Raw genomic sequence first — 144179 nt, 5'->3', positions numbered from 1 at the left:
GATATCAGAAGATATAAAGTGAGCGCGCCTTTCCTTTGGCTATAAAGAGGCTATTTAATCGGGCTTATCTGCCGGAAGCATTCATTAGATGATTGCGCCATTACTACGGCCGATGCCACTCCTCCCACTTGTCACAATATTTATTTTCACTACATTTGTGCTCACTTCTTAAGATTGTTTAGACAATTCTTTTAGGCGTCTAAAAACGCAGGATTGTGTGTCGTCGAAAAATTGTTTAGATGGTTTAAAAGATATGTTTCTATCTTTCATCCATACTTTTTTTAAAGAATAAGTAGTTTACAAAGTTATGTTTGTTTTATTATTATAATTTGTTTATATTTATCTATTGAATGAAAAAACAACATTTGTAAGGAAAAATTTATTTACGTTGTAAATTACTATCATAACTAATACATTTTATCATAGTTCCGTAATAATTGTGTGTTACATGTGTGCTCAAACTATCAGAGAGAACTCCTTGTCCTAAAACAACACACGTCGAGCTAATAGTAAAGAGATATAAAAACACGGATTACTTAGTTTCGGTAGCAATTTCATTATTTTTGTGAGAGCTAAAACTATATATACTTGTTTTATGAACCCACAAGGATCAGTGGCAACTCTGCTACATGCATTGATAATATTTTTACCAATATAGACTCCTTAAAGAAAGAAGTCTTAAACATACTAAGCTCTGATCACTGTGGACAACGAGCTATTTTCCCCATGAACAAGAATTTCAAAAAAGTATGTAAAAACAAAAGTACTTGTATTCCAATTAATGATAAACGTATTGAGAAGTTTAGGGGTGAAATTATATCTAAGATTGGAAATTTAGAATATCATAGTAGTCCAGATATGACATTTGGTAATCTTTTCAAATTAATTAAAAACCATTTTGATACTACCTTCACCTCTAAGACAGTTGGAAAAAACAATAAGAGTAAATTTAGTGAATGGGCTACACCAGGTATTATGAAAAGCAGATTAAAACTGTATGACCTTTATAATGAAAGAACTATAAATCAAAGTGAACACTTTATAAACTATGTAAGATTATATTCAAAAATATTTAAACAAGTCTGCAGGGCTGCCAAATCTATTCACATTAGAAATAAAATTAAGAATTCAAAAAATAAAGTAAAGACAACGTGGCAAATAATAGCAAGTGAAACTGGAAGAGTCGCCAGTCACAACTCAGATTTTAAATTAAATATAGATAACAAAAATATAACTTCCGACAATGATGTTGCGACTGCTTTTGAGAAATTTTTCGCTGACATTCCAGTTTCAATTACAAGTAACCTAAAGGACTCTCCTGATGATGCTATATTGTTACTTAAAGAAAATGTAAATGAATGTTATATCGACTTTAGATTTAAAGAAGTAGGTCCTGAAGACATTTTAAAAACTTTCAATTTACTAAATATTAAGAACACTACTGATTTGTGGGGCCTATCAATGAAAGTTATTAAATCTATAATCGATGTTATCGCGCCCTACTTAGCGACTATATTTAATGATTGTATAAAAAGTGGCGTATTTCCTGATCTAATGAAACACAGTAAAGTTTTACCTCTTTTTAAATCTGGTAGTAAGTTGGACCCGTCTAATTTCCGACCTATATCTATTTTACCGACATTGAGTAAAATTTATGAAAAGATAATACTGAATCAATTACTAACGCACTTTAATATAAATAATATTTTACATAATAAACAATTTGGTTTTACAAAGGGACGGTCTACTACAGACGCAGGCGTTGAATTGATCAGTAGTATTTTTAATGCCTGGGAGACGTCGCAGGATGCTCTAGGAGTTTTTTGCGATCTCTCAAAGGCCTTTGATTGCGTGCAACACAAAACATTGGTCAGGAAACTCTGTCACTATGGCATAAAAGGCACAGCACTCGCCCTCCTAAAATCGTACTTGTCAAATAGAACTCAGAGGGTTGAGATAAATGGTAAAAAATCTGCTGGTGCAAAAATTGAAATGGGGGTCCCACAGGGGTCTATATTAGGACCCTTCCTGTTTCTTATTTATATAAATGACCTGCCATTCTTAATTAAAGATAAACATGGGATAGTATTATTTGCTGATGATACATCTCTTACATTCAATGTCAAACGGCTTAATGCGTGTTATGACGAAGTAAATAATGCTCTCTCAAAGATTGTACATTGGTTTAGTGTTAATAATCTTTTACTTAATAGTAAAAAAACAAAATGTATTAAATTCAAATTGCCCAATGTAAGGCAAACGGAAACCAATGTGCTTTTAAATGGTGATGTTATGGAGCTAGTGGATACAGCTGTATTTTTAGGTATTACACTAGACTCCAAGCTTCAGTGGGGCCCTCATATTGCTGGGTTGGCCGACAGACTCAGTTCAGCAGCATATGCAGTAAGTAAGATTAGACAATTTTCAGATGAAACAACAGCACGTCTAGTGTATTTTAGTTACTTTCATAGTATTATGTCCTACGGCATTTTGCTGTGGGGCAATGCTGCAGATATAAATACAATTTTTGTGCTGCAGAAGCGAGCTGTGCGGGCAATCTACAAGTTGGCCCGTAATACTTCACTTAGAGAAAAATTTAAGGAAACTGGAATCTTAACTGTTGCTTCTCAATATGTCCTATCAAATGTATTATATGTTAAAAAGAATATATATCAATTCACGAAAAAATGTGATACCCATGGGAGAAATACTCGTAATAAACATAAGCTTGAAATTCCGGTGACTAGACTTACTAAAGTCAAAAATTCTTTTAAAGGTCAATGTATACGCCTTTATAATAGGATCCCAGAAAGCGTTCAAAATCTCTCAATTAATAGATTTAAAAAAGTTGTTAAAGAACGTTTGTGTACCAAAGCGTACTATAAAGTTACTGATTTCATGAATGATAGTACGCCATGGGAATAAGGTCGCCCCCTGCAGAGCTGTTTCATTATAATATGTATAATAATTGTACATTCGTTGTATTTTATTTAGTCATAATGACACTGTTATTTTATAATATATTTTTTGTAATTTTCCATCTTTTTAGAAAAAGATGGCCCCGTGCGAGTTTCTTACGCCGGTTCTTCTCGCCGGGTTAGTTCCCGAACCGGTGGTAGGCATCTGTGTAGCCCCGACGTTCAGAGAATATTTGAAAAAATTTATTCTGAATAAAAAATTTTGAGTTTGAGTTTTGAGTTTATATTTTTGAATCACTTTGTACTTATAATATAAAATTCTGTCAACGTGTGTGCACAGTATAACTTACAGTACGAATACTAATGTGCTAATGGTTATAGAAAAAAAAATCTAACAAGTAAGGGTCAATTCAGACCGCAACGCGACGCGTAGATATGCATTTCTAAATTTGTATTGAATTGACAGATTCGCAAGACGTCTCATGCAATTGAGATCTGTCAATTCAGTACAAATAAATGCATCTACGCGTCGCGTTGTGGTCTGAATTGTCCCACATTTCAACAACGTCAATTACTTACGCACAAGCGATACACAATTATACACTACTACGTTAAATCGTAATCAATACGTCGAAAATAGTTTGAACAAGGTGTATTCAGAACAGTTGCAGCGGTCCGCGGCAGGTGCCTCAAATTACCGCATTTGTTACACGCTTACACGAAACTGTATCAATATTTCACGTGGATTTACACCAGCTATCGCGTTTGCATTCTGCTGTCCCAAAAATTATATCCCAGCACTTTCCGAGGCGTAATTATTTCAATTTAGATTTGGAATGCGACGATTGTTTCGTTTTGTTTCGCGAAGTTTTCAATCTTATTAGCGGACGGTTACTTGCGTCGATGGACCGATTATGGCAATTGTTGATTTAATTTACCAAAATATATACAGTGTGTAACAAAAATAAGTGATAATACTTTAGGGTGTGTACGTGTTTCTTGTAGAGAGTTCACTGTGAAAGTAGCAGCGCTGAAAGACGATAAAAATTGTTCACTTTTGTATGGGCAAGGACCCGAGCGTCACGAGTTTCCCCATACTAAAGTGAAAAAAAAATTTGGTCTTTATAAATATGTAAATTCAAAATTGTTAATATACAGTGTAGCCTGTTTTAAAATCCCAAAATAACTGTTTTACAAGTAGGTACGGATAATGAAAGATTTTTACAATTAGTGCGTTTTGCCTCCGGCTGTATGCAATAGGATTGGGGGACCCGAGCCCCTTCGATTGTAATCATACCACCCTGTCAGTAATTATTTTGCGAATATTTCATTCTCATTTCTTTTTATGACACAAAACGAACAAAGGGCTTAGGTTACTGAAAAAAGCGCGCTAACCAGATTATAATATCAGAATATGTATATTATGTATGTATAATCTATGTAAAGTATGATTATATTATAATTCCTAACTAGAAGTCCAAAACTTTGTCATATTGTGTTACAACTTTTATCTCAATTCGCCAAGCTGTCTATAAGCTGACATAGTAAAAGTAGCTGCACTAGAAGTGTTTTATAAAATACTGGACCTAGCGCACATAAGGCACTTCTAATTAAAATATTCTGAACCCCTACAGTTATTATTATCTACGAAATTATAAAATCAGTTTATTATGTTTTACGCGATAGCGTGCGGCCTGCAATAAAAAAAATCGGAACCATACTTATATTTGCCGTGACCAGTATTCCATGTTTTTCTTTGTACTCTCAAATTAATAATAAGTCAAGTTTCTTTTAGAGTTCTACCGCAGACTACAACAATACAATCAAATATTTCCTCTACATAAGTGCAGATGATGGAATACTAAATTCATTCCAAAGTCCAAACTTTGCATCAAAACTTAAAAGTGCAATGTAATTGGAATGAGGAGCTGGAAGTCGCATATTTTATTCCCTCTTAATCGCAGTCAATTTAAACGTTCGCTGGAAAGTACTTGTGGTTATTCTCTATTAGTCGGATGCCTAAAGTATTATTTCAGCGAGCGGGGAATCCCCACAATGACAACTCGCTCAGACGTGAACACCAACTATTTCCATAAGAAAGGCATTGCGAAAGTTTTTCAATTTTCAAGTGACGCAGGTATGATGGAACTTTGGCTTCGGACGCACTATTGCCTTTCTGTTTAGTGCCTCTAAATTGTACTTGTATACTAAGCAATAAAAAGATAATGCTATGATAGTTAAGTATAATATTATCTACATTTAGAGAATAATTAATATTAATATTTGGTTATGTATTAATGTTATGGTTTTGGCAATGATATTAAATAAAAAAACTCAATTAATATGTTGAATATCATTGGGTTTTGGTAATTAATAATTGGTTAGTCGTCCTACAAGATCTTGTTCAAGTACAAGTTTCCAATATAAATTCGGGGTTATCAAAATATTTACCTTCTAGATATTCTAAGGCGTTCTGAAATCGATGCAGTCGCAAATCCCGCATATGGCATAAAATATGTGATTGCTGTTTTGTCGTTAGTGTGTTGGCGCGGCCGAGGACTCGGGGACATTGGGGACATTATGCAGCAGCACGCGGGGATCACGGGGATTGTTTCCTAAAACAGGATCGAGTGGCAACAGTGCCTGAATTAAGCGAGAAACACACTCCGCTCGCTGTAATCGGGTATCGTCTCTCCTAACGTTTACGGATTTTATTTAATTTTCCCGCTTAACTGAGTGAAGACCTTATAGTCGCACGTCATCTTTTTATATCGGTGAAGATATATTTTTTATCTAAGTTTTGTGTTGAAGGTTTGTTCATTCTAGTACACTAATTATTATTATTCATTATTTCCTTTGTTCGTTCGAATCTGTCTGAATCTTAAGCAACATTAAATACGAATAAGCTACCATGTTTTATTCAACTGTCTCTGCACTTTTAAGCCACTAAATTAGACGAATTTGGTATGAAGATACTTAAAGCATAATAGATCTCAGAGACTTCATGGTTTTATTGGCCTGCCTTCGCAGTTCGCACACAAAAAAGTGTAGATACTTTGTTTGCCAGGGCACAGTACGGTTTCTGCGCCAAAACAAAGTTTTAATTTCTTCATCCTAGATACTAGTTTCTAGTATTTCGTATTTAATATTTACAGAAAACCAGCAGCTTTAATTTAATGCACGTCATTTATAGAGCAGTCTGGAAGCCTAACTAAAAAGGGACCACGCTACAAAATTAACAGTAAAGTACAGTCAGTAAAAAAAATTATACATAGAGACTCTACGTATTTGAAAATATCGTGTTCATTTATTTTAGTTCCTCTGCATCATTATTATTATTAAATCTTTTTATAGCATTTCATAAAAAGTAGTAGTCAAGGCAAAATTATGTGACAACTTTGAGGTGTTTGTCCTTAAATTAATATATTCTTACAGTTGCAATGCATATACTCAAAATATAAATGAAATTAGTGATATAATAGACTTACTTACAGAGCTTTTAAGCAAGTTCTGCATTTTTCAGTAATATTACGAGAGTAAGGTTTTGTATGTATGTCAATATCACATAGTACACAATATGTAAGCAAAGTCGTCAGTAATATACACATTACACACACATCTCTAAAATCGTAATTTTCAAAAATAAAATAATGAATAAACCATAAATGAAAGAAACAATGAAAGATCTAATGAAAGAGAAAAGGCATTTCCGAAATTACGACTTTTTCTAAAAGAAACAGAAAAACCTACAAATACATCCCTAACACAAAAAAACCGTTGAAACGACATCCTTACTAATAAATCTACTACATATATTTTTTTTGCACTTAATTACAATTATAATATTCAAACTACAGCGTGTCGGAGCCGGAAATAACTTCATTATTCATTCACGAAGAAGAGGCAAGTGCGATACTGGGTCGCGGTGATATTAGCCGGTTTGCACTGTCTATTAGTGAACATTAAAAATGACAACTTCAGCTTGAAAACCACTCACCAAAACTATTTCACTTTTAAATTCGGTTTCATAAAAATATAAAGTAAACTTGGGCTATAAAAAAGCTGGGCTGTGAAATACGAATACTGGCCAAGTGCGAGTAGTATTCATGCAAAAGGGGTGCCGCATATAACGACCAGAAAAAACATTACCTGTATAAGATGTTATTTATTTTATGTTATTAGAATTTAAGAGTTTTTTTAGGGTTCCGTACCCAAAGGGTAAAAACGGGTTACGGAACCCTATTACTAAGACTTCGATGTCTGTCCGTCTGTCGGTCTCCAGACTGTATATTAAGAACCGCTATAGCTAGATTTCTGAAACTTTCACAGATTGTGTATATCTGTTGCCGCTATAACAACAAATATTAAAAACAAAATAAATTAAATATTTAAGGGGGGCTCCCATACAACAAACGTATTTTTTTTGTATTTTTTGCTCGATATCAATAATGGCAATGAGTAAGCACTTGAAAAGTTCATTTTGTGAACATTTCAAGTTGTATCTATACTTTAATTATTAGTAATATTATTTAAATAAAATGAATGCTTAAGGGGGGAAAAAAATTAAAACTGAATTATTGGAATTGTAATAGTCTGTTAAAGTGTCCTTATCGTCAAGCTTTTCTTTCCAGTAAAGTTTTTACAAAAAAAATAGTGATATTATGCTCTTAAATGAACTATTTTCTGAAATTTTGGCCCTTTAATATTGAGAAAATAGTTCGGTAATTACTAAAACTTTCTGCCTGTTAAAAAAAAACTAATTATTGGGTGGCACAGTTGCGTAGAAAAAAGATGGGTGGGATGGGCATCTGCTATACGTATAAATATTCGTCTCTAAACAATAGTGATGCTAAAAATAAACGCAATAACATAAAGCTCATTTCATACCGCGATATAAGTTTAAATACTTACATGCAAAGTTATATTTAAAGTTAAGAGAACGAGCCAGGTCAACAATGACAGTGAAATTCAACGGACAAAATATTTTCAGTCCGCATTATACACGCGCCAACGTCAGCTGTTAATAGGCGTGACATACTACTTAAATCGTATGCATGAGGTTTTAATTTAGTAGATTCCGACAATTTCCCGCGCAGCGATGCGGCCGACGCGGGTTTTATAAGAAATAATCCCACCTCGAATGATAAAAATGCAACAAAGTTTCTTAAATACTTCGTTTACTTGAAAGCGAAGAATAAAACGCATAAGCGGTTAGAATTAGAATAGATAATTTTTATTTATCTCTAGCTAGTATTACATTATTGTTATTCATTTAAAAATGTATCTGAAATTCCCTATATACTTATCGACTAATTCAACCATCAGGCAGATATTAATAAAATTTTATTATAGAGATAATTAGAATGATTAGTCTCGTTGCAGGCTAGCCCTTCAGGCCCGTCCTAGGTCAATGTCGGTCAGCGGAGCGTGACGCGCCCCTATTATTATTTATTAATGGATCACCCAGGTGTCAGCTAACGATAGCGTTAACTGGAATTCATAATACAGGGACACAGCTGTATCTGGAGCACATCCGAGTTATGTCCCGCGCGAGACAGGCGCTTGATTAAAAATGCACCACTCGAAAACGAGGTACGTTTAGACTCTAGCCTGTGGCGCCCGACGCTAGCGCAGCCAGTCGCACTCCTAACCCCGCGAGGGCCGCACCTGAGCCCGCAAGTCGCGCCCGCGTCAAATGTACACATATTTTCATTTAAAAACGCCCGCCAGCTTTTATTTCTATACAAAGTTGAAACGAAGGGGTCGAGAGCACTTCGTTAAAATTATTTTTTTCCTAATTAAACCTCATAATTCGAAGTCTCCTATGTCGGGCCGAGGACCTCGCTTTCGAGCGTCAAAGAGTCGAATCGATGGACTATATATAAAACAGTTCGGAAGATATTCGGGCCGGCGTTTTATTGACGCGAAAAGCGCAGCGATAGCCGTTCCGATTCTATTTTAGCGTTACGCTAGGAAGGCCGGCGGAGGGCAGGAAAGAGTAGCGCGGGAGTGCGCGGCGCGCGGCGCTCGGAGCCGCTGATATTATATTCTGAAGCACGCCCGGCGCCCGCCTTACCTCGCTCCACGTCAGATATTTCAGTGATACTTTAGGCACCTATGAATTTATCTAGTCTCCGTCACGGGGGTCGTCCGGTGCAGCCGCCTGCACGTCGCCGGCCGTGACGCGCCGTCCGAGCCGCGACACACGCCGCTAATTGGGTTAAAAGCTGCCGACGACATTCGATGTTTACACATTTATTTTGTTCTGTTTTTAGATGAAACGGTGAGTATTTTAGTTTTTAACTTTGTAGTCACTGTTATTTGGTTAAGAGTAGTAAGTTACATTACGCTAATATAAACGCACGTTTATATTACAGAACCGATATCTAAATATCTATTAAATATTTCAGGAACGATTTTTGTTACGAAGACAAAGGAATTATTGTTAAAATTTTAAGAAAAACTATGGTTATTCACCTTTAAAGCACGAGCTATTGTATTGGCGTGAAGAGGTTCAGCGACAAAGGGCTGCAACAGTCACGCTGCTATAAAGGTAACTGCTTCATACATTATAAAGTATATGTACAGACTACAGATATTGTATATTGTAAATATTTTCTATCATAATCATCAACAACAATCATAAAAAGACGACATGTTTCACAAAACTGCATTTATCATATGGGAATGTTACATTTTTCGTGACAGACTATCCTTAGCCTTTTCTGGGTATCAAGGTATCTTCAATCTTAAATCTTAATAGATCTCATCAGAATTGCATAACACCTCCGTCGTGGGAATCGCAGACACAATAGATTTTCAATTGTTATGCGGCAGCCAGCTGCCGTTTGGAGAATGATGGGTTAAGTAGTGTAATCATGAAGAGGTAACAATTAGACACACAGTCGTATTTATAATTTATTGATGTGAATATTTTACTTGCACCTTTACTGAGCTTTATAAACTGTCCACGTCATCATCTTAAGTCTTAGTCACTAGTTAACTGTATATATTAACCGACTATTTGCTAATTCACCTTCCCCTTTCCCTTCCTTTAATAGTGGATGGAACCCGTAATTCGTCCGTATTTTGTTGATCGGTATTTTGTAACTAGCCAAACCCAATAACCTGTTGGCTTTTGCCATAAATTCACTAATTTAAAAACTTCACTTACCGGACAGTCCGACAGGACCTTTTTTTGTAAGTAATGAAAACTCATATCATTTAATAAGATGACCAAAAAGTAGAAACAATCCGAAAATAAAATAGAAATTAGGTCATAGTATATACGAGTATATTATTATCTTTCAATCACCTTTATGGGAGATTTATATCAAAACGAATCTGAAGTTTACTGCGTTTCAAATAAATATTGATTAAATTGTTAAGCTTTAGTATACTTATTACACATTCGTTTAAAAAAGTTAGTTTCTTGTTACCATTAGAAAAAAAATAACGTAGAGTCTACCACGACGACGTACACCATCCTAATATCTACTTCTTAAATTTAAATGTATTATTTACGTTTTTATATAAAAAAACGGACATTTTAAATAACTAAATATAATTTAACAATCGAGATTACTTTATTGTTGTAGTTGATGTGTTCAAGAGGCTCAGTTTTGTAGCTAGTTTAAGACAGCTTGTCTCTACCACATCTAGTGGAATTTCTTTAATTTCACCACAAAATCTGATTTAGGTTTATCAATATTACAACTACGCATAAAATATGGGCATCCGCCGTCCATATATCTTAACATCTATGATATTTTATAATATTAAATAAAACCTAAGCATATAAAAATGAAAGTTAAAATATAATGCATCTCAATAAAGCACAAAGCATTCATCACTGTTCCACAGAAAGATCTAAAATAAAAAATGAATTGACATTGCGTAGTATAAAAAATATTGCTGGATATATGAAATTCATATTTTGTAGTACATTTTACTCGCGTCATGACAGTTGTCACGGTGCTCTAATTCCAAGCGAAGGTCAGGGTTGTTTTGCTGACTTCTATTTAATTCAATTTACACTGTAGGATATAATTACGCGTATTCCAATTAAAAAATAATTGAGGCTTTGATTAGAACTAGAAATCTCGGAGACCCACGGGTTAGTTTGGCGTGGTAGAGACGTCGGCACTTACTTTACCATGTTCCTTTTTTTAATAAATATTTTGCACTAGATGACGCCCGCAACTCCGTTGCGCCAAAATTCGCTTAACGCGCCGGAACCGTGCATTTTTCCGGGATATAAAGTATCCTATGTCCTTTCCATTCAAAGTATGTCCATGCGAAATTTAAGCAAAATCGGTTTAGCGGTTTGGGCGTGAAGAGGTAACAGACAGACAGACAGACAGACAGACTTTTGCATTTATAATATTACTAGCTGTCCCGGCAAACGTTGTTTTGCCATATAATTTTTTTTTTTGTATGAAAAATAGATGTTGGCCGATTCTCAGACCTACTCAACATGCTCACAAAATTTCATGAGAATCGGTCAAGCCGTTTCGGAGAAGTATGGCAACGAAAACTGTGACACGAGAATTTTATTTATAACTAGCTGTCCCGGCAAACGTTGTTTTGCCATATATATTTTTTTTGGTATGAAAAATAGATGTTGGCCGATTCTCAGACCTACTAAATATGCTCACAAAATTTCATGAGAATCGGTCAAGCCGTTTCGGAGGAGTATGGCAACGAAAACTGTGACACGAGAATTTCATATTTTAGATATTAAGTAAGTATGGATATTTAATGTTTATTTCATAACCGGAAAATCAAAACCTCAATTTAATTTAATGAAAAATGAAATTAAAAAATCGTTGACCTGCATTGTATTGTCCTAATTTCTACTTTAATTAAAAGCAAAGAACAAATACGATTATTATCGTCTAGTTAGCAGCAAGTGAACTACGAAACTTCAAGTTTTCAAATGGTACAGGTAAAGAGTTCTCCGACTGCTACGGCATTATTAACGGCTCTCGGACTATTTAAGGGGCGTTTTTCGAAAACTCCGTGTTACTCATTAGTCGGGGTTCGCCTCTGTTCATTAGTGCTTCATCCGATTGTTGATTCTTTGTTTTTGTGTGACAAGATTTGAGGTTGTATTCGAGTTTGTTCTTGCACTTTTCCGCTTCTGTTAAATAGAATCTCATTAAAGTCACCGCCTAAAGGCTCCGCTGAAACGACTCTCTCGTGTGTTATGCATACCAAAGTAAGTGCTGAGATTTCTTTTTCATTTGAAAAAGAACTGAGTAAAGTTTTTGTGTTCATTAACACGAAAAGTTAAGGTTGGGCTCTGCAACATTTGCAGCTATTTACAAGAATTTATTCAAGATCCCTTGATTGTTAATGAGTAAAAAGGAAAACTCAGGTCTCCTACACATCATATGCAAAAAGTCACCCCTGCGGCGGATCTGGCGACGGTCTTATTAGTCATTTATCCTCCGCTTTGAGGAGCGAAGGAAAAGGAGAGTACAGCTCTTGAGACAAGTCACAAGACGTACGAACGTGAACTGGCTCGTCGTTCTTAAACGCTTTGACGCCATAAAGAGCACCCAATCTTTTAAGTTTGAAGCCTTAAATGACACGTAAGGCATACATACTGCATGTGAGAAATAGAAAAGTCTACATTGCTTACAATATGCCAAAATAATCCACCAAAGATTTCACCGGCATATTTCCCAATACCATTTTAAATCAAGTGGTACTTAGCATTTGTCAGCTGCATACAAAATGTAGATATTTCAGCAAATACGTTCTGTTTATGCCGGCGCGGCCGAGTCTCCAGACACTACAGGTTCACGGCTTCAGCGCTCCGGCTATCGATTTTGCATAAGTTACTATTTGTGGTCTAGTCAGCCTTAAACAAGCTGCACAATTTTTGCTGGACTTAAATTAACATGAACACAGGAAAATAAAAACTTTTGTACGCTTTGCGTTTTCGCCAGGCGCCAAATAATGCGATCATTATTTATGAGAATGGTTTTGTTTTGTTTAAAGCTTCATTATAAAACGGATTCACTATATTTTTAAAGCTCAAACTCTGGTTAAAACTTTTTCGGTATGAATATCTAGATATTTTAAATTCATTTTATTACTGTATTATTCAAAATGATATTACAAAAAGACTAACGTATCACTTACTTTCTAAAAGCAACATTTGTTTCAGGGTATTTTTGTAGGCGCGAAAATATTAGGCACTGCAATGAAAGTGGAGGACACGGCCATAGACAAAGTGCACGGATGGGGTTGCACCCCCACAGAGGAGACCCCTGCTGCACCCCCCTCTACAGCAAACACCTGCCTTCCGCCGTGGGTCACCAGGGGTTGGAGGAGAAATACCCTCTTCTGTATACTGGTGTTTCTGATGATCTTAGTATTCTTAAATATAGCGTTAACACTTTGGATAATAAGTACATTACGACTTACAAGAGTAAGTATTTTTTTAGATTATAAGCTAAAATGTTATTATTTTACAGTGTTGATGTAGCTTATTAATAAAATAAACACTAGTCAAAAACGTTGCATTTTCACACAAAAACTTACAAAATTATTACAATGATACTATTTCTTGTTTTAAGAAATTAACGTAAAGCTTTATTTTTACTGACGCACACACAAATTATTTTTTTTATTATTTACCAAAACAAACTCAATTTTCAAATTATTCAAATTAAACTTGTAAAACACCATTTTCAGGACGGAATAGGGCCCGTGACGATAATAAAACAGGGCATCCGACTGTCGGGGCAGGCGTGGGTGGAGGACGGCCTGGTCGCGTCCGCCATCGCCTCGCCGCCCGCTCTGCCCATCACCATGCACGCGCACCGCAACTTCACCGTGCTCGTGAAGGACCCCGAACACAGCGAACACGCCAAACTCCACATTAGTAAGCTATTGACTGAATTACTCTTTATAACTTTTAATCTAAATTTCTTGACAGAACTTTTAAAAGTACTGTTTGAATGTTTCCTGTACTCATAAAATTATTAAATAAATTACACTATTTCATAAAAAAATAGTTAGTGCAGCATTTGTTATTCAGAGAGTGTCACTAGATTATTTAGTAACAACGTAAAAACGCATATCGCCTAAATAAATGGCAACTTTTTCACCGGTTATTATTCATGACGACAGTCGTACGGCGCTTTTTTGTAGTTATACGATTATTTTTTACATGCAAACTGATCTTGAATTTTTTATGTTCAATTCCAGGGAGGGACGCTATAGAATGCAGCGGACGGACGTTCGAGGTGCGCGACGCGGCGGGCGGGCGCGTGTTCCAAGCGGCCAGCGACGAGGTGCGAGTGTTCGCGGACGCGCTAGCGGTGGATGGAGCGGGCGGCGTCAACGTGCGGAACTCGCTACAAGCGCCGCTCGTACGCGCACCGCCCGGCTCCGATTTGCAGTATGATATCGAGAATTTTAGATATATTTTTGATTTTGCTTAAACTCGTATTATGTTACAATGTACTTTAAGAGAAGTGAAATAGTTTATGAAACACCTACAGAAAACACATTAGATCAATTTAAATCTTTCGGGAATAAAAAAGATTTTTATCAAACTGATTAGCAGACAAAACTTTATCAAAATCACCAGCCGTTTTGAAAGAGTTTGACCACAATCATTTTTACATTAGATTGTCTGACCCAGCAAAATTATTTTAAGTACATTCGGTCTTCATCATCATCAATATCAGCGCAGCCGTTTTTAAGGACTTTAGCAATAAACGCCGCGATAAAAGAATTCATTTCTTGCTGTAATAGAAACTAATAGTCGCTACGTTTATTTCAGATTGGAATCACTAACTCGGATGCTGGATTTGAGAGCACCGCAGTCGATATACTTTGAAAGCAGAGCCGGGAACATCGACATAGCGTCGCATAATAACATCAAGCTGGATTCCGTTGTTGGAGCTGTAAGCATATTGTGTTTGTATTTTGTAACAGCGCTTACATCACCGCCACGCCACGCGCGGAGTGCACAAAGACCGCTCAGTTTACAGTTACACGTTCAATCTAATTGGGGCAAACTTATAAGTGTGTGAAACGGTGCTGTAATATTACGTATTGTTTCTGAAGTATCCAAGATTATACAAGTTTTACTTAAAATATATAATATGAAAAGGTGTTGGTGTCCTTACCAGCACCTCCTACACGCTTTTTTCTTTATAGTCTTCAGTTTAGTTGGCCAAAACTTTTTATGTAGACAATAAAACCAAAGTTTCTGTCGATTGTACTCCAAGTTATATCAAGTTTATATGTATAATTTTTTCAGATCAAAATTGACGCTCCAAACATTATTATAAGCAACCTGAAGGAGGCAACCACAGTAGATAAGCCGCAGAAGAGTATCAGAGGGAAGAAAGTGTACCAGATGTGTGCGTGCGCCTCCGGAAAACTATTCCTGGCCGCGCCCGACGCGCTCTGTGCCATGCAAGACAACGACACTGAGCTCTGTCGATGATAGAACATTCCAGACGTAGGGCACACGCAACTATAAGATTGCTGGGTGAAACTTGGGAAAGCGATTGGCGCATTTGTACAATATCTACCTATAACGTACAATCATAGCTACGAACATGCCTCCCCCCACCCCTTCTGTCTTTGCCACGCGATCGTAAAGGTGTGCGCGAGTTATATAAATATATATGTCGCAGCCAACTGGTTTAAATAGCCGTTCAATCAAACAGCTAGCCCTTTGACTGAACAACGTCATTCAATCACACGTCTAGCTTTTTAATTAAATATTTAAGTCGCTCAAGCGTTCAACAGTACAGCTGATTCAAAAGCCGCCGTTTGAATTAGTTCAGCGCTCACCACCGCGGCGCTAGGTGCGTTTTGTTCACAATATGGCGTGAACTAACCGGTGTTTTGTGGTTGTATTAAGAGATTTTTCGTAAATACATATACGTTACAAGTATTATTAAAGAGACAGAAATTATGGGGGCACATGTGAGTGAATCAAAATTTAAACTAATATTCGAGGAGAAATTACGGGATTATGAAATGCATCACCAAGGTACTTATTGCAATTGTGTTCGAAATGAGTGAGAATACAATAAATAATTAATCTGCTTGTTATCATTACGCTTGTGTAATAACAGCACTAAACTAATGGTCACCTTAGTTAATTTACCTTTTAATCAGTTAGCTAAGCGTCATCTAGCTGTAGTGTTGAACGTTGTAGTCAACAAGTCGGAGAAACGACGTAATAGCCGTGTGATTGAATGGCGTTGTTCAGTCAAAGGGCTAGCTGTTTGATTGAATGGCTTTTTTAACCAGTCGACTGCGACATATATACAGGGCAAACCACACAATCGTTGTCACTCCATCAATTATTATTGGTCTAAATAAGCAAGGTATGCCACCACTAAGATTTTCTGTAATCTTCGATTTTAAAGCGACAACGTTTGGGTGGTTCACCCTAATTAGTACCTATTTAAAAATTAAAATATCTCATTAGTACAACGAAGTTCTACAGCACAATGCACCAAAATATTTTGTGATAGTAGCAGAGTGATTGAATTTTATTATAGCAATATTTATAATAAACTTAATATTATTTTAAATCAATAAAAGAGTTACAACCTATTTACTGTTTTACTGTTCTGCGATGAAATCCGATTTTTAACTGAGCCGTTCCAGCTTTACGGTATGACGACACAAAACATCCTTTTCAGTCGGTCGTACATTTAGTGAAAATATTTTGGAATACCAACAGAGGCCGTGTTGAGCGCTCACACATCGACACTTGTCAGAAAAATATTTTATTGATTCATATAAAAACTATCAAAAAATTGAGTTTGTTGTCACCGCTGTGCTACATTTCATATTATATTAACAAAAAATAATTACAACAACCTAGTAAATGAATGCTCAAAAGTGGGGTGTGGATGGAAAAGTCGAAAGCAGAAATTTTGACTTAGGAACTTTGTTTGGACTAATTTGAAGATAAACATACTGGCTAGTCGGTAATCCGTACGCTTCCGATACAGTGGACGTACTGTAAAATAAATATCCGTTTGATGCGAGACGTCCGTTGCGTACGATACCGACCTGTGGACGCTTACCTTTACACGGTACGTCACAACTGCAAGCGTGATAAACTGTCGACGGCTGCCATAGACTGCCGCCGACACGTGCCGTCGACTGCCGCAGACGCGTGCCGCCGACACGTGCCGTTCGTCTGTAAGCGCTCTATAAATATTATACTCTCAGAATAAACATGTACACCTTAAAATAAGCAAACTATAATATTAGAATGACAGCAACTTTTCGGCTTCTGAAATCAGCTTTTTATTCTTAAGCCCTTAACCACAGAATACCATAACCAATGATGTTTTATAATATAATATCATCGCCCTGAACGCCTCCACAGTTGTATAAAACAGCTGATTTTGCTTAAGAGCACAGCTAGAGATTTTTTTCTACATATTGCATAATTATACGTAATCGTCGCTTAAGTCGCAGGACGTTTTTTATCGGGTAAGTAATTAATCCTGGCGGTTCCCGGGTAACCATCCACCGCAACCGCGCTCGCCGCTCTCATTATTGCCCACTGCCCCCTAATTCCAGCCACGTCCTGCCGGTAAACGCATCTTTTATTGAAACAAGTTTTTTTTTAAATTTAGAAGTAACACAATATAACCTTTGGATGTTAATTTTTTTAATAATAATATGCGTCTGCGGCACGACTCACGACATTGATAAACAAAAAAAAACATAATTTCAGGATCTGCTATACGGTACTTAAAAATTCAAGTTTTTAAGTACCGTAGGTGTGCGGCCGGGTGCGCACTAGCGCGGCCCTGGCCGCTAGTGCGCTATTGGGCTAACAAAACTAAGTAATAATAATTTAGGGCGTGAATGCGTCACTTTTATAGTGACTCTGAAAATAGCAGCGCTGAAAGAGCATTTGTTTTGTGTGATTTGTATGGGCAAACTGTGTCATGAACTAGCGCTGCTACTTTCACAGTGAACTCTGTATAGGACCCATACTCACCTATATTATCACCGGTATTAATTATTATCACTTAGTTTTGAAACATCCTGTATAATATCTATTGCTGTATAGTTACGTTGTAACTTACGAGTTATGTCTCTACCTCTAGTCTCTCTACACATAGAGACAATCAGCTGACAAATATTTGTACACTTTTGATTTCTGTTTGACAAATCCCTTAGCTGTTTCTTGAGGAGTACACCCCCGCTTCACAACAATACTATTTACCGTTTATCCAATGGGTTAGTGTGTACTCGTAGCAAAGAACATGATTCATAAAAATATTAAGTCTATCTAATTGTTCTTTAGAGGAAAGTTCATTTGGTATTAGTATTCTATTTGCAGCAGTATAAAATGCAACTGTTAAATTTTTTCATTAATTTAAAGAAATGATAGAACAAGCACAATAGACAAACAAGCATGTTGTGGCGTGTAGATCGATAATGACAAAATCTCAAATGACTTTTAAATTACTACTTTTCATTTTAGCCACGCTCCAAAATAGCAGCAATTGGGTTTTTGAATTATTTTTTTTTTGTGATAAATGGAAAGATCATATATAAGTTTTATAACAAAACTATTTTTTTTTTTTTGCAATAATTAAAAAGTTATTTCAAAATAAAAATTAAATTTTAAATTCAGTACCGAAGATCCGCCGACAGCTCCCGAATAAACCCGAGCGCGTGTGACGTCACAATGTTAGTTTTTGCTCATTGTTATTGTAGCATACAGAGATATAATAATTAGTACAGTGTTTTGAGTTTTTATCTAGTAAATTCTGTTGGCATTGTTAAATAATCAAAAATGTCAAAACTCAAAAGTTATCGCTCTTGTTTTGTACCATTATGTACAAATACTACAAAAACAACTCCTGAAAAAATGTTTTTAAATGTTCCACAAGACGAAAAACGTCGAAAGAAATGGTTTCAAGCAGTGCACCGAGATTATTCAAAAACAAAATCAATTTTTTTTTGTTGTGAAGATCATTTCGATGTAAGTATTCATAATAATATTACTTAATAATATTATTACATAATATTATAACTTTTCTTAATTTTTCATTGATACTTGATAGTTAGAGTAACTGAGTAAGCTTTACTCCGAACTCGGTGTTCTGGACACACACGTCCTTTTAAAACACAAATACCATTCTTACGATTAAGTTGAACATAACCTATAGCTTTATCACCGTAACTCTCACGTGATGCTCTACAATTAATGAAATAATTATTAATTATATTTAATAGAGAATAAATACTTATTTTCATTTAGAATAGTATTTTTTAACAGACTTACCTTGATGCCTTAGCACCTCGAACTTCAGCAGAATTAAACCGAACGTCATTTTTTAAAAAATTAGTGATCATAAATATATCAACATCAGGAATATTATCCGATTTTGCTTTTATAAATCCTTTATCACACATAGTTAGTCGAAATAAACTTTTCAAATCGTTTTTCACTAATAAATTTGAGATATTTTTATCAAGTCAAAGATAATAGCCATAAACACTGTACTATCATGAAATTGCTTTAACATTATGACGTCACAAGTATGGCGACCAATCATGGCGCGTTTACAGTCACGTGATTTTTATTTGAATTTTATCAATTTTTAATTGTTTATAATTAATTAAAAAAAATTTTTTTTCAAGTTTTTTGCATTAAAAATCAATATAATTAATAATAAAGTTTTAAAATACATAAAAAAAATCAATACTTTTTTTTTTCAAAATCCCAATTCGTTAATGTCGAAGCCCCGAAAAATATTATTACGCTTACCATACACGAGTAGAAATCGCCAATTCTTTTATACCATCTAGTGGAACGCCGTTAGTATAAAACAAAGTCGCTTTTTCTGTCCCTATGTCCTTTGTTCCCTTTAATCTTTAAAACTACGCAACGAAGTACGCAATGGATTTTGATGCAGTTTTCTTTAATAGATAGAGTGATTAAAGAGTAAGGTTTATAAGTAATTAAAGGTTTATAACTCATTTCATAATGGAGAAATACTGTTATTTTTGAGGTTTATCAAAATAATGTACTAAGTATTGTAGGCAATGAATAGGTCTACATTGTCTAAAAACTTCGCGATATTATATATATTCTCTTAAGGATATCCCACACTAACATTTTTTGTCATTTACTTTTTACTACAATTAACGCTAATTTCCGAAGCAATTTTAACAAATACGGCATTAATCCTTATATTCAATTGAATACTTTAAATACATTGATTTAATATAGATGTATTATATGGCCCTTTCCAGCATGTGATTTAAATAAATGAATATTTTTGAAGATATTATAGATTTAAAAATTGCGGGACGTAGCGGGACGGGCGGCGGTACCGGCCAATGCAGAACACGAGTAGTAATGAATATAAATTTAAACTACTGCATCGATTTTAATCATTTTTTTATATATTTATTTAAAGTCGCTTAAAACATCTAAGGTTTCTTCAGTTAGTGACATAGGCTATATTATCATATTTTATACCCGTGCGAAGCCGGGGCGGGTTGCTAGTATAATATAAAAATGCTAGAAAAATTATTGCCCGATTTCAATTTTTTAATTAAGTAAGTATTATTAAAATACCTCTTCTCGAGGTGAAAATTATTTTAACTAATTATTTTAAATTATTATAACTTAAAACAATACATGTTTAAAGCTGTGTTTCATAAATAACTCAAAAACTATGAGTTTTTACGAAAAATGTGTCATTACCAAAATTGAAGCTAATAAAAAAATGCCCTTCTCGACAATTGAAATTTCCGGTATCGAGTCTATCGCGTAGATAAACTGTTATCTGCTTGTTTTGTTACTACCATGTCAAAGGTTGCGGTCAGTTTAAAATTACATTATTGTCAGTTTAAAAACAAAACATAAAATCTTCGATCACTAATATACAAGATACACAGTCCGCGGCAAAAAACGACCTCACTAAAAGAGCACCAAACGCAACATTCTGGTGGACTTTCGATTTAGTAGTGCTCTAACGCTCCGCTGGGAAACATGTCCCAGTGCTCGTTCAACAATTGTAAAAATCATACGTTTAAAATGCAAAAAAAGGATGGAATTTCATGTTTCCGGTAAGTATTATTTTATCCTAATATATTTCATACAATTGTATTATAAATATTGGTATTTCGTTAAGAAAAAAACAAAAAAAGTTTTAAATGTAAGTTGTAAATAAATCAACACGAGGTATAAACCATCTCAATTGCGAATACTCATACTAAAGGTACTTATCGTAGTTTATCATGCCCACTTGAAATGTTCGGGTTATACACTGTATTTCTGTTCCATTTGGTGGAGTCGCTATTAATTATTATTTATTTTATTGAGGAATATATTTTTTTCAGGTTCCCTCGAGATCCAGTTAGATGTGGAGATTGGATATCAGTTATAGCACGGCAAAGATGCGAACAATTTTTCAAGCCGACTTTAGCGGGCGTTGTATGTTCTAAGCATTTATATTCAATGTATACACGTATATTTTAGTTAACTATAAAATTAAACATATTAGAACAACATAATATTACAAGTAAAAATAATTACTCCACACTTTATACATTAAACTTTGGAAAAATTAAAAATGGACTATTAAAATTATTACAATTAACAAAAAATGTTGAACAGTTCGACTCCACTCATACTTCACTTCACCCTGTTCCAGCGGCGATGTGCGGCCGTAAAATTATTGAAGTGCTTTATTGGAATTGTAATAATTTAAACTTTAAGACATATGGATGATGGTTGAATTTAGTTTGAAGCGTGCGTCGTTCGTAAAAAATTATTGCTTTGTAAACACACATTGTACATTGTTTTATAAAAAGATCTTTAATAACTATTATTAAGGTTGATTTTAGATCAATGTATACTTTTTTAAACACTTTTAATCGGCGACAGATTTTCGAGAGGTTTTGTATGGGACTGTGTATCTTGAATATTAGTGATCGAAGCATAAAATGTACATAATATTATGAGGGTTATTTTAATGATGCTTGGTACGTTTTTTTTAATTTTTAATAAATAAAAAAAATTGATAAAGCATTTTCATTTCTTCAATTTCTTCTTTCTATGATATTGGTAAGTGATAACTGATAACGTTATCTCAATGCATCGTCTTTTTTTAGGGTTCCGTAGTCAACAAAAAACCCTTATTGTTTCGGTATGTCCGTCGGTCTGTCTGTCCGTCTATCTGTCCATCTGTCTGTCCGTCTGTCTGTCTGTCCACGGTTTTGCTCAGAGACTATAGGACCTACAAAGCTGTTATTTGGTACGAATGCACATATTAATGATGACGACAAAATGGTACATAAAATCTTAAAAAAATATTTTTTTATGGTACCTTCCCTACACATGAAGCGAGGATGAATTTTTTTCACGTCTACCCCATCGTGTGGGGTGTCGTTGGAAAGGTTTTTAAAAATGTTATGAGTATTCTTTGATCATTTTTCGATTTAGGGATCCGTTTATGAAATATTAAGTTTTAAAGTGGAAAAAATCGTTAGAGTCCAGTGTCCCCCCCTTCCATCAGCTAAACGGTTGCTTCTGGAAATGTGAAAAAATTCACGGGAGTAGGAAATATGCTGAATTTAAAAGGAAACCTATCACGGCTAAGAAGACTTCTTAAGTTATTGAGCAATAGTCGATCAACTAATAAAAATATTATGTTCGTCGAAGTATAAAGGAATGTTTCGTTCAAATTCCTTTGAAAATAGGTAACTGAGATGATGTTGTTAGTAGTGTAAAACACGTTATGTATATTAATTGACCATACAAACATTTTAAAAAAACTAGCGGTACTACGGAACCGTCTATTGCACTTGGCCGGTTTTTCTTTTTACATTTCATACTTTGGGGTTTTTCCAACAAATACTTGTTGTAAAAACCTCAAGGATCTAGATGAATCGTAGTATGATCGTTCATAATTTTGGACTCGGTACCAGATATCTTCAGTTCTCTGACAGAACATTTGAAACTTTTGGAACTGGCACCGACTTCAAACTAATTATGAAGATTGAGTACAGAAATAGTTGAGGTTTAGCCGAATTCGGAAAAAGGCACTATTAGATAGGAAACATTATTTAATACTTTTTAGTTCATAATATTATAAGGATGTCATCATTGTTTTACCTTGGAAGTCGGTTTTAATTTTTTGTTAAAAATAATACATAATTTCATTATTTTTAGTTACCTAGTAAACTATCGCGTATATTCTACGTATCTTATTACAATTTGACTGATGAGATTAAATTAAGAAGTTGAGAGAAAGTGGCCGGAATTAATCTACAGGAGGGATGTGGTTTTTCACCATGATAACGCTAGACCTCACACATCTTTAGCCACTCAGCAAAAATTACGGGAGTTTGGCTGGGAGGTGTTAATGCATCCGCCGTATAGTCCTGACCTTGCACCTTCAGATTTCCACCTGTTTCGGTTGCTGCAGAATTCCTTAGGCAGGATTCCTTAGCCGTCATAGTTTTCCATTTCTTAGGCAGGATTGCAGAATTCCTTAGGTTGACATCACAAGAGAAGTGCCAAAACCACTTGACGCAGTTTTTTCATCACAAGCCCCTAAATTTTTATAGCAATGGGATCATGTCCTTACCAACAAGATGGCATAAAGTTATCGAACAAAATGGCAACTATATACTTTAGTCAATTGCAAATAAACTTTATAAAGAAAACCTTTTGAATTTTTATATAAAATGCGAAGAAATTTTTTCCCCAGCCTAATATTATATGTTTTTACATTTTATTTCTTTCGATGCATTGATATGATTTAATTTTAGTAACATATTATAAAACACTACCCAAATATCTATTAAATATGATTTGAGAGATTGACAAAAAAGAAAAACCGCTGTGGATACGCAAGGATAAAAATATTATACACTTTTGTAGTGGTATAATATTTTTATCCTTATAGAATAAGTAGGTACATCGGACGGAGACTGGAGCTTGTATAACTATACCTCTAATTATTTTTCTCACAGATATTCCTAATACCTATTACGGCTAACATTTAGAAGTAATGCAAACCCCAATTTATAGTTACACCACTACATTTCGTTCGTAATATTTAAATATTACGAACGAAATGTAGTTAAAGTTCGCAATATTGCTCGTATTCGATTATTTCACGCACGGAAACTTTTACGAGCCTCCAGACACACTTTTATTTAAATGCTTATGTTAGTTCCTACGGACGGTAAACTTATTTCGCTTATTGTTTTCTGCCCTTTTCTTAACGAAATGATTTTTGGATTTCGAAATTCGTTCGAAGGGCTTCTGGCGCCCGTGTGCAAAAAAAGGATTTTCGCGCCCCTTTCTAAGGCAATTTTTTTGGGCCCTTAGTTTTGGCGCCCCTTATGATGGCGATTTGGCACCCCTAGAGGATGGCGCCCGTGTGCATTGCACACATTGCACATATGGTAGCGGGGGTCCTGTCGGTAGATACCAGATACGAAGCCGCTCACTTGTGAATAACTTCATTATGCGGATTTCTTTATTTTTTATGATCATTACTCACAAGAATTGTTCAATTTCAAATCAATATTGAGCAAGTTTGTGAAATAATTGAGAAACCGCATTAATCTTCATCAGGGAGTCCCACCTGTGTCGCACCACCTTCACGTCCACGTCAAATAAAACTCCCCTAACTTATTGTGATTTTCACATTTTTAAAACACCGAATTACGAAAGCGAGGGAGCAGCTTCTGTGAAAATTGTTTTTGGTTCTGTAATCTGTCGATAAAGGAAAATACTTCTTTACTCAAACGATATATTTTTCATGAGATCACTAATTACAGCTTTTAAAATCTAAACTCTAAATATTGTGCAACATTATCTATATCTTCTATTATACCAGGGGTTCCCAAACTGTGCGCCGCGGCGCCCTGGTGCGCCGTGGAAAGGCAAGAGGGGCGCCGTGAGTCGTTCCTCCATCATTTTCCAAAACCACAAATATTTATTCTAGATAATAAAAATATAATATTAATTACAATGTAAAGCCGGGAGATGCCGAATCATTAAATATGTTTATATATCTATCTTTCTGTCTTAGCTAGGTAGAGTAGGGCGCCGTAACAAAATATTGTGAAGTGCAACTGCGCCTCAGGCTGGAAAAGTTTGGGAACCCCTGTTCTATACTATATAATATTATAAATCAAAACGCCTCCGTGGTCTAGTGGTATAGAGCGCGGCTCTTGACTCGGAGGTCGTGGGTTCGATTCCCGCGTTGGAAACATGTTATTTCCAAGTTTGGTTAGGACAATGCAGGCTGATCACCTGATTGTCTGACAAGTAAGATGATCCATGCGTCGGATGGGCATGTAAAAAGTCGGTCCTGCGCCTGATCTCTCGCCAGTCGTGTCGGTCTTCCGTCCCACTGGGTTATGAGAGTAAAGGAATAGAAAGTGCTCTTGTGTACTGCGCACACACTTGGGCACTATAAAATTACTCCTGCGTAGCTGGCCTGGTTTCAATGAAACCGGCCACCGTCACCGAAACCGGTGTGGGAGCTATTATTAATATTATAAAGCGGAAGAGTTTGTTTGTTTGAACGCGCTAATCTCAGGAACTACTGGTCCGATTTGAAAAATTCTTTCAGTGTTAGATAGCCGAGAGGTAGGCCTATAGGCTATATTTTATCATGCTAAGACTAATAGGAGCGAAGAAATAGAGGAGGAGTTGATCCAAAATTTTACCAAAAAATACGGTTCCAAATCAGAAAATAACAAAAGATAAGAATAACGTAATTCGCGTGTCATTTTCTGTTCATTCGCGCGGGATCGCCCCCTCATTATAATTAAGCACCAGGTGAGAAAAGGGAAATAAAAATTAAACTTATACTCCAGTGCCATTTGTGTCAAAGGGATGACAAAATACAAATTTTAGGAAGAGATTCATCGCGCTCCAAATAAATCGCATAATACCGAAATAGCATGAAGACTATAACATAAAAACAGCCTTTATTTAACTTCAATTTTACATGAAGGATTCATTTAACAATTTCACAATTATTATTCTATTCTTAATTTTTAAGTAGTAGTCCTAGTAGCTAAATCCTTCTAGCAATTTCTATCACTTTTATCACTTTAATTCTTCAGGAACGCTACAATGTTTAAAGCATTTACTTTTCATTCAGTTGGTCATATTAGTGCCTTTTACCATTATATTCCAAATCTATTAGTCCTATTACCTATAGGTACTATAGGCATTGTTTCCTGACTCTAGGTGTCTAAACACATCATGCCGAAGATACGCGTAAGTAATTCAGTTGCGTAACTTAGTCCGAGTATTCAGTGCCACCGCCGCCGAATTGACGCCGAATCGATGCCGAACTTACGCTCGACCGAAGTTCGGCTGTACGCTATAACGCGGCATGGTGTGTCATCGGTAATTTAAGATACATTTTAGGCGTAATCTTGCTGAACTTCGGCCGCGAATCTTCGGCATGATGTGTTTAGACATTAGCTGCTGAGACAGGGCTCCCGCTACCATATGTGCAATGTGTGCAATGCACACGGACGCCACCCTTTAGGGCCGCCAAAACCAAGCGCCCAAAAAATTTTTTTAAAGAAAAAATAAAGAAAAATTATAAAAAAAAGAGTTGGATACTACAATATTATACTCAACTTTTATTTTTGTTAAACATTTATGTTCCTCTTTCAAAATTGGCCATTTCTGGCCAAAGTGCAGCAGCAGTGTTTTTAGTCTAGCTTCTATAAATTATAATTCACTTCCCGGCCAATGGGCCGGCAATACACAAGTATTGCAGGAATGTTCTATAAAATATTAGCTATTTAAACAAAAATAAAAAATAAATAAGTATATAAAATCAAAATGGTCTTAAATCTATATATATATATATATATATAAAACTCAAAGGTGACTGACGGACATGGTGATCTATCAACGCACAGCCAAAACCACTGGACGGATCGGGCTGAAATTTTGCATGCAGGTAGATGTTATGACCAATGCATCCGCTAAGAAAGGATTTTGATAAATTCCAACCCCAAGGGGTTAAAATAGGGGATGAAAGTTTGTATATAATAATACTTCTTAACGCGAGCGAAGCCGCGGGCTAAAGCTCGTCTTTGATAAAATCAAAAAAAAAATAGGTAGCAATTTTTTCAAAGATTTTTTTTTTGTTTTTAAAAATACAGTTATTAAAATCTAGTGTAGTCGAGAGTCCGACTCGCACTTGGCCGATTTGGACACAGGCGCCACTAGCCCTTACGGGGGCCCTGTGCTGAGAACAGACTGCATCCCACACTATAATCTGGGAGCACGGCAGTGCTCCAGCCAAGCTTTTTAGCAAAGGCACGGCCGTAGCATACTTTTCTCGAAACGGTTCGCGGCTTTTTCACACCCCCTTTATCTTCGATGTTAAGAAAGCTAGGGACTTAGAATTTCGGTGACTAGGAGCAAGTATTAAAACTAGTTTAACCTCCAAATTACATAACATTTCGATAAATAGTTTAATAGTTACGGATGATCAAAGTTACTACATTTTGTCACTCACTGACTGACAGATCATCAAAATTCTAAGGTACTTCTAGCAGACTTAGAACCTTGAAATTTGGCAACAAGGTAGGTCGTTATCCACAATGAAAGGAAAAATTATGAAACTGGCCAAGTGCGAGTCGGACTGGCGTACATAGGGTTTCGTACCGTAAATTTGTATTGGAGCCCCCCTTAAATCACAAGTTTATGTACTTTTTATTACTTATTATTAAAGTTGAAATACAATTAAGTATTTTCTGAAATTTTCGAAAACCTCACTTTTACCATTATGGATATAGAGCAAAAAAGATAAAAAAAACGTGTTTGTTATATGAGACCCCCCATTAATCGTTTATTTTATTTTAGTTGGACTATTAGCTTTGATAGCGACAACAAAAGTACACAATTTGTAAAAAATTAAAATATCTAGCTATTGCGGTTCTCGAGATCTAGCCTTGTGAGTCGTGACACACGGACGGACGACAGACAGACAGCGAAGTCTAGATTCATTAGGAATGGGCTCCCGTTTTCATCCTTTGTGCAAGGAAACCTAAAAACTGAAAAGTATAATATAACTTTATTAAATAAAAGAAAAGATTTTTATGTTTGTGGCTTTGCAAGAACATTAAAAGTGAGTTTCGACTTCATAATAATTATTTTACGTACAAAAGGAAAAATAGTGTTAACAAAGTTAACAATGAAACTATGATAATTAAATTCGATTAAAATATAAATGAAATCAGAACTGCGAATTACGATGTACACTCCATACTCGCTCGATAGATGGTGTAGTACTCCCTTTATATCGCGGTATCGCTTGTTTGCGGAGTATAATTATTATGGTTTAAAAAAATCCGGGATAGGCTTCGATCACTTAGTGATCGAAGGGGATAGGTCGTAATATTCAATAGAAAGTAACATCGGTGCACGAATAACCTCAAAGTTCAAAAGTTGTTGGGCTATCGTCATAGAATTAGTAGTTTGTATAAGTACCTACCTGTTATTATCAATAAATTAATTTTACGACCTAGAATATTATATACCTAGAGATAGAGAATGGGTGCTAAGCTAAATACAGAAAAGTTTAAACGTGACCTGAAAAGAAAAGAAACCTTAAAAAAAGAAATGAAATCCCACCAAAACATTAAATGTAAAAAGGAGCCAAGCAAAATATTGCATAGCCATGCAATATATCTATCGTAAAAAGTTTTTAGATCACATTCAAGCCAAGCCTTCTACTTATTTTGTAATTTAAATCAACATTCAGTGAATTTATCAACAGTTTTCTTTATTTTATAATTATTATAGTGGCTTGGCAATGAGCACTAGAGAAATAATCAGCGACTGATTGGATTTGTTGGGTACCATCGTCCACATGCGTCGTTACATACTAAAAAACACGCCGTTTGTGTAAGTATGAACTAAACCAAATATGAAGTTTTATATTTGTTTTTCTTGTGCTCGTTGCCGAGCCACTATAATAATTATAAAATAAAGAAAACTATTGATAAATTCACTTAATGTTGATTTAAATTACAAAATAAGTTGAAGGCTTGGCTTGAATGTGATCTAAAAACTTTTTACGATAGATATATTGCATGGCTATGCAATATTATGCTTGGCTCCTTTTTACATTTAATGTTTTGGTGGGATATACCCATTACAATAAATAGATTGACTTGAAGATAATCAAATATCTCTTACGGCCGTTCCCAATATTTGATCTATCTCTGGTTTTGCCCTGCTAGAGATAGGAATAGCTCACAATTGACATAAAATATATGTCTCTAATGTCTAATGTGAGCTATTCCTATCTCTAGTAGGGCAAAACCAGAGATAGATCAAATATTGGGAACGGCCGTTAATCAACGTACGTCAGAGATAATTATTATGTTATTTTCTTTTTGACAAAATAACTAATTAAACGATATCTCTATCGGCATTAACCCCACGTTGTGTTATCGAATATTACTATACTTTTCGCTGAATGTAAAAACAATGATAAAGCATGGAGCATTTGGCTTAATAAATTTTATATTACTTAATGTAACACGTGTTTATAATAGAGATATTTGTCACCGTACACTCTAAAACGTTCCCATTTATTATGTGTATATTTTACACGTAATTAGCCTTTAAATTGTGTATCTAATTAATGGGATAAAACACACGTCAGTCGCACCCCGGCGGAGGTAAACCGCGCCGTACCGAATAGTAGAAGCACCCGACGCGCGACGTAGAGTTCTCGTTTAAGAGGAGTCCACACCGTCGTTTTTCTATACAAACGCTGTCCCCTGTTTCCTCCCTGGATAATGCTAGTAGAGTTATAATTTTTTTCCTGAATATTTACGGCCACTAATACAATATCCCTATGTTTTTTTTTCATAATTTTATTATTAAAAACGATAAGAACGTCCAAAAACCCAAAAAAATTGCAAGATTTTCCTCTGTGTTCAAACACCCAGAAAACAAAACTGGCTAAAATATACAAAAAAATAAAACATAGGAACACAGCTCAAGCCTTGCTTTAATTCTTAATGAAAAAAGTACTTAAATCGGTTAAGTTTTGGAGAAGCAATCAGCGGACAACGAATCGAAGATTTTCTGTTCTTTTATTAGAACTTTTGTCGTGTTGTCTCTATCGCGCTCTGCGGTGGGAGACTTGAGATTGGTGAGACAGCAATACATTTTCAAATACCTATTTTCAATTTCTCTCGCCCCTGGTGTATCCTCTTAAGGGGGTGACTAACCCAAAATGTTTGATTTTATAATTCGTTTTTATATTTGAAAATAAGCCCCGAATTGTTCCATTTTCTAAAATTAGATAAGTACTACATTATATTTCCAGGAATTAGATCTGAGCAAAAACACGATATCTTATAATTTTCTCGATAGAAAAAAATCACAAAAATGCATCTAATTTTCACGAATTTTTCATTTATTGCCATAACCGTGCATTGAACTAAGTTAATATTGGGAACGGCCGTTAATCAACGTACGTCAGAGATAATTATTATGTTATTTTCTTTTTGACAAAATAACTAATTAAACGATATCTCTATCGGCATTAACCCCACGTTGTGTTATCGAATATTACTATACTTTTCGCTGAATGTAAAAACAATGATAAAGCATGGAGCATTTGGCTTAATAAATTTTATATTACTTATTGTAACACGTGTTTATAATAGAGATATTTGTCACCGTACACTCTAAAACGTTCCCATTTATTATGTGTATATTTTACACGTAATTAGCCTTTAAATTGTGTATCTAATTAATGGGATAAAACACACGTCAGTCGCACCCCGGCGGAGGTAAACCGCGCCGTACCGAATAGTAGAAGCACCCGACGCGCGACGTAGAGTTCTCGTTTAAGAGGAGTCCACACCGTCGTTTTTCTATACAAACGCTGTCCCCTGTTTCCTCCCTGGATAATGCTAGTAGAGTTATAATTTTTTTCCTGAATATTTACGGCCACTAATACAATATCCCTATGTTTTTTTTTCATAATTTTATTATTAAAAACGATAAGAACGTCCAAAAACCCAAAAAAATTGCAAGATTTTCCTCTGTGTTCAAACACCCAGAAAACAAAACTGGCTAAAATATACAAAAAAATAAAACATAGGAACACAGCTCAAGCCTTGCTTTAATTCTTAATGAAAAAAGTACTTAAATCGGTTAAGTTTTGGAGAAGCAATCAGCGGACAACGAATCGAAGATTTTCTGTTCTTTTATTAGAACTTTTGTCGTGTTGTCTCTATCGCGCTCTGCGGTGGGAGACTTGAGATTGGTGAGACAGCAATACATTTTCAAATACCTATTTTCAATTTCTCTCGCCCCTGGTGTATCCTCTTAAGGGGGTGACTAACCCATATATTTCCAGGAATTAGATCTGAGCAAAAACACGATATCTTATAATTTTCTCGATAGAAAAAAATCACAAAAATGCATCTAATTTTCACGAATTTTTCATTTATTGCCATAACCGTGCATTGAACTAAGTTAATATTTTAACACATTGTATAAGATTATATCATTGAGAAACCGACCTAGCGGATTTTTAAAATGTTGTATCTTCATCGAGTTATTGAGAAAACACTAATTTGACGATGAATCCGCGTCGTCCTTTTTCACCTGGCATATGAAAGACGGGCGTGAGTGTGAAGAGAGAAGGACGATGTCCTTCGGTTATAGAATTATTATACATTAGGAATTAAAATGACTCTCATGAATGCTGAAAATTTTATACATCTTTGCGATTCTCTTCTATATATGCGCATAGGATTTTCGTAATTTTTCGGCAACGGTCGTATTTCCCGATCGTCAAAGACGTCGCTGCAAGCGCTGTTTTAAACTTATCTTTAAGAAAAAACAGCGCTTTGCAGCGACGTAGCGGCGCCTGACGTTGCTTGGACGTTACCATGGTAACGCCGCGCAAAATGCAAGTGCATTGTTTGGGGCTCTTACGTTTCATAAATTCGGGTCTTTTCGTGATTACAACAATTATTGAAGATTTCCATGCGCATGTACTATGTATATTTTAAAAATAAAACAATTCGTGGTTTATCATCTTATATATAAAAATGGATTTTCAAATGTGTTAGTCGCGCTAAAACTCGAAAACGGCTGAACGGATTGGGCTGATTTTAGTCTTAAAATATTCGTAGAAGTCCAGGAAAGGTTTTAAAGTGATACGAAGTTCACCGGGACAGCTAGTCAAGTATAAAAATGAATTATAAAATCGTTACTTTTGCTTCCTACGCCCTCTTAAGTGTTCTCTGACTCTCATTCCTCATTCGTTTCATAATGACGCTCTTATCGACCTAATCCTCAAGTGATATTCATAAATATTTACTACAGTATGATTAATTTCATGATTGTAGATCGATTAATTTAATCCTCAAAATAATATAATATAATCAGGGCGAGTGAAGCCTACCCACTACTAAGCCAACCTAGTACCTATTCCGTAAAGTGTACCACGACCTGAGCACTTTTTTGACTTTACGGAAAAAATATCACTCCTGATATGAATTGATAGTTATTTTTATTTATATGTAGATAATATGTTATTATCAGTCAGTCAAGGTGTGACGACGCGAGCCCTCACAAAGCTCGGCTTTTAGCTAGTATATCAATATTTACTCCGTACGATACGATAGTATCTCAATTTTTTCAAGATATTGCAACACGAGGATTCCGTTGTCGCTGGACCAAAAACATTTCATTTCTATGTACGTACTGAAAATACAACTGCAGATAGCGGCTAGTAAATAAGAAAATTATAAAATAGAAACAGTAAAGATCGTTTGGTTCAGCGAAGTTTTTGTAGACGGTGCGCTCACATAACTGGCACCTGTGCCTCATCTACATAATGCACACTCGGCCGCCGCCGACGTGGCCGGACACTTTCCGAGGTGACGTCCTTAAGGCGGGGATTAATCTCAATCAAAAACGATAACCTTGCACACAACCAAAGACCAAGCGTATAGGCATCGCAATAAGATTCATTTTAGCTTAGCATAAAACTGTAACAACTCGGACGGATCTTCTCTATTTTTGCTGTTTTTTTTAAATATCTTTGGAAATAAATATTAAGAAACATAATTGTTCGGTTAAAGAATTTTTAATATAGATTTACTAACAATTTATTCAAATAAAATGTACAATTATCCTAGTTAATACTTATATTTCGATGAAATAGAGTTTTTTCGGAGGTAAGTTTGTAAATTAATTACAGCCAAAGTATTACGTTTTATTAAAATGTTTATGGTTTAAGGTATTTTAAATATTGTGCTTTATATCTCATATTTTTTAACACTTCGTTATTATATTGGAACTAGGTAAACCGGGAGTCACGGAATAACAAATTGGGGTTTATCCTCGCCTTAAGATATTCTCCCGTCTGCGATATTATATTGCAACGGCTTAGTCGTAAATATTTTACAAATGCCAAATATGAAACAGCTTTTATGTGTCCAGTCTTCATTCTTCTACGGTCTAATGCAGCCTTTCCCAAAGTGAGCGATAACGCCACCTTGTGGACGCTGGAGGTCTGAAGAGGGGCGGTGTAGGACCCAGAAAAAAATGGGTGTGTTGTGCAGATGCTTGGGGGGTGATTTATTTCATCTGGATGCATTTTAAATTTAAACCATAAACATAATTTGTGCGCTAAAACATAATTTGTTCTCAAATTGGGCGCAAAATTTGGTCATTACACCGCAGCTAGACAGAGTAGCTAGACATTAGTCTAGCTACTCAGTATAGCTGCGGTAGATACAGCTCCATAATCACAGATATTTTAAAAGCGTTATAGATGAATATGGTACCTGTAATCGCTACAACAAATAGCCCTGCGGGGTGAGCCAAAATCTTTTCGTTTTTGCTTTGTTATAGAATCGCCGATGAAAGTGTATGGAATTGACATAAGCGTTCGTTAATATGACGTTGACGTTCGATTCGTCTTATGTCAATTCCATACATTTTGATCGGCGATTCTATAACGAAGCGAAAACGAAAAAGTTTCGGCTAAATGGCCTGTTTTAAGATCGCGAGTGATTCTTATAATACAAAGAAGTTTTTTCGAGTCTCCATCTGCGGCTTAAACAATGATTGTTGTAATTTAGTGCGCACTTCCAATAACACGTTACACGGCGACAAGCGCCATCAAAAGCGAACGCAGGCGGCCGTAATGCGAAATGTTTCGCCTGCAACACTCACGTACTATTTACACAGGGGAAATTCAAACGTCGAACTATTTGCGCATTTGCCCCAAAATGGAATTTCTTTGTGATCTTTTGTACAATCTATAAATATTGTATGAACGATGTGATAAAGAAAGTGTTTTCCACATTAAATATTAAATATCCGAACGATCTGCTTTGAGCTCCTTGTAATGAGGTTTCTATGCGCTGTTCTGTTTTATCATCATCAGTAGCTGAACGAAAGAGAGAACTGATTGATATATAAATTTGCCACAAAATAGTTATTCGGTACGACTAGAAATAATAGATAGTAATTTTATGAGCAGCTAGTAAAGGTATTTCTTTAATCTTTCTTAGTTTTTTAAGTGTAATTGGGCAATAAAAAATGCTATTTTTTATTTAGTACAATAAAATATGGTATAGCCTCATGATAATTAATTAAAATACTGCCAAATAATCTTAAAATGCTTACCTACACAAAATAAGGTACGATAATTTTGAGAATACGTGAAGTATAAATTTAAAGTGAAACACGTCACAATAGTGTACAGATGGGGCTCTATTATGTCGGACACTTATTGAAATGTTATGCCTTAATTTTTATTTCGTCCGTACTCGTTCGCGAGCTATTTATGACAGGCCATATCCCACATTAATCCAGCCCGAAGAGCTCTCAGCTTTCTATGAACTGTAAACGCAATTTAAAAACTTTGGTGAAAAACCTTTCACCATAATTTTTAAATGTACGGGTAGGCTTATTACATTAAGTCTAGCTTCAAATATGAAATCTACTAAAACTAATTATTTAGTTCTGAATACTACAGGCAAAGTAGTGTCCAGACTTTAAAATATGTCTCAGTTAAACTATACCTATTATGGCACTGAATTTTTATGACGTCACATAGTAGGATATTTTAATATCAAATAGTACAGATGAAGTATAGAACGTGATCTCATATAAGAATCAGGTTTCCATCGACGCGCGACGTGTTGATTACACCACAATACCAGCAATCACGCCTCCCGCCCGCCCTCGCCGCGCCGGTGCAAAAATACGCGGTACCGAAGAATTGACATATCAAAAAAGAAAAACCGCTGTCAAACAATGCATCGCAAGCAAAGAAAAATCATTATCAATACTGTGGTCTGTAGTAGTTTTAGGTATTTATAAATTTACTTAGGTAATAGGTATTGTATAGAAGTCATAGGCTTCCTCGAGCAAAGAGATGCTAGGCCTAGATTTTCTCCTAAAACTGTCAAGAAGGAGGAAAAACTAAACATCTCTTGACGTTGAGATATTATGGGAAATAATTATGATTATAACCACCATGCAATCCATCCACCAGTAGTATTTATAAATTTATACTGTTTTGATTGATTATGGAAGCAGTATGTATAAATACTGCATGCCTATTATGATAAACTAATCATAGAAGAATACTTTGCTACATATTATAATATACGTAATCGCCTGTCCATCTTTGGTCCATCATGGGCCAGTGTGAAGTGGCTGCAAAACGTTTTCTGCCCAACACGAGTAATTTTATTTAAATAAAAAATTAACATTGCCAGTTGCACTTCTATAATTTTATTAAAGACTAGCGACCCGCCCCGGCTTCGCACGGGTAATAAATATATAGCCTATGTCACTCACTGAAAAAATGATTAAAATCGATTCAGTAGTTTTTAATCTATACTAATATTATAAAGAGGTAAACTTTGTTTGTTTACTCATAGATCTTCTACTACTACTCGACTAAGAGCTGACGACGAAATCAGTCATGTAGCTTCAGCTGTGTTAAAACTCCGTTAGCTACTTCCCTGAACAACCCTTTCTGATAATCTGCGTGCTGGCAGGCCGTGGGCGGTGGGTGTGGGAGTGGTTGGGTGGGGAAAAATGAAAAAAATATGACTGTCTGTCTGACTGTATGACTCCAGGCTGAATCACAAGGACCGTTATAGATAGACTTCTGAAATTTATATCTATAGATAGACTTCTGAAATACGGTACCCTTCGTGCGTGAGCCCGTCTCGCACTTGGCCGGTTATTCTTTATTATCTATGTGAAAAAATTATAAATTAACATGTAGATACCATCGCAAACACTATTAAGTCGCTGAAACTACATTTTTTCCAATTTTTTCCCCACCCCACTACTCCCACATCCACCGCCCACGGCCTGCCAGCACGCAGATTATCAGAAAGGGTTGTTCAGGAAAGTAGCTAACGGAGTTTTAATACAGCTGAACCTACATTTTTTTTCTTTTTTTCCCCACCCCACTACTCCCACACCCACCGCCCACAGCCTGCCAGCACGCAAATTATCAGAAAGGGTTGTTCAGGGAAGTAGCTAACGGAGTTTTAACACAGCTGAAGCTACATCGCTGATTTGGTCGTCAGCTCTCTGTCGATACTACTGATAGATCTACACTACTTACTACTCAATAGTCAATACTCTGAATAGATCTAAACTCCTCTGCCGCGAGCGCACCCCCGACCCCGCCTTGGTAGCAGCGCCCACTTCGAAACGGGCGAAAATCGCAAAATTTTAATTTCGCCATAACTTCTAAACCAAACGTCCAATTTTAATCAATCAAAGACCAAATATTGTCTACATAAACTGTACTTAGAGATGAAATAATTTATTTTGATAAGGATTATTAGCATGAGTAAATTAAATGCGTTTAAATGTAGTCCAAAAAAATCAAGATTTTTAAATAAAAAAATGGTTGTTGTGCCTCACTTGACATAGATAGGTATAGTGTGTCGCGGACATTTTTGTAGATATTTATAAGATCTACATTTATTTAGAACATTGTATGGTTCTATCTTTTATAGTTTAGGCAGCGTACGCAAAATAAGTAAATTTTCTGGTTGTTTCCGAAAAACTGAAATATCTTACGGAACCCTATATTTTCCAAATAAAAAGTAGCCTATGTTACTCGTAAATAATGTAGCTTTCGAATGGTGAAAGAATTTTTAAAATCGGTCCAGTAGTTTTTGAGCCTATTCATTACAATTAAACAAACAAACAAACAAACAAACAAAGTTTACCTCTTTATAATATTAGTATAGACTACTTGAAGGCTTAAATTTTTAACCATTTACATTTCGTGCGGCCTCTCGAAAAATACGTTTAAATCGAACGGTTTATCATATTACGAGTATGTACGTCCGTTATATGAAGTCCGCTGCGAGGATAAAATTTCATTAACGGCACATGTTCAATTATCGAATAGGACAGGTCGGATGGTGCTTACTGATAGCGCTCACTCTATTGATTAATAAATAGACTCTGATAGGCCTGACGCGTCTTGCTCGTGTCAAACGGATATTGCATTATTACTGGCCTCTTGTACATGTGGCCTATAACGTAGGCCTCCGATGACTTTGTAGCTTCTGCACATTTTCAATTATGGAATAAGTTACAATAATGGAATTTACTTGAGCTTCAGAATTACCTGTTAGTTGGAAATACAACACAACAATCAAATTCATTCAATATTTTCAACAGCGAGCCTAATTTTGCGACCTACGACGCGTCCAAGCTTGCTACAACAATAAAATAGTTATGTAGACCGTACCGTAAAGGGAAAAAACTTGTTAAATAGTAAAATAGTATTTCAATTCCAGTTAAAAATTTTAACATGCCTTTCTCAGACCAAATAAAAAAGACTTTTTATGTGCTCTAAGATGCTTTTGATTTTTAACACATCGACTTACTATAATTAATAACGATAATAAATTAGCCAGATCCCGACATTTATGATTAGTATCAACTATAATAAAAAATGCTTTTATATTTCTCAAAGGTACCCAAAATCCGATTATTTTCCTAGTTTCCCTTGTCTTCAAAGTAAACGTATTGAACTGGAATGTTCCACGTCAGAGGTAAAAGCAAGTATTCATGTTTAATTTCGTATAAAGAGGCCTTAAAAAATATCTTCCCTCATCCCTGAACCCGAATTCCTGCGCTGCGTTCGAAGTTCGAACGTATATCAAAAATATATTTTGACTATTTTGATGATATAAAAACTTTCTTAAACATAAAATGTCTGATTATATGTTTATTGTTTACAATCTTTACATTTATCACAGAGATATCAATAAGTATCCATACTACATACTCCCGGAAAAGGACATACTTTTATCATGGAAAAATGTACGGTTCCTTCGCGTTAATAATTTTGACTCAACAGAAAGTTTGTTTTAGTTTTATTTGTATCGTATTTTGAAATAGCCGGACTATAGAATATTATGTGCTATATAGACCTGTTTGACCTGACCTATGGCGTATATATTATGAGAAAGGCCTTATCAGAATGGGGTGGTGGAATCTCTATCGGAGGCTTTAAAATAAGTAACCTGAGATATGCGGATGACACAACTCTCTTTGAGTCAACAGAAGCGGAACTTGCTGAACTCTTTAGAAGAGTGAGACTTCATGAGAGTAGACTAGTTGGACTTACCATCAACCAAAACAAAACCAAGGTAATGCTCATTGACAGAACTGGTCAATACTCTAGAACCGGAGAACTTGCAGGTTTAGGGTTTGTTAATGAGTTCATTTACCTAGGATCATTGCTCTCGAGCCAGGGCGGTAGCGATGGAGAAATCAAAAGAAGGACGCAAATGGCCAAATCAGCTATGAGCCGACTAACACGAAGAAAAGACTCGTCCAAACATTGGTTTTCTCTATATTTCTCTACGCTTCTGAGTCATGGACCATCCGGGCAGAAGACCGCAAAAAGATCGACGCATTTGAAATGTGGTGTTGGAGAAGAATGCTTCGCATACCGTGGACAGCCAAAAGGATTATAAACAAATCTATTCTCGACCAGCTCAGCGTTAAAGTCAGACTATCGACAACATGGTACAGCAGTCAGCAGTGTTGTCATTTTTCTCTATTCCTTCGCTTCTATTAGTTTTAGCGTGATAAAATATAGCCTATAGCCTTCCTCGATAAATGGGCTGTCTACCACTGAAAGAGTTTTTCAAATCGGACCAGTAGTTCCTGAGATTAGCGCGTTCAAATAAGCCCTTTCAAATAATTTCTCCCGTTTTTTCCACGTTATTGCCTATTTCTTCGCTCTTATTAGTTTTAGCATGATTAAATATAACCTATAGCCTTTCTCGATAAATGGACTATCTAGCACTGAAAGAATTTTTCAAATCGGACCAGTAGTTCCTGAGATTAGCGTATTCAAATAAGCCCTTTCAAATATATTTCCTCCCGTTTTTTCCACATTTTCCTCTATTTCTTCGTTCCGTGCGTGATAATATATAGTATATAGCCTTCCTCGATAAATGGACTATCTAACACTGAAATAATTTTTTAAATCGGGTCCGTAGCTCCTGAGATTAGCGCATTCAAACAAACAAACAAACTAACAAACTCTTCCGCTTTATAATATTAACTAGCTGTTGCCCGCGACTTCGTCCGTGTGGACTTTAGTTTATAGTTGTTCCCGTACATCGATTGAATCGTTTACGCGCAAATCAGAAAAGTATATTGTGTGGGAACCGCACATTTTTCCGGGACAAAAAACATTCCTTGTCCCAGATTCAAATTAGTATCTCCAATCTCCATGCCAAATTTGATGTGGGAACCGCACATTTTTCCGGAACAAAAAACATTCCTTGTCCCAGATTCAAATTAGTATCTCCAATCTCCATGCCAAATTTGATCAAAATAGATTAAATAGTTTAGGAGAATCATAAAAGTTTATTGTGCGGAAACCGTATATTTTCCGGGATAAAAAGTATCCCCTGTCCTTTCCCGAGACTGAAAGTATTGCCGTACCAAATTTCATCAAAATAGATAGAATAGTTTAGGCGAGAATCATAAAAGTTTATTGTGCGGGAACCGTACATTGTCCGGGACAAAATTATTAGTTTTCCTTGTCCTTTCCCGAGACTCAAAGTATCTCCATACCAAATTCCATCAAAATAGATTGAATAGTTTACGCGCAAATCATAAAAGTATATTGTGCAGTAAGTAATAACCGTACATTTTCCGGGACAAAATGTATCCTATGTTCTTTTTCGGGACTCAAAGTATCTTTATACCAAATTTCAGCAAAATGGGTCCAACCGTTTACGCGTGATGTCGTGACCACGCGAAATATAAAGTTCTGCGCAGCTTCGCCCGCATAAATTAGATATTAATTCACATTAGTCCACAAAAATAGCCTATGATCATTCTCTACTTCTTATCTGTGAAAAATTACAGAAAAATTGCTCCAGTAGTTCGTGAGATAAGCCCTTTCAAATAATTTCCCCCGTTTTTTTCCTCATTTTCCTCTATTTCTTCGCTCCTATTAGTCTTAGCGTGATAAAATATAGCCTATAGTCTTCCTCGATAAATGGGCTATCTAACGCTGAAAGAATTTTTCAAATCAGACCAATAGTTCCTGAGATTAGCGCGTTTAAATAAGCCCTTTCAAATAATTTCCCCGTTTGTTCCACACTTTTCTCTATTTCTTCGCTTCTATTAGTAAGCGTGATAAAATATAACCTATAGCCTTTCTCGATATGTAGGCTATCTAATACTGAAATATTTTTTCAAATCGGACCAGTAGTTCCTGAGATTAGCGCGTTCAAATAAGCCATTTCAAATAATTTCTCCCGTTTTTTACACACTTTTCTCTATTTCTTCGCTCCTATTAGTCTTAGCGCGATAAAATATAAGCTGTAGCCTTCCTCGATAAATAGGCTATTTAACACTGAAAGAAATTATCAAATCGGAACAGTAGTTCCTGAGATTAGCGCGTTCAAATAAGCCCTTTCAAATAATTTCCCCCCGTTTTTTCCACACTTTCCTCTATTTCTTCGCTCCTATTAGTATTAGCGTGATAAAATATAGCTGATAGCCTTTCTCGATAAATGGGCTATCTAACATTGAAAGAATTTTTCCAATCGGACCAGTAGTTTCTGAGATTAGCGCGTTCAAACAAACAAACAAACAAATAACCAAACAAACTCTTCCCAATTATAATATTAGTATAGATATAGATTAAGTATAGATATAGATGTAGGCTACTTTATATCCCGAAAAAGGGCACATTCCCTACAGAATTTTATTTTGCGCGCTCGAGGTTACGGGCACAGCTTAGCTATGTCTAAAATAAAAGAAGTCGGTTAAAAATAAAAACTAATACGGCGGCGATACATCATACAATGGATGTGAAGAGCTGGCAACCCCTTGCTGTAAGAAAGTCGCCACCGCCTGTGAGGAGAGCGCTCGCACTGGTAACACTGGTCCGAAGATGACATGCCAATTACCAGCCGAATATTCTTAAAAACTTAAATAACATTTTTACCAAATGCGGACGAAACGCAAGATTATAAAGGTAATTTGAAGCTAATACTGAACTCTAAAAATTAAGTTTGATCCTGTGATGTCAATACTTTGAATATACATTTTAATTATACCTTCTTATTTCATTAATAAACAACAACATTAAAAAACCAATAAGCAATTCCACAAAGTACTGTTCAATCCTTCGATCGGGGATTCTTGGAAATGCTATTGTATTCTAAATATATTGTTGTTGTTTACATAAATGCGATAAAGGCTTTCGGCTGAGCGTGTTGGAACAATTAGAGATCATAAAAGAAAAGAAAAATAACAGATATTTTGCATTGTTGAATTACCAAACTTGCTTGGCTACGTCACCGCTTATTAATATGTTCGGGGGTACTAGTGAGGGTAGTAGGGATAGTGGGGATAGTAGTAGTAGCGGGGCTCGATAGGGTATAAAAGGCGGTGTTTTGGCCGGTGGCGGCACTTGACGGACGTTGTTCGTAGAGTCCAAAGAGAATGTAATTGTATACTACGTAACAGTAGAGTCCACATCCTGAGGATGCTCCGGTGTTGGGGCGAAACGCGCGTCGAGGTTTTCAACCTGCATGGTGGTGAGGGGCCTTGCACGGATTTGCGAACATTATATATTGCTTGTGTGGTGGTGGTATTTGCAGGTTCTTGCATGCGAGTGTACGCATAGGCAGTGTGGGAGAGGAGGGAGGTGCTGTACGCATGCCTATGCGTACACTCACTCATTTAGTTGTTGGTTGGTTGAGATTTATTTATAGCGGAATATTGCTAAAAATAATAACAAACTAAATGAGCTATGGATTTCCGCAAAGTAAGGACACCGGTAACCGCGACAACAATATAGAATACTAGAAATTAAGTATTCTATATTGTTGTCGCGGTTACCGGTGTCCTTACGGGGCTTGATGGGTTAACATAATATGTCCCATGAACATAGCCAGGTCATTACTGTAGCTATAATTTTTACGAACTTATAAACGTTTTAATGGAAAATCAGCAAAATTAGACCAATGGGTAGGGCCACAATATTAGATAGTATAACCGTAGTAAGCTCCACAGTGCTTTACCAACCAACTCGTTTTATTTTTGATATGACTTTACTAATAATAATCAAATTTAACTAAATTGGTAGTAGCCAAACGAAAACTTATTTAATTGGACTGGATTTCATGAGAAACTTTTGTGTCACGCACACTGGATTAACTCTTCCAGTCTTTCAGTATGAGATAGCGCCATAGGTCGACTTTTACCGAGCTGGTTATTGGATGAAAACTATTTTATATTGTTTTTAATATGCCAATAAATAAATTGCAAATGGGTCGTCTTCAAAAGAAAGAAACTTTAATTCCATTTAGCACAGTTTTGGCAAAAATCAAATTTCTGTGCAAACAAAATATAGCCCGCACAATTTAGGTATTTATATTCATTCAACGGAAAGCGTGTTTACAGTAAAAAGATATCATTTTAATTGCTGTTCTGGACGTAAACATAAACTTGAACTTATATACATAACTTTTGACTTATATTATCACTTATCATTTGGCTATATTATGTAAACAACTAACAAGTAGATTGAGATATTAGTATGGGACTGAGGGTCAAAGTGGAGTACCTAAGATTCAGAGCTCAATAAAAAGAAATAAAATAAAATAAAAATATATTTCGAGTTCCTTTTTTATTATCTTTTAAGAGTAAATGGCGGGAATGTCGTCTTTGGTCCAGTCGAGTTCTACAGTCTTGCCGGTGCGGGCGCTCTGCTCAGCAGCCGTGGCGATCTTGCTCACGGCCAGGGTTTGCCAGCTGGTGACGTCCATGGGTTCACCATCTAAAAGTGGATAAAAAATCGTAAAATATTATTATAAAACGTCAGTCAAGTAGCATAATAATATGACTTATAATAGTCTAAAAATTTATACGTACACTGAACAACATCCAAGAAATGTTCAAGTTCGTTTTGGTACGCGATCTTGTAGCGCGAGGGGAAGGAGTAGTAAATGGGGTTCAGCTTAATGCCTTCTTGTCCAATGACCGTTTCCGTGGAGTGAGCTGGTCTCTCGTTTTCAACCTTAATCATACCTGTAATACATACATCCAGTTTTAATTCTGTATAAATGTTGTCTAATGCAATGCAGTGATAAAAAATAGCACTAGCTCTTTTTTTATTTATATTGACTGTTGCATTCGGTTACATTATACTTAGTCAATAATATTGTAATTCATCATTTTACTCGTCCGAACCTTTGTTTCCGAAGACTTCGAGTCTTTGGTCGTACCCGTAGGCACTGAATCTGCTGTTGTCTCCGATGGCTACAGCGCCAGACGGGAAGGTCAGGAGGAAGGCAATGGTGTCGAAGTCATCGATGGCCTTGATTTCCGGAATCAAAGCCGAGGCCGTCGCTTGCACGCGGACAGGCAACTCTCCCAAAACCCAGCACGACATATCAAAATCGTGCACCAAGCAGTCATGGAAAACGCCACCTGCAAGTAATAATTCCAAGTTGTTTTTTTTTTTTAAGTAAAAACACAGGAAGTGTATTTTTCAAAGGCTACAAAAGAAAAAAGAGGAAGAGAAGATTACAGACACTAGTGTGGCAGCGGTTCGGAACCATAATAGTCAGGGAGCCCTAGAACATTTTTTTTTTATTACTATCAAGCCAATTTTTTGTGAGTAGCTTCATTTTGATAAGACAAACAACATTAATTTTATCCGCGAAAAATCTTGAAAGTGGTAGCTAACAGAGATAGAAAGGATTTTATACTGAGATTTGATGTTCCTAAAATATGGATTGTTCTATTTGTAGGACAATGTTACTCTTAAATTATACTATTAACCTACCAATATACAAAAAATCTGCTGGTTAGGGTTCCGTTTTAGGTTACTGTATTCAACCAAGTTTTGTTGATTACAGAACCGGCTAAAACGGCTACTCACAAAAAATTAGCTTGATAGTAATCAAAAAAAAATGTTCTAGGGCTCCCTGACTATAACGCAGCTAGAAGAATCTTTTAGCATAAAGAATTACATGTAATTTACACAACAACAAAAAACTACAGCAACATTTTTTATTAACTCAATTACCTGAAGTCTTTAAGTATTCAACAGAAGGCAATGGAGAGTCTCTTGCTGTAACTTTGAGAATTTGGACGTGACCAACGGCTCCCTTCCTGACTTGTTCCTTCAGAGATCTGTATGCCGGATCGAACCTGCGGTTGAAGGCGGCAAACAGGACTCGTCCCTTAGCCTTGGCTGTGTCGTAACACTTTTTCGTATCTTCGATACTTTCAGCGATGGGTTTCTCACAGAAAACATCTTTGTTGTTAGCGATCGCGTTGACGACGATATCGTGGTGTGTGAATGTCGGGGAGCCAACGAACACGGCGTTGACGCTGAAATCAATTTAATTACACTTAATTGTATGGAACAACCCGTTTGTAGTAATGTTGTATCAAAATATCTTATCGATAGAATATAGAGATTCAAAAAAGGCAATGGTAAAAATGAAATGACAAGATCAAAGTCGGTATACTCACGCTTTGTCCTTGAAGACGCGATCGCTCTCCTTAGACGTCAGAAAGGTGACGTCATCGCTGAGGTTCCAGTAGGACTTGAGGTCCGCAAACTTCTCCTTGCGGTCGTCGACGATGTACTTTAGTGTGATGCGAGGGTTGTTGATGATGCTCGCCAAATGGATGGAGCCGGCGCGACCGAGCCCGAACATGGCACCAACGACTGGTGCTTTTTTGGCCCTACCCATTGTGTTTGTGTTGACATTGTTCAGGTACCTAGTAAATATTAGTATTGATAAATATTTGTAAACTAAATGTTGGCCCCGTACGTACAGTGCGCGATAAACGAATTTCTATGGGAACATAGTTATGTTCCCATAGAAAGGAGTATGTTTTTAAATGTATGGAGTCTGGTCCAAATTTCCACCACTAACGAGACCTATATGGTAAAATTGTCTACTAAATACTCAATAATTATAACCAGACCGCAATCAAAAATACCCTGTCAGTGAAAAGTTATGGCTGAATGAAAAGTCATGTTTTTTACCATTATGTATGTCCACAACCAATAACATTTACGTAATGGTCTGCTAAATACGGAACCATCATAACTGGACCGCAACCAAAAAATATATCCTGTAAGTAAAAAGTTATGACGGAATGAAAAAATTTTCTACCATTTTATTCGATAAAATAGTGTTAATTGTGATCCATTGCACTTTTTAACTACTAAATCTATGTTATGTCAAGCCGCTTGGCATTTCTTATTAGGTTTTCACTGAAATAGATGAATACCAATGTCAATATCATAAACGGTGCTTCGTACGAAATTCTCTTGTACTACATAAAAAAAGTTAATTAAATTCTCTACAACTTTGTCCTTTACACTTTGTATCTATCTCTAATTATTGCCTCGCTATGAGCTTCTAAAATTGGCCGAGTGTGTTTTTTAGGGTTTCGTACCCAAAGGGTAAAAACGGGACCTTATACTGAGACTTTAATGTATGTCCGTCTTCCTGATCTTCTGTCTGTCCGTCTATTTGTCCGTCTGTTTGTCCGTCTGTCTGTCCTTCTGTCTGTCCGTCTGTCTGTCTCCGGCTATGGCTCAAGAACGATAATAGCTAGAGAGTTGAAATTTTCAGAGATTATGTATTTCTATTGCCGCTATAACAATAAATACTAAATACAAAAGAAATTTAATATTTTAAGGTGGCTCTCATACAACAAACTTGATTTTTTTTGCAATTTTTGCTCGATATCTATCATGGCATAAGGTAGGCTGAAATCATTACAAAATACTTAGTTATATTTATACTTTAAAAATTAAAAATAAATTTTAAATAAAATAAATAATTAATAATTAATTTTTAAAGAAGGAGGGGCATATCATCCAAACTAATGTAGCACTTTGAGACATACACCAAATGAAAGGTCTTGAAAAGTTGAACATTTTATTGACAACAATTACGTCCGTGACAATAATGACAAAAAATCTCTAAGCCATGGGAGAAAAAAATAAAGGTAAGAAAAAATCACATAAAAACACCCTATATTATTGCATCAATTTATAGTGTTGCTGGTAAGGAATGACTTCTGGAAAGTAATTGTATATGGCAAACTTGAGAAAAGTGTTGTATTTTAGTATATTGTATCCTACGAATAATAAAAACTAAGGAATCGTAACTCCCATACTATTACCGTTTTTAAATTTGGTTCCTTTTGATCTGTCATGTAACGTCAGCCTAGTACCGCTCAAGGTCATCTAAATATTGCAAATGTATTTAAATGTGTACCTAAGGTACACTTTTTTGACAAGTATTGTGGAGCATGTTTTTTGACTGAGTTACTTTTCCTTAGTTTTTATTATTCGTAGATTGTATCATATTTTTAAGAAATGAATGGAAAAACAATAAAACATTAAAAATCTAACCTTTCCTGGATTTAACCGTACATCGTTACCTTGGAGAATTTGTTTATAATAAGCAATACTAGCAAATGGTGCATTAATACAGAGTGTTTTATTTTCCTAAAAAATAAAAATATACCCTTTATTATTGCACCATACGCTAGTTTTGCTAATTAGAAACAATTTCTCCTAAGTGATATTAAACGAAAAAATCAGGCAAAGGTTCGATATTCAACATTTTGTTGTTTTTTGTATGAGAAAAATCAAGTTTGTTGTATGAGAGCCCCCCTACAATATATTTTTTTTTTTTAAGTATGTATTGTTATAGCGGCAAAAGAAATACATAATCTCTGAAAATTTCAACACTCTAGCTATTATCGTTCTTGAGTTACAGCCTCGAGACAGACAGACGGACATACAGAAGGACAGACAGACGGACAGACAGACGGATAAACAGACGGACAGACAGATGGACAGACAGATGGACAGACAGATGGTCAGGAAGACGGACCGACATCAAAGTCTCAGTAATAGGGTCCCGTTTTTACCCTTTGGGTACGAAACCCTAAAAAACGCACTTTTAAAAATCGGCCAATTTTAGAAGCTCATAGCGAGGCAATGATTGGAGATGTGTGGACAAAGTGTAAAGGACGAAGTTGTAGAGAATTTTATTAGCTTTTATTATGTCATAGAAGAGAATTTCGTACGAAGCACCGTTTTTGATGAGTAAGCAAAAAACCAAAAAACGGAACCTTCTTTATCCCCCCCCCCTTCCCCCCCCTCCCTCGGGCTCACCTCGGAGGGGTCAGGACTTTTAGTATGTTTATCTCCTAACTACTCTAAACAAAGTACCAAATTTAAAATTTCTGCTTTCGACTTTTCCAAGCAGACCCCCATTTTGGGCATTCGTTTACTAGGCTATGAAGACAGATTTTTTTGAGTTCCCAGCATTGTTCTCATAGAAAAAGTTGTTCATTTTGACGAGCTCATATTTTGATGGTTTCAAGGATAACGGTGTTTACACAAACACACTGTATTTTTCGAAATTATGATTCTTTCTGGGCTTTTCAACAAATATCTGTTACACTTATTGAGTTAGACACAAAAATATAGTAATTTAAATTCTGAAAAAAATATATGTATTAGTTAAGGATCTGACACAGTGGAATTTATATTCCATTACACAATATCATGAATTCCACTCGATAGAAAAAAATCCCAAACTCACTTCTGCTTTTAACGAAATGTCCATACTGTGTCCAAATTATTTGGAATTTTCAGATAATTTTTGCACTGAATTAAAGACAAAGAATATATCTAGAGCGATTCGTTTTTTTGACTCGATTTAATTGATGTATAAAAAAACGACGATCAAAAAACTATAAAATAGCAGGCGCAAAGTGTGTGACTGAAAGCGTACCAGCCGAACCTGTGTGTGTGTCACTTTTAAATCTTGAAAATCGTCCGTTTCTGGGAATACAGGGCCTTAAATAACTTGCACTACTACAATCACACACTTTATAAAATAATGGCTAAAGGAAATAATTAGTATTGTATTTAATTTTTAAGTAATCATCAAAAACATTTTTGGGACTTGCGACCTTTACTTTCGTGCTATAATGCGGAAACCGTTGTAACGCGATATTGTTCACTATTAGCTGCAGCGCAAAGCACAATGTCCGGGGGCACGATTCTGGAATGTATGAATGGTGTGTAGGCGGGGCTAGCGTGCTTTGATATTTTTGACAGCCCGCTCTTAACTTACCACCGGTTCGGGAACTACCTTGTGAGAAGAACCGGCGTAAGAAAGTCGAAAAAATTTAAATAATTAAAAATTTTAATAATTATGCTACTATGCAGATCACATTTATCATCATCATCGGGAACTACCTGGTGAGAAGAACCGGCGTAAGAAAGTCGAAAAAATTTAAATAAGTAAAAATTTTAATAAGCATGATAATAAAATATTGATTTTATATTTTTTCCTCTTGATTTTTCAATTAGGAAAACTGTTTAGTTGAACTACTCACTCGGTGTGTCGGAAGTCGACTTCGGGATACGTAACCTCCAGCTTGTAAGGGGATGGTCCAGCATACTTCTTGGTCGCCATTGTTTGCTTTTAAACCTGAACACTGAACAGATACATGTAATAATATATTATATTACTAGCATAGTTACTCTTCGGGCAAATGTAATTTCCTGTTTAATTAGACAATTTAATATAAACTTAGTAATATCGTTACCAACAAAAATTTTGCGAATGAAGAAATTGAATTAAAAAAATCGTGTTTGTTTTGGTATTTTTCGCTAATTTAATATTAGAAGATACTTAATACTATTAACGATATTTTTATAGCAATAGCCTACCTTCTAGTTGCAGGGAGACTGGTAAATAAATCTACTCTTCGGCTTTATTTATATATATATCTTCGCGTTATCTCCATTCAGTATACCTACTTATGTAGTTCAAAACATGAATTATAATACAATACATAACCAGATAACGTATCTGTCACAGGTCAGTTGTAAAATAATAATAAGTACGTAATAGTATATTTATTAGTGTAGGGTTCCGTACTCTAGTATACTACTTAACTAAATAATACCTAGAACATAGCCAAATTATTATCTAAAAAGTAATAAATAATTCTTACTCTTTAGTAGTTGGTGCCTCCGAAGTGCCTCTTCCGGAATCTGGGAGCACGGCAGTGCTCCAGCCAAGCTTTTTAGCAAAGGCACGGCCGTAGCATACTTTTCTCGAAGCGGTTCGCGGCTTTTTCACACCCCCTTTATCTTCGATGTTAACAAAGCTAGGGATTTAGAATTTCGGTGACTAGGAGCAAGTATTAAAACTAGCTTAACCTCCAAATTACATAACATTTCGATAAATAGTTTAATAGTTACGGATGATCAAAGTTACTACATTTTATCACTCACTGACTGACAGATCATCAAAATTCTAAGGTACTTCTACAAGACTTAGAACCTTGAAATTTGGCGGTAAACAAGGTAGGTCGTTATCCACAATGAAAGGAAAAATTATGAAACTGGCCAAGTGCGAGTCGGACTGGCGTACATAGGGTTCCGTACCGTAAATTTGTATGGGAGCCCCCCTTAAATCGCAAGTTTATGTACTTTTTATTACTTATTATTAAAGTTGAAATACAATTAAGTATTTTCTGAAATTTTCAAACTTTTTTACCATTATGGATATAGAGCAAAAAAGGGCAAAAAAACGTGTTTGTTGTATTCGATATACATATAGAGACCCCCGATTAATCATTTATTTTATTTTAGTTGGACTATTAGCTTTTATAGCGACAACAAAAGTACATAATTTGTAAAAAATTAAAATATCTAGCTATTGCGGTTCTCGAGATCTAGCCTCGTGACACACGGACGGACGACAGACAGACAGCGAAGTCTAGACTCATTAGGAATAGGCTCCCGATTTCATACTTTGGACAAGAAAACCTAAATACTGAAAAGTATAATAAAACTTTATTAAATAAAAGAAAAGATTTTTATGTTTGTGGCTTTGCAAGAACATTAAAAATGAGTTTCAACTTCATAATCATTATTTTACGTACAAAAGGAAAAATAGTGTTAACAAAGTTAACACTGAAACTATGATAAATAAATTAGATTAAAATATAAATGAAATCAGAACTGCGAATTACGATGTACACTCCATACTCGCTCGATAGATGGTGTAGCACTCCCTTTATATCGCGGTATCGCTTGTTTGCGGAGTATAATTAGTATGGTTTAAAAAAATCCGGGATAGGCTTCGATCACTTAGTGATCGAAGGGGATAGGTCGTAATACTCAATAGAAAGTAACATCGGTGCACGAATAACCTCAAAGTTCAAAAGTTGTTGGGCTATCGTCATGGAATTAGTAGTTTGTATAAGTACCTACCTGTTATTATCAATAAATTAATTTTACGACCTAGAATATTATATACCTAGAGATAGAGAATGGGTGCTAAGCTAAATACAGAAAAGTTTTAACGTGACCTGAAAAGAAAAGAAACCTTAAAAAAAGAAATGAAATCCCACCAAAACATTAAATGTAAAAAGGAGCCAAGCAAAATATTGCATGGCCATGCAATATATCTATCGTAAAAAGTTTTTAGATCACATTCAAGCCAAGCCTTCAACTTATTTTGTAATTTAAATCAACATTCAGTGAATTTATCAACAGTTTTCTTTATTTTATAATTATTATAGTGGCTTGGCAATGAGCACTAGAGAAATAATCAGCGACTGATTGGATTTGTTGGGTACCATCGTCCACATGCGTCTTTAGTTAACGACTCGTTACATACTAAAAAACACGCCGTTTGTGTAAGTATGAACTAAACGAAATATGAAGTTTTATATTTGTTTTTCTTGTGCTCGTTGCCGAGCCACTATAATAATTATAAAATAAAGAAAACTATTGATAAATTCACTTAATGTTGATTTAAATTACAAAATAAGTTGAAGGCTTGGCTTGAATGTGATCTAAAAACTTTTTACGATAGATATATTGCATGGCTATGCAATATTTTGCTTGGCTCCTTTTTACATTTAATGTTTTGGTGGGATATACCCATTACAATAAATAGATTGACATGAAGATAATCAAATATCTCTTACGGCCGTTCCCAATATTTGATCTATCTCTGGTTTTGACTTTTGCCCTGCTAGAGATAGGAATAGCTCACAATTGACATAAAATATATGTCTCTAATGTCTAATGTGAGCTATTCCTATCTCTAGTGGGGCAAAACCAGAGATAGATCAAATATTGGGAACGGCCGTTAATCAACGTACGTCAGAGATAATTATTATGTTATTTTCTTTTTGACAAAATAACTAATTAAACGATATCTCTATCGGCATTAACCCCACGTTATGTTATCGAATATTACTATACTTTTCGCTGAAAACAATGATAAAGCATGGAGCATTTGGCTTAATAAATTTTATATTACTTATTGTAACACGTGTTTATAATAGAGATATTTGTCACCGTACACTCTAAAACGTTCCCATTTATTATGTGTATATTTTACACGTAATTAGCCTTTAAATTGTGTATCTAATTAATGGGATAAAACACACGTCAGTCGCACCCCGGCGGAGGTAAACCGCGCCGTACCGAATAGTAGAAGCACCCGACGCGCGACGTAGAGTTCTCGTTTAAGAGGAGTCCACACCGTCGTTTTTCTATACAAACGCTGTCCCCTGTTTCCTCCCTGGATAATGCTAGTAGAGTTATAATTTTTTTCCTGAATATTTACGGCCACTAATACAATGTCCCTATGTTTTTTTTTCATAATTTTATTATTAAAAAAGATAAGAACGTCCAAAAACCCAAAAAAATTGCAAGATTTTCCTCTGTGTTCAAACACCCAGAAAACAAAACTGGCTAAAATATACAAAAAAATAAAACATAGGAACACAGCTCAAGCCTTGCTTTAATTCTTAATGAAAAAAGTACTTAAATCGGTTAAGTTTTGGAGAAGCAATCAGCGGACAACGAATCGAAGATTTTCTGTTCTTTTATTAGAACTTTTGTCGTGTTGTCTCTATCGCGCTCTGCGGTGGGAGACTTGAGATTGGTGAGACAGCAATACATTTTTAAATACCTATTTTCAATTTCTCTCGCCCCTGGTGTATCCTCTTAAGGGGGCGACTAACCCAAAATGTTTGATTTTATAATTCGTTTTTATATTTGAAAATAAGCCCCGAATTGTTCCATTTTCTAAAATTAGATACTACATTATATTTCCAGAAATTAGATCTGAGCAAAAACACGATATCTTGTAATTTTCTCGATAGAAAAAAATCACAAAAATGCATCTAATTTTCACGAATTTTTCATTTATTGCCATAAGCGTGCATTGAACTAAGTTAATATTTTAACACATTGTATAAGATTATATCATTGAGAAACCGACCTAGCGGATTTTTAAAATGTTGTATCTTCATCGAGTTATTGAGAAAAAACTAATTTGACGATGAATCCGCGTCGTCCTTTTTCACCTGGCATATGAAAGACGGGCGTGAGTGTGAAGAGAGAAGGACGATGTCCTTCGGTTATAGAATTATTATACATTAGGAATTAAAATGACTCTCATGAATGCTGAAAATTTTATACATCTTTGCGATTCTCTTCTATATATGCGCATAGGATTTTCGTAATTTTTCGGCAACGGTCGTATTTCCCGATCGTCAAAGACGTCGCTGCAAGCGCTGTTTTAAACTTAACTTTAAGAAAAACAGCGCTTTGCAGCGACGTAGCGGCGCCTGACGTTGCTTGGACGTTACCATGGTAACGCCGCGCAAAATGCAAGTGCATTGTTTGGGGCTCTTACGTTTCATAAATTCGGGTCTTTTCGTGATTACAACAATTATTGAAGATTTCCATGCGCATGTACATTGTATATTTTAAAAATAAAACAATTCGTGGTTTATCATCTTATATATAAAAATGGATTTTCAAATGTGTTAGTCGCGTTAAAACTCGAAAACGGCTGAACGGATTGGGCTGATTTTAGTCTTAAAATATTTGTAGAAGTCCAGTAAAGGTTTTAAAGTGATACGAAGTTCACCGGGACAGCTAGTCAAGTATAAAAATGAATTATAAAATCGTTACTTTTGCTTCCTACGCCCTCTTAAGTGTTCTCTGACTCTCATTCCTCATTCGTTTCATAATGACGCTCTTATCGACCTAATCCTCAAGTGATATTCATAAATATTTACTATAGTATGATTAATTTCATGATTGTAGATCGATTAATTTAATCCTCAAAACAATATAATATAATCAGGGCGAGTGAAGCCTACCTACTACTAAGCCAACCTAGTACCTATTCCGTAAAGTGTACCACGACCTGAGCACTTTTTTGACTTTACGGAAAAAATATCATGCCTCTTGATAGTTATTTTTATTTATATGTAGATAATATGTTATTATCAGTCAGTCAAGGTGTGACGACGCGAGCCCTCACAAAGCTCGGCTTTTAGCTAGTATATCAATATTTACTCCGTACGATACGATAGTATCTCAATTTTTTTAAGATATTGCAACACGAGGATTCCGTTGTCGCTAGACCAAAAACATTTCATTTCTATGTACGTACTGAAAATACAACTGCAGATAGCGGCTAATAAATAAGAAAATTATAAAATAGAAACAGTAAAGATCGTTTGGTTCAGCGAAGTTTTTCTAGACGGTGCGCTCACATAACTGGCACCTGTGCCTCATCTACATAATGTACACTCGGCCGCCGCCGACGTGGCCGGACACTTTCCGAGGTGACGTCCTTAAGATATTCTCCCGTCTGCGATATTATATTGCAACGGCTTAGTCGTAAATATTTTACAAATGCCAAATATGAAACAGCTTTTATGTGTCCAGTCTTCACTCTTCTACGGTCTAATGCAGTCTTTCCCAAAGTGACCGATAACGCCACCTTGTGGACGCTGGAGGTCTGAAGAGGGGCGGTGTAGGACCCAGAAAAAAATGAGCCAAAATCTTTTCGTTTTTGCTTTGTTATAGAATCGCCGATGAAAGTGTATGGAATTGACATAAGCGTTCGTTAATATGACGTACACGTTCGATTCGTCTGATGTCAATTCCATACATTTTGATCGGCGATTCTATAACGAAGCGAAAACGAAAAAGTTTCGGCTAAATGGCCTGTTTTAAGATCGCGAGTGATTCTTATAATACAAAGAAGTTTTTTCGAGTCTCCATCTGCGGCTTAAACAATGATTGTTGTAATTTAGTGCGCACTTCCAATAACACGTTACACGGCGACAAGCGCCATCAAAAGCGAACGCAGGCGGCCGTAATGCGAAATGTTTCGCCTGCAACACTCACGTACTATTTACACAGGGGAAATTCAAACGTCGAACTATTTGCGCATTTGCCCCAAAATGGAATTTCTTTGTGATCTTTTGTACAATCTATAAATATTGTATGAACGATGTGATAAAGAAAGTGTTTTCCACATTAAATATTAAATATCCGAACGATCTGCTTTGAGCTCCTTGTAATGAGGTTTCTATGCGCTGTTCTGTTTTATCATCATCAGTAGCTGAACGAAAGAGAGAACTGATTGATATATAAATTTGCCACAAAATAGTTATTCGGTACGACTAGAAATAATAGATAGTAATTTTATGAGCAGCTATACGCAGCATATACGTGGGAGAGCCATGCTTCGGCACGAATGGGCTGGCTCGACCGGAGAAATACCACGTTCTCACAGAAAACCGGCGTGAAACAGCGCTTGCGCTGTGTTTCGCCGAGTGAGTGAGTTTACCGGAGGCCCAATCCCCTACCCTATTCCCTTCCCTACCCTCCCCTATTCCCTTCCCTTCCCATCCCTACCCTCCCCTATTACCCTATTCCCTCTTAAAAGGCCGGCAACGCACCTGCAGCTCTTCTGATGCTGCGAGTGTCCATGGGCGACGGAAGTTGCTTTCCACCAGGTGACCCGTTTGCTCGTTTGCCCCCTTCTTTCATAAAAAAAAAAAAAAGAGCTAGTAAAGGTATTTCTTTAATCTTTCTTAGTTTTTTAAGTGTAATTGGGCAATAAAAAATGCTATTTTTTTTTAAGTACAATAAAATATGGTATAGCCTCATGATAATTAATTGAGCCCTACTGCCAAATAATCTTAAAATGCTTACCTACACAAAATAAGGTACGATAATTTTGAGAATACGTGAAGTATAAATTCAAAGTGAAACACGTCACAATAGTGTACAGATGGGGCTCTATTATGTCGGACACTTATTGAAAGTGTTCTTAAGTGTTGTCCTTTTATAGATGTTATCCTTTTAAATGTTTGATAGGGCTATCTCGGGAAATCTCTGTCTCCATTCGCCGAGGGTCTGCAGTCAAATAAAACGGATCCCAAATATTATTCCCGACGTTTCCCCCGCGATGTGAACTTTTATTTTATACCCTCACGCTCTTATCAAAACTGAAACACGCCGGGCGAGATTCAACGTACTCGAACAAATCCCACAGCCTACGATCTTTTTTTTATTAGCATCATGATGCTCTGAAGGGTTCTTACACTGACTTCATGATAAATCGTCCAAATACATGATTCTTTTTCCTCTTATTTTATTTCGTTGTAGTATTTGTCATTTTATTACCTTTACTTTCGTTATATTTACCGTGTAACGTAAAACATTTACCGTGGACCGTGGTAGACTTAAAATAACAAAAACTACTTTAACATATGGAACCCTTAAACTGTCTCATTAATATTTCCCGCCATATCCACTGGCCAGTGCCAACCCAATCAACATTTCGGTTAACCGAATTTATGATTGAGTTTTCCCGCGGTCCGCGCGTGTCAAAATTTTAGCCGCGTCACCTTCGAGATACGTCATATTAGTATGCCGGCACAATAACCGAACGCCGAATCACAAAAGATTTCCGGAGTGCGACTTGCACGAGGGATGAAAGCCAACATTGTGTAATCAGAAGGGTCCCAATCTTACCTCATTTCGGTGCTGTAATGTCGAACACGGCTTCATCAGAGGCTTTTATCTAGTCACTGTGACATTCACGTAAGTACAGGTATGGGATCTCAAACTTGAATCGTGTTTTAAAATATGTTACATCAAAAGAAGAAACATTTTAAAGAGTACATGTGCATACAGGCGTGTAGGCGAGTATCCCTATAGACATCTATGAAGTATTACAAGTTTATCATAGAGTAAGCTACGCTTATACAACATAGTGATTTTGATCAAAATAATACCTCGCGCAGATTAGATTAGTAAAATAAGTAGGTAAACCCTTATCTATCATAAGGTATAGGGTGGGCTCAGTATAACTTTTGTAATACCACCCACACCAGATTTGGTAAAACCCTGGCCGGCTACGCAGGAGTCATTTTATAATGCAATATATTTGTTTACAGTGCACAGCTGACTATGCTCTTACTTTACACCAGTAATCTCTACTAATCTTGTGGATTGGATAACCAACTAGACTGGATAGAGATCTGCAGATACCGTACACTGTCCTAACTCCTAAGTCCTAACTAAACTTGGAAACAACATTTTTACAAGACAGAAATGTATCTTACTATATAGTAGGATAGCGGAGGGTGCTATATTTTGTGCAGTCACTCGAGCGTCATGGAGGCCTAGTAGGTTTTTTACATTAGGTAAAGCTGATAAAAAAATAATAAGAGCGTTTCTTATTTTAGCGGTGGGTTCAGAAACTGCAGCCATTTTTAAGTTTTGAAATAGAAAATATATTCAGAAAATTGCTTATTTAGGTAAATTATAAATATATTTTAGACAACAAGGACTAAATCATATATGTTTAGTGTGCAAAATATATATAATAATTAGTGCATAATATCTGCGAAGCTTAGTTAGGTTAGGGTCCCTAACCTAACTTTTGTATCGTCCGTGCTTTAAATGGAAGCAAGGGCGTCGCCAGGGGGGGGGGGGGCAGGGAGGGGCAGCTGCCCCCCCCCCCCCCCCCCCGAGATTCTAAAAAAAGTTGCCAAATATATATATATATTATGTTATTATAACTTATTTACAAGTTTTTTATTGCATAGTCAAGAGCTCGTGCTCGTGTAGCTTTACACATTGGACTCTGTACTGTCACAGAATATATACCTATGTATATAGTACTAACATACTGTTGTTATTACAATCGCTGTAGATGTAAGGCTCGTAGTACAAGTGAAAAGCTTCATGTGCTGTCGACTTTACCTACAATTCATACCTACTTTTCTCATTCATAGAGAATGAGAAAAGTATGAATTGTAGTAGGTAAAGTCAACTTGCCCCCCACCTGTGCCATCGGCTGGCGACGCCCTTGTATGGAAGCTTCTTTGGGGTATACTAAACATCCCCTATCTTAATCTGACAGATCCGATGACAATTTAATGATTTCAATATAAAAAAATTATCCACCACGTAAGAAATCTGATTTCTATACCATGATAACTAGACACATTTCAGAAGCCTATACAAGCTTAATCTGACACGCTCGAGCTTCTCCCGAAATCCCCTCTTCCCCTCCCCAACTAATAGTCCGAGTCATGAGCCACTCTCATGTTTTATTCATTTGTTCAAATTGAAAAAATCGGCCAAGTGCGAGTTGGACTCGAGCACGAAGGGTTCCGTACCATTGAAAAGCAAAATAAGGTAATGTGTTTTTTTTTTTTGTATGGAAGCCCACCTTAATTATTTATTTTATTATTAATTATTAAAGTATAAATACAACTGAGTATTTTGTGAACATTTCAATTTGCCATTATTGATATCGAGCATAAATTACGTTTGTTGTATGGGAATTTCATTTATTTTGCTTTTAGTATTTGTTGTTATAGTGGCAACAGATATACACAATCTGTGAAACTTTTAGAAATCTAGCTATAGCGGTTCTTGAGATACAGCCTGCTGACAGACAGACGGACAGACAGACATCGAAGTCTTAGTAATAGGGTTCCGTTTTTACCCTTTGTTTACGGAACCCTAAAAATCTAGCAATCGAAATAATAAGTTGGTATCAAAACAAAGCACAAGGAAAAGTGGAATTCGCAATTCCCTAACTCCTGAAGATGCATAGTTTCACGTTTGAATTTCTTGAACAAACGTTATTACAGTTAGTATGGTGAAATGTACTGCTAAAACAATTCACAATACTACAAACTGATAAAACGAAAAGTGGATTGACGTATTTCGATTTAGAACTATACGAAAATACTTGAAATGTTTTGGTACATTTTATAAGGCTAGTTTATTTTATCTTCTTTAATATTGTAACTGGAATATTATTACTTGCTCTAACATCATCATGGAGACGGTCAATTTTGTATTAAATAAATAAAAATGAATAAAATAAAATGTCTTTTATTTTATTCATTTTTATTTATTTAATAATTAGTATTACAAATTCGCCAAAAGCAACGGCTACAATTTCAATATTCTTACTATACACGAGTTAGGAATGCGATGATTTAATGAAACCTACGTACTTAACTGCATGTCTAAACTTTGGAGTAGTCGCAAGTTGGTCCTTCTCAAACGACCTATTTTCTTACTAACTGCCAACTTAAGTCGAACATTAAATGAGTTTAATAGTCCCCCACTTTTATTAATTGCACGTAACGTGGTATGTATTTATACGCGAAATCCTTGGAATAATTATGAAAGCGTTAAACGGGTTAACTAGCGAAGTAACGATTCATATTGCATTTAGCCGCTGGCAGTAATTAAGATTTCAGGAGCCTGCAAACGCCTGTGTCGGCGGACCTTTCTCAATTTGGCTTATGAAGAAAATACCATTAAATTTTAACTATTATTATAAAATCGTATATAAAGCTTCCAAATACAGATGTAAAATTTTAAAAGAGCTCAATTGACTGACGTCATGTGCATGGTTACAATGGGATAAGCAGTTGGTGTCAAAGTTCTTTTTAGTGTATGCAGCAGTTCGCATACAATTGAATGAAAAAAGGAAGGGAAATCTCATTATTTAAGGCTCCTCGTCCAATAACATTTGGTAGCATTTATGCTATTAATATTATATTCAGCCACCATTGCGGTCCTTATTTTTTTTTCTTTAAACCTAGAGAGTCCAATTATGGAGTATGCAATATTTTATGTGTCCGTTAATAATTCAAAAGGAATTCATTAGATTGTGTTGACACCGACAAATGCCCCTTTACATATTCTCGCGGAGATTCCGAAGATTGAGCCATGAAATTGAAAACGATCCCTTTGAAGAAATTTATTCCAGGCACGAACTGCTCCCACTCCGATGACGAGAAGATTTGCTCGTTTATTTTTATGAAATTATTGGAGACACTCCATTTTCATTCACGTTTTAGCATAAAAGTATTATGACCTCGGCTAATATTTAAATTGCTGTTGTACAGGAGTTAAAATATTCTTTGAACATTTTTACCGCCTGAAAAGACGTTAAAATTGTTTGACAGTAAAAATACCTACTTATGTAATGTGCTAGATATTTGAAACTTCACAACCGCTGTTAGAATTTTAGAAAGTAAAAATAACTGAAGTATCATAATGGCACACATTAATAGTAAACCACAATAAAATATATTAAAATTATTTTAAATAGGTATTTACAATTATAAAAAATTAAACGTGACCCAATTAAGTAAAGAGATTTTTTTACCGTTTAAAAAAGGAGGTTATCAATGTACGTATTACATACTGTTTGTAATATTTTCAGAGGGCCTAGACCAGCGGCAAGCGATTGTCGTAAACGCCAACGCCAACGCCACAAAATGTATGGGATTTGACATTAGTATTCGTTAGCGAAGCGATGACTTGTATGTCAAATTGCATACATTTTGTTAGCGTTTACGATTATCGCTTGTCACTAATTGTCTACTAGGGCTAAACTGCCCAGTTCTCATATGTGTTAGTCTATATCGGCGTCTGAACCAATGTGCTAAATTTCAAAACTAAGTATATGTTTGTGTTCGCATATCTCCGGAACAACAAGTCCGATTTAAGTGGTTCTTTTTTGTACTTACTAGGTATTGCTCAACTTAAAATAATACTGCAAGTTTCATCAAAATCGGTTCAGCAGTTTTTGAAAAAGGGAAATCTTTGAATTCCTAATTACGTACAATTTTCAAGTCTTTTTTCTGTCTTATTAAAATACATACAGGGTGTAACAAAACTAAGTGATAATACTTTAAGGTGCAGTGTCACGTTCCTTGTAGTAAATTAGCGCTGTAAGACCATTTTTTTTTCACTTTGTATGGGGAAAATCGTGATGCTGGAGCACTTGCTCATACAAAAATGAAAAAAAAGTTTGGTCTTTTAGAGCTACTACTTTCACAGTGAACTCTCTACAACAGTGGTTCTTAACCTTTTAGTCATGACTTCATGAGGGACTATTTTACCAAAATATGTTTGTCTAGCCGGGGACCACCCGGAAAGAAAACAAGGACAAGTTTTTAATTAGCACTCATTTTTTTTATTTGGCAAAAATCTAAAAATTACAGATTTTAATTAAATGTGATTTTTATGACTACAATATAGTCCATACTCATTACTAACTTCTCAATTCTCACATATTATTAGGATTGCTTCGCGGACCACTTCGAATGCCTCCAGGGACCACGTCCAGCGGTCCGCGGACCACCGGTTAAAAACCACTGCTCAACAAGGTGTGTACGTGTTGTACACACCTTAAAGTATTATCGCTTAGTTTTGTTTCACCTGTATAAATAAAAAATAATTATCTATAAAATTTCACTCTCAACAAGCCTAAAGCTTTTCAAAAACTAAACAATTCATTACAAAAATCCACGTCAGTTAATATTTTCACCATAAAATATTATTCAATTAAAGAATAATAAAATTTAAAACGACCGACTTTAGTTCTATATTTATACGTCCAAACGAAACAAACTTTTCCACTTTTTCACGGTGACATGCCAACCACACGTTCTCTATTACAAACTCGCGCTTTCCATTATCTCTGCGACCGAATTTGTTTTAAAATTTTCGCTTCACTTTTTTAAATACACCCATGAAAATACCATTGTTTTTTAACAATAATCACTACGCAACAATGTGACCTAGAGTATTATTTATTAAGAGATAAAAACAGAGAATTTAGATGAAACTGTGACCTCTTAATTAAGAAAATGAAAGATAATTAGAAAAAAACTAATCTGCGCATTTTGGAGACTAATAAAATCTGTTCAGATGATAATTCATCTGAACAGATTTTTAAATTAATTATTTATTGCCATAAACTAAGGCTGCGTTTCCACTGAAGCGGAGCGGAGCGGAGCGGAGCGAAGCTTAGCGATGCCCGAATTGACCAATCACTATGCTCGAAATCTCCGCTCCGCTTCAATGGAAACAGCACGAGCGGGGTGGAGCGGAGCTGAGCGGATATTCATTAGAAACGCAGCCAGCGAGGCGAAGCGGTGCGGAGGACAACGGGGTGCAGAGCGGAGGACAGCGGAACGGGGCGGTACGGAGCTGGGCGGTGCGGAGCGGTGCGGGACCGTGCGTACTCGCGCTCAGGCGGTCACTGGCGACCGCGACATCGTTACGTCACAATAGACATAACTCCGCTCCGCTCCACTCCGCTCTGCTCTGCTTCAGTGGTAACACTGAGCACTTTTCACCGCTCCTCTCCGCTCCGCTCCGCTTCAGTGGAAACGCAGCCTAAGCGCACAAACACAACTCGAAATGACATTGGGCACGAAAGAGCTGTTTTTAACGCTTGATTTACCTAACAATATCCACATAGATGAACTTAAAAAAAATAACTAATTATTTGTTACATTATACGCAATAATAATATTTCGTGTTATTTTGTTAGTTAGTGTTAGTTTGTCAAAAAAAAATATACCAAAATGCGCAAATAATTCGCAGCGAGTGAATTTTGCAAGACTGCAGTTATAGATGTGATTTAATAGTTGCAGGTAAGAATATAAATTTATAATTTAATAAGTATTGATGTCACAATTCAGTTAATAGCGTCCTATGTTTTTAAAACATAAGCGCAATACGATGCGCTTATAAGGCTAAGGGCCTGTTTCACCACTTTCTGATAAAGTGCCTAATAGGCTTCAAAACTTTTTTGACAGATTCTCCATACTTGATCTGACAAGTTAATTGGTGGATAGCCTTATCGGGAAGTGGGGAAACAGGCCCTAAATCTTCCAAAAAAGGAACGCATCTAGCTAGTACAATAGTTGATATTATAATTCTCTAAACACCAATTTATTGTATTGTTGAATAATTATTTCCTGCGTAAGTTATTTCTATAACTCAACACCAAGACGAACCGCTTACGCAGGTGCTCATAGAAATATTTTGATCCCTGACGCGTAATGACCTCTTCGAATGAAAACTGAAAATATCGCGAACGCCATTCGTCATGTCATTATGCAAGGAAAGGGCGAGCTTTACGACTATAATAACATGAGATGTCTGACTCCGGCCTGAATGGTGAAACGTTCTTTATTGTACCATGTTTTATGCGAACGATTAACCTTTTAATGCTATGCCCCGGCAAAATGAAAATCCTATTGAAAATAAATGTTATGCCTTAATTTTTATTTCGTCCGTACTCGTTCGCGAGCTATTTATGACAGGCCATATCCCACATTAATCCAGCCCGAAGAGCTCTCAGCTTTCTATGAACTGTAAACGCAATTTAAAAACTTTGGTGAAAAACCTTTCACCATAATTTTTAAATGTACGGGTAGGCTTATTACATTAAGTCTAGCTTCAAATATGAAATCTACTAAAACTAATTATTTAGTTCTGAATACTACAGGCAAAGTAGTGTCCAGACTTTAAAATATGTCTCAGTTAAACTATACCTATTATGGCACTGAATTTTTATGACGTCACATAGTAGGATATTTTAATATCAAATAGTACAGATGAAGTATAGAACGTGATCTCATATAAGAATCAGGTTTCCATCGACGCGCGACGTGTTGATTACACCACAATACCAGCAATCACGCCTCCCGCCCGCCCTCGCCGCGCCGGTGCAAAAATACGCGGTACCGAAGAATTGACATATCAAAAAAGAAAAACCGCTGTCAAACAATGCATCGCAAGCAAAGAAAAATCATTATCAATACTGTGGTCTGTAGTAGTTTTAGGTATTTATAAATTTACTTATGTAATAGGTATTATATAGAAGTCATAGGCTTCCTCGAGCAAAGAGATGCTAGGCCTAGATTTTCTCCTAAAACTGTCAAGAAGGAGGAAAAACTAAACATCTCTTGACGTTGAGATATTATGGGAAATAATTATGATTATAACCACCATGCAATCCATCCACCAGTAGTATTTATAAATTTATACTGTTTTGATTGATTATGGAAGCAGTATTTATAAATACTGCATGCCTATTATGATATACTAATCATAGAAGAATACTTTGCTACATATTATAATATAGGTAATCGCCTGTCCATCTTTGGTCCATCGTGGGCCAGTGTGAAGTGGCTGCAAAACGTTTTCTGCCCAACACGAGTAATTTTATTTAAATAAAAAATTAACATTGCCAGTTGCACTTCTATAATTTTATTAAAGACTAGCGACCCGCCCCGGCTTCGCACGGGTAATAAATATATAGCCTATGTCACTCACTGAAAAAATGATTAAAATCGATTCAGTAGTTTTTAATCTATACTAATATTATAAAGAGGTAAACTTTGTTTGTTTACTCATAGATCTTCTACTACTACTCGACTAAGAGCTGACGACCAAATCAGTCATGTAGCTTCAGCTGTGTTAAAACTCCGTTAGCTACTTCCCTGAACAACCCTTTCTGATAATCTGCGTGCTGGCAGGCCGTGGGCGGTGGGTGTGGGAGTGGTGGGGTGGGGAAAAATGAAAAAAATATGACTGTCTGTCTGACTGTATGACTCCAGGCTGAATCACAAGGATCGCTATAGATAGACTTCTGAAATTTATATCTATAGATAGACTTCTGAAATACGGTACCCTTCGTGCGTGAGCCCGTCTCGCACTTGGCCGGTTATTCTTTATTATCTATGTGAAAAAATTATAAATTAACATGTACATACCATCGCAAACACTATTAAGTCGCTGAAATTACATTTTTTCCAATTTTTTCCCCACCCCACTACTCCCACACCCACCGCCCACGGCCTGCCAGCACGCAGATTATCAGAAAGGGTTGTTCAGGAAAGTAGCTAACGGAGTTTTAATACAGCTGAACCTACATTTTTTTTCTTTTTTTCCCCACCCCACTACTCCCACACCCACCGCCCACAGCCTGCCAGCACGCAAATTATCAGAAAGGGTTGTTCAGGGAAGTAGCTAACGGAGTTTTAACACAGCTGAAGCTACATCGCTGATTTGGTCGTCAGCTCTCTGTCGATACTACTGATAGATCTACACTACTTACTACTCAATAGTCAATACTCTGAATAGATCTAAACTCCTCTGCCGCGAGCGCACCCCCGACCCCGCCTTGGTAGCAGCGCCCACTTCGAAACGGGTGAAAATCGCAAAATTTTAATTTCGCCATAACTTCTAAACCAAACGTCCAATTTTAATCAATCAAAGACCAAATATTGTCTACATAAACTGTACTTAGAGATGAAATAATTTATTTTGATAAGGATTATTAGCATGAGTAAATTAAATGCGTTTAAATGTAGTCCAAAAAAATCAAGATTTTTAAATAAAAAAATGGTTGTTGTGCCTCACTTGACATAGATAGGTATAGTGTGTCGCGGACATTTTTGTAGATATTTATAAGATCTACATTTATTTAGAACATTGTATGGTTTTATCTTTTATAGTTTAGGCAGCGTACGCAAAATAAGTAAATTTTCTGGTTGTTTCCGAAAAACTGAAATATCTTACGGAACTCTATATTTTCCAAATAAAAAGTAGCCTATGTTACTCGTAAATAATGTAGCTTTCGAATGGTGAAAGAATTTTTAAAATCGGTCCAGTAGTTTTTGAGCCTATTCATTACAATTAAACAAACAAACAAACAAACAAACAAAGTTTACCTCTTTATAATATTAGTATAGACTACTTGAAGGCTTAAATTTTTAACCATTTACATTTCGTGCGGCCTCTCGAAAAATACGTTTAAATCGAACGGTTTATCATATTATGTACGTCCGTTATATGAAGTCCGCTGCGAGGATAAAATTTCATTAACGGCACATGTTCAATTATCGAATAGGACAGGTCGGATGGTGCTTACTGATAGCGCTCACTCTATTGATTAATAAATAGACTCTGATAGGCCTGACGCGTCTTGCTCGTGTCAAACGGATATTGCATTATTACTGGCCTCTTGTACATGTGGCCTATAACGTAGGCCTCCGATGACTTTGTAGCTTCTGCACATTTTCAATTATGGAATAAGTTACAATAATGGAATTTACTTGAGCTTCAGAATTACCTGTTAGTTGGAAATACAACACAACAATCAAATTCATTCAATATTTTCAACAGCGAGCCTAATTTTGCGACCTACGACGCGTCCAAGCTTGCTACAACAATAAAATAGTTATGTAGACCGTACCGTAAAGGGAAAAAACTTGTTAAATAGTAAAATAGTATTTCAATTCCAGTTAAAAATTTTAACATGCCTTTCTCAGACCAAATAAAAAAGACTTTTTATGTGCTCTAAGATGCTTTTGATTTTTAACACATCGACTTACTATAATTAATAACGATAATAAATTAGCCAGATCCCGACATTTATGATTAGTATCAACTATAATAAAAAATGCTTTTATATTTCTCAAAGGTACCCAAAATCCGATTATTTTCCTAGTTTCCCTTGTCTTCAAAGTAAACGTATTGAACTGGAATGTTCCACGTCAGAGGTAAAAGCAAGTATTCATGTTTAATTTCGTATAAAGAGGCCTTAAAAAATATCTTCCCTCATCCCTGAACCCGAATTCCTGCGCTGCGTTCGAAGTTCGAACGTATATCAAAAATATATTTTGACTATTTTGATAATATAAAACCTATCTTAAACAAAAAATGTCTGATTATATGTTTATTGTTTACCTCTTTACATTTATCACAGAGATATCAATAAGTATCCATACTACATACTCCCGGAAAAGGACATACTTTTATCATGGAAAAATGTACAGTTCCTTCGCGTTAACCGAATTTTGACTCAACAGAAAGTTTGTTTTAGTTTTATTTGTATCATATTTTGAAATAGCCGGACTATAGAATATTATGTGCTATATAGACCTGTTTGACCTGACCTATGGCGTATATATTATGAGAAAGGCCTTATCAGAATGGGGTGGTGGAATCTCTATCGGAGGCTTTAAAATAAGTAACCTGAGATATGCGGATGACACAACTCTCTTTGAGTCAACAGAAGCGGAACTTGCTGAACTCTTTAGAAGAGTGAGACTTCATGAGAGTAGACTAGTTGGACTTACCTTACGTTTACTTTGAAGACAAGGGAAACTAGGAAAATAATCGGATTTTGGGTACCTTTGAGAAATATGTTTTTTGCTTACTCATCAAAAACGGTGCTTCGTACGAAATTCTCTTCTATGACATAATAAAAGCTAATAAAATTCTCTACAACTTCGTCCTTTACACTTTGTCCACACATCTCCAATCATTGCCTCGCTATGAGCTTCTAAAATTGGCCGATTTTTAAAAGTGTGTTTTTTAGGGTTTCGTACCCAAAGGGTAAAAACGGGACCCTATTACTGAGACTTTGATGTCGGTCCGTCTTCCTGACCATCTGTCTGTCCATCTGTCTGTCCATCTGTCTGTCCGTATGTTTATCCGTCTGTCTGTCCGTCTGTCTGTCCTTCTGTATGTCCGTCTGTCTGTCTCGAGGCTGTAACTCAAGAACGATAATAGCTAGAGAGTTGAAATTTTCAGAGATTATGTATTTCTTTTGCCGCTATAACAATACATACTTAAAAAAAAAAAATTGTAGGGGGGCTCTCATACAACAAACTTGATTTTTCTCATACAAAAAACAACAAAATGTTGAATATCGAACCTTTCCAGAAGTCATTCCTTACCAGCAACACTATAAATTGATGCAATAATATAGGGTGTTTTTATGTGATTTTTTCTTACCTTTATTTTTTTCTCCCATGGCTTAGAGATTTTTTGTCATTGTTGTCACGGACGTAATTGTTGTCAATAAAATGTTCAACTTTTCAAGACCTTTCATTTGGTGTATGTCTCAAAGTGCTACATTAGTTTGGATGATATGCCCCTCCTTCTTTAAAAATTAATTATTAATTATTTATTTTATTTAAAATTTATTTTTAATTTTTAAAGTATAAATATAACTAAGTATTTTGTAATGATTTCAGCCTACCTTATGCCATGATAGATATCGAGCAAAAATTGCAAAAAAAATCAAGTTTGTTGTATGAGAGCCACCTTAAAATATTAAATTTCTTTTGTATTTAGTATTTATTGTTATAGCGGCAATAGAAATACATAATCTCTGAAAATTTCAACTCTCTAGCTATTATCGTTCTTGAGCCATAGTCGGAGACAGACAGACGGACAGACAGAAGGACAGACAGACGGACAAACAGACGGACAAATAGACGGACAGACAGAAGGTCAGGAAGACGGACATACATTAAAGTCTCAGTATAAGGTCCCGTTTTTACCCTTTGGGTACGAAACCCTAAAAAACACACTCGGCCAATTTTAGAAGCTCATAGCGAGGCAATAATTAGAGATAGATACAAAGTGTAAAGGACAAAGTTGTAGAGAATTTAATTAGCTTTTTTTATGTAGTACAGTACGAAGCACCGTTTATGATGAGTAAGCAAAAAACCAAAAAACGGGACCTTCTTTTCCCCCCCCCCCCCCCCCATCGGGCTCACCTCGGAGGGGTCAGGACTTTTTGTATGTTTATCTCTAACTAGTCTAAACAAGGTACCAAAGTCAAACTTTCTGCTTTCGACCGACAGTATATATTAAGTCTATAGTCACAATAGTAATTCTGTCTACTCTGGTACAGTGCTCGATAAACAAAGGAGAATGAAGTAAAGTGGTCCAAATTTCCACCACTAACGAGACCCATACTGACTTATTGTCCATTAAAATTTAAATATAGAGTAACATTCATTATGAGACAAATTAAAAATAAGCTGTCTGTAAAAAGTTATGACCATATGAAAAATTATTTTGTGAGTGAAAATATTGATATTAGTATTCATCTATTTCAGTGAAAACCTAAAAAGAAATGCCAAGCGGCTTGACATAACATAGATTTAGTAGTTAAAAAGTGCAATGGATCACAATTAACACTATTTTATCCAATAAAATGGTAGAAAATTTTTTCATTCCGTCATAACTTTTTACTTACAGGATATATTTTTTGGTTGCGGTCCAGTTATGATGGTTCCGTATTTAGCAGACCATTACGTAAATGTTATTGGTTGTGGACATACATAATGGTAAAAAACATGACTTTTCATTCAGCCATAACTTTTCACTGACAGGGTATTTTTGATTGCGGTCTGGTTATAATTATTGAGTATTTAGTAGACAATTTTACCATATAGGTCTCGTTAGTGGTGGAAATTTGGACCAGACTCCATACATTTAAAAACATACTCCTTTCTATGGGAACATAACTATGTTCCCATAGAAATTCGTTTATCGCGCACTGTACGTACGGGGCCAACATTTAGTTTACAAATATTTATCAATACTAATATTTACTAGGTACCTGAACAATGTCAACACAAACACAATGGGTAGGGCCAAAAAAGCACCAGTAGTTGGTGCCATGTTCGGGCTCGGTCGCGCCGGCTCCATCCATTTGGCGAGCATCATCAACAACCCTCGCATCACACTTAAGTACATCGTCGACGACCGCAAGGAGAAGTTTGCGGACCTCAAGTCCTACTGGAACCTCAGCGATGACGTCACCTTTCTGACGTCTAAGGAGAGCGATCGCGTCTTCAAGGACAAAGCGTGAGTATACCGACTTTGATCTTGTCATTTCATTTTTACCATTGCCTTTTTCGAATCTCTATATTCTATCGATAAGATATTTTGATACAACATTACTACAAACGGGTTGTTCCATACAATTAAGTGTAATTAAATTGATTTCAGCGTCAACGCCGTGTTCGTTGGCTCCCCGACATTCACACACCACGATATCGTCGTCAACGCGATCGCTAACAACAAAGATGTTTTCTGTGAGAAACCCATCGCTGAAAGTATCGAAGATACGAAAAAGTGTTACGACACAGCCAAGGCTAAGGGACGAGTCCTGTTTGCCGCCTTCAACCGCAGGTTCGATCCGGCATACAGATCTCTGAAGGAACAAGTCAGGAAGGGAGCCGTTGGTCACGTCCAAATTCTCAAAGTTACAGCAAGAGACTCTCCATTGCCTTCTGTTGAATACTTAAAGACTTCAGGTAATTGAGTTAATAAAAAATGTTGCTGTAGTTTTTTGTTGTTGTGTAAATTACATGTAATTCTTTATGCTAAAAGATTCTTCTAGCTGCGTTATAGTCAGGGAGCCCTAGAACATTTTTTTTTGATTACTATCAAGCTAATTTTTTGTGAGTAGCCGTTTTAGCCGGTTCTGTAATCAACAAAACTTGGTTGAATACAGTAACCTAAAACGGAACCCTAACCAGCAGATTTTTTGTATATTGGTAGGTTAATAGTATAATTTAAGAGTAACATTGTCCTACAAATAGGACAATCCATATTTTAGGAACATCAAATCTCAGTATAAAATCCTTTCTATCTCTGTTAGCTACCACTTTCAAGATTTTTCGCGGATAAAATGAATGTTGTTTGTCTTATCAAAATGAAGCTACTCACAAAAAATTGGCTTGATAGTAATAAAAAAAAAAATGTTCTAGGGCTCCCTATTATGGTTCCGAACCGCTGCCACACTAGTGTCGGTAATCTTCTCTTCCTCTTTTTTCTTTTGTAGCCTTTGAAAAATACACTTCCTGTGTTTTTACTTAAAAAAAAAAACAACTTGGAATTATTACTTGCAGGTGGCGTTTTCCATGACTGCTTGGTGCACGATTTTGATATGTCGTGCTGGGTTTTGGGAGAGTTGCCTGTCCGCGTGCAAGCGACGGCCTCGGCTTTGATTCCGGAAATCAAGGCCATCGATGACTTCGACACCATTGCCTTCCTCCTGACCTTCCCGTCTGGCGCTGTAGCCATCGGAGACAACAGCAGATTCAGTGCCTACGGGTACGACCAAAGACTCGAAGTCTTCGGAAACAAAGGTTCGGACGAGTAAAATGATGAATTACAATATTATTGACTAAGTATAATGTAACCGAATGCAACAGTCAATATAAATAAAAAAGAGCTAGTGCTATTTTTTATCACTGCATTGCATTAGACAACATTTATACAGAATTAAAACTGGATGTATGTATTACAGGTATGATTAAGGTTGAAAACGAGAGACCAGCTCACTCCACGGAAACGGTCATTGGACAAGAAGGCATTAAGCTGAACCCCATTTACTACTCCTTCCCCTCGCGCTACAAGATCGCGTACCAAAACGAACTTGAACATTTCTTGGATGTTGTTCAGTGTACGTATAAATTTTTAGACTATTATAAGTCATATTATTATGCTACTTGACTGACGTTTTATAATAATATTTTACGATTTTTTATCCACTTTTAGATGGTGAACCTATGGACGTCACCAGCTGGCAAACCCTGGCCGTGAGCAAGATCGCCACGGCTGCTGAGCAGAGCGCCCGCACCGGCAAGACTGTAGAACTCGACTGGACCAAAGACGACATTCCCGCCATTTACTCTTAAAAGATAATAAAAAAGGAACTCGAAATATATTTTTATTTTATTTTATTTCTTTTTATTGAGCTCTGAATCTTAGGTACTCCACTTCGACCCTCAGTCCCATACTAATATCTCAATCTACTTGTTAGTTGTTTACATAATATAGCCAAATGATAAGTGATAATATAAGTCAAAAGTTATGTATATATGTTCAAGTTTATGTTTACGTCCAGAACAGCAATTAAAATGATATCTTTTTACTGTAAACACGCTTTCCGTTGAATGAATATAAATACCTAAATTGTGCGGGCTATATTTTGTTTGCACAGAAATTTGATTTTTGCCAAAACTGTGCTAAATGGAATTAAAGTTTCTTTCTTTTGAAGACGACCCATTTGCAATTTATTTATTGGCATATTAAAAACAATATAAAATAGTTTTCATCCAATAACCAGCTCGGTAAAAGTCGACCTATGGCGCTATCTCATACTGAAAGACTGGAAGAGTTAATCCAGTGTGCGTGACACAAAAGTTTCTCATGAAATCCAGTCCAATTAAATAAGTTTTCGTTTGGCTACTACCAATTTAGTTAAATTTGATTATTATTAGTAAAGTCATATCAAAAATAAAACGAGTTGGTTGGTAAAGCACTGTGGAGCTTACTACGGTTATACTATCTAATATTGTGGCCCTACCCATTGGTCTAATTTTGCTGATTTTCCATTAAAACGTTTATAAGTTCGTAAAAATTATAGCTACAGTAATGACCTGGCTATGTTCATGGGACATATTATGTTAACCCATCAAGCCCCGTAAGGACACCGGTAACCGCGACAACAATATAGAATACTTAATTTCTAGTATTCTATATTGTTGTCGCGGTTACCGGTGTCCTTACTTGGCGGAAATCCATAGCTCATTTAGTTTGTTATTATTTTTAGCAATATTCCGCTATAAATAAATCTCAACCAACCAACAACTAAATGAGTGAGTGTACGCATAGGCATGCGTACAGCAACTCCCTCCTCTCCCACACTGCCTATGCGTACACTCGCATGCAAGAACCTGCAAATACCACCACCACACAAGCAATATATAATGTTCGCAAATCCGTGCAAGGCCCCTCACCACCATGCAGGTTGAAAACCTCGACGCGCGTTTCGCCCCAACACCGGAGCATCCTCAGAATGTGGACTCTACTGTTACGTAGTATACAATTACATTCTCTTTGGACTCTACGAACAACGTCCGTCAAGTGCCGCCACCGGCCAAAACACCGCCTTTTATACCCTATCGAGCCCCGCTACTACTACTATCCCCACTATCCCTACTACCCTCACTAGTACCCCCGAACATATTAATAAGCGGTGACGTAGCCAAGCAAGTTTGGTAATTCAACAATGCAAAATATCTGTTATTTTTCTTTTCTTTTATGATCTCTAATTGTTCCAACACGCTCAGCCGAAAGCCTTTATCGCATTTATGTAAACAACAACGATATATTTAGAATACAATAGCATTTCCAAGAATCCCCGATCGAAGGATTGAACAGTACTTTGTGGAATTGCTTATTGGTTTTTTTAATGTTGTTGTTTATTAATGAAATAAGTAGGTATAATTAAAATGTATATTCAGAGTATTGACATCACAGGATCAAACTTAATTTTTAGAGTTTAGTATTAGCTTCAAGTTACCTATATAATCTTGCGTTTCGTCCGCATTTGGTAAAAATGTTATTTAAGTTTTTAAGAATATTCGGCTGGTAATTGGCATGTCATCTTCGGACCAGTGTTACCAGTGCGAGCGCTCTCCTCACAGGCGGTGGCGATTTTCTTACAGCAAGGGGTTGCCAGCTCTTCACATCCATTGTATGATGTATCGCCGCCGTATTAGTTTTTATTTTTAACCGACTTCTTTTATTTTAGACATAGCTGAGCTGTGCCCGTAACCTCGAGCGCGCAAAATAAAATTCTGTAGGGAATGTGCCCTTTTTCGGGATATAAAGTAGCCTACATCTATATCTATACTTAATCTATATCTATACTAATATTATAATTGGGAAGAGTTTGTTTGGTTGTTTGTTTGTTTGTTTGTTTGTTTGTTTGTTTGTTTGTTTGAACGCGCTAATCTCAGGAACTACTGGTCCGATTTGAAAAATTCTTTCAATGTTAGATAGCCCATTTATCGAGAAAGGCTATCAGCTATATTTTATCACGCTAATACTAATAGGAGCGAAGAAATAGAGGAAAGTGTGGAAAAAACGGGGGGAAATTATTTGAAAGGGCTTATTTGAACGCGCTAATCTCAGGAACTACTGTTCCGATTTGATAATTTCTTTCAGTGTTAGATAGCCTATTTATCGAGGAAGGCTACAGCTTTTATTTTATCGCGTTAAGACTAATAGGAGCGAAGAAATAGAGAAAAGTGTGTAAAAAACGGGAGAAATTATTTGAAATGTCTTATTTGAACGCGCTAATCTCAGGAACTACTGGTCCGATTTGAAAAAATATTTCAGTATTAGATAGCCTACTTATCGAGAAAGGCTATAGGTTATATTTTATCACGCTTACTAATAGGAGCGAAGAAATAGCGAAAAGTGTGGAACAAACGGGAGAAATTATTTGAAAGGGCTTGTTTAAACGCGCTAATCTCAGGAACTACTAGAATTTGGTATGGAGATACTTTGAGTCTCGGGAAAGGACAAGGAATACTAATAACTTTGTCCCGGACAATGTACGGTTCCCGCACAATAAACTTTTATGATTCTCGCCTAAACTATTCTATCTATTTTGATGAAATTTGGTACGGCAATACTTTCAGTCTCGGGAAAGGACAAGGGATACTTTTTATCCCGGAAAATATACGGTTTTCGCACAATAAACTTTTATGATTCTCCTAAACTATTTAATCTATTTTGATCAAATTTGGCATGGAGATTGGAGATACTAATTTGAATCTGGGACAAGGAATGTTTTTTGTCCCGGAAAAATGTGCGGTTCCCACATCAAATTTGGTATGGAGATTGGAGATACTAATTTGAATCTGGGACAAGGAATGTTTTTTGTCCCGGAAAAATGTGCGGTTCCCACACAATATACTTTTCTGATTTGCGCGTAAACGATTCAATCGATGTACGGGAACAACTATAAACTAAAGTCCACGCGGATGAAGTCGCGGGCAACAGCTAGTTAATATTATAAAGCGGAAGAGTTTGTTAGTTTGTTTGTTTGTTTGAATGCGCTAATCTCAGGAACTACGGACCCGATTTAAAAAAATATTTCAGTGTTACTTAGTCCATTTATCGAGGAAGGCTATATACTATTTATTATCACGCTAAGACTAATAGGAACGAAGAAAAATGAGGAAAATGTGGAAAAAACGGGAGGAAATATATTTGAAAGGGCTTATTTGAACACGCTAATCTCAGGAACTACTGGTCCGATTTGAAAAATTCTTTCAGTGCTAGATAGTCCATTTATCGAGAAAGGCTATAGGTTATATTTAATCATGCTAAAACTAATAAGAGCGAAGAAATAGGCAATAACGTGGAAAAAACGGGAGAAATTATTTGAAAGGGCTTATTTGAAAAAATAGTTGGACTTACCATCAACCAAAACAAAACCAAGGTAATGCTCATTGACAGAACTGGTCAATACTCTAGAACCGGAGAACTTGCAGGTTTAGGGTTTGTTAATGAGTTCATTTACCTAGGATCATTGCTCTCGAGCCAGGGCGGTAGCGATGGAGAAATCAAAAGAAGGACGCAAATGGCCAAATCAGCTATGAGCCGACTAACACAAAGAAAAGACTCGTCCAAACAATGGTTTTCTCTATATTTCTCTACGCTTCTGAGTCATGGACCATCCGGGCAGAAGACCGCAAAAAGATCGAGCATTTGAAATGTGGTGTTGGAGAAGAATGCTTCGCATACCGTGGACAGCCAAAAGGATTATAAACAAATCTATTCTCGACCAGCTCAGCGTTAAAGTCAGACTATCGACAACATGGTACAGCAGTCAGCAGTGTTGTCATTTTTCTCTATTCCTTCGCTTCTATTAGTTTTAGCGTGATAAAATATAGCCTATAGCCTTCCTCGATAAATGGGCTATCTACCACTGAAAGAGTTTTTCAAATCGGACCAGTGGTTCCTGAGATTAGCGCGTTCAAATAAGCCCTTTCAAATAATTTCTCCCGTTTTTTCCACGTTATTGCCTATTTCTTCGCTCTTATTAGTTTTAGCATGATTAAATATAACCTATAGCCTTTCTCGATAAATGGACTATCTAGCACTGAAAGAATTTTTCGAATCGGACCATTAGTTCCTGAGATTAGCGTGTTCAAATAAGCCCTTTCAAATATATTTCCTCCCGTTTTTTCCACATTTTCCTCATTTTTCTTCGTTCCTATTAGTCTTAGCGTGATAATAAATAGTATATAGCCTTCCTCGATAAATGGACTAAGTAACACTGAAATATTTTTTTAAATCGGGTCCGTAGTTCCTGAGATTAGCGCATTCAAACAAACAAACAAACTAACAAACTCTTCCGCTTTATAATATTAACTAGACCGCAAAAAGATCGAGCATTTGAAATGTGGTGTTGGAGAAGAATGCTTCGCATACCGTGGACAGCCAAAAGGATTATAAACAAATCTATTCTCGACCAGCTCAGCGTTAAAGTCAGACTATCGACAACATGGTACAGCAGTCAGCAGTGTTGTCATTTTTCTCTATTCCTTCGCTTCTATTAGTTTTAGCGTGATAAAATATAGCCTATAGCCTTCCTCGATAAATGGGCTATCTACCACTGAAAGAATTTTTCAAATCGGACCAGTAGTTCCTGAGATTAGCGTGTTCAAATAAGCCCTTTCAAATATATTTCCTCCCGTTTTTTCCACATTTTCCTCATTTTTCTTCGTTCCTATTAGTCTTAGCGTGATAATAAATAGTATATAGCCTTCCTCGATAAATGGACTATCTAACACTGAAATATTTTTTTAAATCGGGTCCGTAGTTCCTGAGATTAGCGCATTCAAACAAACAAACAAACTAACAAACTCTTCCGCTTTATAATATTAACTAGCTGTTGCCCGCGACTTCATCCGCGTGGACTTTAGTTTATAGTTGTTCCCGTACATCGATTGAATCGTTTACGCGCAAATCAGAAAAGTATATTGTGTGGGAACCGCACATTTTTCCGGGACAAAAAACATTCCTTGTCCCAGATTCAAATTAGTATCTCCAATCTCCATACCAAATTTGATGTGGGAACCGCACATTTTTCCGGGACAAAAAACATTCCTTGTCCCAGATTCAAATTAGTATCTCCAATCTCCATGCCAAATTTGATCAAAATAGATTAAATAGTTTAGGAGAATCATAAAAGTTTATTGTGCGAAAACCGTATATTTTCCGGGATAAAAAGTATCCCTTGTCCTTTCCCGAGACTGAAAGTATTGCCGTACCAAATTTCATCAAAATAGATAGAATAGTTTAGGCGAGAATCATAAAAGTTTATTGTGCGGGAACCGTACATTGTCCGGGACAAAGTTATTAGTATTCCTTGTCCTTTCCCGAGACTCAAAGTATCTCCATACCAAATTCTAGTAGTTCCTGAGATTAGCGCGTTTAAACAAGCCCTTTCAAATAATTTCTCCCGTTTGTTCCACACTTTTCTCTATTTCTTCGCTCCTATTAGTAAGCGTGATAAAATATAACCTATAGCCTTTCTCGATAAGTAGGCTATCTAATACTGAAATATTTTTTCAAATCGGACCAGTAGTTCCTGAGATTAGCGCGTTCAAATAAGACATTTCAAATAATTTCTCCCGTTTTTTACACACTTTTCTCTATTTCTTCGCTCCTATTAGTCTTAACGCGATAAAATAAAAGCTGTAGCCTTCCTCGATAAATAGGCTATCTAACACTGAAAGAAATTATCAAATCGGAACAGTAGTTCCTGAGATTAGCGCGTTCAAATAAGCCCTTTCAAATAATTTCCCCCCGTTTTTTCCACACTTTCCTCTATTTCTTCGCTCCTATTAGTATTAGCGTGATAAAATATAGCTGATAGCCTTTCTCGATAAATGGGCTATCTAACATTGAAAGAATTTTTCAAATCGGACCAGTAGTTCCTGAGATTAGCGCGTTCAAACAAACAAACAAACAAACAAACAAACAAACAACCAAACAAACTCTTCCCAATTATAATATTAGTATAGATATAGATTAAGTATAGATATAGATGTAGGCTACTTTATATCCCGAAAAAGGGCACATTCCCTACAGAATTTTATTTTGCGCGCTCGAGGTTACGGGCACAGCTCAGCTATGTCTAAAATAAAAGAAGTCGGTTAAAAATAAAAACTAATACGGCGGCGATACATCATACAATGGATGTGAAGAGCTGGCAACCCCTTGCTGTAAGAAAATCGCCACCGCCTGTGAGGAGAGCGCTCGCACTGGTAACACTGGTCCGAAGATGACATGCCAATTACCAGCCGAATATTCTTAAAAACTTAAATAACATTTTTACCAAATGCGGACGAAACGCAAGATTATATAGGTAACTTGAAGCTAATACTAAACTCTAAAAATTAAGTTTGATCCTGTGATGTCAATACTCTGAATATACATTTTAATTATACCTACTTATTTCATTAATAAACAACAACATTAAAAAAACCAATAAGCAATTCCACAAAGTACTGTTCAATCCTTCGATCGGGGATTCTTGGAAATGCTATTGTATTCTAAATATATCGTTGTTGTTTACATAAATGCGATAAAGGCTTTCGGCTGAGCGTGTTGGAACAATTAGAGATCATAAAAGAAAAGAAAAATAACAGATATTTTGCATTGTTGAATTACCAAACTTGCTTGGCTACGTCACCGCTTATTAATATGTTCGGGGGTACTAGTGAGGGTAGTAGGGATAGTGGGGATAGTAGTAGTAGCGGGGCTCGATAGGGTATAAAAGGCGGTGTTTTGGCCGGTGGCGGCACTTGACGGACGTTGTTCGTAGAGTCCAAAGAGAATGTAATTGTATACTACGTAACAGTAGAGTCCACATTCTGAGGATGCTCCGGTGTTGGGGCGAAACGCGCGTCGAGGTTTTCAACCTGCATGGTGGTGAGGGGCCTTGCACGGATTTGCGAACATTATATATTGCTTGTGTGGTGGTGGTATTTGCAGGTTCTTGCATGCGAGTGTACGCATAGGCAGTGTGGGAGAGGAGGGAGTTGCTGTACGCATGCCTATGCGTACACTCACTCATTTAGTTGTTGGTTGGTTGAGATTTATTTATAGCGGAATATTGCTAAAAATAATAACAAACTAAATGAGCTATGGATTTCCGCCAAGTAAGGACACCGGTAACCGCGACAACAATATAGAATACTAGAAATTAAGTATTCTATATTGTTGTCGCGGTTACCGGTGTCCTTACGGGGCTTGATGGGTTAACATAATATGTCCCATGAACATAGCCAGGTCATTACTGTAGCTATAATTTTTACGAACTTATAAACGTTTTAATGGAAAATCAGCAAAATTAGACCAATGGGTAGGGCCACAATATTAGATAGTATAACCGTAGTAAGCTCCACAGTGCTTTACCAACCAACTCGTTTTATTTTTGATATGACTTTACTAATAATAATCAAATTTAACTAAATTGGTAGTAGCCAAACGAAAACTTATTTAATTGGACTGGATTTCATGAGAAACTTTTGTGTCACGCACACTGGATTAACTCTTCCAGTCTTTCAGTATGAGATAGCGCCATAGGTCGACTTTTACCGAGCTGGTTATTGGATGAAAACTATTTTATATTGTTTTTAATATGCCAATAAATAAATTGCAAATGGGTCGTCTTCAAAAGAAAGAAACTTTAATTCCATTTAGCACAGTTTTGGCAAAAATCAAATTTCTGTGCAAACAAAATATAGCCCGCACAATTTAGGTATTTATATTCATTCAACGGAAAGCGTGTTTACAGTAAAAAGATATCATTTTAATTGCTGTTCTGGACGTAAACATAAACTTGAACATATATACATAACTTTTGACTTATATTATCACTTATCATTTGGCTATATTATGTAAACAACTAACAAGTAGATTGAGATATTAGTATGGGACTGAGGGTCGAAGTGGAGTACCTAAGATTCAGAGCTCAATAAAAAGAAATAAAATAAAATAAAAATATATTTCGAGTTCCTTTTTTATTATCTTTTAAGAGTAAATGGCGGGAATGTCGTCTTTGGTCCAGTCGAGTTCTACAGTCTTGCCGGTGCGGGCGCTCTGCTCAGCAGCCGTGGCGATCTTGCTCACGGCCAGGGTTTGCCAGCTGGTGACGTCCATAGGTTCACCATCTAAAAGTGGATAAAAAATCGTAAAATATTATTATAAAACGTCAGTCAAGTAGCATAATAATATGACTTATAATAGTCTAAAAATTTATACGTACACTGAACAACATCCAAGAAATGTTCAAGTTCGTTTTGGTACGCGATCTTGTAGCGCGAGGGGAAGGAGTAGTAAATGGGGTTCAGCTTAATGCCTTCTTGTCCAATGACCGTTTCCGTGGAGTGAGCTGGTCTCTCGTTTTCAACCTTAATCATACCTGTAATACATACATCCAGTTTTAATTCTGTATAAATGTTGTCTAATGCAATGCAGTGATAAAAAATAGCACTAGCTCTTTTTTTATTTATATTGACTGTTGCATTCGGTTACATTATACTTAGTCAATAATATTGTAATTCATCATTTTACTCGTCCGAACCTTTGTTTCCGAAGACTTCGAGTCTTTGGTCGTACCCGTAGGCACTGAATCTGCTGTTGTCTCCGATGGCTACAGCGCCAGACGGGAAGGTCAGGAGGAAGGCAATGGTGTCGAAGTCATCGATGGCCTTGATTTCCGGAATCAAAGCCGAGGCCGTCGCTTGCACGCGGACAGGCAACTCTCCCAAAACCCAGCACGACATATCAAAATCGTGCACCAAGCAGTCATGGAAAACGCCACCTGCAAGTAATAATTCCAAGTTGTTTTTTTTTTTAAGTAAAAACACAGGAAGTGTATTTTTCAAAGGCTACAAAAGAAAAAAGAGGAAGAGAAGATTACCGACACTAGTGTGGCAGCGGTTCGGAACCATAATAGGGAGCCCTAGAACATTTTTTTTTTTATTACTATCAAGCCAATTTTTTGTGAGTAGCTTCATTTTGATAAGACAAACAACATTCATTTTATCCGCGAAAAATCTTGAAAGTGGTAGCTAACAGAGATAGAAAGGATTTTATACTGAGATTTGATGTTCCTAAAATATGGATTGTCCTATTTGTAGGACAATGTTACTCTTAAATTATACTATTAACCTACCAATATACAAAAAATCTGCTGGTTAGGGTTCCGTTTTAGGTTACTGTATTCAACCAAGTTTTGTTGATTACAGAACCGGCTAAAACGGCTACTCACAAAAAATTAGCTTGATAGTAATCAAAAAAAAATGTTCTAGGGCTCCCTGACTATAACGCAGCTAGAAGAATCTTTTAGCATAAAGAATTACATGTAATTTACACAACAACAAAAAACTACAGCAACATTTTTTATTAACTCAATTACCTGAAGTCTTTAAGTATTCAACAGAAGGCAATGGAGAGTCTCTTGCTGTAACTTTGAGAATTTGGACGTGACCAACGGCTCCCTTCCTGACTTGTTCCTTCAGAGATCTGTATGCCGGATCGAACCTGCGGTTGAAGGCGGCAAACAGGACTCGTCCCTTAGCCTTGGCTGTGTCGTAACACTTTTTCGTATCTTCGATACTTTCAGCGATGGGTTTCTCACAGAAAACATCTTTGTTGTTAGCGATCGCGTTGACGACGATATCGTGGTGTGTGAATGTCGGGGAGCCAACGAACACGGCGTTGACGCTGAAATCAATTTAATTACACTTAATTGTATGGAACAACCCGTTTGTAGTAATGTTGTATCAAAATATCTTATCGATAGAATATAGAGATTCGAAAAAGGCAATGGTAAAAATGAAATGACAAGATCAAAGTCGGTATACTCACGCTTTGTCCTTGAAGACGCGATCGCTCTCCTTAGACGTCAGAAAGGTGACGTCATCGCTGAGGTTCCAGTAGGACTTGAGGTCCGCAAACTTCTCCTTGCGGTCGTCGACGATGTACTTAAGTGTGATGCGAGGGTTGTTGATGATGCTCGCCAAATGGATGGAGCCGGCGCGACCGAGCCCGAACATGGCACCAACTACTGGTGCTTTTTTGGCCCTACCCATTGTGTTTGTGTTGACATTGTTCAGGTACCTAGTAAATATTAGTATTGATAAATATTTGTAAACTAAATGTTGGCCCCGTACGTACAGTGCGCGATAAACGAATTTCTATGGGAACATAGTTATGTTCCCATAGAAAGGAGTATGTTTTTAAATGTATGGAGTCTGGTCCAAATTTCCACCACTAACGAGACCTATATGGTAAAATTGTCTACTAAATACTCAATAATTATAACCAGACCGCAATCAAAAATACCCTGTCAGTGAAAAGTTATGGCTGAATGAAAAGTCATGTTTTTTACCATTATGTATGTCCACAACCAATAACATTTACGTAATGGTCTGCTAAATACGGAACCATCATAACTGGACCGCAACCAAAAAATATATCCTGTAAGTAAAAAGTTATGACGGAATGAAAAAATTTTCTACCATTTTATTGGATAAAATAGTGTTAATTGTGATCCATTGCACTTTTTAACTACTAAATCTATGTTATGTCAAGCCGCTTGGCATTTCTTTTTAGGTTTTCACTGAAATAGATGAATACTAATATCAATATTTTCACTCACAAAATAATTTTTCATATGGTCATAACTTTTTACAGACAGCTTATTTTTAATTTGTCTCATAATGAATGTTACTCTATATTTAAATTTTAATGGACAATAAGTCAGTATGGGTCTCGTTAGTGGTGGAAATTTGGACCACTTTACTTCATTCTCCTTTGTTTATCGAGCACTGTACCAGAGTAGACAGAATTACTATTGTGACTATAGACTTAATATATACTGTCGGTCGAAAGCAGAAAGTTTGACTTTGGTACCTTGTTTAGACTAGTTAGAGATAAACATACAAAAAGTCCTGACCCCTCCGAGGTGAGCCCGATGGAGGGGGGGGGGGGGGGCAAAGAAGGTCCCGTTTTTTGGTTTTTTGCTTACTCATCATAAACGGTGCTTCGTACTGTACTACATAAAAAAAGCTAATTAAATTCTCTACAACTTTGTCCTTTACACTTTGTATCTATCTCTAATTATTGCCTCGCTATGAGCTTCTAAAATTGGCCGAGTGTGTTTTTTAGGGTTTCGTACCCAAAGGGTAAAAACGGGACCTTATACTGAGACTTTAATGTATGTCCGTCTTCCTGACCTTCTGTCTGTCCGTCTATTTGTCCGTCTGTTTGTCCGTCTGTCTGTCCTTCTGTCTGTCCGTCTGTCTGTCTCCGACTATGGCTCAAGAACGATAATAGCTAGAGAGTTGAAATTTTCAGAGATTATGTATTTCTATTGCCGCTATAACAATAAATACTAAATACAAAAGAAATTTAATATTTTAAGGTGGCTCTCATACAACAAACTTGATTTTTTTTGCAATTTTTGCTCGATATCTATCATGGCATAAGGTAGGCTGAAATCATTACAAAATACTTAGTTATATTTATACTTTAAAAATTAAAAATAAATTTTAAATAAAATAAATAATTAATAATTAATTTTTAAAGAAGGAGGGGCATATCATCCAAACTAATGTAGCACTTTGAGACATACACCAAATGAAAGGTCTTGAAAAGTTGAACATTTTATTGACAACAATTACGTCCGTGACAACAATGACAAAAAATCTCTAAGCCATGGGAGAAAAAAATAAAGGTAAGAAAAAATCACATAAAAACACCCTATATTATTGCATCAATTTATAGTGTTGCTGGTAAGGAATGACTTCTGGAAAGGTTCGATATTCAACATTTTGTTGTTTTTTGTATGAGAAAAATCAAGTTTGTTGTATGAGAGCCCCCCTACAATTTTTTTTTTTTAAGTATGTATTGTTATAGCGGCAAAAGAAATACATAATCTCTGAAAATTTCAACTCTCTAGCTATTATCGTTCTTGAGTTACAGCCTCGAGACAGACAGACGGACATACAGAAGGACAGACAGACGGACAGACAGACGGATAAACATACGGACAGACAGATGGACAGACAGATGGACAGACAGATGGTCAGGAAGACGGACCGACATCAAAGTCTCAGTAATAGGGTCCCGTTTTTACCCTTTGGGTACGAAACCCTAAAAAACACACTTTTAAAAATCGGCCAATTTTAGAAGCTCATAGCGAGGCAATGATTGGAGATGTGTGGACAAAGTGTAAAGGACGAAGTTGTAGAGAATTTTATTAGCTTTTATTATGTCATAGAAGAGAATTTCGTACGAAGCACCGTTTTTGATGAGTAAGCAAAAAACCAAAAAACGGAACCTTCTTTATCCCCCCCCCCCCCTCCCTCGGGCTCACCTCGGAGGGGTCAGGACTTTTAGTATGTTTATCTCCTAACTACTCTAAACAAAGTACCAAATTTAAAATTTCTGCTTTCGACTTTTCCAAGCAGACCCCCATTTTGGGCATTCGTTTACTAGGCTATGAAGACAGATTTTTTTGAGTTCCCAGCATTGTTCTCATAGAAAAAGTTGTTCATTTTGACGAGCTCATATTTTGATGGTTTCAAGGATAACGGTGTTTACACAAACACACTGTATTTTTCGAAATTATGATTCTTTCTGGGCTTTTCAACAAATATCTGTTACACTTATTGAGTTAGACACAAAAATATAGTAATTTAAATTCTGAAAAAAATATATGTATTAGTTAAGGATCTAACACAGTGGAATTTATATTCCATTACACAATATCATGAATTCCACTCGATAGAAAAAAATCCCAAACCTACTTCTGCTTTTAACGAAATGTCCATACTGTGTCCAAATTATTTGGAATTTTCAGATAATTTTTGCACTGAATTAAAGACAAAGAATATATCTAGAGCGATTCGTTTTTTTGACTCGATTTAATTGATGTATAAAAAAACGACGATCAAAAAACTATAAAATAGCAGGCGCAAAGTGTGTGACTGAAAGCGTACCAGCCGAACCTGTGTGTGTGTCACTTTTAAATCTTGAAAATCGTCCGTTTCTGGGAATACAAGGCCTTAAATAACTTGCACTACTACAATCACACACTTTATAAAATAATGGCTAAAGGAAATAATTAGTATTGTATTTAATTTTTAAGTAATCATCAAAAACATTTTTGGGACTTGCGACCTTTACTTTCGTGCTATAATGCGGAAACCGTTGTAACGCGATATTGTTCACTATTAGCTGCAGCGCAAAGCACAATGTCCGGGGGCACGATTCTGGAATGTATGAATGGTGTGTAGGCGGGGCTAGCGTGCTTTGATATTTTTGACAGCCCGCTCTTAACCTACCACCGGTTCGGGAACTACCTTGTGAGAAGAACCGGCGTAAGAAAGTCGAAAAAATTTAAATAAGTAAAAATTTTAATAAGCATGATAATAAAATACTTATTTTATATTTTTTCCTCGTGATTTTTCAATTAGGAAAACTGTTTAGTTGAACTACTCACTCGGTGTGTCGGAAGTCGACTTCGGGATACGTAACCTCCAGCTTGTAAGGGGATGGTCCAGCAAACTTCTTGGTCGCCATTGTTTGCTTTTAAACCTGAACGCTGAACAGATACATGTAATAATATATTATAATACTAACATAGTTACTCTTCGGGCAAATGTAATTTCCTGTTTAATTAGACAATTTAATATTAACTTAGTAATATCGTTACCAACAAAAATTTTGCGAATGAAGAAATTGAATTAAAAAAATCGTGTTTGTTTTGGTATTTTTCTCTAATTTAATATAAGAAGATACTTAATACTATTAACGATATTTTTATAGCAATAGCCTACCTTCTAGTTGCAGGGAGACTGGTAAATAAATCTCCTCTTCGGCTTTATTTATATAGATATCTTCGCGTTATCTCCATTCAGTATACCTACTTATGTAGTTCAAAACATGAATTATAAAACAATACATAACCAGATAACGTTATCTATCACAGGTCAGTTGTAAAATAATAATAAGTACGTAATAGTATATTTATTAGTGTAGGGTTCCGTACTCTAGTATACTACTTAACTAAATAATACCTAGAACATAGCCAAATTATTATCTAAAAAGTAATAAATAATTCTTACTCTTTAGTAGTTGGTGCCTCCGAAGTGCCTCTTTCGGAATCTGGGAGCACGGCAGTGCTCCAGCCAAGCTTTTTAGCAAAGGCACGGCCGTAGCATACTTTTCTCGAAGCGGTTCGCGGCTTTTTCCCTTTCCCTTTATCTTCGATGTTAACAAAGCTAGGGATTTAGAATTTCGGTGACTAAGAGCAAGTATTAAAACTAGCTTAACATCCAAATTACATAACATTTCGATAAATAGTTTAATAGTTACGGATGATCAAAGTTACTACATTTTATCACTCACTGACTGACAGATCATCAAAATTCTAAGGTACTTCTACAAGACTTAGAACCTTGAAATTTGGCGGTAAACAAGGTAGGTCGTTATCCACAATGAAAGGAAAAATTATGAAACTGGCCAAGTGCGAGTCGGACTGGCGTACATAGGGTTCCGTACCGTAAATTTGTATGGGAGCCCCCCTTAAATCGCAAGTTTATGTACTTTTTATTACTTATTATTAAAGTTGAAATACAATTAAGTATTTTCTGAAATTTTCAAACTTTTTTACCATTATGGATATAGAGCAAAAAAGGGCAAAAAAACGTGTTTGTTGTATTCGATATATAGAGACCCCCGATTAATCATTTATTTTATTTTAGTTGGACTATTAGCTTTTATAGCGACAACAAAAGTACATAATTTGTAAAAAATTAAAATATCTAGCTATTGCGGTTCTCGAGATCTAGCCTCGTGACACACGGACGGACGACAGACAGACAGCGAAGTCTAGACTCATTAGGAATAGGCTCCCGATTTCATACTTTGGACAAGAAAACCTAAATACTGAAAAGTATAATATAACTTTATTAAATAAAAGAAAAGATTTTTATGTTTGTGGCTTTGCAAGAACATTAAAAATGAGTTTCAACTTCATAATCATTATTTTACGTACAAAAGGAAAAATAGTGTTAACAAAGTTAACACTGAAACTATGATAAATAAATTCGATTAAAATATAAATGAAATCAGAACTGCGAATTACGATGTACACTCCATACTCGCTCGATAGATGGTGTAGCACTCCCTTTATATCGCGGTATCGCTTGTTTGCGGAGTATAATTAGTATGGTTTAAAAAAATCCGGGATAGGTCGTAATACTCAAATCTAAAGTAACATCGGTGCACGAATAACCTCCTGGAAGTTCAAAAGTTGTTAGTGTTGGGCTATCGTCATAGAATTTGTACTTTGTAGAAGTACCTACCTGTTATTATCAATTAATTTTACGACCTAGAATATATACCTAGAGATAGAGAATGGGTGCTAAGCTAAGTACAGAAAAGTTTTAACGTGACCTGAAAAGAAAAGAAACCTTAAAAAAAGAAATGAAAAGCAAATATAAAACTTCATATTTGGGGTAGTTCATACTTACACAAACGGCAAGCGTAAAGTGTTTTTAGTATGTAACGACGCATGTGGACGATGGTACCCAATAAATCCAATCAGTCGCTGATTATTTCTCTAGTGCTCATTGCCAAGCCACTATAATAATTATAAAATAATGAAAACTATTGATAAATTCACTGAATGTTGATTTAAATTACAAAATAAGTTGAAGGCTTAGCTTGAATGTGATCTGAAAACTTTTTACGATAGATATATTGCATGGCTATGCAATATTTTGCTTGGCTCTTTTTTACATTTAATGTTTTGGTGGGATTTGCCTTAACCTCAACTAGGTATTTCAAATTCAAATTCAAAATCATTTATTTGCTGAAATAAGGTACTATATGGTGTTATAGAGGTAGGTATAAAATATGTTATTAGCATACCTATTAAAATTTTTACTTATTTAAATTTTTTCGACTTTCTTACGCCGGTTCTTCTCACAAGGTAGTTCCCGAACCGGTGGTAGGTTAAGAGCGGGCTGTCAAAAATATCAAAGCACACTAGCCCCGCCTACACACCATTCATACATTCCAGAATCGTGCCCCCGGACATTGTGCTTTGCGCTGCAGCATTAGTTACGCGATATAACTTTTTCTATGTGAACAATGCTGGGAACTCAAAAATATCCGTCTTCAATCTTCATACCCATACAAATTGCCGATCCGGGCAATTTAAACTGATTAAAGAGCTAGACGTGTGATTAAATGGCGTTGTTCAGTCAAAGGGCTAGCTGTCTGATTGAACGGCTATTAAAACCAGTTGGCTGCGACATATAAACTGCCGGCAGCTGAGATCACGACGCTACCATATGTGCAATGTGTGCAATGCACACGGGCGCCACCCTCTAGGGGCGCCAAATCGCCATCTTTAGGGGCGCCAAAACCAAGGAATCAAAAAATTTGCCTAAAGGGGCGCCAAAATCCTTTTTTTGCACACAGGCGCCAGTAGCCCTTACGGGGGCCCTGGCTGAGATATAAAACAACGGCTGCCGGCGCTGGCACTCAAAATGGCAAACGATGAAAATGCGTAAAACGCTAGGTTCCAGTGTCGGTAAACAAATTTTAAGAAGAAATAATTATACTTAATATAATCTTAAATATTCGACTTCTTAACCGACTTCCAAAGGTGAAGGTTGTATGTTCGGCTGTGGATATTTTAGTTTTTTGTGATTCATTTTCATCTACCTGCCTTACCGGTGGTAGGCATCATGTAGACTTTCAGAGAACATTTGCAAAAATTTATTCTGAATAAAAAATTTGAGTTTGAGTTTACTACCTTTTTTCAGCTACCAAAAAGTAAGATTTTGCGCCACAGCATACCCCGTAGAAGGATACTTCCGAAAGTACTGAACAGAACTTCGGACTCCTTATAATATACATTTTAGAGAGTTTCAGCGTTGTTTAAAGAAGCAATATTATGCTACTATGCAGATCACATTTATCATCATCATCATCACTATCATTAAAATATGCATCCTCACATTTGTACTTTTCATAGTCCTTTAGCTCAACTCTCAAAACTGATGTTTTTGATAATAATTCTGTCATTTGACAACAATTTGACAAGCGATGTTTGCCGAATAGGCGCCGTAAGCCTATTCGGCAAACATCGCGTGACTTCGGCAAACTTCGGAAAACGGCGCCGCGTCGCCGGCAGCCATTTCGGCAGCCGGCGCCGCGCCGGCAACGGAGGCACTCCCAAGTACTGCAAGAATATTATTATTTTCCCGCCATTTACTTGATACACCATGGTGCCTAAGAAAAAAAATGAAGTTTTGCCGGGAATGTGAAAATGGTGATATTGTGGTTTTTTTTTTATATTATTTTCCTAAAATTGTGTTAACTAGGTTTTTAATGTGTAATATTGGTAGGACATTAACCATTAGATATTCGTTATCGTGCACAAGTATGGCAAAATGATGTAATAACCAGAAACATGCTCTTTTGTGTTCCCTCCAAAACTCCATCGAAAGTTTCAGTAAAGCGCTACCACTTTACTAAATCGACCGACTTGACTTCTTGACTGTATTGACTTTATACTTAGACTTTGACTAGACTTTAGACCTGACTGACCTGACTAGAATTATAAAGAATATTGTTTTCCCGCCATAATATTATACGAGTATAATATTATGGCGGGAAAACAATATTCTTGTTCGGCTATAACCATGGCCAGTGTCGAGACACTGGCCATGGTTATAGCCGAAGTGACAAAAAAAATGTCAACTGTCAAAACAGTGTCAACTGTCACATTTTCTTGCCGATGCCCATGGTGTTACCATAATAACATAATTTCCCTTATTATGGTAAATAAAGGCAATAAAAATTCGGTTTCATAAAATCCAATAAGAAGCATAAAACACTTTCATAATAAACCTTGCAGTGAAGATATGAAATTGTAAATGCCTGAAGGATAAATGTTAAAAAGCTATATCGTATTTCATACAATTCTTGGAGTGTAAACTCTGAAATAGGGAAAGATTTATCTGTAGCTAGTAACTCTTTTGCCGCCAACGATTGCAAGGGGACTTGCTCTTTTTGGCGGGAAGAGGAAGGCGCCTTTTTTGAACAAAAATTTGTTAAATTTTTTATTTGCTAGTTTTCTTACATAAAATAAAAGGAAAAACAAACAAAATGCAAGGTGAAAGCGATGGAGATGATGCAAGTAGTTACAAATCGTCTTCATCAAAGAAAAGAAAAATTTTCGACAGCCCAGGCGATAAGTATAAACCATTTCAAAAGCCTTCTTACACAAGAAAATATCCCGATACTACCTCCAATGGAGAATTCATAGTCTTCGTAGAGCATTGCAATAAAGACACCAAAATAGGGAATATGAACCCCCTAAATTTATCAAAAATTTTCAAAAATGCTAAAGGGGTCCATGAAAGATCTAGAATAAGCGCCCGCAAAATAAAAATAATATTCAAACAAGCGGCACTAGCAAATGATTTCCTCAATGCCCAATTTATACAAGAGAATAACTTAAGAGCATATATCCCAGCTGCCTCTGTGGAAAGGGTTGGGGTAGTCAGGTACATTCCTAAAGAAATTAGCAATAGGGAGTTATTTGAAAAAATAAGTAGTGATCTTGATATTATTGGTGTACGTAGGTTTATGAAAAAAGAAAATAATACATTTGTTCCGTTAAATACTATTACTGTTACTTTTTCTGGCACTGTATTACCACAATGCATTTTCTTAGATGGATGGAGATATAAGGTTCATAATTATATACCTCCAGTTTTACAATGTTTTAAATGCTTACTTTTCAATCACTCTGCAAAATATTGTTTTAATGAACAAGCATGTTCTAAATGTGCAGAGAATCATTCTTATAAAGAATGCACATCAGAAGTTTTAAAATGTAAAAACTGTGGAGGTAATCACCTAGCTATTTCTAAGGAGTGTCCAATTAAGGCTTCTAAAATTAAGAAAAACATATCTTTGAGAGTTAATAATTCTACTTATGCAGACATAACAAATAATTTAACATCTTTCCCACCTCTTACAAAAGCTAATCCTCAAAATGTTAAAATTGTTCCAGAAAAGATATCAGCCCAGGACATTATTAATAATCAAAAAATTTTAGAAGCCATAATAAGCACTATTGTAAGTATAGGAAATTCTAATGAGATTAAGACTACAACACATATTAAAGAAACATTCATTAAAAACTTTAATAAGTAATGGATAGTATTAATATTGTACAGCATAACATCCAGAGTTTAAATAATAAAAAACCTTTACTTCAATCACTCTTAATAGATAAAGAAATAGATATAGCTTTATTAAATGAAACATGGCTTAAAACTTCAAGTCCTCGGGTTCATTTCCCTGGGTATAATTTCATTTATAAAAATGCTACAAATGAACACGGAGGAGTGGCAATAATTATTAGGAATTCTATAAAGTATGTGCAGCATCCGACTCCAAATTATCAAGATATACAGACTATTGCCATAACCATAGAAACAGGTATAGGTTCCATTACAATCCTTTGCATTTACAGTCCACCTAGAAACAAAATTAATAAAACAAAATTAAAAAGAATAATTAATAATCTTCCTAAACCTATTATCATATCGGGTGATTGTAACGCCCATCACATAGCTTTTGGTTGTACAATAAATAATACAAGAGGACGAGACTTGTATGAAGTTATAGATGAATATAATTTATGTATTTTAAATACAGGTTGTGCTACTACAGTAGGCAGACCAAACAATAACACTTCTGCAATTGATGTTACACTAGTGAGTCCAGAGTTGGCTCCCTATTGTGAATGGCATGTCGGTGACGATCCGTTGGGAAGTTATCACTTTCCAACTTTTACAAAACTTAATACTTCTCCTATGCAATATGACATAAATAAAAATGTAAATAAGTATTTATTCAAAAAAGCTAACTGGGATAAGTTCTTTAATATGTCAAAAGATCTATTTCAAGATTTTGACAATGATATTCTATGTTACTAACGTAACTAGATTGGAAGTTTACGGTAGCAACGCGTTGCCACTTCGAAGATGCCTGCAGGCATATCTCACATACATAATGACATAACGAATATATGACTTGACATTGTCTTTTGAACAAAAAAGTGGTTACGCATTTCTGAGAATCTTTTGTAAGACATTGCTACTCTAGTATTTTAGAAACTCATTGGATTTTGAATATAATTTACAAAATCCTTTAGAAAGTTATAATCATTTCTGTGATCTACTAAACACTTTAAGAGATGAATGTGTTCCAAAAATTATAATAACTAATTCATCTAAAAAATTTAAAAAAAAGGTACCTGCTCCGTGGTGGAATGATATTTGTGATAGGGCTGTAAAGGATTGTAGAGAAGCTTTGGAAAAATATAGAAGTAATTTAAGTATGGAAAATTATATAAATTATAAGAGATTAGATGCACTCAAAAAAAGGATTATAAAAGAGGAAAAGAGAAAAAGTTGGCAAAATTTATGCTCTACATTTAATAGATACACCCCAGTCACGAATATTTGGAATTTTATCAAAAAATATAAGCGTGTAGATTCTAGCATACATAGTAAATGTGATAGTTTTGTACCAGAATTTTTAGACAAATTTACAAATGATGAAGAATGTGAAAGTTCATTAGAAGATATATTTAAAAGTAATAATGATAGTGAATATTTCAACTTCTTTATGAAAGATTTTAGCTGGGATGAATTTTATAGTTCCTTAATGTCAAGAAGAGATTCTACTCCTGGACTGGATAATTTTCCATATTTAATGATTAAAAACTTACACAAAAATGCACAAGCAGTTCTTCTTAATATCTACAATCACCTATGGTCCAAACAAGTTATTCCCGACGAGTGGAAAACTCAGTGTGTTTTGCCCATTCTGAAAAAAGATAAGCCAATCCATGATCATAATTCTTACCGTCCAATATCACTCACTTCATGCATTGGAAAAGTTTTTGAAAATATGATAAAAGTTAGGTTAGACTATTTTACAGAAACTAATTCAATATTACCAGATTTTCAGTTAGGTTTCCGTAAAGGAAAAAGTACAGTTGATGGCTTTGTTTCATTTATAAATGATATTAAGAATTCTATAATGGCTCATTCAAATGCAATTTGTGTATTTTTAGATGTGCAAGGTGCATATGATAATGTTAATTTGTCTGTACTTATTAAGGTTTTAAGTGAATTGGGGATTCCTGGTAGGTTTTTAAATTGGATATATAGATTCTTAAATCACCGTCTTGTCTATGTGAAATTTAATGATATACTACATGGTCCAAAATTTGCACATAAAGGCTTAATGCAAGGAGCGATATTGTCTCCAATCCTGTATAATTTATATACATCACAAATTTGTAAATATGTAAAAGTATTAGGTGTTAATGTTCTACAATATGCTGATGATATAGTTATCTATTGTATTAATCGTCTACTACGCTCGGCCAATTGTAATATTAATTTAGCTCTTAAGCAACTGTTAAATTATTATAATAACAAACTAAAACTAAATATTAATTCTTCAAAAAGCTCAGTTATGACTTTTGGTAAAAGTCAATGTAATGTTCAAGTTAAATGTAATAATGAAATCATCTCACTAGTAAATGAACATAAATTTCTTGGTATAGTTTTAGATAACAAACTTAAATTTAATGTACATATAGATTATATATGTAATAAAGCTTACAAGCGACTCAATATATTGAGATGTTTAGCAGGAGTTTTTTGGGGTGCTGATCCAAAAATTCTCTCAATGTTGTATAAAAGTTTAGTTAGGAGCCACTTTGACTATAGTTGCTTAGCATATATTAATGCTAGCGCTAGTCTTCTAAAAAAGTTAGATATCATTCAAAATCAAGCACTGCGCATTATAACTGGTGCGATGAAATCCACCCCTATAAACTTGTAGCAGTACCTACGTTCGTTCGCCGATGAAACAAAGAAAACAACGCGCTCTGAAAAGAACGCACGCCGTCTTTGTATACGTTCGTTATAGAAGTTGAAACACAGAAGAAAATCGCTCTGCAAAGAACGTACGTTCGCAATGACGAGAGAAACAGCTGTCCGTGTAATAATACCGGACATGAACCGGCCTTGAAAAAGGCATTTTTCTAATAAGAATTCTTCGCAACAACACTACGCGTCTTCACATCGAGGTTACGTCGAGCGAGGGATCTTCGCAGCGTGGCTACGGTCTTCATGGCGTTTGCAGAGCTTCCATCTTCACAAAATGGCGGCACTACAATTATTACCGGCACGGCGGCGACCGGCAGCGAGACGTCGTCGGTATGGAATGCGCGCGCGGACTGGATTCGCGGCCCGCGAGAGCCCATATTTATACTCGGGCGATGCCAGCGCCTCGCGCCGCGGCGCGGCCAGTTTCTCGCGCGGCAATCATAATTACCTTGTAAATATTTCTTATTCAATTTTTTTCCCTTTCTAATTTTTGTAAATGTTTTTATCCCTTTCTGTACATCTCTTTCTAATTGTAATAACCAATCACAATCAATCTTTTAACCTTTGTACATTTCGTAATAATAATAATTATGTAAAATTTTTGTATATAAACCGCACAGATTGTTCAATAAATCACTTCAGTTCACCACAGTAAATCGAGTTTTACTCTTTACTCCTCCGACCTCTAGTGAACTCTTCGATCGCACAGCCGGTCCTCTAAACTGGTGACCCCGAAGAACAACAAGCACCATCAAGAGAAAACTCTGCCCGGGAAATCTCTGCTCGACAAAACTCTGCTCGAAGAAACGCTGCACGACGAATCGCTGCTCAAAATTATATTGAAGAAAATCTCTTCAAAATGGAACCCAGAGGCGAATCCCTGCCCGAAACCTCGGCACCCATCACGAACAACCCGGCTACGTCACCATCATCACAAGAGATCGCCGGCATCGCACTCTCCATGAGAATTCCACCGTTCTGGAGAGACAAACCCAGGCTCTGGTTCGTCACCTTCGAAGCAGCCACCAGCAGTCTTCAGAAGAACCAAAGCCAGCTCTCCCAGATGGTCATCGCTCGTCTGGAAAAAGAAGACATCGAACAAACCGCCGACCTACTGTACAAACCGCCAGAGACAAACGAATACCAAGCCCTCAAAGACCGGCTCATCTCCGCATATGAAGAATCTGACAGCCGGCAATTTCAAACGCTGCTGTCAGACATGGAATTGGGAGACCAGAAACCATCACAATTACTCAGACGTATGCGAAACCTGGCTCGCAACAAGGTCCCCGATTCCACCCTACAACTCATGTGGGCCAACCTCCTCCCGACAAATATTCGCTCCGTCTTGGCCGTCAGCGAAACTTTCCAGTCGAAGACCACACTCGACGAACAAGCTGCGCTAGCCGACAAGATCATCGAGCAGTCAACTGTAAATAATGTAAATAGCATCTCATCTCATCGTGTAAATAGCTCCGCATCAACTTCATCAAACGTCGAGTGCCTCCTAATCGAAGAAATCCGCAAACTCTCCCTAGAGGTCGCCGAACTGAAAAAACAACAATACACCAATAATAATAATTATAGAAGAGGACACTATCAACGCTCAAGATACAGATCGACATCCCGATTCCGTCAGCGGTCATCTTCACGTCCACGATCTCCATCACCATCGCCATTCTGTTACTACCACAACAGATTCGGCAAGGAAGCGAGAAAATGTACGCAACCGTGTACATTCAACAACAAGTCGGAAAACTAAGCAGAACGTTGGCAGCGGCGGAATCCGGCGTTCACAACAAACAATACCGCCTATTCGTCACGGACAAGACTACGAATCTCACTTTTTTGGTAGACACGGGTGCCAATATATCCGTCATACCGAAAAAGAAAGGCCTCCATCTCCAGCCGCTACCTTTTCAACTGTACGCCGCCAACAACACCGTCATACCGACATACGGCGAGAAGACACTTGAACTCAACATCGGACTTCGCCGACCGTACAAATGGAAGTTCATCGTCGCCGCAGTATCAAAACCAATCCTCGGTGCCGACTTCCTGCAACACCACGAACTCATAGTCGACTTGAAGAACAGAAGACTCATCGACGGGAGAACCAGTCTACATATTAACGCTCCTGGACGCTACACGGACGTACCTACTGTCCGTAGTGTCGACAGCACGCAGTCGTACCACGACATACTAGCTGACTTCCCCGGCATCACACGATTGACAGCGATGAACATCACGCCGAAACATAGCGTCGAACATTTCATCGAAACGTCTGGGCCACCGCTATATTGTCGCGCCCGACCGCTACAGCCACATCGCTACAATCAAGTGAAAAAAGAATTCGAAAATATGATGCAACAAGGTCTCTGTCGTCCCAGCAAGAGCGCCTGGTCTTCTCCGCTTCACGTCGTACCAAAGAAGAACGGCGACATAAGGGTGTGCGGCGACTACCGACGACTCAACGCAGTAACAAAGCCCGACCGCTACCCTATTCCCCGACTACGAGACTTCACCTTCCAACTCGCCGGAAAAAATATTTTCTCGACGATCGACTTGAACCGAGCCTACCAGCAATTACCAGTCCATGAAGAGGATATAGAGAAGACAGCAATCATCACACCATTCGGTTTATTCGAATTCCCGAGAATGTGTCCCGGTCTTAGGAACGCAGGCCAGACATTTCAACGTTTTATACACGAAATACTGCAAGGCTACGACTTCGTCTTCTCGTTCATCGACGACTTGTTGATCGCATCCAGCAGCGAAGAAGAACATCGCCAACATCTGCGGTGTGTTCTTCAACGCCTAGAAGAAAACGGAATCACGATAAACCCAGCTAAATGTGTACTCGGCAAGCAAGAAGTTAAATTCCTCGGCTTCACCGTAAACAGCGACGGAATCAAGCCGCCACAAGATAAATTACAAGCCATCGAAGATTTTCCGTTACCGAAGAACATAGAAGAATTACGACGCTTTCTCGGCATGCTAAACTTCTACCGAGACAGCATTCCGAACGCCGCTACAATTCAAGCCCCGCTACACGCATACCTGCACAATGCGAAAAAGCGAGACAAGACACCGATCGAGTGGAACGAGACATCAAAAGAAGCATTCACGGCTTGCAAAAATAGCATCAAAAACGCTGTTTTGCTTGCCCACCCGAATCACAAAGCACCGATCGCTATTTTCTCCGACGCCTCGGACACCGCAGCGGGAGCTGTAATACAACAATTCAACAATAACAAGTGGCAACCACTCGGCTACTTCTCGAAGAAATTTACAACAGCGCAAACGAAGTACAGCACTTACGATCGCGAACTTCAAGCTATCTACATGTCAGTAAAATACTTCAGAAAAATATTCGAAGGCCGAGAACTCATTATATTCACCGACCACAAGCCATTGACATTCGCCCTGCAGAAGAAAACATCGACATCGGAAACTCCGAGAAGAACTCGACAACTACTTTTTATCTCCGAATTCACGCACGACATTCGTCATATCAGCGGAAAAGACAACATAGTCGCCGATACATTCAGCCGTATCGAAACAATCAACACGCCGTCAGCTGTAAATTATGAAGAGTTATCTCGCGCGCAAGAGCGAGATAGCACGCTACCTACACTCTACAGCCAAGAAAACTTAAGTTTCAAAACAACTACGCTACCTAACTCCGATATCAAGATTGTATGCGAAACTTCAACAAAATACGTTCGGCCGTACATTCCGCAAGACTTTCGACGCGCCGTGTTCGACTCCATTCATAACATAAGTCATCCTGGAACAAAAGCATCAAGAAAACTCATCGCGCAAAAATTCTTCTGGCCGTCAATGAACTCCGACATTAGCGAGTGGACGAAAACCTGCATACAATGTCAGCGAAGCAAAATACAACGACATACATCGAGCGCCGTGTCGACATTCCCACAAGTCGATCGCTTTCAACATACACACACCGACATCATCGGTCCGCTGCCTACAACAGCGAGTGGTCATAGATACCTACTCACTATGATCGATCGCTCGACAAAATGGCCTGAAGCTGTACCACTCACCGACATCACCGCCGAAACCGTCGCAAGAGTATTCTACGAGCAATGGATAGCGAGATTCGGGTGTCCGACTACAATAACAACCGATCAAGGACGCCAGTTCGAGAGTCAGCTGTTCGTCAACCTAACTCGATGTATGGGTATCGAAAAAACCCGTACAACGCCGTATCACCCACAATCTAACGGCATGATCGAACGCTGGCATCGAAGTCTCAAGAATTCACTGAAAACAAGACTCATCAACAGTAATACATCGTGGATCGACGAGCTACCTACAGTTTTACTCGGACTACGCGCCGCCATACGAGAAGACACCGGAGTCAGCGCCGCCGAATTAACCTACGGTCGTAACTTACGATTACCGGCCGACTTCTTCGAAACAACATCATCATCGAGCCTAGATCATACCTACATCGAGCAACTACGAAAAAATATCAACTCTCTCAAGCCGAAAAACAATGTACAGCGCCACGGTAATCAACGCAACATCTTCATACATCGTGATCTACTTACGTGCGAATACGTATTTTTACGTCATGACGCCGTAAGGAAACCACTTCAAACACCGTACGACGGGCCGTACAAAGTTCTCCGACGAGAAGAAAAATACTTCGTAATACAACTACCCGATCGCACAGCAACAGTATCCATCGATCGTTTGAAGCCCGCCTACATACTGAGTGAAGATTACCTCGGCGAGTCAACGAGCAATGTACAACAGTCACCGGTAATTCTCAACTTACCTAATACCAATTTACCTGTTACCTTACCTTCACATACCAATAATTTACCTCAAAATACCTCATTACCCTTACCCGTTACCTCATTACCTTTACCTGTTACCTCACAACCATTACCAAGTGCAACACCGATCAAGCAGAAGTTACCAGCAAGTCCAGCACAGAAGACAACAAGAACAGGCCGTGTCGTCAGACTGCCGGTACGCTTCGCTTGAGGGGGAGCACTGTAGCAGTACCTACGTTCGTTCGCCGATGAAACAAAGAAAACAACGCGCTCTGAAAAGAAAGCACGCCGTCTTTGTATACGTTCGTTATAGAAGTTGAAACACAGAAGAAAATCGCTCTGCAAAGAACGTACGTTCGCAATGACGAGAGAAACAGCTGTCCGTGTAATAATACCGGACATGAACCGGCCTTGAAAAAGGCATTTTTCTAATAAGAATTCTTCGCAACAACACTACGCGTCTTCACATCGAGGTTACGTCGAGCGAGGGATCTTCGCAGCGTGGCTACGGTCTTCATGGCGTTTGCAGAGCTTCCATCTTCACAAAATGGCGGCACTACAATTATTACCGGCACGGCGGCGACCGGCAGCGAGACGTCGTCGGTATGGAATGCGCGCGCGGACTGGATTCGCGGCCCGCGAGAGCCCATATTTATACTCGGGCGATGCCAGCGCCTCGCGCCGCGGCGCGGCCAGTTTCTCGCGCGGCAATCATAATTACCTTGTAAATATTTCTTATTCAATTTTTTTCCCTTTCTAATTTTTGTAAATGTTTTTATCCCTTTCTGTACATCTCTTTCTAATTGTAATAACCAATCACAATCAATCTTTTAACCTTTGTACATTTCGTAATAATAATAATTATGTAAAATTTTTGTATATAAACCGCACAGATTGTTCAATAAATCACTTCAGTTCACCACAGTAAATCGAGTTTTACTCTTTACTCCTCCGACCTCTAGTGAACTCTTAGAGAGACCAACCGGTCCTCTAAAAACTCAATGGAAGTTGAAACTTATATTCCTCCTTTATTCTTGAGACGACTCATGTTAGCTAAGAAATACTTTGTTAAGATGATTGCAATTAAGTCCTCACTTCCTGTAAGAAAACTTAAAGTATCTGAGGAAATAACTAGTTTATTAGATTCTTCTGTAATAACATCACAAATTATTTCTACAAGGATTTTGCCTCAGATGCCGACTTTGTTACAGTTGGTTTTAAATATGACAAATGACATTTATTCTAGTGATCTATGGCCAATTTATGACAACTTTGAAGGTTCTCTAGAGAAAAAATATTTGGTAACAACTGGAGACATCTATGGTAAGACCGACTTTCTCAGTTTTATAGAAAAGAAAACAGACTTTTACAAAATCTATACAGATGGGTCGAAAACTATAGATGAGGTTAAATCGGCTTATTATGATGAATTTCTGGATGTTACCAAATGTTTTATAATCAGTAATATGTGTTCTATCGTAAATATATAAAAACTTTGTCATATGTAAATAATTTTCTTGTAATATCAGATAGTAAAAGTGTGTTAGTAGCTCTAGATAATAGTAATTTAAGTTTCAAAAGTAATTATTTAATTTTTAAGATCAAAAACATTCTACATGAATTAGTCAGTAATAACATTAATATTGAATTTCTATGGGTTCCCTCCCACAGAGGAATTGCTGGAAATGAGAGGGCGGATACAGCCTCTAGAGGACCACCAGATGAGGATCATAAGGACATCATAAAAGTGCCATTTACAGACCTCTTTTTGACTGTCAAAGATGAAATGTTTGAGCAATGGAAAAGAATCTGGAATATAGTAAAGGTTAATAAGGGTAAATGGTACAGTGACATAAAGAAAGATTTTTCAATCCCATGGTATTACACTGTACAGTTTGAATCAAGAAAATTCATATCAGTAATAACAAGGATGAGATTTGGACATTGCTTGGTCCCCTCCCACCTCCATAAATTAAGAATTTTAGATGATGCAAAATGCCCCAAATGCTTAGAAAATGATGCTGACCTCAAACATATAATCTTTGATTGCAAAGCACTAGGTCTGGACAGAATTTTACTCTGCTCTGAAATAGATAAAATTTGTAAAGATGAAGATATAAGTGTACCCCGCCGCCCAGAAGATTTATTGTCTAATTACAATTTCTTCAAATGTTTATACCGTTTTAAATGCTCAACGATGGAAAAAGTTTAAAAATAATTGTAAATAGGTACCGTAGTGTTTTGTTTTTTTTTTTTTTTTTGTAAATAGTGCTTAGTGTGAACATTGGTGAGAGCCTGTGATGAGAACCAACATAGAAGAAAGACATTCCTTTTTTTTTAATTTTAAACTGTTGTATTTTGTATTATTATTATTGTATTTTTTTTGGAGCAAAGGACTCGTTTCCAGCTCCCAATAAATTAAAAAAAAAAAAAAAAAACAACGATTGCAATAATTTTGCTGTTACTTTTGCTACATTTTATAATTTCAATTTTCAATATCTAATAAAGTATACGTGTAAATAACACTTGAAAAAACCCAGTTTACTTTAAGGTAAGATTTTTTCAAAATATATAAAAAAACTTGTATTGTAGGTACTTATTTGAACGCTACTATCAACAACCTATTTTCGTGATTAGTAATAATATTGCTTACAGGAAAGTGTTTTATGTATCCATTCAAAGTTTTAACTTCCAAATGAAATTATTTATAAATGTTTGGACTAGTTTTCAGGCTACAAGATGACTCATCAGTGGGGCCAGAAAGCGGAAGAATTGGAAATCTCGAACAAAGTTGCAGAAATCGGTATTTCAAAGAAATCAGACCAAAGTACAGATTCAGATGATGGGCCAGACACAGTAAACCCGGCGGAAACTTCTTTGCTGATGAAAATCATAAGGCAAGACTTAGTAGAATCTAAATTGGATATTGAAGTTGAAAGGAAAGATCCAAATTCACCTCTCTATTCAGACAAAACTTTTGAAGCACTTCATTTAAAACCGAATTTACTCAAAGGAGTGTACGATATGGGTTTCAATCGAAAATTCAAGAAACTGCCTTACCAACTCTACTTGCTGATCCTCCACAAAACATGATCGCTCAGTTCCAGTCAGGTACAGGTAAGCAGAGTTGATCCTACGTTAAACTATCCCCAAGTTTTGTGTCTAAGTCCCACTTATGAGCTCGCAATACAAACAGGTGAGGTAGCAGCAAAGATGGCCAAGTTTTGTCCAGAAATAAAGTTAAAATATGCGGTAAGAGGTGAAGAAGTGCCTAGAGGTAGTACCATTACTGATCACATACTCATTGGCACCCCGGGAAAACTTTTAGATTGGAGTATTCGATTTGGAATGTTTGACTTAAAGAAAATTAAGGTGTTTGTACTCGATGAAGCAGATGTAATGATAAACAGACAAGGACACCAAGATCAATGTATTCGCATCCACAAGTGCTTGCCACCAACATGCCAGATGATGTTCTTCTCTGCAACTTAGGACAGTACGGTTATGGAATTTGCAGAAATCATCGTACCCAATCCCATAATAATAAGGTTATTGAGGGAAGAAGAATCTTTGGATAACATTAAGCAATAATATGTTAAGTGTAAAGGCCCTGAAGACAAGTATAGAGCCATATGTAATATATATGGTGTTATTACTATTGGCCAGGCTATAATATTCTGTCATACGAGAAAGACAGCCAGTTGGCTTTCAGGAAAAATGTCAAAAGATGGTCACTCCGTAGCTGTATTGTCTGGAGAACTGGCTGTTGAACAAAGAATTGCAGTGCTGGACCGTTTTAGAGCAGGCCTAGAAAAAGTTCTTATTACTACTAATGTACTCTCCAGGGGTATAGATGTCGAACAAGTTACTTTGGTAGTTAATTTTGATATGCCAATGGATATTAACAGAAAGGCAGACTGTGAAACATACCTGCACAGAATTGGACGCACAGGCAGATTTGGAAAAGCTGGTATTGCAATCAATTTAATAGATTCAGACCAATCTATGGAAATATGCCTGGATATAGAGGCACATTTTGGAAAGAAAATTCATTTACTAGATATAGAGGATGCTGAAGAAATTGAGAAAATTGGAGCATAACACTTATGAAGATACTTGAAAGAAGAAAGCTTTGTTTTGTTACACCTTTATTACGCTTTTTTATTTCTACATTTAAATGTAATATTTTGCTATCGAAAATGCATGTCCTGTGTACCATTGAAGATATAATTAAGATTATGTCAATTCCATGCTAGTTGTGATCTGTTGACTGGGTTTGACAAAACGCAACCATTTTACTTAGGTCCGGCATTTGCCTATGAATAAACTTCTCTGATAGTACTTTATCTTGCTCCTTGCGCTGCTTCAGGATTTGCAGCTCCAGATATCATGACGAAAATGGCAATGGGGACAATGTACATCCACTGGAAAAGAAAAGAAATTAAATTGTTACATTATAGTTACAGCTGTTTTTTTAGGTTTTAAAAATACAAGCATAATAAATTCTTACATATTTTGCTAAGAATGATCTGTTATCCTTGAATTCACCCTTTTCTCTTGCCTCTCGCTCTCTCTCCAACTTTTGTATATAAGATGCAGTGTCAGGGCTGTGAATAGTTTGCAAAGTATTAATATTTTAATACCGTAGCTTAATGATATATTTATGTTAGCATAATATTTAACCCTTCAGTAAGTGCCAAAATCTTTGCAAAAATGTAGGGTACGTGGTTTGCAAAAAAAAAATGGCACCCGGCCTACCCCCTTTGTATAAATAATGTAATAACCTTACATCTAATCCATATTTTATGTTTGTGTGAAAAATATTATAATATATGTTAAATTTTCTATCTATCAAGCCATCATAATATAGTATTTAGTCAGATGTGATATTTGTCTCATCACTGTAAACTTTGAAATCTATGTTTCTAACTATTTCGCAACAAATATATTAATACATTATTATAATCTCAATAACACAGAGCTATACAAACTGTTTATGTAAACAATTCTTTGAAATAACTTAACTTGTTATCAATAAACAGATAAGAGATAAGAGTAATAAAAACCGGTTTTGGTATTATACACAAGCAAACTTCGTCCTTAGTGCAATACAAATAAAGTTCAAAATGGCCGCGGCCGGCAAAAAGCCGTTATAAATAGGTAATTTTTATCTTGATTATTTTACTAAAACGATACTATTATATACTATTACTAGGATCTAAATCGTTTTGTACACGATAATATACGCTTTTAACGTCAATTATTTACAAAAATATTAAACAAATCGCGTTCAAATCACATAAATAACAACCAAATTTTCTCGTGTAAACTAGAAGTTATTACGATGTAAGTATTTCTTTCAAATGATTATCTAAAACTATTTATAAATTATAATTAATAAATTAAACTATTTTACTACTTACATTCGTTAAATCCATCAATAATATCAAACAAACAACACAACATGGCAGAACACACACGAAAAATTCACGATTTTCAAATGACTGACAAATATTCGTCGACCACAGATTGTATAATATTTTGCATTCAGAATGTGGCAAATTTATCGTAGATCATAACTAACCAAACTTCTTCATACAAAAGTAGTCTCTAAGTCAACGAAATACGTAATTCAATCGAACGAAAGAGCGCGGCCACATCCGGCCGCTTGGGTGTAGACGGAATGGCTGCAGTATAATCTGTGGCGGCCGGATCCGGCCGCTTGGGGATTAAAAGGTTAAATGCCATTCACAGTCCACTGCGTAATAAATATTTCAATAAGAACTAGAAGATCTTAACATTTTGCTGTCTGAAATTGAGTTCTTTATTTTAGGTTAAGAATTAAAGCCTTACTGGCTAAGATTCACAAAAAGGGGGGGGGGGGGGGGGCTCAGGGGGCGCAGCCCCTCGCCAACACAAAAATAAACACAATCTAGAAAGTCCAAAAGTAGGTTAGGTTAGAACTTAGACCACAACACAGGGGAGCTGATGGAGCGCAGCTAGCGTGCAACCGTTACAAAATATAAGGGGGGCTCGGGGGGCCCCCCGCCAAACAAAAACAAACACAATCCAGAAAGTCCAAAAGTTGGTTAGATTAGAACTGTGACTGTGCTGCAGCAGCAGCCAGTAACGGTCACAAAACAGGCTGTAGGTTAGGTTAAATTCCTTAAAAAACACTATGCAAATTCCGAAAATTTCAAAGGTGAGAATCTTGAAAAATGGGGGTTCTCAGTGTAGATTTTGTACGAGGGGTGCTTACCCCTCCTCCCCTTCCCCCTCACCCCCGCTCCCCATCAATTTTGGAGTAGGTTTCCGAACCTTTATCATGATGTTAGATGTAGCCTCAGAATTCTGAAAACCTTTACCGCCTTACTCTCTATTTATATATATATATAGTATTATCTATGAGCCTTACACTGGGGCTTGGTCCACTTGACGGAGGTAGAACTTGGAATTAATATCATAGGTAGGGCTTCGATATTGTGTGTCTGTTTTTGATGAATTAGCTACTTGGAAGTTAACAGCAATCACTTCACCACATGGTAAAACCCAGACACTGATCAAATCTGACAAACCACTCTCTAAAAATGCAGCTGCTTTTACAGATGAAAAAAATTCAGTTTCTTTGGTATCAGCGGATGTAACTAAAGTTCTCATAGTGTAAAAATCGTCACTTGCAGCCAACTCCTAAAATTAAATCTTAATTAATATCATAGCATTTATATTTTTATGTTGTCAAGTTCTTTTAAACTAAGAAAAATACCTTAAGCTCTGTGATATGTTGCTTATTGAATTGTATTTGATCAATGGTAGCTACTCCAGCCCTTAGACTTTTTAATGAAATATTTCCTCTGGAGCAAAACTTGTTACCATTGCAATGGAGTGCATGTTCAATTTTAACATTAAGCCAGCCATCATAATCTAAAGAAGCCTGAAAGTAATTCACATATTATGCCAAAATAATGTATAATACTCAAATTGAAAACATACATAGATACCATTTCAAGATAATTGGTAAAAAGTATTTATTCGTAGATATTACCGCTAAGGACAACAAACAGAAGAAAACGGTAACTGAATACTGCTGCATCATTTCTTTTTTCATTTTAATAACAAATTGTAATTTGATTTGTCTTGGACTTAAAGGGAATAATTATATCTTATTGTTTTGTGAATTTACAAGTATTGTAATTTGTAGTAGGTAACTGAAATCCCTGAAATTCCCATGAAACATGAATTTTTCAATTCGCTGTTCTTCTTCTTCTTCTTTTGGCGTACCGCGTTAAGTGGCCCATTCATTATCCTGCTTTGCAGTCCGCCGTGTAGGACTGCGAAATCACGTAGCCCACACATTATCCTGCTTTGCCGTCCATCTCGGGATGTGATATACTTGCAAAATTCAATATCAGGGCTTCTAAGTACGAATACGTAACGAAACGAAGCATATAGGCATGCTCTACGTGGAAAATTAAGATGGTTTTGTTCAGAGTAGAACCTTCTAAAGTGTAATTTTAGGGAGAAACCAGCGTTTTTTTTTTTATCACACGGCTCACGTGTCATAGCCACATGTTAAAACATAATATATGACACGGCTGCCGCATCATCCACACTAAATCAGTTAAAGTATATATTTATTTACATGTTTTTGCTCCTTATTTCCATACATATACAGATTAAAGTCCTATGCAAGTATTTTCAGGGAGCCTTTGTGATTCAAGAGGAAGGTTTATAAGTATAATAAGTTAATAACATTCATTAAATAGCGGAGAAATACTGTTATTGGGGTTTCTAATGGCGTGATGTCGTAAATAATTACATTTTTTCCGCTTACATTGCAAACGCAGGCTGAACCCTACGAGATTTATCAAAATAATGTACCAAGTATTGTACATATTAAAAAGGTCTACTGCAGAAAACTCCGCGATGGTAGGTATATGTCTGTCTCTTATGGATATCCCACAATAACAGTTTTTTGTCATTTACTTTTAACGACAAATAATAGGTAATTTTCGAAGCGATTTTAACTAATACGGCATTAATCCTTATTCAATTAAACACTTTAAATATAATATTGATTTAATATAGATCTATATGGCCCTTTACAGCATATGATTTAAATGAATATTTTCGAAGATAATTACATACAGCTCGACAAGGCTTTAAATGAACGTGGGTGACATTGACCTGCTGATAAAGGAGAACTGTCAAACACATGTCAAAAATAACGTTTTTGCAACGTTTTTGTATGATAGCATCATAGATTAAATATAGCATTATGATAGAAACGTTTAGTTCCTTTTCTCGCCACGTTCATATAAAGCCATGTCAGTTGTCGAACTGTATTTAAAAATTGCGAGACGTAGCTTTTGCGGCGATACCGAATGCAGGCTACGGGTTACTACCGGTGCCCTGCATTCGTTTCATCTGCATTTCACTTCATCTCAATTCGATAATGAATATAAATCAAAACTGCTAAATCGATTTTAATTATTTTTTCAGTGGCTGTATATTTTATACCCGTGCGAAGCTGGAACGAATCGCTAGTAAATTAATAATATTATTCTCTTTACTGTCAAGTGTCAACAAGCATAGAATTAGAACGTAACGAAGTATTTTGATAACGTTGTCAACAAGGAGTTTTGCCGGGAACGGGAAAGAGTGATGTCACTGTCATATTGCTATACTGTGGTGATGTTCCCCGCGTTCCAGATGATGTTAGAAACGCTCACGCTCAAGACCGTAGTTTTTCCCGTTCCACTAGCATGTGAGCGTCAGTGACACAAACCCAAGTGGAACGGATTATGGAGCGTTTTGAGCGTTTTGAGAAAAGTTTAAAAAAATAACATAATATAATATTTTTTTATACATAGGTACATTGAACCGAACTTGGATATTACGATCCTTTTCTTGAAGTCGTAAATAAAAGTAATAATTGTTTATAGTTACATTTATTACAAAATACATAATAGATATTATATTTCTTTCGTTTTTAGTATTATATTTTTTTAGTTACGTAATTGTATTTTAATATAGTAAATAGTAATTAAACTTTTATTAATACATAACAAAACCACATAATATTATTATAATATACTTTGCATATTGACTATTGTCACATATAAACGTTAGGTAACAATACCGCGTAAAGTCAAGTACGAGTAAGTCAACAGGTACAGGAGATATGAAAATTAGTATTATATTTTATAAGAAATCATTTTTTTCCTTTCCTTTCATTAAAAACAATTTCTTTTCCAATCAAAATATTTGATTAAATGTTATTTAATATATTTCAATTAAAATATTTTTTGTAAAGAAATAATATAAAGTTTTTTTGTCTCTACTCTCTCCTGAAAACTTTCCGAACATGGCTTTCGCGATATAGTTACGTTAAAATTAAAAAAAAATTACAGCGCCCACTTTGTCCCATCTTCGTCAAGGGTCGTTTTGAGCGAAAATGATGACGTCATGAGTGACGTCATAGCCGCGATCAAAACGACCCCGGTCGCCAAAGGGAACGGCAGAAGGGGACGTTTTGAGCGTTTTGGTCAAAATTAACGTCTTCTGGAACGCAGCCGTTGTGTTTTTGTATTATTTTCCTAAAATTGTGTTAACTGGGTTTTTAATGTGTGATATTGGTAGAATATTGGTAGGGTTAAGGATGTTAAGGTTTGAAATAGAGAACTAAAGAGAGAATATTAGCAAAAATAAACACATCGTAGCAATTGGGACATGAAGATTAATTACCTGTGAAATGTATATTTTTCAGGATTATTCCTATGACTAGCTGTTGCCCGCAACTTCGTCCGCGTGAATGTATGTTATTAAAATCGAGATTTAGAAAATTGAATACCCATCTACTTTTTTTTATCTATATTTAAACACACGAAATTTTTAATTTACATCAAAGACCCAGGAAACTTGAACCTCAGATACGGTACTTATCGTTTTGAAAAATCTTTTCTTCGAAGAGGGGATGTGGGCCACAGGACAGGGGAAAGGAACATGTAACGGAGATAGAGGATATACTTCAGAAGACGAGATTTAATGTAGGCATCTATCCCTCTTTAACTTACCTCTTATTCATAATCTACAATTAAACCAGAACAAAATAAAGCTTGAAGTTGTTTACTTACTTACCCACAATGTAATTTCTTTATGGGCTTTGGCCCACCGGCCACCACACATTCCCACCACTGTATCTCCTTTGGTTGTCGTTGTAAATTTCGAGGAGTTTCTTCAATTCCATTACTTATCAAGTCACCGTTTTTAGGGTTCCGTACCCAAAGGGTAAAAACGTGACCCTATTACTTACTACGACTTCTATATACTAAGACTTCTTTGTCTGTCTGTCTGTCTGTCTCCAGGCTGTATCTCAAAACTGTTATAGCTAGAGATAGAGAGTGCAACATTGGACGTTCTGAAGATAAAACTCGGATTTGTTGTGAACTTTATGTTAGTGAAATGCAATTTGGTGCTATAAACGCGTTTATACGTGTAGAACCTATTTAGTGTACACTAAGCGCGATCTATTTCTTAGGTGAATCACACCTAAATAAAATAACTTCAAATAACTTCTGCTCTTGTTTCTTAGGGTAATCCTTCGTTATAATACATTAAGGGGAATTTCACCAATCACACTTAAACGTTTTATTAAACTAAGTTCTCATTGAACAATGAACGCGTTTATATGGCGACGTGAATCTCATTTTGTTTCAAATAGATTTTACATTCTTCATTTAATCGCGATTAATGAATCTAAGTTTACGTTATACGTTTGATTGATGATTTTTAAACATTTTTATCATCTTTGAGCCTTTTCACGTTGTTTTAGTAACAAATAGCAAGAAACGATAAATAAGCTAACCAAACGCATATCTGTGAAAACTGTCAACTTAACAATTTTTTCGCCTATGTTTTTTGATCTGTCATACATGATACACTACACCGACAGGACATGTGTTTCATGAAGTTAAAACTCGAATATTGGGCGTTCAGAAGATAAAAATCGGATTTGCTGTGAATGAGACGAAACGCATCTACTTGTAATCGTATAAAAAAACGGAATATAGTACAAAAAGTTATTCGAGCCTAAGAATAATTTTATATTTATGGTAAGAAATGTCGCAAAAAGTAAAAAATTCAATGTGGTACTTTTTCCTTAGTTTAAAAATTGTAATTTATGTTAAAAATCAATATTTTTCAGTAAATAATCGTAATTTTGAATGTTTTACCAAGTTTCGGTTTCGGTTTCGGCTGAAAAATAAGTTTCGGTCGGACACTAATTATAAGTATAGATTTACACTGCAATCCCTCACAGAACAAGTTATTATTGTTATATTATATAATAGTATTTATTGAAAATAAAAAACGATTTAAATAATAAATTGCAAATACCGAAAGGGCATAAAAACGGGTGCCGAGTTTTGACGACCTGTGAAATAAAAGTGGTCACAGTTCACATCACACTATCTCTCTCTTTTCATCTTGTTATAATTCCATAAAGGATTTTCGTCTTTCTCGCACTCTTTGTTGGACTATGCATTATAAATTTATGGATCACATATTATCTTTTTCACAGGGTAAACCGTAAACCTAATATGTGGTCGTCTCGGCAGTATTTTACAAGAAATATTTTTGGTGGGATTTTTTATTTCTGTAAGATAAAAAAAAATGTGGCTAAATTTGCCGCCTCTCTAAATCTGCCGCCCTAGGCTCCAGCCTACTTAGCCTATTGGTGAATCCGCCACTGCTTGGTCATGAAAATCTGTCACTAGCTCCAGCCTCCAGGACCAACCTGTGTAACCAGACAATAGGGTGATCATGACTAGTGATTGGACAGTACTAGTCATTGGACAGAGCACAAAAACACTATATTTAAGGTTGCTTTAAAAACCACCTGTTTTTCTTAAAAATCAGGCGTTCTATTATTTAAAAAACAGGCAGTTTTTAAAGCAACCTTAATAAATATTGTGTTTTATGCTCTGTCCAATGTACTAGTCATTTACCCTAGTAAAACGATGATGAAAATTATTGACACTGTCCAATGTCCATAAAAAGCCAAGCGCCATAATAAGAAAAAAAAGAAGTAGAAGCAGTGACATTGACAGTGACTGACATTAATCAATTTCATTTTTCCTTAAAACTGACTTCTTTGCCAAGGTTTTTTTTTTAAACTTACGTAATTTACTAAATACTTTTGTGCTAAAGAAGTGAGACTAAAAATCTCAAAATGGGAAAGCACTTTGGTGAATTAGCTAAAATAAGGGGACTTATTACTTATAAGTTGTCTCATCATGAGCAACGTGCGTACGCTGGTGCCATATCTCATGGTATCCCTAATATCTTTCGACGTTTCCGCGAAAATGTGTTCAGGGTAGCCCCACATAAGTAAAACAACATTGTATTTCGTGTCTTGCTAGAGCAAGAGGTGCAGGCTTCGATACAATTTGGTATTGTTAGTTTTAATCTTCATTTCTGCAAGCCCACTAGCTGGCAGCTAGTAGATTCGACACAGAATGATATCTTCATAACATAACATCCTTAAATCTCCACCCCTCTCCACCAAGCCAATGCCACAACATCTTAAGACAAAGGGTGAGGCATCATACCTGAAGAAAACAGAAAAGTCGGATCTGCTGGCTACCATACTGGGACCACACACGCCCTTCAGGGCATCAAACATTGTAAAATAGTGATAAATATATATAGTTATTATAGTTATGTTAGTTTTCTACATCTATGTTAATGCCTCAAGCCCCAAGAGGTCACTGGCGACCGCGATAAAAATTGAATAGCGTTGTGTCTGGTTGACTTGAATTTTTTTAAGAGACTCAGATTGTTCACTAAATACAATATTATCCAATGTCAATGCCTTAATACTCAGTTTATTGTAAAAAAAAGTCAGGATGGATAAAATCTAATATGAAATAACATTATTAAAACTTTTTAATCGGGACTTAACGCGACTTATTCAAGTAGTAATGCTACTATGAATACATACTTTTTCTCGACGTTTCGGCCGTGTTGCAACGGCCGTGGTCACGAGAGGACTGCAGAAGCGCGACGTCTTCGTTTGCACCGGGCGGTCTGTTCTACGACTACCCTCGAATTGTCCAATATTTGTGTTCCAATACACTGAAAGTCAGTAGGTTCACTGCGACACACAACACTAACTGTATCCGGGTTTTCACTTATAGACACAGGTGACACACGCGGTTTGCACTTATTAATCACTGAATTCCAGGCGGGGGACAATTTAAATCCGTCCTCACGATTGAAATTCTTGTACTTTTTAATTTCAATGGCTTCACGTATTACTCTCGTGTGGTAATGACGATCCCTAGAGAGGATTTTAGGGTCGTGTAGCTCCATCCAGTGATTAGTCCCCATATCAAGCAGATGTTCTGCTACCGCGGATTTATTTGTCTGGCGATTTTTCACTGCGGCTATGTGTTCTTTCACTCTTTCGCCAATAGTCCGTTTCGTTTGGCCAATGTACGAACTACCACAGCTACAATCTATTTTATAAACCCCAGGAGTTTGGAAAGGTAAGGAATCCTTTGGTGACCGAAGTACTTGTGATATTTTACGTAACGGAGTATACACAGTCTTAATGGAGTATTTCCTCAGCTCTGTTCCAATTTTGTCCGTTACGCCTTTGACGTATGGTAAAAATGCTGCTTGACGGCTCACCTCCGGATACCTCGTTTTCTCCTTCCACCTTCTCAATCCCCTCGACACCTTATATCCGTTCCGTCTAAGTACCTCCTGAACATGTGTTAGCTCCTTGGGTAAATGTTCAGGGTCACAAAGGTTATGAGCTCTGTTTGTTAGTGATGATATAACACATTGAAGATGCCGAGGATGATAGTGAGAAGATGCGTGTAGATATATGTCAGTGTGTGTAGGTTTTCTGTACACAGTGTGGGGCAATGTACCATCCTCCTTCACTTTGATCTCCAAATCCAAAAATGCGAGGCATCTGTTTTTCTCCATCTCGTAGGTGAATTTTATTTTTGGATGGATTGAGTTAAGGTAATTAACATACTGTTCTATTTTCTGTTGACCCCCATTAATAATGCAAAAAACATCATCAACGTACCTCTTCCAAAGCTTCACAGTACATGGTCCAGTAGCTAAAGCTAGGTCTTCAAAGTGCTCCATCCAGATATTTGCAATTATCGGTGCCAGGGGGCTACCCATTGCAACGCCATCGATCTGGAGGTAGTACTGATCTCTGAAGAGAAGGTAATTACCGTCCAAACAGTGTTCAATGAGAAAAATATATTCCTTAGGCAACTCATGATCACACAGCTTGTTTTTAATCACCTCGATGCAATCTTTGAGTGGAACGTTAGTAAAAAGTGACTCAACGTCGAAACTCACCATGGTATCTCCGGGTTCCAACCTCATACTCTTCACTATGTCCCTGAAATGGACCGAATCCTTCACGAAAGACGGTGTTTTCCCAACTAATGGTCGCAGCACTCCAGCAATATGTTTAGCCAAGTTGTATGTCGGAGAGTCAATCTGACTCACAATGGGCCTCAGAGGAATGTTCCTTTTGTGAATTTTAGGCAGACCATATAACTTAGGGGGTTGCACAGGTTTGGGTTTGTATAGAAAATTGTACTCGTCCTCCGTGAAGACATCTTTGTATTCGTGGATCAAAGTTCGAATGCGCCGAGTAACTCTGGCCGTTGGATTATATGACACTGGCTTGTATACATTTGTGTCAGACAGCAAACTCCTTATTTTCTGCACATATTCTTCGGTACTTATAACTACAGTAGCGTTTCCTTTATCAGCCCTTAGCACTAAGATGTCTTTGTTGTTTCTTAACTGTTTAAGTGCTAGCCGCTCTTCCTTAGTTATGTTACTCTTTGGCAGCTTCGACTTACATAATATCACCGCTATATCCTGCCTTATAACTTCTGCATCCGCGGTTGGAACTTTATTACGTGAAATAGCCTGCTCCACGCTACACACTATTTCCTCGTAAGGAATTCGCTGAGGTGTCAATGCATAATTCATTCCATACCATCCATTCATTTCATACGATCCGCTAGGGTTACTGAGTCCGGTCATTACAGTCGCTAAAACTTTATTGCAAAAGTGTTGGTTATTAAAATTAGAATGGGACGAACCGGTTCCCGATGATATTTCACAAGTATGGAATAAATTTATCGATGGGTTATCTCATTTAGATTGTTTACGTATTCCGCGTTACGTAATGTGTATTGAACCTACGCGCACGGAGTTACACATTTTTACAGACGCGTCACAAATCGCATACGGTGTCTGCGCGTACGTTCGGACTATCAGCTGTGGATCAGCTGATGCTACTGTGCGCCTGCTATGTTCCAAGGGCAAGGTCGCGCCTACTAAACCCACAACTATACCTCGCTTAGAGTTGTGCGGTGCTTTGCTAGGGGCGCGATTATATCGCAAATTAAAGGAATCGCTGCGTTCAAATTTTGATAAAGTTGTGTTTTAGACGGATTCTACCATCGTTCTAGGTTGGTTAGGTATGCCTGTTAATTTATTAAAACCTTACGTTCAAAACAGGACGGCAGAGATCCATGAGTTGACCAAGGAACATGCCTGGCGTCACGTAGCGGGCAAAGACAACCCATCCGATCTAGTCTCACGAGGCCAAAATTTACCCGCGCTTATTTCTTCACCTTTATGGTGGAATGGCCCGACATTTTTAAAAGATATAAACTTCGAAATTCCGAATTTAAAACGATCCAATTTAATATTTAACGATTTACCGGAAACTAAATCATCTTATGTATGTTGTCATGCCGTCGATCAATGTGATAATAATTTATTTAATTTTTCTCGGTTTTCGCAATATATGTATAAGACTTAAACGAGCCGCTGCTTATGTGTTACGATTTATCTATAACGCTCGCAATGTAAACAATAAGCGGACCGGTTTGCTATCTGTCGAGGAATTAAATTGTGCAGAGTTGACGTTAGCAATGTTAAGTCAACGGGATTCATTTGATGATATTTTTAATTTAATTAAAAATAAGCAACCATTGAAAGGTTGCAGTCAACTTTCAAAATTGAATTTATTTATAGATTCGAATAATTTAATCAGAGTAGGTTGTTAATTTTGATAAGAAGGTAGGTAGTTAATTTTGATAAGAAATTTATTTTAATTTCCGCTAAACATGATTTTTCTACTTTGCTTTTCCGGTTCGAGCACCGGCGCTAAATTACAAAAATCGTATATATGCTTATTTATTTATCTAGTTACTCGCGCAGTTCATTTAGACCTAGTGAGCGTAACCTTTCAACGGATGGATACCTTTTAGCTTTGAAGCGATTTATTGGTCGCCGAGGCAAGCCGCGAGACATTTTCTCGGACAACGGGAAAAACTTTGTTGGCTTGATGATTTCAAAAAATTTTTGGAATCTTGTTCTGATGAAATACGAGAATACGCAATTTCGCAAAATATTAACTTTAGAATGATTCCGTCTTACACTAGTCATTTCGGGGGATTGTGGGAGGCTGGAGTAAAAAGCTGTAAGCATCACTTACGACGCGTGGTAGGTAATGCACATTTGGCGTTTGAGGAATTTAGCACAGTCCTCGTTCAAATTGAAACAATCCTAAATTCCCGTCCCTTAATGTGCTTCGAAATAATCAACAAATAGAAATATTCAAGAAAATAAGCGCATACTACTTGTATGAAAATAAGCACAAAATGGCCACGCGATGACGGGCTAAGACTACATCTATACTATAATACTTTATCTATGGCTAGTAAATTCGTCAATCTCAAATGTCAAAGTCGGGGTTTTTTGGGAGAATGTGAAAGAGTGATGTTGTGTTTTTATATTATTTTCCTAAAATTGTGTTATCTGGGTTTTTAATGTGTAATATTGGTAGGATATTAACCATTAAATATTCGTTATCGTGCACTAGTGTGGGAAAGTGATGTAATAACCAGTAACGTGCTCTTTTGTGTTCCCTCCAAAACTCCATCAAAGTTTCAGTAAAGCATCCTACCACTTTACTGAATCAACCGACTTGACTTCTTGACTGTATTGACTTTATACTTAGACTTTGACTAGACTTTAGACCTGACTGACCTGACGATAATATATAAAAAATTGTATTATAGAAGTTATCCCGCCATAATATTATACTCGACACTGGCCATGGTTATAGCCGAAGTAAGTGCCATTATATGAAAAAAAAAATGTCAAAGTCAAACTGACGCAAAAACTGACGTCAAACGTCAAAACTAACCAGTTTGTCGTAATGTCGACGTCAACAAATTTGAAATGGAAATACGTGTGTGAATTTGTGAAAAAATACTACTAATATAATAAAATTGTAACTACAAACATATCGCTTGGTAAGTAATATTTATTTAATCAGATTAGTATAGTGCTCCGATAAAATAAAAAACAAAGTCTGAAGAAAACCAAATTACATTTTTATTTATAAACATTGCATTTATTTTATTGTAATTTTATCGTAATTCTTAGCTCAAATTATTAAAAAACTCATGTAGGTAAACGATTTATTTTGTTAATTAAAGTACTTAGGTTTTGTGAATAATTTCAGACCTGTAGTTTTTTCTATATAAATAACCTGGAAAGGTACTTATGAAGTCTTCAGAAAATATAGATTTGAAAGAGAAGGAAACAGCAAGTGACCCGACTCCACAGGAAGACAACACGGTGACCCCAGAGACAGTGTTAAATCCGATAACTGACTCTACTTCAAAAGAAAATATGGATAATGATATAAAAAAATCTGGTACATATGCTTCGAATAGGCGTATAAAATATTTAGGTAAGTAGATTAAAAAATATATTAAATATAGGTATGCAACTTTTTGTTTTTAAATAAGTAAAAGAAAAATTAAAACATTATTATTGAGTAGTCATAATATTAAAAATGAAAAATTAATATTATCTTTTCTTACTACACATCAATTATTATTCTTCATTTGTATTTAAACTGGCCTTTTCTTTATGTATTTTGGAGTAATTTCTCATTCTGTAAGCTTGTTTAGATCTAAAGATAAATTTGATTTGATAGTTCATTTCAAATAAGAATATGTTTATGATATTTTTATGGTTGTTTTTCAGGTGTAATTAAATACATAAGTTTGGCAATACTGACAATTCAAAATGCTGCTCTCGGTCTTAGTATGAGATATGCAAGAACAAGAGATGTGGAGATGTTTTCAGCTCCAGCAGGTAATTATAAGAGATAATCATAATAATTTTATTATGTACACAGTTTTTATACATCAATAAACCCTTTAACTGTTTTCATAAAGTTTGCAAAATATGGTATGTGTTCTGAGTTATCAGCAATAATTAGTCAAGGGAAAAATAGCTGTGTGAATTTTATTAACCAAGTATACACCATACTATATGTTTACAAACTTAATCATTGTGACACATTTACTATTGGTTAATTCTTAGAACAATAATTTTAATGCTTGTGTATTATTTTTTAGCTGTCTTGATGGCTGAGGTGCTGAAACTCGCAATATGTATAGGACTTGTAATAAATGAGTCTAAAAGTATCACAAAAGGAGCACAAACTATGTATGCTACTGTTATCTTAAATATTAAGGATACACTGAGAGTGTGTGTCCCATCATTTTTATACACAATACAGAACAATTTACTGTATGTATCAGCATCTAATTTAGACGCAGCAACATATCAGGTACCACTGTTATATTGCCCTTAGTTTGGTTATGTATAAAATACTAGATGACCTGCAAAGTCATTGCACGAGAATAATGTTTCACACGGGAACCATATAGACCAATATCTCTTTTTTTTTTCAAATCGAGAATTTTATTTTGCAGGTGACATATCAGCTTAAGCTGCTAACAACTGCCTTCTTTGCTGTGATTGTTTTAAAAAGAACATTGAAAAGATGGCAATGGCTAGCTCTCGCATTGCTGGTAGCGGGAATAGCACTGGTGCAGCTGGCATCTACAGATCCCAAGACCGCAAAGACAGACACTAAAGGACAATCAAAAGTTCTCGGTTTTTGTGCAGCTTTAGCAGCATGCTTTATATCTGGTTTTGCTGGCATTTACTTTGAGAAAGTTCTCAAGGAATCAGATATATCTGTAAGTAATCATTACTTATTTAATACTACTATAATATTTATAACATGGTAATTATACAAAAAAAATCAGTTTGTTTGCTGCTTAACAGACTTGTAAATTTAAAGTGATATTTAGTGGTTTACTACAATGGCCTCATTTTCATTATAAAACAGTTTATTCTGACTGTATCTGTACTTAAATATCAATTTAATTGTACTGATAAAATGTGACATTTTTTATCTTGTTTGGAATTTATAGAAAAAGTTAAATTTGTAGACTGAGTTATAAATCTGATAGACATTCAAATATCTTTTGATTAAATGGCAAAGATTATTAACCTTGGTCATATTTTTTACACAATAGCATTTTATTTAGAGTCATGTCATGGTCACTTAAAATTAATTAATAAAACTATGCTGTTGCAGGTGTGGATGAGAAATGTGCAGCTGAGTCTTCTGTCATTACCATTTGCAACAGGCACATACCTTATCAAAGAAGGTTCATTGACAAACCTGCTGAAGGGTTTTGATGGCTTCGTGTGGTATCTGGTAGTGTTACAAGCCGGGGGGGGGTTAATAGTTGCCGTTGTGGTTAAATACGCGGATAATATACTCAAGGGTTTCGCTACATCTGTTGCTATAATCATTTCATGCATAGCATCTATGTACATATTTGACTTCCATTTAACAGTGCAATTCGCGTTGGGAACCGTATGCGTAATAGGATCAATATTTTTGTATGGTTATGTTCCTAAGAAACCACAACAGAGGACTTCGTTGAGTGTATAATCTCACTTATTGCCATTTTTAGATATAATAATATTATTAGGAAAACTTAAATAGGAATCTAGTTAAAATGAATAAAACAATATTTTTATATTGGAATATATTAAATCATTTAAATACATTGATGAATAATTGATTAATAATAATTCACATCAGGTCAATCTGGTCTGAAATGTAACATGTTTTTAAAAGTCACTAGATAGGTGGTAACAAGATAATTTTTTTCTTCTACGTAAATCTCTCAATCAGCCTTCAGGCTATAAGCAGATGGGATGTTAGCTTTTTGTTTATTCTTTAGTCAGTCGGCGACTAACTATCCTGGTCGAATATGTTTTGTCTCTTTTTAATTCGACCATTTATTTCGGTGATTGTTACTTGTCCCGCTACTAGGTTTTGATGATTTTTGGAGTCTACATTTGTATATTTTGTTAGTATAGGCAGTAATCTTCTCTTTTCATGTTGCTTGTTGAAGAGTATCGTGTAGCTCTGATGTTTTGAGAAACCGTGGAGCATTCGATGCTCGTCTGAGTATGTATGGATTGGAACACTGGCAGTACCCCAGGATTGTATGCCATATTCCAGATCTTATTCTCAAAGTTTTTTGAAGTTCATTTCGTCCTTTTTGACTTTTACAGCACGTAAAAGCCATGTTAAGGTCACAGCCAATGAGTTTCTAAAATACTAGAGTAGCAATGTCTTACAAAAGATTCTCAGAAATGCGTAACCACTTTTTTGTTCAAAAGACAATGTCAAGTCATATATTCGTTATGTCATTATGTATGTGAGATATGCCTGCAGGCATCTTCGAAGTGGCAACGCGTTGCTACCGTAAACTTCCAATCTAGTTACGTTAGTAACATAGAATATCATTGGTCACAGCACACATATCAACTCGGAAAGGGATCGTCACCGTATCGCCTTTCGCCTCGCCGTCAACAAAGCGTCAACCTAACGTATGCACGTAATCAAAGCGTATCAGTAGCGCCTGCACGTCAATTCGACTACAGCTAGGCGACGCGATGCCTCGCTTACGGCTCGGGGAAGGGAAAAGGGGCAAGGGTGGACGAAGAAACGTAAGCTTGAGTACGGAGAGATGTAAGCACGGGGACGAAGAGCCGTAAGCGGGGTGACGACGAGCCGTAAGCGGGTGGACGACGATCCGTAAGCGGGGGGACTGCTAGTTGACCACGCGTCGCATCCCGGAGCCTGTTCCGAGACGAGGCGATTACGATTACATTAGTGTGCGTTGCAGTAGGGCAGGGGTCATCAATTAGTTTTACTCGGGTCCATTTTCAGGAATTAACCTGACCTCCGCGGTCCGCACATTTTATAAAGAAATATTTATTAAACAAAAGTAAGACGTAATTACGGAAATTGCAAAGATCTCATTTTTGAAGTGAAACTGGTGCAAGCTATTGATATTCTGAAGATGTTTATCAGTAAGTCGAGACCGAAATTTATTTTTAACGAAGTTCATCTTCGAAAATGCTCGGTCCGCACACAATGGGTCGACGGTCCGAATGCGGACCGCGGGCCGCCATTTGGTGACCTAGGCAATAGGGAGTTTTATACAAACAATATTGAACGGCTCGAGGCGATACGGTGCCGATCCCTTTTCGTGTAGATATGTGTGCTGTGAACATAAGTCTTCAGCTATCCAGGTGCATTCGGAGCATTCCCAGATACACAGTATATTTGTGTCGCAATGGTGTGCCGTTTAGAGAGACAGGTAGGCAGTCTTCTTTTCTGAGGGTGAATTTGTTAATTCTTGAAGCTATTCTCCATTTTTCTACCTCATGCAGACTTGCTTGTAGCGCTCCTGAAGCTTCAACTGGTTTTTTGTCGAAAGCTATAAGAGCAGTATCATCAGCGAAGGTGACGGTGGTGACATTGGATGTTTCAGGTAAGTCAGATGTAATGATAAGGTAGAGGAAGGCACACCTGCTTCTATGTTGTAAAACTAACTTAATTCTGTTAGGTATGTAAGATCTGAGAATTCTATAAAACATGTGGGGTAATAGGGGCTTTATTATAGCAGCCCTTTGTGCCATACCTTGTCAAAAGCTGCTTGTAAATATCAAGGAATGCCGATGAGCAATATTCTTTTAAGTTCAAACGACTTTCTGATTCTTCTACACATTCAATTGACCTGTTCTATAGTTGAATGTTCACTTCGAAAGCCAAATTGATGTCGTGAGTCGGTTATAATTGACTCCTTATTTGTTGCAGATATCCGCCTTTGAAGCAGGCATTTCTCAAACAGTTCGAAAATATCAGCAGCAGGCTAATTATTGGTCTGTAAGAGGTAACTTGGTGTGGAGGCTTTCCAGGCTTCATGATCATCATTACCTAGGATACTTAGATTTGTATTTGTATTTATTTGTACTTTCCACAGATCAGAGAATTAGCCTACTCTCAGCATGGCTTTAAAAATGCCTATTAATGGAGGGTCTGAAATCAAGTCAATATTGAGGTTTAAGTTTCTGCGTTATCTGTATTCAATATTCTCATGCCATATTTATATTAAAAATGACCTTGAGTTGTCGCTATACCAAAACAACAAAATATACTAAGAACAAAAATATTGAAGGGGGACTCCCATTAACAACACATAATTTATGCTCGATCTCCGATCGATGCTCCTATGTCTTGCCATCAATAATTGCAATACATAGGCATATGAAATGTTCACAAAATGTTTAGTTGTGTTTATACTTTTATAATCTATACTAATATTATAAATGCGAAAGTATCTCTGTCTGTCTGTCTGTCTGTCTCTCTCGCTTTCACGCCAAAACTACCGAACCGATTGTAATGAAATTTTGTATACAGATAGTCTAAAGCCTGAGAAAGGACATAGGCTACTTTTTTACTGGAAAAAAGGGTTGTAAGGAGGTAAAAATACGAAAATTTGTTCAAATTAAGTTAGTTCCGAAAATTCATACTAGATGGCGCCGTGCGTCTCTTACATCGCGCTAACGCTTGCCCAACATCTTTCTATAAGAGGTGGTATCATCATACACGCGGGCTTTTGATTTTTTTCGATTGTTATTTCTTTTTTACGTTATTTAATAAGTCAGTACTTTATATTATATACAGTGACGTAACTTTAAACCTATCAATGATAAATAGTTTATGGGTAAAGTTGTGTAATTGAAGGGCTAAATAAGCTTTAAAATTTGGCATAATATATAAAGTTTAATTTAAAAAAATGAAATATTATGTGCACACTGCACAGCTGTTTTGATTTAAGGGGTACCAGGGTTTTTTTTATAAAAGCTTTTGACACCAATTTTGTTGACATCGCGCGCTATAAACTGAAGTCCACGCGGACGAAGTCGCGGGCAACAGCTAGTTAATCATAAAATTTTAATAAATTAAATAATATAGGGGGGCTCCCATACAAAAAAAACACAATTTTTAGCCTTTTTTCGCTCTATAGAGGTACGAGGTAGGTAGGTCGAGTTCAACTCGCACTTGGCCGATTTTTGATCTAGCTTTCTAATACAAACAACCAGCTTGTACCTTCATTGGGCACATGTGTGGGTACTTTTCCAATTGTTCTGTCTCGAACTCTCGATCCACTGTATTATGTTGACCGCAACTTAGTTCTCGCAGAAATTCGTTTACGGCGCCGCGGCGTGGTAACCGCACATTTTGTCGCAGTAAAATCATAAAGTTAATATACCTAGCGGAATAGAGCAACAATCTCGAGCTGTCAACAAAAATTTGTTGACGTATACACTTACACAAGCATCTTTCTAGGGGTGTATTACATTATCATTTATATTGGATCATTTTTATGATCATAATATATAGGATCCAATATATATGATCATTTGATCATATCTGCATATTATATTATCATATTTCATTGATCCTATTTTACGTCATATGTGGTTTCAATAGCCAATGGATTATGGATATGGAGAGCGCTAACGCTGACAGGTATTGACGTCAGGGTTACTAGATCTCAGAGAATTCGATTTGTCAAAAGACATCGTCATTTTTAATATATGGCTTGTTTTTTGTTATTTCAGCAAGATTATCCAAGTATATAATTAGAAAAATAATTACATTACATAATGTGAAACATATTAACGAACAAGAAATTAAAAACTTTTTTTTATATTAAATAACTGGCAACACCTATTTCTATGACCGTATTGGATCCAATCTCTCAGCAAATGCCAAAAATCTATGATCAAGGAAGAAATGAATCATGTCTATATTACATTATCCAATATAATTGACTCAATGATCTCGGATCCAATTGTATATGATAATCTAATATCCCCCTCAGAGATTAAATTGTCAACGTGCCGATAAGTGGCAACTGGACGTCAAACAGATGATAAATATGGTTCTGCTGTCATGTATCACACGTCTCTTTTTACCACGCAGTGTTACTGATAGTGACATCTCGCTTGCTCAGGCCTTTGCTTCTCTATTCCGTTTAGAGTTGCCACCCGTACTTTAATATAAAGTATTGTACGTTATTTCAACGAACTTTACAAAAATAATAAAGAACAGAATTCATTTTTATTTATACAGATAATTTTATAAATTGTACTTTATTTTTATATACTGTGTACTGTTTTTTTCTCAATTAAAGTAGCCAATGTATTTTATTTGCAAAAAATAAAGGTGGCAACCCTAATTCGGTTAGGTAAGTATAATATTAAGACTGGATTGCACCAACTAACTTTAACTTTGACTACAGTGCAAAATGTCAAATCTTTGGGTAAAGTTTAAAATGGACGCCATCAAGACGCCATATTTAACTATAACCATAGAGCTCGACAAGGTTTTAAATGCATGTGGCGAAAAAAGGAACTAACGCTGTCATCATACAAAAACCGCAATTTTTGACAGTTCTCCTTTACCAGCAGCGCCCCCGCCCACGCGCATGTATAACCTTGTTGGATCAACTGTCATCTGTCTGTCTGTCTAAGACTGGATTGCACCAGAGGCGTGGGTAAAGTTAAAGTTATGGTTATAGTTAAGGTAAATTTAACTTTAACTTTACCCTTAACTTTGCCCGGAGAAATTGTCAGATGACAGCTGATCCAACAAGGTTATACATGCGCGTGGGCGGTGGCGCTGCTGGTAAAGGAGAACTGTCAAAAATTGCGGTTTTTGTATGATGACAGCGTTAGTTCCTTTTTTCGCCACATGCATTTAAAACCTTGTCGAGCTCTATGGTTATAGTTAAATATGGCGTCTTGATGGCGTCCATTTTCAACTTTACCCAAAGATTTGACATTTTGCACTGTAGTCAAAGTTAAAGTTACAGTTAAAGTTAAAGTTAGTTGGTGCAATCCAGTCTAAATCACAGAGTACTTTTAAATAATAACTTTATGAGTAAAATACTATCCTCTTCTAAAGATTAAGTTATCACCATTATTGTGATATTTTCTGCTAAACCGATTAAGAAATTGGTTTAGAAGTACACTTAAATGTGAAAAGAAAACAGACACCTAAGCATTTATAGGTAAATAAGCTCAAAAAATCAAAGAATTTGTTACACATTCATACAAATGAATGTGTAACAAATTCTTTGATTTTTTGAGCTTCTGTTTGAATAAAGGCATTTGAAAACTGATTTGAATTACCTAAGTAATATTATAAGTACATTGAAAATTATAATATTTTATACAACAAACTTAAGTTATGAAATGGTATGCAATGTTGAAAACAGCTATACTCCACTCGGGCTAACTTGTCGTAGCGGTCATTGACTCCCTGTCAAAAACTTGTCATTTTCCATATAAACCGCGATTGACAATGAAGTGTTAGATATTGTTTATCGTGGTTTTATTTGGAAAATGACAAGTTTTTGATAGGGAGTCAATGACCGCTAGCGACAAGTTAGCCCGAGTGGAGTAGAGTTCCAAATGTGTGCAAAAATTTATGACTGTTAAAAGAAGTTTCTATTTTACATGAAACATTATAATAATATTACGTAAACAAAAAGCAACATTAGAAATTATGTACGGTACTTAAGAAGGAGCCAATAAAAATTAGTTTGTAATTTATATATTATTGTCAAATAGTAAAATATTCATTTTAGGTGGTTCTATTTTTTCGGTCCCATTTGCTTTCGGGGTCAAAATTTGATATTTACGAAATGAATTTTTTCGATCAAATACTTTTAAAATGTTAAGTCTACTTTGTCACGTATTGTGTATTACCGTAAGATAATTAATCAAAAATATATTAAAATCAAATAGCCAAAATTTCATTTCCAACGCTCATACGTTCCCAGATTGCTAAGCTTAGACACGATTTTCTTAGAGTTTACGTAATTAATCTTATCATGTTTTGTACTGGAACATTAGCTTAAATACTCATATTAACCATTTTAAACATAAGAATGAACTCGTGCATGTGCAACATTGAGAGAACGTAGGTTTTAATTTTGTCACCTGAAATTTTGCATATCGTTCCGAGCAAATGGTTTTTATGTTTTTGACCAAATCTGCATCTGTAGATCTACGTGCAAACATGTTTCGGGACCCCCCACACCCATGTCTGCCATACATTATAGGCGAGATAAGATGTGCGCATTGTTTCTCGCAGAAAATTAATTTTTTAGTTGCAAATTCTCGTTTTGTCACGAGTAAGCCTTCATTACCATCCATTGCCTATTTAAATGATTTTTGTTGCTAGTGATTTTTATAATACATTATGATAAAGGCTATTGAAATACCTTCTTAAGATATGTTGCAGGGCTTTTGAAAAATATAGGAATGCAACAAAAATTTAAATTAAATGCCAAAACTTCATTTCAATCCACTTCATTCCCATCCATTACTTCCGATTTTTAAACCAATTTTCCGATTTTCTTGCTATTATTTAGTATTTTATAACAGATTTTGTCCAAATCTTATCTATATATTACATTCCATTTTAATATTTCTTGCTGCGAGTCATTATGTACCAAATTACCGCTAATATCAAAAACAGAGAATGGATTGCTTCATCATCAGTTGGTTCACTTGAATGGTTCTATTTTGTGGGTTCGTTGTCTGTCTCATCACTGTTATCTGCCATTAGATAGAAAAGGGGGGCTTAATTACGTCTGAGACAATATTTACTTAGGAGAAGTCACTGACGTTCAAAACAAAGATTTTTACCTAGCTTGTGGATTGTGGAACTCTATATAGATATTGTAGATTTACGCCCTGTCAAAGATATGCTTCTGGAGCCTTCAATGAACCGACGAGCACACATTTTCATGGAAAATATATCTTCGAATTATTCATGTTAATCTCATAATGAAACTAAATATGTGATTATTTTGAAATAACTAGTATTTTTAGTAACATACGGATAACCCTGTATATTTTCCTTTTAATAAGTACCTATCCATGTAGTACTAATCTAGCTAGTACTTCATAATTAAGTGATTAAACATAATATTTAAGATTTAAAACTGTTTTTTAAGAATTTTACATTTTATTAATTACAGGAACATAATACATATTATTGTTGCTAAGCATCACTATACAGGGTGTAACAAAAAATAAGTGATAATACTTTAGGGTGTGTACGTGCTCCTTATAGAGAGTTCACTGTGAAAGTAGCAGCGCTGAAAGACCAAAAATTTTTTTCACTCTTGTATGGGGAAACTCGTGACGTTCGGGCCCTTGCCCATACAAAAGTGAAAAAAAACTTTCGTCTTTCAGTGCTGCTACTTTCACAGTGAACTCTCTACAAGGAACACATACTCAACCTAAAGTATTATCACTTATTTTTGTTACACACTGTAAGTATATAATGCTTGTTAATGTATTTAAAGTGGTATGTAACAAATTGAGATATTATTTTCAAGAGTTTACTAAACTGGTGGGTGCAAAATTGCATAGAACTGCGATTTGTGAAACTATTTCTTAAAATATTGTTTTCTTAAAAATCTAGTAAGTTAATAGTTAGGTAAAGTACATGGAATGATTGTATACGATTATATAGTAGAACTAAAGATTGGTTGCATTTTTTAAATAAAATAGTAATGTATACAAAATTAAGTAAGTAAGTATTAATAGTGTACAAAATTCTTATATTTTAGTTAATTTTTTAGTAGAGGAGACTTAAATAAAAACACTGATCTTATTACTCATAAAATAAAACAATAATAAGTATTCTGTTTATAACTAACATGAAATTCCTTAATTTTTTTCGCTTCCATATAACTATTTTTCATTTCCATCAAATCCTTTAAATTTCCATCTTATCGATTTTCATTTCCGTCTGTTGCATCATTACCATCCATCTATTTATATCGTAAATATAAATAGCAGACTAAGGCAATTCAGGGATCAGAGTAAGTATACGTATACAAGCCTAAATACAAAATTTTGTCGTAATATCTTAAAAAAAATGATTCTACAAAAATGGCCAAATGGGACCGAAAAAATAGAACGACCGTTTAAATATTTTGCAATTTATTTTTAATTATTTCATGAAATAAATTATATTTTATCCACATCATATATTTTTTATTAATTTTCTATCCAGTAAGAGCTTTCTCCATAAGCATTTGGAAAAATTAATTATAATCTAGAAAGTAAATTACAGTCGTCAGCTGGCAACCCCGGCATAGTGTGCACAGTGCAGTACGCTCTCTATACTATTTATCGTTGAATAATATCCAGTGTAATTCTCATTTGTGCATATTACCAAAGTGAAGCTTATTGATACGTGAACTTGTGATATTGTTTTCACGCGAATTCTCCGGCGAATAGAAGTCGAAAACCGATAATTTAAAAAATATTTTTATACCCTACTCTATCGAGATACCAGTTTAGAACAACAACGTCAACAAATACCCACAACTTTCACTATTTTAACTGTCAAATTCAAGTGACACCTAAAAAAATAAAACGAGTTTGACATGTGAAAAGTGTTGCCTGCTTTAAAGAATTTGCAAACTTTTGAGAAAATACGTCTTACGGACGTCTTCGCACTCAGCAACAAATTATTATCAAGTGTCTCTGAATCTGTGTTGAGAATAATATTCAACATGTTTGTCTGTCACCGTTGCAACAGCGATGCTAGAGATGGTGTGCAGTGTACCCAATGCCTCAATAAATATGATTACCCTTGTTCTGGCATAACTGAGGCCGGTTATCGAAGACTCGGTGAAAAAAAGCAGGCCACGTGGAATGCAGTCAGTGCTGAGTAAGTGGTGGTAAATCTACGAGTCCGGCATGTATTCCAATCGATACACCAGTTGTTGGCCAGGTGCTGGCGCAAGATGATCTTAGCGACATTAGGCTCGAATTAATAAAACTCAAGGAGCAAACGGCATCTCTCCCGCAACTGATCGAGATCTATACTAATATTATAAATGCGAAAGTATCTCTGTCTGTCTGTCTGTCTCGCTTTCACGCCAAAACTACTGAACTACTTTTTAACTGGAAAAGGGGGTTGTAAGGGGGTGAAAATGCGTAAATTTGGTCAAATTAAGTTAATTCCAAAAACTCAAAATAGATGGCGCCAAGAGTCCCCTAGATCGCGCTATTGCTTGCTCATGCGTATTTCTTATTATATATATTCATAAGAGGTGGTACCATGTTAAGCTAGGTTTTTCGATTCTTTCGATTGTTATACACGTTCTATACTAATATTATAAATGCGAAAGTATCTCTGTCTGTCTGTCTGTCTCGCTTTCACGCCAAAACTACTGAACCGATTGTAATGAAATTTTGTACACAGATAGTCTAAAGCCTGAGAAAGGACATAGGCTACTTTTTAACTGGAAAAGGGTAAGGTGAAGTAAGGTGAAAATGTGTAAATTTGGTCAAATTAAGTTAGTTCCAAAAACTCAAAATAGATGGCACCAAGAGTCCCCTAGATCGCGCTATTGCTTGCTCATGCGTATTTCTATAAGAGGTGGTACCATGTTCGGCTAGGTTTTTCGATTTTTTCGATTGTTATACACGTTATTAATTAAGAACTCACCTACCAACTTAGATTAGATATCAAATTCAAAAACAACAGCGCCAAAACTACTGAACCGATTGTAATGAAATTTTGTACACAGATAGTCTAAAGCCTAAGAAAGGACATAGGCTACTTCTTACTGGAAAATGGGGTTGTAAGGGGGTGTTTATGCGTAAATTTGTTCAAATTAAGTTAGTTCCAAAAACTGGAACAGATGGCGCCAAGAGTCGCCTAGATCGCGCTATCGCTTGCTCATATGTATTTCTATAAGAGGTGGTACCATGTTGAGTTATTATTTCGATTTTTTCGATTGTTATACATGTTATTAAATAACTCACGTACCAACATAGAAATCAGAAACAACAGTCTACCAATAATAAATACTAAATAGTTTATGGCCTATGGGTATTGGCTATTGGGCAAAGCTAAAGTTGTGTAATGCATTATGCAGCTAAGTTGTGTACCGCTAAATAAGCTTTAAAAGGTATAAAAAAGTTTAATTTAAAAAAATCATATTATGTGCACACTACACGGCTGTTTTGGGTATTTTGATTTAAGGGGTACCAGGGTTTTAAAAAGCTTTTGACACCAATTTTATTGACACCGCGCGCTATAAACTGAAGTCCACGCGGACGAAGTCGCGAGCAACAGCTAGTGTCAAAATAATACAGAGCAGTCTCTCATAACTGATTACTATTATGAACGAAATTACTGATGTCAAGAACTCCTAAAACTATGTGCACACTACTATGGATCAGCTCAACAGTAAGATTCTAGAAGTCGATCAAGAAATTCAGTCCCTACAGAAAGCGAAAGATGATATATCGCGACTAGAGCACCGCCTTGGTAGGATTGAGGCCACCTTGCAAGAAAACGAGCAAAGGTCCCGCATGAACAACATAGAGATTAAGGGTGTTCCTATCACTACCTCTGAAAACCTCTTTAATATTATGTCGAAGATTGGTGACAAGATTGGCTGTAGAATTGTGAAGGAACAAATAAATTACATTGCTAGAGTCCCGCAGCGTAATAATAAGGATACTAAGAATATTATTGTATCCGTACATAATAGATACTTACCTTCGAGATGATTTTATAACAGCCGCTAAAAAAGTTAGGTCCTAGCGAAGCAGAAAGAATTCTCATTTATCTGGGTAAAAAACTGCAAGATTCTGGCAAAAAGAAACCCTACATCCTCTACGTATGCCATCAAGACAGAAATGGACCTGAAGAAAGTCTGTTAAAGCCGTGTCACCTACTCGCTATTTTTGTTCGTTTTTATGTATAATACCTCTAACATTATGTTCTTTCATATTATATATATATCCCTTCTAGTCATTTGCATATTATATCATTATTTGATAACGCTGGTATATTGTTAAAGCATTACAATTACATTGCACTACTTTACACCGCTGCTGCTCGCTTCACGTGTCTTAAGTGAGTGATGGGGGTGCTTAGTGATTTGTGTCGTTTGTAGTCAAGCATGTTGGTTTTAGAAAATGTAGAGTAAACGTACACATTCCCTATCATATTAACTCGCATTATTAATAAAAAGAAATAATAAATAACTATAACTTTTTAAGATATAGCGACTTCAACAGAAATGCGCGGGGTGGGTCGATTTCTTTGCACGCAAGTGTATTAATTTAATTTTATTTTTAGTACTTGTTCTTATAGCGGCAACAGATATACACATTCTGTGAAAATTTCAGAAGTCTTAGTAATAGGGTTTACTAAGACTTCGTTGTCTGTTTGTCTATATGTCTCCAGGCTGTATTTCAAGAACCGCTATAGCTATACTACTTAGACATATTTTTTTTAAATATATTTTTCATGGATCGAAAGTACCCAAATTTTAAATTTTTCGAACCTTTAATTTTTTTTTTATGAAATAAGGGGGCAAACGAGCAAACGGGTCACCTGATGGAAAGCAACTTCCGTCGCCCATGGACACTCGCAGCATCAGAAGAGCTTTTAAAATATTACAGTCTGTCAAAAAAGTCATGAAATTAAAAAGTGGCAACATCGTAGTATCATCCCTTTTAACTTAGACTGATTTGAAAGGGATGACACTACGATGTTGCCACTTTTTAATTTCATGACTTTTTTGACAGACTGTAAATTTGGAACCCAATTTTTTTTTGTTCGAAGGTTTCACCCACCTGGTTCGGTTGAAAAATAACAATTCCTTGCATTGTTTGAATAATGTTTGTTTAAACAGTATGGCACCGGGTTGCGCCATGGCAACATGCATTTATATCATCAGGAGGGCAATTTGAAGAGGATCGCATAAAAAAATTGAGGTGGAATAGTTTCCGGTACTCATACGCCGACTCGTGCTGCACTATATACAAAGTACTCAAAATCCGCCAATGCGATGCTACCCGGCCAAGTCAGCATTCAGCGGTCCTGCTGTGTGGATTTAACCGTTTTATTTCGGTTTTCAAAACGTTCTCATTTTGTTTTCGTTCCCAAAAACGTTATTGCAAAGACCTGTTCCAAACGATTTGAAACCTCTAATCAAATAACGTTCTCATTTCGTTTTCGTTCCCAAAAAACGTTATTGCAACGATAATTCGAACGATTTGAAACCGTTATTTAAAATAACGTTTTCGAGCCCTGATCGCACGTATTTTTATGACCCTTATCTCTATATTTCGCCATTCTCAACTTATCGCTTAGACTATACGGCCGCCCGTGGCTGTTCGTGGCCGCTGGCGGCTAACGATATCAAAATACGATACGATATGAAACCGGCTACCGTCACCGAAACCGGTGTGGGAGCTATTATTATTATATACTACTTTCTCAATACTTATTAATACAAACGGACGTTTTATTGTTGTTCATTTTGACGGGCTCATTTGATGGTTTCAAGTTTCAAGGATAACGGTGTTTATACTAACACACTGTATAATGTGTATCATAATATAATATGTACCTATACATATAATAATTATAATATTAAAAATATACATGTAGTAAAAACAATAATTTCAATATTACAAACGTCCGTTTGTTATATTGAAATTCACTCCAATTTTATTTATTTGTACATATAAATATTTTGCACGTATCGTTACATAATCCATACTAATATTATAAATGCGAAAGTATCTCTGTCTGTCTGTCTGTCTGTCTGTCTCGCTTTCACGCCAAAACTACTGAACCGATTGCAATGAAATTTTGTACACAGTTATTCTAGAGTCTGAGAAAGGACATAGGCTACATTTTGATGTGGGAAAATATCTTATTTCCATGAATCCATATTCCATACTAATATTATAAATGCGAAAGTATCTCTGTCTGTCTGTCTGTCTCGCTTTCACGCCAAAACTACTGAACCGATTGCAATGAAATTTTGTACACAGTTATTCTAGAGTCTGAGAAAGGACATAGGCTACATTTTGAGGTGGGAAAATATCTTATTTCCATGAAAACATCGATGAAAATTAATTCGCATTGCGCGTGGGCAGCGCAAATCCCGGGGGTCCTGGGTTCGAGTCCCGCAGGCGGAACAAAAAGTTTTCAATGTTCCTGGGTCTTGGATGTGTATTAAAATAATATTTCAAAAATCTTAAATATATTAATTTATGTATAATATTATAAAAAATCCAGAAATATATCGATGCAATGAACATTTTAGTTCTAATACGATTTAACAGATGGCGTTTTATTTTTTACTTCATTGTAACATAGAACTAATCATACTTATTAGTTAGGTAGTATGTTTTTGTTTATAGTTTTTAATACGTTAGAATATTATGTTTAATAATATAATCACTTGGTATAATAATAATCAACATGGGCGTACCCAGGTTCTGGCGCCAGGGGGGGCAAATCACCCAGGTTCTGGGCCAGGGGGGGGGGGGGGGGGCAAATCAGATTTTTCATAAGCTATGTGTTGTATGATGTAATATTGTATTGCAAACAAATGGCAAAAATTCGTTCTTAATTTTTAATTTTTATAGATAAAAGTACTAGATAATATACTTAGTAGGAACGTCAACATGATCCAGGGGGGGCAGCTGCCCCCCCCCCCTGCCCCCCTCGGTACGCCCATGATAATCAATCCCATGATAAAAAATCTTATAGAACTCCTACTGCATTTCTAATATATGTGACAAGTTGACAACAGAAGGCGCTCTAAAATAAAGGAGTTCGAGTGTACCGTGTTGGCCTATCCAGAAAATATATCAATGCAATCAACATTTTAATTCTAATATATGAAAACAGATGGCGTTTTATTTTTTACTTCATTATTGTAACAGAAGTCAGAACTAATCATACCTACTTTATTAATTATTATATATTGTTTTTATTCATAACTAGCTGTTGCCCGCGACTTCGTCCGCGTGGACTTTAGTTTATAGCGCGCAGTGTCAACAAAATTTGTGTCAAATTTAAAAACTTTTTAAAACCCTGGTAAGTGGTAAGTACCCCTCTTAGGGCCGCGCTACACCGGAATGGCAGCGCTTAAAGTGCTCGCCTCGCCGCTGCCATTCTGGTGTAGCGCGGCCCTTAATTAATCAAAATACCCAAAAACAGCTGTGCAGTGTGCACATAATCTATACTAATATTATAAATGCGAAAGTATCTCTGTCTGTCTGTCAGTCTCGCTTTCACGCCAAACGCCAAAACTACCGAACCGATTGTAATGAAATTTTGTATACAGATAGTCTAAGTAAGCCTGAGATAGGACATAGGCTACTGCGTAAAATGCGTAAATTTGTTCAAATTAAGTTAGTTCCAACAATTCATAATAGATGGCGCCGTGCGTCTTCTACATCGCGCTGACGCTTGCTCAAAAGTCTTTCTATAAGACGTGGTATCATCTTACATTTAAGTTTCGATTTTTTTCGATTGTTATATCTATTCTACGGTATTAAATAACTCAGTACTTTATCTGTGCAGTGACGTAACCTTAAACCTATCAATGATAAATAGTTTATGGGTAAAGTTGTGTAATTGGAGGGCTAAATAAGCTTTAAAATTTGGCAAAAAATATAAAGTTTAATATAAAAAAATGAAATACTTATTGTGTGCACACTGCACAGCTGTATTGATTTAAGGGGTACCAGGGTTTTTTTTATAAAAGCTTTTGACACCAATTTTGTTGACATCGCGCGCTATAAACTGAAGTCCACGCGGACGAAGTCGCGGGCAACAGCTATTAATATATATTTTTTTTTTAAATTGCATCGCAATCGCGTGCATTTGTGACCTTGACATCGGGTACGCCCACGCCGCCGTCTATTCGGTGCGTATGCATATTACTATAGCCATAGTAACTATAGCAAAGGCTAAAGACAAGTTCATTGTAGTTCTCAATGATTATGACAGATGACGTGCCTGATTTTACGTAATTTAAATCGTAGGCGCATCGAAGCGAAGCGACACAACCTCACAGAGTACTTTATTATATACTGGAACACAACCTCCTCCTGCAAAGGCGCGCAGCCGTCTGCTGCCCGCGTCCCGCTCCGACCCCTCTCTTCAAAAACAGCTATAAGTTGTCATATCTAATAAAATATTGCATTAAATAAAAATGTAAGAAAACACATTTGTAAATGACATAAATACTCTTAATTTGGGCCAAAATTTCTGGCAATATATTTTGAAACAACAGAATTAAAACAATATTTGTAGGAAAATTATTGCATTCAATTTTTTTTTTCTCGTAAACTATACTTCTAAATTAGAATTTTTTAAAAAGGAAATGAAGGTTAATAAATTAGCTATCATTACGTATTTTATATTGAGTACTCTCTTTACATTTGAATGAGCAATAAAGGAAAACTCTGCGGGCAATATGGTATTTTCACGTAATGAAGCCCCTTAAGATAGCCAACAGCACGGTTGACTGCCCAGAATTACTTGGCGAGCTAGGTATAGGCTGTTCAAATGCGTAGGCCCAAGCTGCTCCATATCCCATATGTTTTATTATACGAGCTAGCAAAAATTTCAATAAAATCGCATTTGACGAGAACCTAGATTTGTTCAATACCAGCGTTTCAAAAATGAAGAACTGTCTTGTAAAAAAATTCTTTACATCTTGATCTGTATTTATTTATCGTACCTCATTTGTGTTGCAATGTACTGTATTTACCATATTTTACATTTATTTATTGTTGTTAACCACTAACTCCATGTTTGTGTCTAAGTTTGTTCTTCTCTTGTTTATATGTGAAAACTTGTAATTGGCCTTCTTGTTTGTATCATTTGTATTTAGTCTTATGTTTAGCCGTAAGTTTTCCGAATTTCATAAAATAAAATAAAATGATAATACTAGTTAAGTTGATAATTAAGCACAAAAGCAACCCTAGCATAACCACAGTAGAAATGCGAAAGAATAGAAAAAACTGTGGAGATAAACTGAAGATACCGTTCCAATCTTTACCGCTGCTAACCGCGACCGACAAAAAAATCAAATATAATGCCACTTTATGACATAGACCCCCTTACTAATAAACACTGTATAAGCTGTGAATAGTTATACAGTGTTTTGTCTTCTTCAATCCAATTAAAAATGTCACTTGTGTGACAGGAACAAAACACTGTATAACTATTCAAAGCATGGTCCATGGATAACGTTTAAGTTATCTTCATACAAAGGCACCGCGCGCGGCTTGTATGTGTACGCCATAGTATCAATGCGTCGCGCGTCGCCACGTACGGCACACAACAAAATCTCGGCGAGTTTTATAAGGCTGATACCGCCGAGATTTTGTTGTGTGCCGTACGTGGCGAGGCATTGATACTATTGCACACACATACAAGCCGCGCGCGGTGCCTTTGTATGAAGATAACTTACTTCCCCTCCTTTTACTATGTCAGAACGGTACCTTCAGTTTATCTCCACAGAGTTTCTATACTTTCGCATTTCTACTGAAAGCAATTTGTGTAAGAAATTATTATAACTGTGCAAATAACTATCAAATAGTAGTAGCTGGATGTTATGAAAAAGAAAAGTGTTTTGTTAATTTTATTCTATAACTACAAAAAAGCACATCGCTAATTAATATGAATTTATAATCTTTCTCTTTCTCATTTGGTCTAGCCACTTATCAAGCTGTTCTTGTGGTGTGAGAGGATTTCGAAGGTAATAATCTTTTGGTGGTTTTCCTTCTTCAAGTCTAACAAAGTAGTGACTGTATGTGTAGCGAACCTCACCCATGCGTTGCCTAGCATGTCTCCTAAGTCCCTTTACCACTGCGCCCTTATTAGAGAATGATTCCGCTGAAATAAAAAGCATATTTTTTAAAAGAAGCTTTAAAACTGCATAACTTTAGAAGTAAACAGTGTTTATGAGATAATATGTCGCAAAATAAACTTTTAGTTTATAAAAAAACAACGATAGAGATTCAAAATCTTACCAATCCATAGATTGCTCTTAAACTCAACATTGTGTTCGGTAACTGCACGTTCCTGGGCTTCTAAAATAGCTTCTTTAACAAAGGCTGCACCTTTCTTGTGCACAAAACTAAGCTGTTTAATAGCTTCATCCACAGTCATTCCTCTAACAAAAGAAGCGACATACCATAGTTTTTCAGGGCTGTACTTTATGTTTGTTTTTTGATGACACACAAACTAAAATAAAACACATTCATTGAAACACAAGGAAGTCGTATAATAAAAATTATCAAAGTACTTATAAAACACATACGGCTGGTCTCCTTTCCTCCCCTATTTCTTGAGGGGGGTAGATTTTTTTATTGTATTCTAAAAACCTTTTCGGAACAGTTGATTTCGACCATGCCTCTGATGTTGATGTCGTATGAAATCCAGAGCTCGTAGCGCGACCAATGTTAACGGAAATAGTTTTTAAAATATTATTCATACTGTATCTGTATTTAGTCACTAATTTAATAATAAAATTTTACTTTAAATATCAAATTTAACCTAAAAAAATAACAAGATTGACATTTGGCTCAGGGTGACCATATTTAAATTACAGATCCTGCCAAACTTTTGTCAAAAAACTGCCAAATCCTGCCAAAGCCTGTAGTAAAAAATGCCCAAATACTGCCATCTTTATTTACTGTTGTTTTAAAGTGAGAAAAGTAAAAATACACATATAATATATTGCATATTTTATTAGATTAAACATTCGCATCGTCTTCTTCCATTTCTTCATCTTTATACATAGATTTGTTCATGCGATTCAAAATTTATTTTGTAGGTTTGAAGGAAAATTTGCAATCACTATGCTCACCATTTATGCAACATAGATGCAACATGTTTGTTTATAAAATCGGCCAAGTGCGCGTCGGGTTCGCTCACGAAGGGTTCCGTAGCGTTACAGAGAGAAATCAGAAAGTACTTAGGCAAAAAATTGTGTTTTTTTATGGGATCAAGTATTTTTTTTATTAAAATTTTATTATTAACAATAATTAAATTACAAATATAATTAAGAATTTTGTGAAAATTTAAAACCCCTTACTAATAAACGCTGTATAAGCTTTTAATACAGTGTTTTGTCTTCTTCAATCCAATTAAAAATGTCCCTTGTGTGACAGGAACAAAACAGTAAACACTGTATAACTATTCATAGCTTTTTTTATTTGGTAATATTAATTTGAATAACTACCACCAGATTCTAATAAATCACTGACTTCTTTGATGCAAAAATAACATTCATTTTTCATACCCCAATCCTGCCAAAACCTGCCATATTTTTAAAACGTCAACCGATCATGCCACAGGCCAAAATAAGACGCCAATCCTGCCAAAATGGCAGGAACCTGCCACATATGGTCACCCTGATTTGACTATTGTGTTGACTTTTTTTGTGCGGGGTATGTTCCGGTCTCCAGACTTGTCCTTACTCCTTAACGTTGTGACTTGTGGTGACCAATCAGAGAAATATAAACATACGACCGGATATTATGACCAATCAAATATCATGAAATCACACAGACTAAAAATAATTACCAAGTCTATAAATACTGTCGATTTTCGAAACATGTCTTGATTTTGGTATTGATTTGAGTTTTGATCACTGACCTCCATTTAATGGAGATCAGTGGTTTTGATGAAATCATAACATATTTTTTTTATATTTTGTTTGTTGTAAGGGCAAAAGCGAAGTGACTTAGTCCGGGCGCGCATTAGCCGCCAAACTGCAGCGGCCAGGTCGCGACGGCCATCGAGATAATCATCAATTATGAATCCGCCATAGAACACGCGCACCTGGCCGCATGGCGGCCAGCGGCCACACCATACTTTCGATGACCGCGGCGCGGCGGCTATCGAAAGTATGGTACAAGTATATAGGTATAGGTAGTATATTATAGGTATACCATAATAGTCTGTCCCATAGGTTTCCGATAATAATTGTGATCTGTCAGCTGGGTTTGACGTGTAACGTGCAGTATATGCAGTTATGCACATATGCAATAATATATTGTGTGTGTGCATCATTGACATATACGTGTCAGGTGCCCCTTTAGTCTTTAGTTATTTAGTCTATAATAAGATTCCGTACACCGGCACGGCCGGCACCTATACTTACCTGTATTAGTGAACACTTAATATTAACGCAATTAATAAAGTCCGATAATACTTTTATTTCATTAATCTCTCATAGGGCGCTCCCCTTACATTGGTGACCCCTAAATTCGTAAATAAGTGCCGTGTGTTTTAATTAATTAATCGGACTATTGCTAAATAAATATCGGACTATTGTGAATTTTAAAAACTAAAAACTATAAAGTGACACTTAAAAACTAAAATGACGGAAAGTGGAAGTGATCCTGTTCCTGCTCAAGAGATATCTCAAATAACCGTTTCCTCGCGCGTTCCTGATTTCTGGGAGGACCAGCCCCGGACCTGGTTTATTCAACTGGAGTCTGTGCTATTCAAGCAGCGGCTGACTGATGAGGCGAAGTACCACCTCGTCATTGCGAAGCTCGGCAAGAACGTCGTGTCACAGATCACTGACATCTTGATCAAACCTCCAGATGATGGTAAATATGAGCTGCTGAAGACTACTCTTCTAAGCATCTATGAGGAGTCCGAGTCTAGCCAAATACAAAAGCTCATCGGAGAGATGGAGCTCGGCGAACAGAAGCCGTCTCACCTTTTAAGGGGAATGCGTGAGCTCGCCAGGGATAAGGTCAATAATCATACCCTGAATATTCTTTGGCAAAATCATCTGCCCGCATCAGTTCGTGCAGTATTGGTGGTGTCCGACACGAAGGAGCTGAACACCTTAGCGTCCATAACTGACAAAGTCATGGAGACTGTCAGACCGTCTGGAGTAGACGAAGTCACATCGGCAACCAGTGACTCGATAATAGCGGAGATCGCTAAATTAAATAAGCGACTCGACCGGCTGACGCTGTCACGCTCGAGAAGAGGATTCTACCGTGGAAGAGGTCTTGCCAGATTCCGTTCCCGTTCCCGCCGTCGTCAGGATTCGCGGCACAGATCCCCAGCCCTTACCACGCCAAGTACCAGGAGAAGGCTCACCGGTGCGTCCCACCCTGCGCCTGGAAGGACGAGCCGGGAAACTCTCCGTCGTGCAGCCAGCAGCGGTGGCCAGCTGCATAGAAGTGAATCACCGCCTACTCATTAAAGATAAGTTTAGTAATTTAAGATTTTTAATTGACACTGGCGCAAATGTCTCTGTTATTCCCCGAAATAAAATTAAAGTTTTGAGCGAGTATTTTAAAAATAATAATTACAATTTGTATGCCGCTTAGCGAAGACGCGTAGTGTTGTGTTGCGAAGAATTTAACGGAGGCCCAATCCCCTACCCCCCTAGAAATGCCGCAGTTGAAAAACAATTTGTTACCCCAGGAGGGTACCAACTGCGTTGGAGAATCCCTCTCTGGACGTCCATGCTCAGGAACTCCTGGAACTGAACGTGGACGTCCAGGCTGCCCCTCGTATTCTGGGGAGGGCAAAACTGCGCTCCAATCTGCTCGGGGCAAGAGCAAACACACAAAGGCACCCCCCTCGATATTAAACATGGACTTTTGTAATATCAGGGGATTACACTCCAACCTTAATGCCGTCCATTACCACCTTGAGACGGCAAAGCCGGCTTTGCTCTTTTTAACCGAGACGCAGATATCATCTCCGAGTGACACATCATACCTTTCCCACCCAGGGTATCACCTTGAGCACTCCTTTCTACCCAAAGCTGGAGTGTGTGTGTATATCAGAGATGATATCAGCTCTCGCCGCCTCAGCAATCTTGAGGTCATGAACCTATCAAACTTATGGCTCCGCATAGATTGCGACGACCACCCTCGCGTCTACGCGTGCCTATATAGGTCCCATAGTGGTGACCCCGAGACGGACCGACTCTTGGAGCACCTGCAAGCTTCTTCAGATTTTGTGCAGCAGCAGATCCCATCCGCAGAGATCATAATACTTGGCGACTTTAATGCCCACCACGCTGACTGGCTCAATTCTAGTAAAACTGATCATGCGGGGAGATCTGTCTGCAACTTTGCCCTTGCGAACGACTTGACACAACTGGTCCGTAACGCCTACGCGAATCCCAGATGTGGATGGTCAGAATCCTTCCTTGTTGGACCTCCTGCTGACTTCAAATCCTGACGGCTACCAAATATCCGTAACCGCTTCATCGGATCATTGCCTTGTTAGGAGTTCTGTGCCAGTTACGACGGTGTTAAGACAGCGCGCTGTTAAATTCCGTCGTGTGTGGCACTACAAGTCAGCAGACTGGGATGGGATGCGGTCGTTTTTTGCATCCTATCCTTGGGGGCACGTGTGCTTCTCGCCGGATTATCCCGACAACACTGCCAACTCTGTTGCCGATGTGGTGATGCAGGGGATGGAACTTTTCATTCCGACCTCTGTAGTGCCAACTGGCGGCAGATTTCGTTCCTGGTTTGGTTCATCCCCCAAAAAAGCTTCTCGCCGGAAGCAGGAGGCTTACCAATCCTGGGCCAACGCAGTGTCTGCTCGGGATTTAAATACCAGCACATATAAAAAGGAGTATAACCTTGCCTCTAGGTCCCTCAAGAAAGAGATTACTCGGGCAAAGCAACAGCACGTCAATAGAATTGGCAAGAGACTTGAGTGCCTCCCCTCGGGAACCTGTGCATTCTAGTCTCTGGCCAAAGCTATTGAAGGAAATTTCTGCAAGCCAACCCTACCATCCCTACACGTAGGAAATGGATCGTTGGCCCAGGACGCAAAGGACAAAGCCGATCTTCAAGCTCTTTGCGTCAAACTCGACCCTGGATGACGGGGGGCAGAAACCGCCGACCATACCGCGATGCACGAGCATCATGTCGGATATTCGGTTTCATCAGCGCTCAGTGCGAAAAGCCCTCTGTTGCCTTGATATCCAAAAGTCGAGTGGGCCTGACGGAATCCCGCCTATTGTGCTGAAAAAGTGTGCTCCAGAGTTGGTTCCGGTCTTGACGCGTCTTTTTCGGCTCTCCTATTCCATTGGCACCGTCCCGGCTTCCTGGAAGACAGCCTTGGTGCACCCGATTCCCAAAAAAGATGACCGCTCAAATCCTTCCAACTACAGACCAATCGCTATAACCTCTCTCTTCTCGAAGATAATGGAATCCATTATCAATAGCCAGCTTCTTCGATACTTGGACGGCCAGGGATTGCTAAGCGACAAACAATACGGGTTCCGTAAGGGTCGCTCGGCTGGTGATCTCTTGGCATACCTGACTCATCGTTGGGCTCAGGCAATTGAGTCGAAGGGAGAGGCATTGGCTGTTAGTTTGGACATTGCGAAGGCCTTTGATCGGGTTTGGCATAAAGCGCTGCTATCAAAGCTTCCATCATACGGGCTGCCCGAGAAATTATGTAAGTGGGTCACTAGTTTCTTAGCAGACAGAAGCATAAAGGTCGTAGTTGACGGCGAATGCTCGGAAACTCAGTCTATTAATGCTGGTGTCCCTCAGGGCTGTGTGCTATCGCCTACTCTATTCATACTGCATATAAATGACATGTTACAGACCAACGGCATTCATTGCTATGCGGATGATAGTACAGGTGATGCTGTTCCGGCTCCCCTAATATTTCTCGGCAAAATATCACTGAGAGTCGAAACGAACTTGTGTCTAAGGTGGAGAATTCATTGGAGAAGGTCTCTGAATGGGGTAGACGTAACTTAGTCCAATTCAACCCCACCAAGACACAAGTCTGCGCGTTCACCACTAAAAAGTCACCAATGGTCGTTTATCCTCGTTTCGAGTGCACATCTTTAACCATCTCTCCTAGCATTGAGATACTTGGCGTCAACATATCGAGCGAAGTCCAGTTCCGATATCATCTTGAGGGTAAGGCCAAATTAGCCTCGAAGAAGCTTGGTGTTCTTAACAGAGCGAGACAGTACTTCAGCCCGGACCAACGCCTACAACTCTACAAGGCGCAGGTTCGACCTCATATGGAATATTGTTCTCATCTCTGGGCAGGGGCGCCAAAATACCAACTGCTCCCTCTGGATCGTATCCAACGAAGGGCTGCTCGAATTGTTGACTGCCATAGTGTTTCAAACAGCTTGGACCCCCTGGAATTACGCCGAGATGTAGCTTCACTCTGCTTCCTCTATCGATTGTATCACGGGGAGTGCTCTGAGGAATTGTTCGGAATCATACCACCTGCAACTTTTCGCTATCGTCCCACGCGAAAAACATACCATCCTCATCACCTTGATGAGTGGCAGTCTTCCACAGTGCGTTTTTCGCGTAACTTCCTGCCGCGCACTGTAAAACTCTGGAATGAACTATCACCAGCAGTATTTTCGGACCGATACGACCTGCAAACCTTCAAGAAAAGAGCGTATTCCCTCTTAAAAGGCCGGCAACGCACCTGCAGCTCTTCTGATGTTGCGAGTGTCCATGGGCGACGGTAGTTGCTTACCATCAGGTGACCCGTTTGCTCGTTTGCCCCCTTATGTAATAAAAAAAAAATCTTATTAGAAAAATGCCTCTTTCAAGGCCGGTTCATGTCCGGTATTATTACACGGACAGTTTCTCTCGTCATTGCGAACGTACGTTCTTTGCAGAGCGATTTTCTTCTGTGTTTCAACTTCTATAACGAACGTATACAAAGACGGCGTGCGTTCTTTTCAGAGCGCGTTGTTTTCTTTGTTTTAATCGGCACATGAACGTAGGTACTGCTACACCGCCAATGGAACTCTTATTAAAACTTATGGATTAAAAAATTCGGCGCAAACCCAAATCTAAATTTATTAGATTTGGGTTTGCGCCGAAATTTTCAGTGGACATTTATTGTGGCTGACGTGTGCCAACCAATTATTGGTGCAGATTTTTTTTTAAATATAGATTGTTAGTAGATATAGCGTCACGTCGATTATTAGACGAAGTTACCCATTTAAATGTTTTGGCTGACGTTGTTCAATGTAACGAACAATCGGTCAAAACTGTTGACGAGTGTCATCCTTATTATGACATTTTAATTAAATACCCTGACATCACAAAGCCCGTTTCGTTTAAAGAACCTCCTAAGCACTCGGTTTATCATTATATCGAGACCAGTGGCCCGCCCGTTCATGCGAAAGCGAGGCCGTTGCCACCACATAGGTATGCCAAGGTAAAGGAGGAGTTCCAGCTCATGCAGGAACTAGGGATTTGTAGACCGTCGAAAAGTGCGTGGGCCAGTCCTCTTCATGTTGTCCCGAAAAAGGATGGACAGTTGCGACCTTGTGGAGATTATAGAGCGCTTAACGCTATCACTAAACCCGATAGATATCCTATCCCTCGTATACACGATTTTACATAATATATATTACAGGGCAAAAATATATTTACGCGGATCGATATAAATCGATATATCGATCCGCGTAAATATATCGATTTGAAGATATTGCAAAGACTGCTATAATTACACCTTTTGGTTTATTCGAATTTCCACGAATGACATTTGGTCTTCGTAACGCCGCACAAACTTTTCAACGGTTTATGAACCACACTGTTTTGGAAGGCTTAGACTTTTTATTTACATATATCGATGACGTCATAATTGCAAGCGAAGATTTAGTTACCCATAAAAAACATTTAAATTTAGTTTTCGAGCGATTAAATAAATTCGGTCTTACTATTAACTTAAACAAATGCTCGTTTGGACAATCGAAAGTAGAATTCTTAGGTTTCGAAGTGTCCTCTGGGGATTAGCCCCCTTAAAGAAAAAGTTGCTGCGATTTGCGCTTTTCCCCGACCCACAACGGTCGAGGAATTGCGTAGATTTTTAGGTATGGTCAATTTTTATAGATTACATTTGCCGAATGCAGTAGAGTACCAGGACGAGCTTAATCAATATTTAAAGTCTTCTAAGAAAAAGGACAAGACTAAAATTATTTGGACCGAAAAATCTAATGAAGCATTTATACAATGTAAAAATAAGTTGCAACAAGCAGCTAACTTGTCCTATCCGAAACTTAATACTCCGCTTGCACTTATGACTGACGCATCGAATACAAGCGTGGGAGCGGTGTTGCAACAGCGCATGAACGGCGCGTGGACACCGCTTGGTTACTTTTCCAAGAAAATGTCACCTACTCAACAAAAATATAGCACTTTTGACCGCGAATTACTAGCGATTTATTTAGCCGTTAAGTATTTTAGGAATATGGTAGAGGGTCAAAATTTTCTGATCTATACCGATCACAAACCTCTTATTTATGCTTTTTCTAAGGTCGACAGTATCAACGAATTGCCGAGGCGCGTTAGGCAATTACTATTTATCAGCGAATTCACTACAAACATTCATCATATTGATGGTGATGAAAATACGGTAGCTGATGCGTTGTCTCGCGTAGAGAGTATATCCTGTTCAGGAATTTTAGATTACTCCGCCGTTAGCCGCGCGCAGAATGATGATGATGAATTAAATAAGTTACGGCAGAATAGTAAGTTCAATGTCAAACAGATAATTTTACCTGGTAGTGACTCATCCGTATGGTGTGAAATGTCCACCGACTGAGCTAGACCTTATTTACCTAAGGCGTTTAGAAAAATCGCTTTTCATAATATTCACAACCTTAGTCACCCCGGAATTCGTACCTCGCGAAAGCTATTAAAGGAAAGATTTTTCTGGGAAAATATTAACAGTGACGTAGGTAG

At 36.6% G+C, this 144179-nt stretch overlaps 8 protein-coding genes, 1 long non-coding RNA gene and 1 pseudogene across 11 annotated transcripts; 6 read left to right on the top strand and 4 right to left on the bottom strand.

Moving 5' to 3' along the window:
• Positions 1–8552: 8552 nt before the first annotated feature.
• LOC121728685 (delta-sarcoglycan-like) lies at positions 8553–15594 on the top strand. 3 transcript variants are annotated; one of them, XM_042116915.1, is made up of 7 exons: positions 8553–9201; positions 9329–9471; positions 13096–13359; positions 13626–13815; positions 14142–14334; positions 14722–14845; positions 15205–15594. In XM_042116915.1, the coding sequence occupies exons 3-7, from the start codon at positions 13132–13134 to the stop codon at positions 15391–15393; spliced, it is 924 nt and encodes a 307-aa protein (XP_041972849.1). In that variant the 5' UTR covers positions 8553–9201; positions 9329–9471; positions 13096–13131; the 3' UTR covers positions 15394–15594. The 3 variants fall into 3 exon arrangements, with proteins under 3 accessions (XP_041972849.1, XP_041972848.1, XP_041972847.1); XM_042116914.1 differs by lacking the exons at positions 8553–9201; positions 9329–9471 and adding an exon at positions 11706–11859; XM_042116913.1 differs by lacking the exons at positions 8553–9201; positions 9329–9471 and adding an exon at positions 11706–11865.
• Positions 9722–28879, top strand: LOC121728688. Its single transcript, XR_006035854.1, has 3 exons — positions 9722–9790; positions 25160–25162; positions 28869–28879. It is a non-coding gene; the product is annotated as an uncharacterized LOC121728688 (long non-coding RNA).
• A 14264-nt stretch (positions 28880–43143) lies between these two features.
• Positions 43144–49346, bottom strand: LOC121728687 (uncharacterized oxidoreductase YrbE-like). Its single transcript, XM_042116917.1, has 7 exons — positions 49280–49346; positions 48943–49044; positions 45031–45282; positions 44579–44886; positions 43738–43977; positions 43420–43575; positions 43144–43324 (listed from the first exon to the last, which is right to left on the bottom strand). Exons 2-7 carry the CDS (start codon positions 49020–49022, stop codon positions 43185–43187), a joined length of 1176 nt encoding a protein of 391 aa, XP_041972851.1. The 5' UTR covers positions 49023–49044; positions 49280–49346; the 3' UTR covers positions 43144–43184.
• An 8607-nt stretch (positions 49347–57953) lies between these two features.
• LOC121728686 (uncharacterized oxidoreductase YrbE-like) lies at positions 57954–85346 on the bottom strand. Its single transcript, XM_042116916.1, has 8 exons — positions 85282–85346; positions 84945–85046; positions 81305–81556; positions 80853–81160; positions 80016–80255; positions 79698–79853; positions 79450–79602; positions 57954–57984 (listed from the first exon to the last, which is right to left on the bottom strand). The coding sequence occupies exons 2-7, from the start codon at positions 85022–85024 to the stop codon at positions 79463–79465; spliced, it is 1176 nt and encodes a 391-aa protein (XP_041972850.1). The 5' UTR covers positions 85025–85046; positions 85282–85346; the 3' UTR covers positions 57954–57984; positions 79450–79462.
• On the top strand, positions 61805–71294 carry LOC121729077 (uncharacterized oxidoreductase YrbE-like). The gene is made up of 6 exons (XM_042117465.1): positions 61805–61960; positions 69084–69412; positions 69557–69864; positions 70462–70701; positions 70863–71018; positions 71114–71294. The coding sequence occupies exons 1-6, from the start codon at positions 61805–61807 to the stop codon at positions 71251–71253; spliced, it is 1329 nt and encodes a 442-aa protein (XP_041973399.1). The 3' UTR covers positions 71254–71294.
• Positions 85347–89624: 4278 nt separating the features above from the next.
• LOC121728669 lies at positions 89625–91335 on the top strand. Its single transcript, XM_042116894.1, has one exon. The coding sequence runs from the start codon at positions 89630–89632 to the stop codon at positions 90683–90685; it is 1056 nt and encodes a 351-aa protein (XP_041972828.1). The 5' UTR covers positions 89625–89629; the 3' UTR covers positions 90686–91335.
• Positions 91336–94165: 2830 nt separating this feature from the next.
• Positions 94166–102403, top strand: LOC121728668 (annotated as a pseudogene).
• Positions 102400–105485, bottom strand: LOC121728670 (ER membrane protein complex subunit 10-like). Its single transcript, XM_042116896.1, has 6 exons — positions 105295–105485; positions 105016–105183; positions 104668–104939; positions 102763–102859; positions 102595–102676; positions 102400–102468 (listed from the first exon to the last, which is right to left on the bottom strand). The coding sequence occupies exons 1-5, from the start codon at positions 105355–105357 to the stop codon at positions 102596–102598; spliced, it is 681 nt and encodes a 226-aa protein (XP_041972830.1). The 5' UTR covers positions 105358–105485; the 3' UTR covers positions 102400–102468; position 102595.
• A 10049-nt stretch (positions 105486–115534) lies between these two features.
• Positions 115535–118791, top strand: LOC121728941 (UDP-N-acetylglucosamine transporter). Its single transcript, XM_042117282.1, has 6 exons — positions 115535–115627; positions 115840–116070; positions 116370–116480; positions 116747–116961; positions 117107–117376; positions 117781–118791. Exons 2-6 carry the CDS (start codon positions 115881–115883, stop codon positions 118141–118143), a joined length of 1149 nt encoding a protein of 382 aa, XP_041973216.1. The 5' UTR covers positions 115535–115627; positions 115840–115880; the 3' UTR covers positions 118144–118791.
• A 16272-nt stretch (positions 118792–135063) lies between these two features.
• On the bottom strand, positions 135064–135974 carry LOC121728704 (39S ribosomal protein L22, mitochondrial). The gene is made up of 3 exons (XM_042116941.1): positions 135758–135974; positions 135468–135681; positions 135064–135330 (listed from the first exon to the last, which is right to left on the bottom strand). Exons 1-3 carry the CDS (start codon positions 135929–135931, stop codon positions 135110–135112), a joined length of 609 nt encoding a protein of 202 aa, XP_041972875.1. The 5' UTR covers positions 135932–135974; the 3' UTR covers positions 135064–135109.
• Positions 135975–144179: the final 8205 nt, after the last annotated feature.

Source organism: Aricia agestis, chromosome 7 (assembly GCF_905147365.1).
Source record: "Aricia agestis chromosome 7, ilAriAges1.1, whole genome shotgun sequence".
Taxonomy (NCBI): Eukaryota; Metazoa; Arthropoda; class Insecta; order Lepidoptera; family Lycaenidae; genus Aricia; species Aricia agestis.
Note: the sequence above shows the minus strand (reverse complement) of the source record. Positions and strands in the feature narration are given on the sequence as shown.

What these genes read in the sequence shown, in the direction of transcription:
- LOC121728685 (XM_042116913.1), top strand. An exon ending in ACACGCCAAACTCCACATTA is followed by an intron (nt 13,816 to 14,141) that starts GTAAGCTATTGA and finishes GTTCAATTCCAG; the next exon opens with GGAGGGACGCTATAGAATGC. An exon ending in CCGCCCGGCTCCGATTTGCA is followed by an intron (nt 14,335 to 14,721) that starts GTATGATATCGA and finishes CGTTTATTTCAG; the next exon opens with ATTGGAATCACTAACTCGGA.
- LOC121728687 (XM_042116917.1), bottom strand. Translation starts at nt 49,022, where the DNA reads ATGGCGACCAAGAAGTATGCTGGACCATCCCCTTACAAGCTGGAGGTT. An exon ending in CGCGTCTTCAAGGACAAAGC is followed by an intron (nt 44,887 to 45,030) that starts GTGAGTATACCG and finishes AATTGATTTCAG; the next exon opens with CGTCAACGCCGTGTTCGTTG. An exon ending in TGAATACTTAAAGACTTCAG is followed by an intron (nt 43,978 to 44,578) that starts GTAATTGAGTTA and finishes TATTACTTGCAG; the next exon opens with GTGGCGTTTTCCATGACTGC.
- LOC121729077 (XM_042117465.1), top strand. Translation starts at nt 61,805, where the DNA reads ATGGAAACAGCACGAGCGGGGTGGAGCGGAGCTGAGCGGATATTCATT. An exon ending in GTGCGGAGCGGTGCGGGACC is followed by an intron (nt 61,961 to 69,083) that starts GTGCGTACTCGC and finishes ATGTTCCCATAG; the next exon opens with AAATTCGTTTATCGCGCACT. An exon ending in TGAATACTTAAAGACTTCAG is followed by an intron (nt 69,865 to 70,461) that starts GTAATTGAGTTA and finishes TATTACTTGCAG; the next exon opens with GTGGCGTTTTCCATGACTGC.
- LOC121728686 (XM_042116916.1), bottom strand. Translation starts at nt 85,024, where the DNA reads ATGGCGACCAAGAAGTTTGCTGGACCATCCCCTTACAAGCTGGAGGTT. An exon ending in GTCGACTTCCGACACACCGA is followed by an intron (nt 81,557 to 84,944) that starts GTGAGTAGTTCA and finishes AATATTTACTAG; the next exon opens with GTACCTGAACAATGTCAACA. An exon ending in CGCGTCTTCAAGGACAAAGC is followed by an intron (nt 81,161 to 81,304) that starts GTGAGTATACCG and finishes AATTGATTTCAG; the next exon opens with CGTCAACGCCGTGTTCGTTG.
- LOC121728669 (XM_042116894.1), top strand. Translation starts at nt 89,630, where the DNA reads ATGCAAGGTGAAAGCGATGGAGATGATGCAAGTAGTTACAAATCGTCT.
- LOC121728670 (XM_042116896.1), bottom strand. Translation starts at nt 105,357, where the DNA reads ATGAAAAAAGAAATGATGCAGCAGTATTCAGTTACCGTTTTCTTCTGT. An exon ending in TCTGTTTGTTGTCCTTAGCG is followed by an intron (nt 105,184 to 105,294) that starts GTAATATCTACG and finishes AATTACTTTCAG; the next exon opens with GCTTCTTTAGATTATGATGG. An exon ending in CAAGTGGACCAAGCCCCAGT is followed by an intron (nt 102,860 to 104,667) that starts GTAAGGCTCATA and finishes AACTATTCACAG; the next exon opens with CCCTGACACTGCATCTTATA.
- LOC121728941 (XM_042117282.1), top strand. Translation starts at nt 115,881, where the DNA reads ATGAAGTCTTCAGAAAATATAGATTTGAAAGAGAAGGAAACAGCAAGT. An exon ending in TAGGCGTATAAAATATTTAG is followed by an intron (nt 116,071 to 116,369) that starts GTAAGTAGATTA and finishes GTTGTTTTTCAG; the next exon opens with GTGTAATTAAATACATAAGT. An exon ending in TAGACGCAGCAACATATCAG is followed by an intron (nt 116,962 to 117,106) that starts GTACCACTGTTA and finishes TTTATTTTGCAG; the next exon opens with GTGACATATCAGCTTAAGCT.
- LOC121728704 (XM_042116941.1), bottom strand. Translation starts at nt 135,931, where the DNA reads ATGAATAATATTTTAAAAACTATTTCCGTTAACATTGGTCGCGCTACG. An exon ending in GGGAGGAAAGGAGACCAGCC is followed by an intron (nt 135,682 to 135,757) that starts GTATGTGTTTTA and finishes GTTTTATTTTAG; the next exon opens with TTTGTGTGTCATCAAAAAAC. An exon ending in TAAGAGCAATCTATGGATTG is followed by an intron (nt 135,331 to 135,467) that starts GTAAGATTTTGA and finishes TTTTTATTTCAG; the next exon opens with CGGAATCATTCTCTAATAAG.